The 113,372-nt window shown below is 38.0% G+C and overlaps 5 protein-coding genes and 1 pseudogene across 8 annotated transcripts; 2 read left to right on the top strand and 4 right to left on the bottom strand.

Moving 5' to 3' along the window:
• Positions 1-1,869: 1,869 nt before the first annotated feature.
• Positions 1,870-9,583, bottom strand: tm6sf2a (transmembrane 6 superfamily member 2a). The gene is made up of 10 exons (XM_060869440.1): positions 9,336-9,583; positions 8,202-8,305; positions 7,504-7,601; positions 7,308-7,411; positions 7,080-7,162; positions 6,774-6,898; positions 5,504-5,605; positions 5,130-5,222; positions 4,819-4,938; positions 1,870-4,339 (listed from the first exon to the last, which is right to left on the bottom strand). The coding sequence occupies exons 1-10, from the start codon at positions 9,425-9,427 to the stop codon at positions 4,130-4,132; spliced, it is 1,131 nt and encodes a 376-aa protein (XP_060725423.1). The 5' UTR covers positions 9,428-9,583; the 3' UTR covers positions 1,870-4,129.
• Positions 9,584-12,372: 2,789 nt separating this feature from the next.
• Positions 12,373-39,300, top strand: sbno2a (strawberry notch homolog 2a). Of its 3 annotated transcripts, none has more exons than XM_060869459.1 (32): positions 12,373-12,532; positions 13,365-13,565; positions 15,552-15,637; positions 16,353-16,452; positions 20,023-20,199; positions 20,725-20,790; positions 20,982-21,090; positions 21,391-21,551; positions 22,198-22,331; positions 22,618-22,708; positions 22,869-23,012; positions 23,316-23,433; positions 24,088-24,193; positions 24,366-24,519; positions 24,928-25,104; positions 25,372-25,469; positions 28,641-28,723; positions 28,849-29,031; positions 29,410-29,531; positions 29,610-29,741; positions 29,860-29,995; positions 30,138-30,250; positions 30,376-30,447; positions 30,856-30,960; positions 31,121-31,196; positions 31,722-31,865; positions 32,196-32,290; positions 33,346-33,438; positions 33,547-33,678; positions 33,964-34,040; positions 34,962-35,152; positions 35,339-39,300. In XM_060869459.1, exons 2-32 carry the CDS (start codon positions 13,446-13,448, stop codon positions 36,619-36,621), a joined length of 4,878 nt encoding a protein of 1,625 aa, XP_060725442.1. In that variant the 5' UTR covers positions 12,373-12,532; positions 13,365-13,445; the 3' UTR covers positions 36,622-39,300. The 3 variants fall into 3 exon arrangements, with proteins under 3 accessions (XP_060725442.1, XP_060725435.1, XP_060725451.1); XM_060869452.1 differs by having other exon boundaries at positions 30,856-30,964; positions 31,125-31,196; XM_060869468.1 differs by lacking the exon at positions 20,725-20,790 and having other exon boundaries at positions 30,856-30,964; positions 31,125-31,196.
• Positions 39,301-40,847: 1,547 nt separating this feature from the next.
• On the top strand, positions 40,848-67,070 carry arhgap45a (Rho GTPase activating protein 45a). Of its 2 annotated transcripts, none has more exons than XM_060869488.1 (23): positions 40,848-41,089; positions 42,691-43,033; positions 48,512-48,652; positions 51,328-51,412; positions 52,039-52,111; positions 53,447-53,525; positions 53,667-53,801; positions 53,955-54,016; positions 54,139-54,249; positions 54,422-54,502; positions 54,721-54,900; positions 55,856-55,993; positions 57,230-57,420; positions 57,885-58,000; positions 58,177-58,275; positions 58,386-58,484; positions 58,720-58,883; positions 59,020-59,208; positions 59,393-59,530; positions 60,209-60,447; positions 60,544-60,781; positions 66,328-66,394; positions 66,502-67,070. In XM_060869488.1, exons 1-23 carry the CDS (start codon positions 41,003-41,005, stop codon positions 66,750-66,752), a joined length of 3,306 nt encoding a protein of 1,101 aa, XP_060725471.1. In that variant the 5' UTR covers positions 40,848-41,002; the 3' UTR covers positions 66,753-67,070. The 2 variants fall into 2 exon arrangements, with proteins under 2 accessions (XP_060725471.1, XP_060725463.1); XM_060869480.1 differs by having other exon boundaries at positions 42,676-43,033.
• A 2,317-nt stretch (positions 67,071-69,387) lies between these two features.
• On the bottom strand, positions 69,388-76,966 carry polr2ea (RNA polymerase II, I and III subunit E, a). Its single transcript, XM_060869503.1, has 8 exons — positions 76,780-76,966; positions 73,534-73,708; positions 73,059-73,174; positions 71,118-71,198; positions 70,980-71,038; positions 70,308-70,386; positions 69,785-69,860; positions 69,388-69,632 (listed from the first exon to the last, which is right to left on the bottom strand). The coding sequence occupies exons 1-7, from the start codon at positions 76,834-76,836 to the stop codon at positions 69,795-69,797; spliced, it is 633 nt and encodes a 210-aa protein (XP_060725486.1). The 5' UTR covers positions 76,837-76,966; the 3' UTR covers positions 69,388-69,632; positions 69,785-69,794.
• Positions 76,967-87,533: 10,567 nt separating this feature from the next.
• LOC132843113 (myocilin-like) lies at positions 87,534-89,753 on the bottom strand (annotated as a pseudogene).
• Positions 89,754-97,181: 7,428 nt separating this feature from the next.
• LOC132843105 (titin-like) lies at positions 97,182-104,942 on the bottom strand. Its single transcript, XM_060866208.1, has 7 exons — positions 104,930-104,942; positions 103,756-104,091; positions 102,697-102,984; positions 102,302-102,409; positions 102,138-102,205; positions 101,955-102,042; positions 97,182-98,489 (listed from the first exon to the last, which is right to left on the bottom strand). Exons 1-7 carry the CDS (start codon positions 104,940-104,942, stop codon positions 98,485-98,487), a joined length of 906 nt encoding a protein of 301 aa, XP_060722191.1. The 3' UTR covers positions 97,182-98,484.
• Positions 104,943-113,372: the final 8,430 nt, after the last annotated feature.

Raw genomic sequence — 113,372 nt, 5'->3', positions numbered from 1 at the left:
TAATAAATATTTAAAAGTGTTTTTTGACTGCTACAGTATGTGGATTGCCCACATCATGTGTGTGATTCGTTTTTACTGACATGCAAGTCTTATGGACTAACCCCTTTTAGTGCATTAGTCATTTCTGGAAATTACTTAGACTTAAAAAATAAAAAATGCATAAACCCATTTTATTCATCAGTTTCTCATTAATAGGCCATTTAAGAGCTAGAATTTCTCATTAAAAGGCCAACTTTTTAATAGTAGTGGCCTGACTGGTACAGAATGTTCTGAGGCTTAATTCTTTGCCTGAAGTCTGGATTTGAATCATTTCATGACATGTCACTTCTTTTCATCACATGGTTGTACGTTAAAAGGAAAGGCATTTGATTTTCTCAGCAGGAGGTCAGACTATTATCTTTAAATATAGCCACTTTCAGAGACGGTCACACAAAAGTAGTGACAACGTGAATGTGGAAAAAATAGCAGGATTAATGAAATGACCCAAGATGTTATTATTCTCAGCTACAGAATGATCTGGAATAGCTCTAGCATATAGGCAGACAGAGCTTATACAGCTTTATCCTAAACTAATGAAGCAATATATCAAAGAAATAATTTTTTGGCTATGATGTGATTACAGATTCTATATTTTAGTCTTTGTGTTTGTAGGACCTCATCTAAAAATGCTCATTTCAAAGCATTTCTTATTATCATCTGAGAAAGAAGCCAAAATAAGAAATATGCTAACCTGCATGATGCTGAGAAAGTAGTACAGTCTTTCATAAAGTCCTGATTGGAATAATGTAATGTGTTGCTGGCTGGCCGCCCTGTTGCCTTTTTAATGAATTCTCAGCTTGTTCACAAAGCAGCAGTCTGCATCCTTACCAAGAAATGAGCACTTGATCCCAGTCTTATACAGGCTACATTAGCTGCCTAAGTCCTGCTTATGATGCTTAAAACTCTGAATGGTTTTCTGATCTCCTGAAGCAGTGGAACCCATCGCCAGAATTTCTCTGAATGGAGGCTAAATACTGTTTGACTTAACACAGAAGTGACAGGTCTGAACATGGAACTGCATCAATTCTATGAGCCAAAATTTGGGAAGAAAAACCCATGAAAGCAGGTGAGTTTGTGATGTATTTACTTTTTCATAACAGTGTAAAGTATAGCTGAGTTACGGAGACCATCCAGACTTTCAGAGTAGGAATTCCCAGTAAAAGCTTAAAGGCATACTTTAGTTTTCTGCAGTTTTTCCTATTCAGTGGTCAGAAATGTCCAAGATCTATTTGAACATTTCTGAAAGTCATGAGCTCATTGCTCATTGCAGCTCAGCTTGAAGATTTTTTTTTTTATTACATAAAGACATAAAAAAAAATGTAATTTTTTTATGAATAAATAAATAAATAAATAAATAAATATTGTTTGTATAGAAAACAATGTTTATCATCTCTAATAATAAAACTAATTTTAAATAAAATTATACAATCTCCCTGCAAGTGTTTTTATATATATTGTTTAATTAAATATATTATTTGATTACATAATAATTTAATATATTTTTGATTTTACGTATTAGAAAAAAATATATACATGAACAAAACGATGATTATTATTATAATTATGATTATTATGATGATTGATTATTATTATTATGAATATGATTATTAAAATGATGATAAAAATATAATTATTATTATTATTATTATTATTATTATTATTATTATTATTATTATTATTATTATGTTGGAGTTTAGTCATATAAAGGAACACCCTAGTCTGAATAACTACATTTTAAACACAATTATGTCAGAAACTAGACAGAATTTTAATCTGCGGTACCTCTTGCTAAAGTGTCGTGTTTTCTGAATAATTAGCATGCTTTTGATGATCCAGTCATCCTTGGCCGATTACATCTCAGCCCTGCGCTGCCACAGTAACCTCCCACACCACAGGGTGCCACTTTGCTAATACTATAGGGGGGAGCTTTTCCTTTCTTATGCTGTAATTCAGCAAATGTGTGGGTTTTGATATTGTAATGAGGCAATCTGAAAGACATCTTGTTTCTGAATGACTGGGAATGACCTGAATTACTTCAAGAAAATCTGATTCATGATGTGTCTGTAATATAGAGATGTGTGTAAATATCTTTGGGGTTAGCAAGCGTTTAATTCGGAATCAACACTTGTTTATTTATGACCAAACTTTTAATGCATAATCTCTTTGTGCGTATTGTTGTAATGAACATTGTTGTGTTGTGGTTGTGTTTTGCTGCTTAATAAACCTGAAATTAAATGATTGTAAAGGTCTTTATTTATAACAAGATCTTTTACAGCGGTGGCATGTGATTATTTTTTTTTTGTTAGGACAGGATAAGATTAATAAAGAAATAAACTAGAACAAAATGAAGTGGAGAAGATATCACAGCTTACGATCTATAACTATAGCGTACTAGCTAGTGAATATTTAGAGTAACGCTGTAACACGCAGCATCGTCCAAGATACAGTCTGGCAGCTTGTTTTGTGCAGGTTTAGACATATAATTGTGGAGAAGTGTTCAGTACAGCAGCCATGTTCAAGAGGTTATATGATTTCGTGTTGCAGGGATTCAGCAAAATTTCTAGCTGACAAAACCATACAAAGGACTTGAACCTAGCTCAGAAAATCCTGCTGCTCGAAAATAGCACTTTTTTCACATTGGAAACAAAGACACGCATTTCAGATGCAGATATATATATTAGTCAACCTTTCCCTATTCCAATTTTTGATCATATGCTATAACAGACCTGTGTTTAGTACACCACAGACGCAACATAAAACAAGATACTGGCAGCTGAGGAGTATTTTTAAACTAGGCCAGTTTAATGAAAAATCTGTGAGCCTGGTAACCCTGTCATTATCTGTCTATTAAAAGGACAATGACATTATTATCTTATACACAGTATTCTATATAACATGGTTTTAATTTAGACTGATTACTAATAATGCATAATTATTACTCATCTTTACATAAATGACGTCTAGCTATGTAGTAAACATTTTACATGGGTGCAATTTAGAGCTTTATTAAACAAAAAACATGACCTTTGTTAACAAGTTATATGTGTTCCTTTAAATAAAGTGTTACTAACATCTTTATTAGTCACTATGACTGCCAAAGTTCACAAACAAAGCTCTGTAGTGGTTTCTGATTAACAGCGACGTTGCAAAACCCGTTGCAGTCATTCGTTAGTAATCTCTGTAAAACTGTGGGGTCAGAGTTCACTAGGCCATGTGTAGGATCATTGAAATTCTATGACCTGGATGATGTCATTGATAATGCACAGAGACAAGAGTCAGGGGTTTGGCAGGAAGAGCAGAACGAGTTTGCAAACATGGAAAGGAAATCTAACTGATAAAACCTCACGCACATTACAGTGTCCTTACAAGTTGCACCTCCCTCCCTGAGTATAATAAACAGTGCATTTCACAAGACTATAGATTCATATCAGGGAATGTGCACCAAATATGAGCTGCTGGTGTGCATCTTTTAAAAAAGTTCTGATTTGTTTCTTCTTCTTTTTTTTATTACTATTATTATTACTGCAAAAGATCAGTTTCAACCTCATCACAATCCGTTTGATATAAATCCTCCGAAACCAAAAAAACAACAACAGATAAACAACAGATTAAAAAAAAAAATCCTGAGAAAGATAATTAGAAAGAAAACTGTCTACGATAAACCACTTTGAGAGACAATCACATTTCTTGTACATCACAATGGCTCATTAGGAAGAGAGGATTTAACTGTCAGATCTTCGCAAGATACCTTTGCAGATAAAAATGCAGCTTTGAAATCAAACCTCAAAGACTCACAGTATGAAGTAATTCTGCCGTCTGTGTTGTGTTGGCAGAAAAGTGTGTACCAGAGTCCAGAGTTACTGTCTGGATTGCATCAAATGACTCATTCATCTAGCAGAGATAAGCTCTTGAACAGCAGAGCTGATTCTATTCCACACAGCAGAGACAAGGGTCATTCAGGAGAGGAGATGAGGTGAAGTCCACCACTGGGAGCTTCAGATTCCAGACACAATCAGGAGACTCACTGTCTCACTTACGTGGTTAAGTTTGTAGGTTCGTAAGAACTTTGCTTTGCTTGGGTTTTATGCATCTACTTGCGTTTTTTGTCGTTGTCTGCTTGTCCTGGAGGCACCGGCTTCATGAAAAAGGCTGGGTCTATGTAGCAGCGTGCAGCTAGCAGGACAGGGACAGCTAAATACACAAGGTTAAGGGTCATGACTAGCCTCCACTCCTCTTTAGGGATGCGATAGGTGAAGGGCGTCCGAGAGTGCACGGACGCACCGATGTACGTCCACTGCATCTGCAGGTGCACACCAAAATATCACACATTTAAACACTGTATTCTCTGCCTATATACAGACTATTAAACAATCTTAGCTTAAATATTTTAGTTAGCATTTAGCATGTGTTGTATCACGTTTGGAAATACTACAGAAATCTGCTCTGGCTTTACTCTGCCTTTATCGCCAACATGTATAGGTGTAAAACTAGTTTTCACCAAACTTCTAACCCTATTACATAACAGCCACCAGTGTGTGATGTCAGACATTACATCTAACCAGACTTGCTGCTCAAGTAATATCATTGTTCAGCTGGAGAGTGACAACATCCCTATTTTGCATCTATAAGCTAACAGATGATCTTATAGACAGCAGTTAACTCCACTGATAGAGCAAGGGTGTCAAATCGGCAAACATACAGCTAATGCTTCACCCAATATTATTACATTAATATAATGCTTAGCATGGCTGATTATCAGAACACATGGCACTTATTTACCTGAGCCATAGCGCCTGTGAGCAACAAAGTCCAATCCAACATCCAAGTGCATCCCGGAACAGTCAGCCCGTAAACTAACATGGTTAGCAGGGGCATAGCGTAGAAGAGGAACACCAACATCTACAATGAGACCAAATATTAACATTCATCTAAAACAGTTTCTGTAAAATTGCTGAAACACAACACTTCAGCCACAGTTGTGTTCTGAAATGATGCTCTCAGTGCTTGGAAGCTTCAGTGATGGAACTGTAAATAGGCTCATTAGTAAATATGCTGTGATAAATATTAGGATTAGGATGACCAGCACATACCATGACCTTAGGGAAGGAAACACTGTCCTTCATGTAGGGCTCGTACTGGTAAATGTAGGTGAAACACATGTCCAGCGTGCACTCAAGGACAACCTGTAAGATGGTCCAAGACATGGGATTAGATACAGCTTCATGTAAATATGGAATTAAAGGAATTCTAAAAACAAAAAAAAAATCAAATATCAGCTTCAATAATGAGAGTCAGACTGAAATAGAGATTGGAGGTAGAAAGAAATAAAGAAAGAAAGAAAGTCTGGTGAATCTAATGTTATTTCAGGATAAAATAAAACTTCGAGAGTGAAAAGAAGAAGAAAACAGCGTTGGAGAAGGAAAAAAAACAAGTGAAATGAAAAGGAGAGGAGAAAAAGACTTACAAATCCTCTGAACACAGTGAAGGCCATGGCTCCGAGCAAAGTAAGTGTGAGCAGGAGGTCTTTGGGGCGATACAGAAGCCTTTTCTTCTGATCTGCTGCAACCTACAGAAACATCCAAACACATTCAAAACACATGATCCTTATATACTATACACTATACACTACACAGTAAATATTATAAATTGTATAGCATACACTATTCACTATATACTATACACTACACAGTAAATATTATAAATTGTATAGCATACACTATTCACTATATACTATACACTACACAGTAAATATTATATATTATACAGCATACACTATTCACTATATACTATACACTACACAGTAAATATTATATATTATACAGCTGTCACTATTCACTATATACTATACACTATACAGTAAATATTATATATTATACAGCATACACTATTCACTATATACTATACACTATACAGTAAATATTATATATTATACAGCATACACTATTCACTATATACTATACACTACACAGTAAATATTATATATTATACAGCATACACTATTCACTATATACTATACACTACACAGTAAATATTATAAATTGTATAGCATACACTATTCACTATATACTATACACTATACAGTAAATATTATATATTATACAGCATACACTATTCACTATATACTATACACTACACAGTAAATATTATATATTATACAGCATACACTATTCACTATATACTATACACTATACAGTAAATATTATATATTATACAGCATACACTATTCACTATATACTATACACTACACAGTAAATATTATATATTATACAGCTGTCACTATTCACTATATACTATACACTACACAGTAAATATTATATATTATACAGCTGTCACTATTCACTATATACTATACACTATACAGTAAATATTATATATTATACAGCATACACTATTCACTATATACTATACACTACACAGTAAATATTATATATTATACAGCATACACTATTCACTATACAGTAAATATTATAAATTGTATAGCATACACTATACACTATACACTATACACTACACAGTAAATATTATATATTATACAGCATACACTATTCACTATATACACTATATGAAATACACTATACAGTAAATAATATATATTGTACAGCATACACTATACACTGTATACACTATATACTATACACTACACAGTAAATATTATATATATATATATATATATATATATATATATATATATATATATCTTGTTTTGTTTTGTTTTGTTTTGTCAGGAACATCACCTTGTCTGCTGGAATGATTGGCAGCTCTCTGGGCCTTTTGAAAAGCTTTACTGCTGTCCATATAGACAGAATCAGGAAAAAGAGGCTGAGCCCAAATGCTGGATAGATGTTCTTAGCATGTTTACCTGCAGAAAAATAATTTAAGCAATTGCAGCTAAATTTTATTAAAATATTCTAGATCCTATAATGGCATTATAAGACAATGTGGAGGGAAATTAATTATTTTATTATTTTGCTTTGTTCTGTGGATTAATTAAAATCAAAAAGCAATGCCACTATAGAACAGAAACATCTCAGATATATTACCTATAACAATGCTTGGAATAAAGACGATCTGAGTGGCTACCATGGAACCCACCCAAAGAAGCGCCAAATTCCGATATGGCATCCTATAGAGAAAGTGGGAGAAATATTAATAGCATATTGCTGCCATAGAGAGTCTAAACTTTTAATGAAAACACAGTATGCTGAAAATAACAAAAGCATTCTTGACATCTTGTAATGAAATATTTTTAATAAAGGTTCAGTATTCACCCTTTCCGCATGCGGTAGATGATGGCAAGGAGCAAAACAAAGTGCACCCCTCCATTCCAGTAGTTCTTCATGATGCAATGTGCTGTGTTCAAATACGGTTCTCCCTGTACCAGAAAAATATTGTTTGAATTGTGTTTTGTTTAAAATTATTAAGTGTGTGTGTGTGTGTGTTTTTTTTTTTTTTTTTTACATTAACCTTGTTAATATAGAAATCCACAAAGCCTTTGATATATCCATCCAGCTCAAGAGCACACACAAGGTCAACGATGGACGTGAAAGAAAACACAACGAATACTGAAACAAAGACAAAACAGAGCAGGAAAAATGATCACAGTTAGCCCCCCAGCTCTGTGTTTCTTTCTCTTACTCCCTCTCCATCAGCCCATGTTCCCCTTTACAGTCTTCTCTCCATCACTCTTTCACTTTCCTTTCCGCTCCAGCTATTGATTTCTCCCCGACTGTGAGTTTATGATGGCCTGTGGCTATGTAGGTGAAGCTGGATCTCTATCACTGACAAACAGACCTGTCTTTCCTTTAGCGCTCTACCACAGTGCTGAAAAGGGCATCTCCTGATGTTTAAGAATAGCCACATCAGACCTAGCAGCAGGGTGAGGGTGGAGGCACAGGGGTGAAAATTAGGAGTGACAGGAAAACAGAGCGAGGGAGGAGAAAACCCGAGGGAGCTGTGAGGCCCAACTGCTGATTGATTGCTGTGTTGTTTCAGAGGAGAGTTTTCTCCATTGTAGCTTGCTCAAGGATTAAGGACAGGCTTAAACTTCTTTCACTGGCTTTAAACAAGCTCTACCACCACACATACGAAAACTATGTGGTATTACATAAACAGAAATTCAATATAAACTGGTTACCTAACAGTTCTGCATACACCAGTCTTACCATAAAACAGGAAGTCCACTGATTTTTCTTTTCGAACACACAGATATGCCATAAAGAGTACTGCAGCAAGAACAGCTACTTCTACACCCAGGATAACCAGTGGCCTAAAGGAAAATGAAGAGTGCAGGTAAAGTCAAAGAACTCAAGACCAGAAATCTTCAAATACGCATCTATTTTAAGCTGTAAAACAGGGTTCCAGAGAGCCTTTTAAGTGTAAAAAATTTTTTGAAATTACACAGACCACTTTATGATTGCAGCACCGATTCCTTAATCAAGCAAATTTCATCATACATATTTATTGCATCCAGTTGAATTATTAACCATCTTTTCAAATCAAACCACATAAATCACAAACTAGTTACATTTGTACATTCTAAACTTTTCTCAGCAGTATTAATATTACAGTTATATTTCGAATTGACATATTTTTTGTGTATGCTTTTTATACTGTCAAGCTTTAGACTGGGAAATGAGTACCTGCCTAAGAGAAAGCCACTGGTGTGATTGGCACTAATTTGAACCCCGTCAATCCATGTGACAGTTAATAACAACTTTCAGAACAATTCTAACACTATAATTATATAATTATAATTATAACTACTATATATATATATATATATATATATATATATATATATATATATATATATATATATATATATATATATATATATATATATATATATACATACACACAAATAAATAAATAAACAATGATCTTTGACATAGGTTCTTAGCGGTCAAATCTGGCACTTGCTTTTACTGAAGTTCTGTAAGATGTAGACAGAATTAACCCAGTGTTTTATTTCTCTTATACCACAACAATTTGCCAACAACCAACACCACAACTTATGTACACAGCCTTGTATTTCCCTGAAGATTTTTCCTGAGCTGAAAAAAAAAAAATGTTAAAAAGCACTGACTTCTTCCCTAAGTATTAAAAAATCTTCTCCTCACCATATATAATGTGTTTGTTACTATGGCAACAAACATATTAAAACAAGTTTATTAAAATAAACCATGCAGTCTATTATCAGAGCTGCTGCTACAGAAAATGAATCAACAACTTCTGATCAATCACATTTACTTTTACAACTCATTGCAGTCAAAATAAATGTGAAGATAATAACTTACTTTTGCAGCGCAGGAATGTTGTTTGATGCAAAAAGTACAAGAGGTGCCATCAGAGATAAAATAAAAGTAAGGATCTCCTTTGGAAAAGCCATCCTCTCGCTAACAGAAGAATAAAAACTTTAAAAGATTAAGCAAAAGCGTGATTGAGAGATAAAGGGAAATACTTTTTTTTTTTTTTTAAAGAAATTCATGCAAATTGTTCCTAAAGGAGGAGGTGAAATGCAGCTGTGTCACACTGCCAGCTCACTGATTTCATAGAGGCTGGAGTTTAGGGTAATATAGTGCTCTGTGTCAAAGTCCATGAACTGAGGAAGATAAAGTCAATAGAGAGGCATTGATAATAAAGTGGTGTATTTACCTCTCATTTCCATAGGGGGGCGGTAGAAAGCCTCGGAACGACAAGCCTTTAGGACGTGAGTGGTTTCCCCCATGGGCCATGGGCCAAGGCTGCTGGTGCTGCACACTGATACAGAAGCTTATAATTTTAACTTCTAAATAAAAAATGTAAACATTTAATCCTATCCACTGAAAGCATGCTGACAATAGCATTCTGCTGGGACAACCGATTGCACAACGTTTGCATACCCCATTTCAAAATGAATTAATTGATATATTTATTTGTTCATTTCATTATTTATTTCTATAATAAGTCATTCATTTGTTCATGCAGTCACAGTCACTGCTTTACACACTTTGGATATGCATATGCATGGGAGGTAGAAAGATACCGTGAGAACCCAGAGGAACCCCAAACACACACAGGGAGAAATCCACACAGACAATAACAGGACATCAGTGATGGTAAAAACAAAAAAAAAATATTCCTTAATGCCTTGATAACTGCCATCAGTCTCTCCAGTATCATCTGAACAGCATTTGTCTGTTTCATTTTGATGCATTCATTCATTCCTTCAACCAGTAACTGTTTTATGCAGGTCAGGTTCAGGATGGATCTGGATCCTATACCATAAGCTCAGATCTAGAATACAATATTGAATAGTGTTTTGTTGTTTCAGTTTTCAGAGATATATACATATAAACTGTTAGAAAAGCATATGCTTAGGTTTAGATTGGGTTCATTGGAAATATAATATTGTGATAGTGTTATACAAAGAAAGTTAAATAAACAGCTTTACCACTGAAGGACTCCTATAGCACCTACTATATAACTTATTTGTCTGCTTGCTTGCTTGACTAGGACAGACATACAGAACTTATTTTTTGTATTTTTTTTTAATTTTGTCTATTACAGATTTTTTTATTTTATTGTTTTCTCAATAACAAATGATAACAGATAACAAAATACAATGTCGTATTATTCAAATCTTACAATAGTAACATAACATAAAGTGGAGAAAGAAAAAAAAATACAAATAAAAATATACAAATAATGATACAAATATCATGCAATAGAATTAATTTAGAAAAGAGGAATTAACAGTCTTGTAAAAGTCTGTAGTTTTGACAGCTTTTCGGCTCGTGAGTCCTTTTAAAGTTTCAAGATAAGTTTTTATTTCCAGCTTAAAATGTTTGTTAGACCACTTTTCATTTATGGATATGAAACTTTCCCACTAAAATAAGCAGATTTAAAATAATAAATATGACATTTCACCATTTTACTTTCCTCATAAAAAAAAAAAAAAGATCTTTTTTCTGTATATTAATTTTTGTCCCACATAATGATTCAAACAAATGTTTTGGACATCAATCCAAAACAAATATAATGTATATACGATCACAAAAAAGGTGCATAGCAGATTCTGGGTTTATATTACAGAATGCACAAGAATCTGAAACATCATTTTGAAATGTTTGTAGAAATTGGTTTGTTGGATGAATTAGGTGTATAATTTTATTGGATTTTTTTTTTTTTTTTTTTTTTTTTATTAATGCCATAAACCAACAATACAATGAGATATATTCTTTAAAGTACAAATACACAGCAACTAAAATAAAAGAAATAACAACAATGCCAGAGGACAAGAACAAAATTATAACAAACAAAAGGAAAAGGGTGCTACCCTATACATCATATCTGCTTACAATATTATAAGCTCAAATTGCTTTTTTGCTTCTACAATGACACAAAGCAGAACATTAAAGATATACAGAACTTATTTTTTGTATTTTTTTATTTTGGCTATTACAAATCTTTATTTTTTAATTATTTTTTCTTTTGTTATTTTCTCAATAACAAACGATAACAGATAACAAAATACAAAGTCGTATTATTCAAATAGTAACATAACATAAAGGAGAGAAAGAAAAAAATACAATTAAAAAAATACAAATAAGGGGTATCGTGCAATAGAATCGATTTGTATTTAGTAATCAATTGTATGAAATATGCCTTCTCTTTTTCAATCCCATGATCATTAAAGTGTATCATTATATCGAGTCCTTAATTAAATTCTTCACCTCAATCCAAAATATTTTTGTATGTATGCAATGGAAAAACAAATGAAAAATAGTTTCCTTTTCACCTTTACAGAAATTACAGGAGTAAACGATATCTAATTGAAAAAGTTCCAGCACGTTTTACTGGGTATATTCTATGCATTTTTTAAAAAGAGACTTCTTTTACTTTATTATTAACATAGCCTTTATCCACTGCCAAGCTTTATGCCATTTCACATCCCCAAACACAGAAGACCAGAAAAAATGAGCTTAGGGATAAACAATACTATTAAGTATATTTCTAATATAGTTTTTTGAGACTCTATTTTGAAAAATATTTGTATTACCAATAAATATTTAACCCTTGATATCTGTAAAATTTAGATCTTCCTCCTGTAATGCATTCCTCAGAAGGATCAATACTTTTTGGGGAATTGCATCCATTACAACAGCAAATTCTTTAGGTCTAACTGGTATTTTATATTTATTCAAAAATTCCCTATATGTCAATAAATTTCCATCATTATTTAAAAGCTGACTAGATATATACAAAGCTGAGAGATGGAGCTGGCTAACGCGTGACGTCACCAGTGGAGCGGAAGATTTCCCCCCCCACCCCCCACTCCCCACCCCTCCTCCTAAAATTAAAATGGCGACGCTGACCAGGAAGTGAGATAAACAACCGTGCCGAAAGAAATATGGATTAATTTCGGAATTTCATACGGTCTAAAACAGATTCTAGGGACTGTCGGTCGCCGAGGTGAGGAAAATCGCGAGGAAATGAGTATTCACTGTATCCGGTAAGTGTGCTTTTACGTCTGCGAGAGGAAAAAAAAATTGACGCTCGCGCATATCGTTAGCTTAGTTAGCAAGCAGGCTAACGAATTTGCTAGTGGCAGCCAGCTAGCTGGTCAAACAATAGGGGTTTGGCCTTGTTAATAAATTCGGAATCAAACAGGATAATTGGCATAAGGAATCAAACAAAGCTGGTTGTACGCTATCGTTTTTGAATAAAATAAAAACAAACATTCGTGCTAAACCGGTATTTTATATAGCTAGTGAAGTTAACTGTGGTAACATTTCGTTAAGGATTGGACAAGGTAAGTTAGCCTGTTGTCGCTGACTAGCACTAGTGAGCGAAAAGGCAAATTAATTGTGAATTTGGCCAAATATGTTCCACGGATAAAGTCATCGGTGTTTAGTTTGACATGCCTTAAGTTTGCTGTGAAGCTAAACACACTTGTAGGTCTGGACGTCGAATATATTATTTCTGTTAAATGTTTAACCTTTTTCTCCTCCATACTCTTAGCCATTTAAACCCTGCCAGCTAATAGTTCTAAACTGCTGGTATAAGGTTGGGGGTTTCTGGGTTAACATCTAACTCTTAGCACGTTTGTCAAGGCTTATGAAACCTACAAGTCCAAAACAAATTTACAAACGAAATCACAGATAATGTCAGATTAAAAAAAAATAAATAAATAAAAAAAATCCATATTTTTTAATGTATTTAATTTTAATCTATCATGCTGATTGCTATTTGTTTTCACATCGGTGTGAACAATTTTATAACCTAACATTGGCTTGTTGAACTATTTCCACTTGTGACCTGTTTCTCTTTCTGTCTCTCCTTAGACATGGCTGGAATATGATGAAATGCATCTCTCCATTGGGCACGCTGGCCAGCTTAGTCCCTGTGGTGCTGCATAGAGCCTGATGCCCATTCTCGCAACATCTGTCGTCATGGACACGGAGGACTTCCTGCACCCAGAGGGCCCTCAGCTGGAGAGCCCCGAATACATTGCACCCAGTCCTCCACTCCCCAGTGCCGGCGAGGTACCAGTAAACCATTTTCCCTGTTTATATCTTCACATGATCTTGTTTCACTGTAGGTGGGGTTGGGGGGGTGGGTAGGTAGGTATCAAAAGCTATTCAGGGCAAAATCCTCATTATATGAACTAAAGTTCTTTATTTCTCCAACTCTGAGCTAAACTTTACTTAACTTTTTTGTTAAATAGCAGCCTGGTTTGTTATTTCCGATTAGCCTTCTGCGGTTCCTACACTTTGAGTAAGTTTTGGTTGTTGGGGTTTCTGGTCTTTTATCACACAAGGCCAACATGTCAAAGTTCAAATGCTGGAATATTTTATTAAATAAATGTGAAGATTGAGTTATATCAGCATTAGTAGCATGCTAAGAGGAGAATGCTATTCAAAGATTATTTTCTTTCATTTAAAGAGATTTAGGTGAGTTCTGTATTTATTTTTATGTTGTAGTTGCAATTTTTGTTGTTGGTCCTTAGTTATACCACAGAGCATTGTTGATTCTGATTGGTTAGAAAGCACGGAGTATTTATTTCTCACAGTAGGTCTTAACTGCAAAGTTTAGATTAATGCATGACATCTGAAATGTTACAGTTTCTGTAATAACAGCATGTACAAGTTCTCGTATGCTGGACGCTCCGCATAGGCAGATTTAAAAATGTTTAATAGTTGATATAAAGAAGTTTTTTTTTGTTTGTTTAATATTTTCTGGAGGGGGCACGGTGGCTTAGTGGTTAGCACGTTTGCCTCACACCTCCAGGTTCGGGGTTCGATTCCCGCCTCCACCTTGTGTGTGTGGAGTTTGCATGTTCTCCCCGTGCCTCGGGGGTTTCCTCCGGGTACTCCGGTTTCCTCCCCCGGTCCAAAGACATGCATGGTAGGTTGATTGGCATCTCTAGAAAATTGTCCGGAGTGTGTGAGTGAATGAGAGTGTGTGTGTGTGCCCTGCGAAGGGTTGGCACTCCGTCCAGGGTGTATCCTGCCTTGATGCCCAATGACGCCTGAGATAGGCACAGGCTCCCCGTGACCCGAGGTAGTTCGGATAAGCGGTAGAAGCGTCTTCAGTGTCCGGTAAAACTGTAACTCAACAATAGTTTGTAACAAGCGAAAAATGAGAGATTTTGGACATAACCCATAAAAAGAATGAACTTTGCAGACATTCCATAACATAACTACAAATGTTTAAAAGTGTGATGTATTATTTTTTTCCCCTAATAAATCCTATTGTAACTGTTGGCAGATTTAATGAGGAATGGTGCCATGCTGAATCAAGCCACCTTGTTGATGATCTAGAACAGAATGTCACAGAATGATTTTATTCCTTACTTTGTGTGCAGTATCAGGAATATGAAGGAGAATCAGGGACAACAGTTTGGTTCCTGCTCTGGCTGTTAGTTTTGTTGTGCTCATAAACAAGGCTGAATTTGCTCATGAGGATGCAGTATGAAATCCCATCATTCCTGCAATATTACAAGCTTCATAACAGTGTTTGTCATTGTTTGCAGAAGACTTAGTTTTGGACTTGTTACAAAAGAAATGTGACTAATGAGTGTGTTATGACTATCTTCCTTTTCTCTTTCCCTAACTATTTCTCGGTTCCTCTGTCTTTTCTTTGTTAAACTTTTCAACGCCATTCAGCTTGAACCACTACAGACACCACTGCAGTTTTTGTAAACAATGCTGCACTAATAAAAACACTTACTGCAATACAGTGACCATTGTCATTGTAACTTTAAAAGACTTTACTGTTTGGTGCAGTGTTTGTGTGGTTATTTAGTACACCAAGTGCCTATCTCACACATTTAAAGTGTAAATGTGCCTCTTTTTGGGATTCAGTAGGTGAATTTAACACCTTGTTTAGTCAGAGGTAAGTTTGTAGTTTTGTGAAATGGTGCAGCTTTCCAACTTTTGTATTACACAAGGTGTTATCATTGTTGTTTTTCTCTGTTCCCTTACTGTGTCCTGTGAAAAATGTGATGTTTGTTTCCTTTTCTCCTTCAGACTCAGCTGTTTTCCTCTAACTCGTGGCCATTTCCCCAGCAGCCTCAGTACAACCAGTACAGCTATCCTATGCAACAATCTGGGAGGTAATTGACAAACACTTTTTTCTAACTGTCTCTCACTCTCAGAGCAAGAAACATTATGTAAGATGATAAATTAATTCCAGGAAGTTCAGAGACAGCAAATATAGATGGCAGAAGATAAAAGAATTAAAGTTTGACGATTAAGATTCTATAAACACACGTTTAGTTGCTTGAGGAATTCATATATTACTTAGAGTTGAAGTTCCAGCTATGTAATACTTAATGAGTTCTGGTGCTTTAACAATGCAGTTCAAGGAGTTCAGCTTTGGCTACCGAGCATGCTCAGACATGCATATAATTGCATGCACCTCTGTCTGATAGAGATCTTTTGTTCAGTGCAGTAGATAGCTGTTCTCTTTCTTTTGAGATATTTCAGGGACTCATCTCCTTTTTCTATAGGCTTATAAAAATGAAATGCTTCATTGTTTACTAAGCAACACAGTTTCTTGTAGAGTTAACAGGCATATCTCTGTAAAACTGTTGCCACTGCAGCAAAGCAATTGTCTGACTTTCTTTGATGACATGTTCATCTCATTTGTGAGGCCCATTACATTTAAGCCAGCCCTGACCTGTTCTGTTTGGCTTGTCCTGACAGGTGATTAAATCTCGTCTTTATAATAACATTTGGAGACAGTAATTACTTTAAGTTAATTAACAGGACACAAAGTAACAAAGTGGATAAGTTTCTTGGTTTTGATTTAATGTTCTGGTCTTTCAGGCAGTTCCAGGTCAACCCCCCATCTGTGGACGAGTTCATCTCATTCGCTGAAGTGGATTTCCCTGACCTCACATCAGGCAGAAATGGAGACTTCCAACCAGTAAGTTCCAGTCTGATCTCAGTCCCTCATTGGCTTTTGTTTGATATGCTAAGAGCGTTCTTCTAGTGTCCTTTAGATGGCTGCGTTTACATAGACCATTTAAAAGTAGATATTTTCATTTTGATCGCATAAGTGTGGCTGTCTCCAGCCTAATCAGTCTGAAACTTGAGTGCACCTGCTTTTACTTTGCTTTATAAAAGTGGACCCTTTTAGCTTGAAAGTGGTTTAGTTCAAATGTGGTTTAGTTCATTTAGTCCAATCGCACAAGCTACCATCTTAAGCACAAAGGCTGCTTTAGAATCACTGTTTTACTCAGACTACTTTATTTTATTTTTTTTTACTTTTTACTACCAACTCCTATGCAGTTGCTTGAGGGTAGTAACTGCAATTGGTGTGGCTTCCACTTTTATTTTCATTTTGAGCTGGTATGTTCTCTTTCTGAGTAATATGCATATGCTTTCTACACCTTGGGTTTACCATGCAGTACTTTACTGCTCTTGAAAAATATTCAGAAGAGGAAAATTAGTGGGCAAAGTTTTCCACATATCAATTTCACATATTAACGTATAAAAAAGAAGACTTTTAATATACTATAAACAACATACTATATTTTAAAGGTGCGTCTCGGTCAGCTCGGTGAGTCAGTATATTGTGCATTTGAGCGTGATATTTGTTTCCTGTATTGGTCATTATTTCAGAACATCACAGAGGATAATGATGATTAAAGTATATAAATGTATTGTGAGAGTTAATAAAGCATGTCAGCAGACTAAATCAGCTCTGAGTCATCAAATAAGAGCTGCCATGTTGGTGTCCCAGTGTCCTGAAGAGCACACAAGCAGGAGCTAAGATTCGGCACTGGTACTGGTAACTGCTTGGATTATTTTTAAAACAAATCCTAAACTAGTCTCACCATGGAAACTGCTTTTTTAAGCTTCTTTTGTAGGAGCTACCAGTTCATAATATGTTCTTACAGTACCATTTAAAGCTATGGTGACCTCCTAGTAAAAAGTAGAGTATGAATTCCAGTAATCTGGAAACTCCAACAAGGGCATCATTTCCTGAAATTAGACCACCCCTCCCTTTTTTCTATCGCTCACATACAAATACAGCCACACAGATATTTATCTGTGCCCTGTGGTGTAATTGTGAAACTCTTACCTGTACTACTGGTTCTAGGACAGGGATCAGTAAGATTGTTTGTGAGTATAGATATGTGAAAAATCATCCTGCATGTCCAAGGCCATGGTGGTTAGTGGAAGTTACCGGATTTCTTGATTTATTTCATGGGTTTTGTTTTTTTGTTTGTCTTATTTCTGCTTTTGAGTTAATTTCCCGTTTGAGCTGTGTGTAATGTCATGCCTGTACTTTTGGAATAGACACTTTGCTGAGGTTGGAAATCTACTATGAATGGTGCTACTTGTTGAGGTGTATGGCTAACTGAAATGGTTTTTGTTTTTTGGTTATTTTTATTTCATTTTTAATTAAACTTACGTTTTAATTCTCACTTGTCAAGTGCTTCATGTAGTTAGGTTAGTGGTTAGAACTAGTCAACATGGCATTTCTGGCTAAATGGAAACTAAACAAATATGTTTTTCGCAGTACTTCACTAAGATTTTCTGTTTGGCACAAAAGGTGTCCCATCTTTCCTTGCAGCTTGGCTTGGTTTCAGTTTATATCAACAAAACTCTGGTGGTGTAAGAAATTTGATAACCAAAACCGTCTGAGGGGGAAAAAAACAATGAGGGCAGGCAAGTGTTTTGTTTTTCCTTTAGTTTTTTGTTGTAAATATATATATGTATAAAAAATATTTTCTTTGTATAGATTTTATAAACAAATGAGTTTTTGTGTTCAGGTTTTACCCTGCCTTATTTATTTGCATTCTTGATGATAAATGCATTAATAAAGCTATATCAGGACTTTCTTTTCTTAGGTCATCAGTTAAAAACGCTGGTTTGTTTGTACAGATGGCTGTCTTGTTTAAGCAAAAGGGATTTTTTTTAAAATTCTGTTCCCTTCTGTTTGTGTAGTGCTTTTTAACTATGGGCATTGTCACAAAACCCTTTTACAGAAATCTAGTTGTAGATTTAGGTCACTAATGAGCAAACCGGAAGTGAGAGTGGTGAGGAAAATCTCCCTGTGACACTATGAGGGAGGAAACCTTGACAGATTCAAAAGAGAATGAATCCCTTTTCTGGGCCACCCCTTGATTGTAAAGCATACAGGGAAAGAAGAGAAAAGTTCAAGTGCATTTACAGGATGTTCAGTATGAGTAGATTGTGAATAAGTCTTCTGACTTGATCACAGGAGTGTCTTGATCGCAGCATTGGTTCTTGTGTATAAATCGTCGGTATGCAGGTGAGATTATCCACTGAGGCCAGGGTGACACTTGTCTTCATTATCTGTATTATGTTGTGTGAAAGCTCTAGATAGCCTGTACGAAATTCTTTTATACGTTTGTGTAGTGCTGCAGATTAGAATTCTTTTTCGTATGAATCATCTCCAAACCCAACCCTTCTTTTGTTTGAATATTTTTCTAGACTTTCGTTTTGTCGTTCTGTTTGGATGCTTAATTGTGGACCTCTGTGTGCAATCAGCACTTCCCTGGCATCCTGAAATGCCTATTATGTTGCTGTCAGTCAGCCTTCTTTCATCTCTGCCAAACTGTCCATCATTCTTTTGCAGCTGAGCAGGGTGCGTAACTGGAAGTTTGGCTTTTTGTATTGCAGTACAGTAACATCATCATTTTTATGAATGTAGCAAATGTTTTTTCCTTTGCACTAGAATATAAGTATTCATGAGTCAGTAAAACCTTAAACTCTAGTGATTAGGGCTTTACATTTACTGGGGAGCTGCAGGAGTGTAAGACGGTCTATGGAGAAAAGAGAGCTAGCATCAAACCCAGAGAATTCCTTATCTTCTCCTTACAGACGCATCTCCAGTTCAGTTTAGTCTCGGATTTCCCCCCACCCCACACACAAACACACAAATACACACACACATACAGGGCTGGGTTCTGTATGTTTTCCCACCTTCATCTTGCCGATTTTACAGCAGAAATTATCATTTCATTTTTGTTTGCATTTGTGTGGATCACTAGGAAAAGGCCATTTTTTGACACAGGCTTTTCTTCTTCTTCTTCTTCTTCTTATAACTAAATCATGTCAGTTTGTTCATCTGTATCATATTAAACACACATTTGTTTGAATGTATTTCTAAACAGTGTGGTTTTGGGAAGATTGTGAGTTACAAAATTCATAATAAATAGGTCCAGTTCCAGCTAATGCAGCTCCCTTGAGCTTAATGGAGTGATATGGAATGTGAAAGGGTTTGCTAGATTCCCAGAAGGAGAAATATCCAGTGGTGGGTTTACAGTAAATGTTTTGAATTGTATCCAAGTCATCTGTTTGTTCTTTTGAATGAACCAGTGAGTTTCTAAGAAGAATACACGATCTTCTCGTTTCGTTCAGTCCAGCTTTTCTCTTCTGTCTGTATTTTGTGTCTCAATTTGTTAGCTACATGTTTATCTTCATTGCATTAGACTCAACCTTGTCTTCTGTTTTCTTACAGGACCTGTCGTGTATGGATGACCTGTCCAACACGTCCCTGTTCTCTTCTACCCCTGAGTCTCTTACTGAATATACTGACCCTCCTGGCATTAGCATTGATTGCCTGTCCCACACAACCAGCGAGGGCTTTGCCTCAACACAAGCATTCTGGGACACACCTGGACATAGCCAGAGACAGGTGAGTGTTCACATACACCTGCTATGTTCTCTACATTCTCTGCTCTTACACACACACACACACACACACAAGCAAGCATTATTCATCATCCAGCTTCATTTGACATGAAATGTCAGATGGCGTTATGAAGATTGGTGACAGATTTTGTAAATAGAACTTAATTGCAAGCACAAACATGTGGTTATAGTCAGTAGCAGTACTGCTGTGACATACTGGTGTGGCGTTTATAAGCAAGAAGATTCAGATTCATGCATTCTCTGCCTTTCTCTGAAATGTTTTAATTCTCAAACGTATTAATTAATTAATTACAATCTTCAACAAAAATCTGTTCATTTGTGAATTTGAAGTCCTTTTCCATTACACCTATTACATTTCATTAACGCTATTAATTCAATAGAGTACAAAAGTTTGGAAATAATTAAAAATCCATACTCCCAACTCAAGTGGCAATTCATCATGTTTTGTCTTTGTCATCATTAAGTTTGTGTGTCCTTGTGTTTTCCATGTTATCCATTTCTCCATCAGTCACCCAGGTTTCCAGGTTTACATATCAATCCCATCTTGAACAACCAACAATTTACAGGATTTAAGGTAGCTTAGAGATTGTCATTTCATTTAAGTTTGTCTTTGATTAGCAGGGAATTTAATGTCAGGTTACAAGTGATCAATATCTATCTTTTCTCACTGTGATGTTGCTCATTATCTCTCTCTCTCTCTCTCTCTCTCTCTCTCTCTATCACACGCTCTCTCTCTCATGCTCTCTCTCTGCCCACTTGCTCTAGCTCACTGAAATCAGTCAGACTCCGCCAGAGGAGGAAGAGGAGGCAGATGAGGAAGAGACAGAAGAACTTGGCCACGTAGACACTTATGCTGAATACAAGCCGTCCAAATGTACGAATACTCTTTATTCTTGTAAAGCTTTATTCTTGTATGCTCAAACTCATTGTTGTCCTCAATGTTAAGCTGCTGTTGTTACTGTAGCATATTTTAATTATGTAAAAAGCTTTGTCATAGCTAATATGACTAATAGCAAAACAAACCTGAATAGGCTGCACATATTATATGATTATTCTATTAATTTTTGACGTAAAATAAACATGTTCTGTTCCGGTTCTGTTCTCAAACCGGTTCTGTTCCTGCACAGTAATTTATGTTAATCATCATATTCTGATTGTCTTCTGGTATCTGCAGCTACTATAGGAATTTCTCATCCAGACTTTGTGGTAGAGACCAGCACTCTCTCCAGTGTCCCTCCCCCAGACATCAGCTACACACTCTCCATCCCAGAAAACACTATCCGGACTGGCCAGCTTTCTGCCCTGCAGCTCGAAGCGATCATTTATGCCTGCCAGGTACACTGATCAGCCACATACAGATTAGTTTGCAACAAGAACTACCTTAGTTTAGTTTAATGCAGATGATTTAGTCTCTCAAATTTTCTTGTGATGTGATTAACCAATATAATTGTAAAGGGCAAGCATGTTCTAACAAGCAGTGCAAGTAGTTCGTTTAAAAAAAACTGCAAATTAACTAACTTATTTTTGCAAAAGCAAAACTCGTATTTACACTGTACAAAATCCCGTGTCTGTGTGAGTGTCTAGCACATTGTTTTATTCATTTTTTTTTTTTTTTTTTTACCTGCCCAGATGTTTTAGCATATTTAAAATTTAATGTACCAGTTGTATTGCTGCTTGCTCACTACATTCTTCATCAGTCCCCTAAAGGGATTTGCTTTTACTGTTAAACATAGCTTGTAGACAGCTAAACGCTGTTTGTTTGCCAAAAAGCATCCAAAAATAAATTCACATAATGACTTGCTTTGTAAATGTGTTGCCCTGTTATTTTTAGTTATTCTTTGGATGGGCTTCTGCCGTTTTGTACTTACACGCAATTTTTAGTTCATCGGATGAATATTCCTATTTTTAATCAGCTTGTGTTCCAGAAAATATTGGGACTTTCCTGTATATTAATTACGGTTTTGTTTTTTTCACCCTTCAGCAACATGAGGTTATCCTGAAGAATGACCAGAGGGCAGGTTTTCTGATTGGGGATGGAGCGGGTGTGGGAAAGGGTCGCACTATAGCTGGCATCATACTGGAGAACTACTTAAAAGGAAGGAAGCGAGCCCTGTGGTAAGGCAGTCATTTCAGTGATCTAAGATCTTATTCTGAAGAGAATAATTTATTCCCCTGGCCGTTTTTCATTAGAAAGCCTTTATATTTTAATTCTCTACATGTTGGAAAAGTTATTGGAGGGGAAAATTGTCTGTAGCGCTCAGTGCTATTAAATTTAAAATCATCTCTGTTCCTAAATTTATCACAGTGGCATTATAATGCAAGCACGTCATGTTTGATGAAATGTTTCTAAATAATTCTCAAAATGTTTGATTTTGTTCTTGTTAAATTGTTTTTCTTTCAGGTTCAGTGTGTCTAATGATCTGAAGTATGATGCAGAAAGAGACCTCAAGGACATAGATGCCCCAAATATTCCTGTGTTTGCTTTAAACAAGGTACAGCGTCGTTCTTATTAGATTATTGCCTAATCTAATTCTCTTTTCCTGTTCTGAACAAGTGCTATAGTGTATTGTGTACTTATTTTCATAACTAAACAATTGTATTAGGGATGCCAAAGTGCCTTGTGAATGTAATATGATGTAACTTTCTTGTCAGATTAAGTATGGAGACACAGCTACCTCAGAGGGTGTCCTGTTTGCCACATACTCAGCGCTGATCGGGGAGAGTCAGGCAGGGGGACAGCACCGCACTCGACTCAAACAGATATTGGATTGGTGTAAACCTGGCTTTGACGGAGTCGTATCCTTTCCAGTAGTGCTTTACACTAGTAATTCTAGGATGATAGTGTTAGGATAATAGGTCTTGGCAAAAGAGCAGTGTCAAATATTTTGGTTTTAATTTACTATTACAACAAAGCAAATAAAGGGAAAATGAACCAGTCTAGAAAAAAGAAGTTGCTATTGGTAACAACAAATGAAACACTCCTAGTGATTGATAAGGAATGGGATGTTAGTACTGGATTAGTACAGGAAAGTAATGCAGAGTTTAGTGTTTAATCAAAATTGGGACATGTATTTTTCCTTGACATTTAAACCCTCTCAGATTGTGTTTGATGAATGCCATAAAGCCAAAAATGCGACATCTACGAAGATGGGCAAAGCTGTCCTGGATCTGCAGAATAAGCTGCCCCGCGCCAGGGTGGTGTATGCTAGTGCCACAGGTCTGAGGACCAATTCTTAAATGTTTATACACCTAACATGGTTATGCATGATAACTTATAGTGCTAGTCATTGCACCTCCCTAATAAACATTCATTTCCGAGTTTTTCCCAATTTTCCCTTCACTGAAAATTTTACATTTCTAATCTCCCACTGATGGGACAAATGCTGTTCTTTTGCAGCCCTTTGGAGCCAATTTAGAATTGTAATTCTTATTTCAAAGCAGATTATTAATCAATTTGGATTTTTGAAAAATTTTAGATTGTTTGTTGATTGAATGTTTTCTATTCCTCCTGAAACCACAAATAAAACGAACAGTTGGGTTTCAAAATGACATTAGACATTAACCAGAGGTAATCTCTTAGTAGAAAGTCCCTTGAGTTTATTTATGTGCCAGATATAAATCTAGCATTATTTGCTTTTTGTCTGGTTGATACGACAACGTCTAGATTCAGAACAAAACATTGTGTCCTGCCTCCTCTTGCCTCTGTTACAGGAAGTTCTTACTCTATGGTATCACCCGTAAAAGCACCCTTCAAATTTTAATACTGCCATTTTTTTAATGATCATTTTTGCTCAAGCAGAGAATTTAAACTTCAGTCCTACATGGCCATTTCTTGATCTCACTATTGCCTTTGCTCTCTCTTGTTCTCTAGGTGCCTCTGAGCCAAAGAACATGATCTATATGAGCCGGTTGGGGATTTGGGGAGAGGGAACACCTTTCAAAACATTTGAGGACTTCCTACATGCCATTGAGAAGAGGTAAGTCCCACTTAGCTTACAAAAGAGCTGTTTGAAAATCAAGCTACCTGAATCATATGAAGATATTTAGTAAGTAGTTACAGGGTGGAGCTCCTCTCTAAAGATAAAATTGCATTTGCATGTCATGACAAATGAGAATCCACCAATTTTAATGCGTGCTTGCTGTTCACAGGGGTGTTGGCGCCATGGAGATAGTTGCCATGGATATGAAAGTCAGTGGCATGTACATAGCCCGGCAGCTCAGCTTTTCTGACGTGAGGTTTCGGATCGAGGAAATCACACTGGATAAAGAGTTCAAGGTGGTCTACAACAAGGCGGCACGTCTGGTGAGAGGCTGAGTAAAAATGACTGTGCTGCAGACAGAACAGTCTTGCACACTGTGACTAGTTTATTTTGTTCACCTCGCACTACCACTCCTAAAGTGCTAAAGGGCCTGTTTCAGACACACCTAACATATAGGTGCACTTTGTAGATATTCAATTACAGACTGTAGGCCATTTGCTGTAATGCATGATTTGATGTTTTATGATATTTTTCTCCACTAAATTGCTAAAGCTGTATGTAATCTATAAAGTAGCTAAGGATGTATAATTTAATTTTTGGTTATTTTTACTTCATTTTGTCTGTTTGATTATCTCCTGCTTATGAGTGCAAAGTTTACACTTACTTTAAAAAGATGTCTTGACCATGAGATGACTGTTCTGCCTTTATGTTTAATCCCTGCTTTTCACTAGTGGGCTGAAGCTCTGGAAGTGTTCACCAGGGCTGCAGATATGCTGGGACTTGTCTCCCGTAAGTCCCTCTGGGGTCAGTTTTGGTCCTCTCACCAGCGCTTCTTTAAATACCTCTGTATTGCCGCCAAAGTGCGCCGCCTCGTGGAGCTCGCAAAGGCTGAGATAAATCGTGGCAAGGTGAGACACATTTAACATTGTATGACGATCCTGAATGTTTTTTTATTATTATTATTATTTTATTTATTTATTTATTTTGAAATATCAGGCAGCTACATTGTGTAGGTAAAGTGCATGTTTACTCTAGGTGTGGATAAATTGAGTTTGTTGACGTACAGTGCAGGGATGATGCACTGATTGAATTTGTTAATTCTTGTCAACTGAGAGTTTAGTTTAGATTTCACTTGGTTTTATTTGATAGCTTTGTGTGTGTGTGTGTGTGTGTAGTGCATTGTGATTGGACTACAGTCTACTGGTGAGGCCCGCACTCGTGAGGTTCTGGATGAGAATGATGGACATCTAGACCGATTCGTCTCTGCAGCTGAGTGAGTGTCTGGGGAACTCAGTCTGTAACTTAATCAAAGCTGCTTGTTCTTTCCTCCTGACCCTGACTCTGTCCTTGACTCTATACTCACTTTTGATTGAGGGATTTGATAACTTTTATATATTACTCATGATCCAGGATCTTGACTTCAAGAACAAGAGGTTTATATCGCATATCTGACAGGAACTGGGAGCAGTTAAAACGGTTTATTTTTACAGTTATTGTTCTGAGGGTTGAAATGATTCATTCTGGAAACCATTATTTTGTGAATTCTTTCACATGTATAAAGATTAAAGAATCTTTCAAATGATAAATCTAAACACAGACCCAAATACGTTACCACACCAATAAAGAAACAAGCCATTTAACAAGCCTCCACAGTGCTGGAGGTTTTCTTCAAGAAAACATTTAACATGTTTAGAAGGACTCTCCAGGGCCAGCACTTTGGCTGTCAGAGATAGTTTCAGATACATGAAAGTGTTCAGGGTGGAGAGCTTGTGGATGAAAAGCTGCATTTTTCCATCTTATTAACTTTGATGGCTATAATCAGACGTTCCAACACCAGCCTCTCTCTTTCTCCGCTATTAACTGTAGTGGTAGTTTGTGAATGTTCTACAGAACTAAGAATATCTATTCTATTAACATATAAAAAGTGTCAAAATGTGCCATTGGTGTAATGCCAGAGGAATTAAACACTATAGGAACAACTATAGAAATTCATCTTTCTCATGCGTTGTTCACACTGTTGTGTTTTAAATACTGATTATGATTAGAAAATTCTTCATCTTGCTGTTGAGTTCTTGTAGAAATACTCTGCGATCTGCTTTAGTCATTTTAAAGGGCTATATTAATGCCATAGTCAATATAAAATTTAACTGGTGCATAAATCAGAGGTTATTTTAAGAATTACCGTGAAGTCTTCTTGGTTTCACTTTTCATCATGTACACATCATGAGCAGCTGAACTGGTCATTACTTTTTGATTAGCATGATGCACTCCACATATTCAAAATGAGTGCGTGGCGCGCTGCTATTTCACGACTATGTTCTGTCACGTGATCTATAGCAGGACCAAATGGAGAGGCCGTTGTCTCTGCTGTTACGAGAAAGATGGATCTCACTGTAGAACGTCTAACGTTGGGTTGCATAAATGCCACAAGCCACAATTTTATGCTTGTAAACTATTTTGTTTATGCAGACAAGTGAACACAAAGAATGAGGAGAGAGCTGAGAGGGAGGCAGAATTATGAGATATGACATTTCATTTTCTATAAAACCTTATTTATGGTCTTTATTGCCCCATTATTATGAACATAAATTTACCATGGAAAAGAATCCTCTGTTAAAATGTTTAAATATACTGTATTATGGGTGTAATATAATGGTTAGATGTCTTGTTTTTTTTTTTTACCTTTATTTTGGGGCATTGAAATTACATTCTAAGTCCCTGTACCAAAAAATAACCGTTACAGTGATGCCTCGAGATACGAGTGCTCTGGCATACGAATTTTTTGAGATACGAGCTGTGATTCGACCGAGCCGCCGCCGCAAAAAAGATCCCCAACAACCACGTGTGCTGTTTCCCTGCCTCAGCTTCCCGCATCTCACTCGGTTAAAGCCGCCTTTCCACTGCACACGACAAACGACGGTCGATAAAACGGAACTCATTCTTTTCCTATGGAGAGTCGCAAAGGCGCTGCGTGAGGTGCAGACCATCTGCGGATCCGTAATTTTCGGATCCGTTTTGAGTGTTGGATCCGTAAAAAAATTTTTTACTTGTGCGACTGCACCTCATCTGATATGCCGACCGGACAGGTTTTTATTAAAATGACCAGCAGATGTTAGTGAGGAAAGAGTGACAAAAAAGCCAAAAACAAGTGAAGAGAAAAGCGATGAAGAAAATTTAAGCAAAATTAATGTAAAGAAAACAGAAATTGTAGCAATTAAGTTCAGTTAAGAGAATTTCAGTTCTGTCAGGACCACTTTGTCAAAAGAGAATTTATTAGATGATATGCATGCAGTTAGTGTTGGAGGTATGGTTCTGTTCTGGACAAAAATCCACGCGCCTGTCCGCATGCATGGACAGAGCTGGGAGAGCAGCGAAAATAGAATAGACCCCCATATAACAGAACCACTAATCATGCATAGTATTAGATATGCTCGCTTACACGTTTTTGGAAAGTAATAAATTGATAAATAAATAATTAAATAAATAGAGATTTATGACGTAAACTGGTACAACGAACACAGGTTCCGGCATGGTGGAGTCGGGGTTGGAGGAGGGAGTTTAGATCGCAGCAGCAGCGAAGCGCTAGAGCTGCTCTATGAATGGGAATTTAAATGGTCGGGTAATATGGATGTCGTAACCGGATTGGTGCGCGTCGTGGACAGCTGGTTAACAGCTGATGCACGCTCTGACGCCTGCCAGAACTGACGCGATGCTTGATTTAAGTTCGTTAATTTTAGTGAAGTTTAGTCAAGTTCCATTTAAGTGTAAAGTAGCATTAAGAGTGTACATTAGCGAGTAAGTGAACGAAAGTGTACGTACGAGACAAAATTCCTCCTGTTTACTCCTCCCTCAACCTCTGTGCGCATCTTCTGTAAAGTAAAACCAGTTTATTTTTTTAACATTCTCTTTTATTCCTGTATGTTTTTATACAATATTTGTCATTTATATATACAGGTACTGTACATTTTTCATATTCAAAACACATAAAACAACTGGAGTGGAATTTTGCGAGCTGGAACGGATTAATGGGATTTCCGTTCATTTAAATGGGGAAAATTGTTTTGAGATACGAGCAAAGTCACAGAACGAATTAAACTCGTATCTCGAGGCATCACTGTAATCCCATTAATATCACGCAATGGTCCATTGGCTATATTACAGTATAGTTTCAATATTGTGCAGACATTACAGAGCTGTTGCTAATGTTGACTTCTGTATAGTTTTCTTTTCTTACAGTCTAATTTTAAACCTTAATCTAATTATTGTAATATTATCTTTTTGCCTCATCACCCAATATAACGGGAAAATCCTACACGTTTTTTTCAACAGAGACTTAAATGATGATACTTTACCACAGCCGAAATATATATATATAATAATATTCAGGTATTACAGTATGGAAGCTTATTGTAAATGATTAATGCTGAAATCGTTGTGTCTCCAGGGGTGTGTTTCAGTCTCTGGTTCAGAAGCACTTTCCATTAGAGAAACCGAAGAGAGAAAAGACGGCTGGAAATAAAAGAAAGCGTGAGTAACTCCTATGTCTCCTATGTCTAGTATTAAAGCCTTACATTATTGAGTGTTCAACATCAGTCTGTGTACTGTACCTAGACATGTATGAAAAGGTTATGCATTTGTCTGGGATCCCGTAGGAAAACCGAGAGGTCGTCCACCCAAATTTCCAAAGCACTGTGTAGAGGTGGGTGGAGTTATTAAGATCAGCGATGGTTCAGATTCAGACTCCGAGGACATGGATAGTGACTCAAACTCGTCCCCTGATTCACTGCAAGACAATGATGACGTCATCTTTGTTAACCACATCAATGGACCTACTGGTAGGTTAAAGGACCGTAGTTATTGTGAACTGGTATATAGTCTTCTGTAGGATGTAAAGATGTGGTCTAACACTTGTATCAAAGTTTTTCAACGTTTCAAAAACAATTAGCTAGGAGGGTTTGAAGTATGCAGTGTGTAAATGACATTTATAGGCATGTAAATCCGACTGGTGTTAGAATGTATGCAATAAAGCACCGTGTGTTTGAGTGTCTACATTACAGCTTTGGTGTAATTATTAAATTTGAGGTTAAATTTAAGTCTAGACTGCTAAATCACATAGGAGAGATTCAGCTCTTCCTGTTTCTCCTAGCTGAAACTGTAATGAGAGAGAGAGCGAGAGCGTGTGTGGGGTAATCATTTTTTTTTTCTGCCCTCAGCAAAACTGGAGGAGTTGAAACATGGCCTGCTGGCTAAGATAGCAGAGCTGGGAAAGGAGCTTCCTCTTAACACATTGGATGAGCTTATTGATCAATTTGGAGGGCCAGAGAAAGTGTCTGAAGTGAGCACCTGACTGCAAAACAGACACGTTTTCTGAAGTCTGTGAGAATGCCTACTTACATTGTGGTTGTGTGTGTAGATGACTGGTCGCAAGGGTCGAGTGGTGCGGAGGCTGGATGGGAGGGTGCAGTATGAATCACGTGCTGAACAAGGATTCACCATCGACCACGTGAACATCAAAGAGAAGGAACGCTTTATGGCTGGTGAAAAGGTAAATCCTTTTAGTGACTCGCAGCCACTTCCTGGAGGTTAACGTATAAAATAAGTGCTGGCGGTTTAAAAATAAATGTGAAAACTGCTTTATTCTTTCTCTTTGCTCCCTCACAAAGTTGGTGGCGATCATCTCAGAGGCTGCAAGTTCAGGGATTTCTCTACAGGCAGATAAACGTGTGAAGAATAAAAAGAGAAGGGTGCACATGACACTAGAGCTGCCATGGAGTGCTGACCGCGCCATCCAGCAATTCGGTGTGTGTGTGTGGTGAAAGTACTATAATCAGAAAAGACTCCCATGGTGTTTGTTGGACATCATGGCACAAGTTTGCTCTCATCAAGGTTGAATAAAAATGGGGTATGTTGTTCAGTAAAGTGTGAGTGTGTGCTCCAACAGGTCGGACTCATCGCTCTAACCAGGAAACGGCTCCAGAGTACATCTTTTTGATCTCAGAGTTAGCAGGAGAGAGACGCTTCGCTTCCATTGTGGCCAAGCGCCTGGAGAGTTTGGTAATTAGACACCACAGTCTTACTTTTCCCTGTTATATATTTATAAGCATACACATGCAGTGTATCATGCATATCTTTGAGACTAGCTCATGGGTCTCTCTCTCTCTCTCTCTCATTCATATCAGGGGGCACTGACACATGGTGATAGACGAGCCACTGAGTCCAGAGATCTGAGCAAATACAACTTTGAAAACAAAGTAGGAGCATGGAGACACACACACACACACCAAAATACATCTGAAATGTTTAATAAACATTTATTAAGGATGATAAGTTTAAAAAGATGTAACATTATCTGTTTTACATTTAAACTCTGTCTAATATGCTATACACATAACATTTATACTGAAGCGTATATAAAAATCCATCTTCTCGTGCTCATCTAGATGCATTTTAGTTATGAATTTAATATAGTTGACATAGAGTATTTGCAGTCCATTAAATGAGTTAATTTATGCCTTTGTTCTCCAAATGCTGTAATTGTAAATGTAATTTATAGCTGTCGATTTGTGTAAGTAAAAACAGAACGGCTTGGCCTTTAAGATTGTTAAACGTTTCCTGAATGTGCATTAATATTTAGTTTGTCTGTCGACTTCTCTATATAGTATGGCACAAAAGCTTTGGATAAAATCACTAAAGCCATCCTGAGATGCATTGAAAACAAAGTTCCTCCACCAAAAGGCTATCCAGGGGGTGAAGCAAGATTCTTTCAAGGTTGTAATTTACCCTTTATAGTCTACAGTGTTTCTCATTCTATTCTATTCTTGTTTTCTCTAAATATTAGGCAGATTTTAGTGTAAGATCTGCATATTTTTAATTAATTATTCGGACTAATTAACTAATTATTCTGTGTGTGTGTGTGTGCACGAGACAGAAATGAAGAAAGGGATGATTGACGTGGGTATTTTCTGTAAGGAGCCACGCTTTGGCCTCAACACAGAGAAAGGTAAATATTTACACCCCCGTATGAACGTTTCTGATGTTTGAGAGGTGTTTTTTTTTTTTTTTGAGATAATCTCAGTCAAAATGTTTGGTATTGTGCAGGTTCACACTGGAAATTCGAAAGTTTCTTTTTTCTTCTATGTTGTCTTTCCATCCACATTTTTAAACCCACCCTCTAAAGTGGGTAAATCTGAAACTTGTATGATCTACTGAAGCTGGTGAAATTGATCACGATGCTGCACGATATCTCTCAGTGCATTTTAATGAGAGTCCTTCATTGCTTCCTCATTTAGAATGTAAAATGCTCTCTGGAAGGAAGCTCTGTGGACGACGGCATTAAACATTAAAGATGCCGGTGTCTGGGATTAAAGCTTAATGAAGGTCCACATTGGAGTTTAGTTTGTCTTCACTGCCTTTGTATTTGCCCAGGATGATGCTGTCAGACTTTATTGGAAAGGCTTGTCAGTCCAGCATAATCATGAAAATGTTTTTTTTTTTCTTTTTTCTCCCCCTCTCTCCCATATCCTAGACTGCACCATCACTAAATTCTTGAATCGGATTCTGGGCCTGGAGGTGCACCAGCAGAACTTTCTCTTCCAGTACTTTATTGACAACTTTGAATACCTGATTGACAAGGACAAAAAGGAAGGCAAATATGACATGGGAATACTTGGTAAGCAGTTAATCCTACACACAGTGGCTTGGTCTAGATGCTCACTAGAATACATTCATTTTTATTACAGATTCCAAGCAGCTTGTTTTGTCACACTCAATTTATGCTTCATGTCGTCTAAATCAAATGTTTGTGTGTGAGGAGTTGAATTACTTGCACCTTTTAATGTTTTGCTAGTTGATCACAGGGTTGAATCACAGGGATTAATCTGGCAAAACCGTTGAACTGTGTGATACAGAGAGAGCAAATGTTACTGGTGTTGGGTAACAGTGATATAGAGCTGAAAATTATAGTCTGTGTGTGTGTTTCTTGATCTGTGCGTGTTATTAGATCTGGCGCCAGGTAATGATGAGATTCATGAAGAGAAACAGGAAGTGTTCCTGACTCCTGGGAACCCCCAAGAAGGCCAGGTCATCCTCTATAAGGTACTCATAAACCATGTGATTTTGATTTATTTTCTTTTTTTCCCTACCCAGGTGGAGCACTTGGGAATTTCTGTACTTAAAATGTCAATGATGTCATTTCAAATGTCGACACAATACAATATATAGTGCTAAATATATGTATACAAAACTACACAACAGAAAATAAGTTGCTGAATATAATTCTATTTAGTTTTCCATGCAGCATGTAAATTGTGTTTGAATTCAATGTGGACCGTTTGAGCTGCCAGGATATGCACGAGTGCACATTTACGCAACGGTTTCCGATTGGGAAGCCTGGATTCACTCGTTTTAATTAAAGATCATGCACAAAAAACCAGCTCAGCATTCTAAACAAATATATCTGTAATACTACCAGAAATTTGAAACCACACTTGTAGCTAAAATTAATCCACCGTGTCCATGTTTAGACCCATTGGCTCCTAGAAGGATCTTTATAATGTGATACTGTATTGTTATTATTAATAGATATATATTAATATTATATTATTAATAGTAAATCATGTTAACATTGAAATAACACACATGGTGTTATGCAGTGACCAATAAAAGTGTTAAACAAATGGTTAGCCTAAGTGAAAATTCCAATGGGGAACCCATTTTAATTTAAATAATAAACAATCCAGTTAAAATATTATTAAGAAATAAGTGTACATTTTGCTGTTTATATTTCAACCATACACTTTCAGCAAAGTTTTTAAGGCAGTGAAAATTCTGCATTGAATTGCAAATGCAGGGGGAGGTCGTGGCCTAATGGTTAGAGAGTCTGACTCCTAACCCTAAGGTTGTGGGTTCGAGTCTCGGGCCGGCCACAACTGAGGTGCCCTTGAGCAATGCACCGAACCCCCCCAACTGCTCCCCGGGCGCTGCGGCATAAATTGCTGCCCACTGCTCCGGGTGTGTGTTCACGGTGTGTGTGTGTGTGTGTGCACTTTGGATGGGTTAAACGCAGAGAACAAATTCTGAGTATGAGTCACCGTACTTGGCTGTATGTCACGACACTTTCAAATGGCATGCTTTTGTCTCGTTGTGTTTAGATCAGCGTGGATCGGGGGATGCCGTGGGCCGATGCCGTGCGCAAATCAGAGACATTAACTGGGGAATACGAGGGGTTCTATCTTTCTCACAAGGTATTTTGAATTATTACAATAATCATTTATATTTTATACACATTATTCTGTCTTTACATTATTGGTGGCTTGTTCCGTTTTTATGGTGGTCATTTTGTCCGTCTCCAGCTACGAGGGAGCCAGCCGTGTGTGTTGCTTGCTGAGCAAGGCAGGGGTCGTAATCTTGTTGTCTATAAGCCTAACATCGGTAGGCAGGCCCATCCTGAGAATCTGGAGAATCTGCTGCAGCGATACAGAAAGGTCAGGAATGAACAAGCAGGACACAATTATTCACATATCTTCTGCCAAGGGCACCATCATTTTAAATACTTAAAGTAACAGTTGGAAGGACACTTAAAATTGATTTCATTGATTTCCCTGTCAATGTAGTATATTCTTCTTGTCATGATCTCCTGTTAATCTAAGTCTGAAATACTGTGTGTGTGCTTCTAAAATCTACACCTTCTATGCGCTGCAGTTTTACAGTGCACAGTGACACCATGTGGATGTCAGGAGGTATGTGATCATCTTTGTTTTTTACTACAGGTGACACCAGAAGAGGCCAAAGACTGCTGGGAGAATCAGTTTGTCTTCTCGTTTCAGAAGTGTAGCCACGCCAACTGGTGAGTAACAGAAGGTTTTAAGGTTGTTTTAGCGGATAAACATCTCAGAAAGAAGGATAATGACAGACACATTGTTGTATATCGTCGCTGTCGGGCGGAAACTTCGTATGTCCAAATTTTGTCAATTTCATATTTTTTCACATATCGATGCTACTGGACAGTCCCCACGTCGGTCTGTTATTTTTACAAGTTATTAACCAATCTAAAGTCTTGAAAATAGCTTGAGCGCAAATCTCATAACTCCATTGGACACTTCAACTGTCCACCTCTTCCTCACTCCGTGGGAGAGCTTCACGGCATATTTCTCCTCAAGAAGAGTCGCAACGAATCAACACGTCTTCTGAGGTAAATGTCTTCAAAACACTGGGCTCAAAGAAAAAAAAATCTTGACCCCCGCTAGTTCTGGTGCTCGTCTGAAGACAGGAATTTAGCGCAAGACAATCCACTGCAACGCGGACTAAACCCTGTGTACTGCAGATAAGGTACGGCGTTTTTTTAATTTCCTGAAAAATAACGGTTTTGGAGATACGAGGATTCCGCCTGACAGCGACGATATACTGTATCTATAGTCAACTGTAAGCAGGTGACCAGTTTAGAGGTGGTTGTTGGTGTTTGTGTGTCTTGAGGGGATATTTTATGGCTGCACATACTTGCGTTAGAATATTATTGATGGTTAGGAAAATCTCCTGGGTTGGTGGAAAAATACAAGAAAGGTTGTTCCTTCATATGAGAACTTTCAGGATAGTGTGTGTGTTTAGCTCAGGGGTTAATATTCTTTGTGGTTTCAAACCTAAAACTCTAGTTTTTGAAGTCAGACAGTGTTGACTTTTTTTTTTTTAACTAATTAAATTTTTTTTTAAATTGCCATCATAGTTTGACTTGACTCGTATATGTATATGTTGTGTGTGTTTGGGTTTATAGGAAAGGTAAATGTAAGCAGGTGGAGCAGGGTCAGGAGTGTTGGCTGGGCATGCGTCTGCGACAGTATCACATGCTGTGTGGGGCTTTGCTAAGAGTGTGGAAGCGAGTCGCAGATGTCGTCTCTGACATCACCAACTCTAGCATCCTGCAGATTGTGCGCCTCAAAACTAAACAGAACAGCAAGCAAGTTGGTAAGTAATATAAATTGTGAGAAAACACACACACACACACACACGACCTACACTGCACAAACAATACATACAGCCACATTAGACGTGATCGTATAAAATGGTTCCAGATTTTGTGTCGGTCGGTTTTTACATCATGATTGTTGTACTGTGCTTAAATTCTACAATATTATGTTCATTCTTTTTCAGGTATAAAGATACCAGAGAACTGTGTGGAGCGTGTGCGCAGCGAGCTCTCTCAGATGGATGCCGAGGTGAAGCGAGCTCGCCAGCAGAAGGAGCTGAAAGCGCAGGAGCGTGCAAAGGAACAGAGCATCCGCCAGGAGCTTCTCAGGTTTGAGCAGCAGAAACTCCTCTACAGACACAAGAACTTGAGTCACACTGCTATGCATCTAGCAAACCCTCCACCATACCCAGGCTCACATCCTATCCAGGCTGCCCTGCCCAAAAGCCATGCTGTGGATGAAGTGCTGGACCTCACTCTCAGCCCCTGCCCCTCCCCTGAGCCAAAACCGACTCATGCAAACGGAACACTGAGCCTGAACGGAGTAGCAGGATTGAACGGCATCTTTGGCATGCGGAGAGGAACCGGGGAAGGAGGGCTGAAGTTCCCCGAGACGTTTCACCTGGAAGAGCTGATCTCACAGGAGCAGCAGAGGGAGAGACGACCGACCTTACAGCACAACATGGCCCATAACAGCATAGAAACCCTGCAAACCATCCACACACTGAAGCAGCACACAGCTTTGAGCGTGCTGCAGCAAAACAGGGCAAACCCGGGACACTTGCTCACTCCCCAGCAGAACTCTAGTCAGTTCAACACACAGCTTCTGAGACACAATGGGAGCAAACCAGACATTAACCCACTAGCCAACCACGGCATTCGTGTGCAGCAGTTTCCACAGCGTGTGAACTCCATGTCACGACCACCTCACTTGCTTCAGCCATCTCAGCATCTACAGCAGGATGGTCATCAACACTCACTGATGCACACACACGCACGCAGTTTGCATACACATGTGCGGGAAAACAAAATGCCAGTCAACGAACCTGCTCCTCTTTCTTTAAAACTGGGTCCGCAGTCTCAGCAGGGGTCACTTAGCAGCCAGTCTGTAACCGAGAATTCTGTAACTCCACAGAACAACTTCGGTTTTAACCTTGACCTCCTCAGTCATCCTTCATACTCGGTAACCCCTCAAGCCCCTCCCTCACCGTCATTTTCTTGTTCCACGCCCGGGACTTCGTCAATCTTCTCATCAGACCCCCAGCCGCCTTCACTCTCTGACTCCATCTCCCCTTCTTCTCTGTTTGCGCCTTTGTCCGAGCGACTGCCTCTTTCATTATCCAACGGCCACTGCAGCATGGACGCCCAGGATTCCCACAAGGGCCTCGATCGAATGGCTCGTGGAGGTTCAGCGGACCGCCGCCACTCAGTCATTCAGTATAATTCTCCAGACTGGGACACCACCTAGTGGCCACTAATGCCTGCAAATTTATATCACCACTGTACATGCACATGGCAGTACTGTTGCTTTTCTTTACTGTGATCTCAGCATGTCTGGCTGAGGTATTTTGCAGTAGGTGTTTTTATTCCTTCAATTTGTCCCCGTCCCCCACCTCAGATCATTCATCCACTGGCTATAGTGTAGTTCTTTACACCATCAACAACATTACTTCTGTCACTGAAATTAAGGTCCATTAATTAGCTTGGCATTGGTAGTTTTATGGCTCGTGGGTTAGGTGAGGTTGTCAAGCGTGGTGATGATATCAGAGTGGTTTTATTCGACATGGCCCACATGGTCTTTGTCCTACATCAACAATTAAAACATTTTTAGACCACTACACTAGTTCAGATTTCTAGGAAATTTATGACTGAATATGGTTTAATCATCTCAACTCTGTTGCAAAGCATTACCTTACTTAACACATCTGCTGTTGCTTCTTCTGATTGATGCACATTTCATCCTTTTTCCATTTATTATTTTTTTTTTTTTGTTACCGACCAAATGCGTGTCATCACAAATGCTGATCAGTTTGGATTATCAGAACAACTGTAGACATCCTGGAAAGCCCTCATCAGTGCACCTTTAATACTATAGAAATGTCAAATACGTGATGTATATTTATTTATAAGGTCCTCTGGGCTTTTGTCACACCTACTCCTGCTTCCTGTTGAAAATTGAACCAGACCTGGAAGAAAATGCCTTTAGCTCAGTCAGTGCCTTTGTATCATTAAGATGCAGTCAACAATATTGTGTGTGCGTGCGTGTGTCCGCGTGCATGTGTGTATGTTCTATAAAAGCAGATTAAATGCATATTATTTATTATTGCGATCATCATCTTTCTCCCTCTACGAGGATGTCTGCTCTATTTCACCAGAGGGGCTCAATGACTTAGAAATTTATAATTCTGCTGTTTTACATATTGACCCATGAATTTTTTCCCCCCCATAATTCCATGGGCCTGAGCCTGAGTAGAGGGATGAATGGCTGGAAATATCTAGGGTATGAAAATAAAGCTAACAAACTTCATCCCTAGATTCATGAAGTACTCTATTTGCTTTATTGCTCGTTTTGTACTTTCTCAGGTATAGCGTATACTTATTACTGTCCAGACCAATTATTATTTAACTAAAATATAAAAACTAAAGGACCTTTTTTAAACTTTAGGGGTTGGACACCAAATTATTTATTAGGCAACTCCGTCATCTTAAGAGCTTTTTATTTTTATTTTATTTTATTTTTTTCTTCTTCCCTAAACCAATTACAACAGTTAATATACTGGACCTCATGCAAACCTCAGTCTCCTTCCTGAGGGAGCAAAACATTTAGCAATAAAGATAAATTCACCCCTTGAATTTCTTTTTTTTTTTTTTTTTTTTTTTTTTTTTTTAAATAAGAGCTTGATGCTTGATTAAGATTCTTGTTAGGCTCTCATTTTCTTTTAATATTTTTCATATGTATCAGAAGAATATTATATTTAAAAAAAAAAAAGGAAAAAAAATATTACTAAGGATACGTTTCTTATGAGGTCAAGATATTCTTGTAAAGGTGGAATGGAAGCAATTTATTGTCTTTGGTGTCGTCGTTCTTGATGTTTGTATTCTTGTTCTAATGACTATAATTATTGTTATTTATATTCATGGGACATTTTAGTGGTGAATAGTCCTGGTTATAATCTTGTAGTTTAACACTTTTAAACGTCTTGTTCGGGTCTTCTCTTCCTTTCTTCATGTATTCTCTATTTGCGAACAGAAAAAAGTCAAAGCTTCGTTTAACTCTCCACCAAACATTACTGCACTGCCTTGCACCATGTCCAGCATCGCTGTGTCATTTCTTTCACACTAAGTGATTCAAATGTGCAGACTCTCTTTATTGGGCTTTAGCCATTGATCCCAGTCACACCAAAGTCTCCTGCTTGGTCTTGTGTAATCTCAGGAAAAGTTAGGGAATCTTTTTAAGCAATGCACAGCAGTGAAACACTGTGCTGCATTTCTGACTACTGTATTTCTTAGACTTGAGTTTTTCAATATTTCAAAAAAAAGAAAAAAAAAAAAAGACAAAACTATCAGACTATGAAATGGCTTTCCGATATCCCGCATATTGATTAGTAAAACCTGCCCAAACAAAAAAAAAAATCTCCACTGATTGGACAGTCAGTTTCTTGTTCTTTTTGGTCATCACTGTCCTGTTTACTGTATGTTATTGTAAATGGTTCCTTTTCAATGTGTCTCTAATCTGAGATATTCGCCCACTGTGTAAGAGATGAGATTTGCTCTGTTGTTACTCAGAAACTCGTCCAATTTCTATCCTCTTTCTCTACCCAATCTTTTATATCCTGTCTAAGGCCTAAAAGAAATCATGAAACAAACACTTTCATAACAAAATACAAAACATTTATTAAAAGTGCTACTGATTGTATGTATTATTATTGTTATTTCCAGTTAAAATTTATTTTAAGCACTTTTTCCTTGGGCTTCTGTATTTTACCTGAATATTTATGTTATTTTAGTTGTGAAATGTACATATTGTAAACAACTGTGCCTTTTGATTCATTCTGAAAGTTTTCTACAACATAACAGAAGGAATATATTGTATCGCAATATTAATTTTGTTAACAAACAAAATAAAAGTTTAAAGAGTTTGTTGAAACCATGCCTCAACTACTGTGTCTGTGTTTTTTTTGTGTTAATGTGTCTGGGTTACAACATTAAAGGCAACAGATGGGGAAAAAAAAGTGTCATTCCTGGATAAATAGAAATGTTTGTTTTATTTCTTTTTCTTGTCAGGTACTACATGCTGCTTGGGCTCCATCGCTCTGGTGTGTTTGAACCTTTTAATAGTAAAAAAAAAAAAAGTGTTTAAGGATACAGATTTAATCCTTTATACGAGATGAGATCTGAGAATATTAACTAAAGCAACACGTTCTTATTTGCGTTTACATTTACAGCATTTGGCATGTACAAAAGTGCTTAAGACCCTATCATTGGATACATTAACTCTGGTTCACTAGGCTACAGACTCAAGATACCATGAGTCTAAATCACTGTTAAAAGTATTTATTTATTTTTTAAATACACACAAGTGCTAGTTGGAGTGTTTCATGAATAAGCCATCGTTCCAGCCGTCAACCATCGTTTGAAAATAATTTGCACCATATTGGGCACATCTGTGTTGATGTATTATAATCTTAATGCTTTTTCACTATTTTTTGTATTGTTAAGTTGATGTCTAAACAATAATAATGACAATAAGATAAATGCCATCCAAGGCAGTCAGATTACTATCAAACACAGCTGACTTACAGTTAAGTGCAGAACTTAAAATAAAAGGAAGTTCCTTGATCAATTTAAGTAAATTTTATTAGTTAGTACCAATTGTTTTGCTTTAACACAAACCTGACAAAACCACAGTGCTGTGCTATACATAAATGACATTTACACTTCTTCATTAACATTTAACTACATAGATCATTTGTCAGTCTTAACCCCAAATCCCTCTCCTGTGTAAACTTTTTCAATGACTTCAGAGAGAGAGAGAGAGAGAGATAGAGAAGGAGAGTGAGAGACACACAGTGAGAGAAAGAGAGAGAGAGTGAGAGAGAGAAGGAGAGAGAGAGAGAGAGAGAGAGAGAGAGAGAAGGAGAGTGAGAGACACACAGTGAGAGAGAGAGAGAGAGAGAGAGAGAGAGAGAGAGAGAGAGAGAGAGAGAAGGAGAGTGAGAGACACACAGTGAGAGAAAGAGAGTGAGAGAGAGAAGGAGAGAGAGAGAGAGAGAAAGAGTGAGGGAGAAAGAGAGTGAGAGAGAGAGAGAGAGAGAGAGAGAGAGAGATAGAGAAGGAGAGTGAGAGACACACAGTGAGAGAGAGAGAGAGAGAGAGAGAGAGAAAGAGTGAGGGAGAAAGAGAGTCAGAGGGAGAGAGATAGAGAAGGAGAGTGAGAGACACACAGTGAGAGAAAGAGAGAGAGAGTGAGAGAGAGAGAGAGAGAGAGAGAGAGAGAGAGAGAGAGAGAGAGAGAGAGAGAGAAAGAGTGAGGGAGAAAGAGAGTCAGAGAGAGAGAGAGAGAGAGAGAGAGACACACACACACCGAGAGAGATAGAGAGAGAGAGAGAGAGAGAGAGAGAGAGAGAGAAATTTGCATGAAGGAAGCGGTAGATGACGGTGGACTTACAGCTCACATGCGCACACACAGTTAAACGCGACACGCGCAACATGCACGCGCAACTGTCAACGGCGCGCGACTGACATACCAGAGAAACCCCGTTATTTTTCTTTTGGATATGTGTGTATAGTCAGACATATTACACACTGATTGTTTCATTAGCACAGTAAAACCTTTTTTTTTTTCGGAAATGTTTCGGAAGAGAAAGGAGCTTTCTAAAACGCCTTCAGTTTCAAAGAAGACTCAGTCAGGAAATCCTGGCACTCAGTGCAGCTCGGTGAGTTTACCTTAGCAGCTTCCTCTCCTTCTGACTCTCTTTTACTAACTAAACCTGCTTATAGTCCTGTGTTTCATATACACGGATAATACAAAACAACAACAACCCTGAATCGTGTACGTTTTACACTCTTATTACTAACATCACATATGTTCGAAAAACGACACAAACACCGACAGAACTGACGTAACTCACCTAACTGTCATTAGCTTGAGTTGCTAAATTAGTTAGCTTAACTGTCATTAGCTTGAGTTGCTAAATTAGTTAGCTTGAGTTGCTAAATTAGTTAGCTTAATTGTCATTAGCTTGAGTTGCTAAATTAATTAGCTTAATTGTCATTAGCTGGAGTTGCTAAATTAGTTAGCTTAACTGTCATTAGCTTGAGTTGCTAAATTAGTTAGCTTCAGACATGAACGTACGTGTGCGTGTTTAAGTCTAAGCATGAGCTCTTAACCAATCAGAATCAAGCCTTTCTGAAACGCTGGGTTCTAATTTGTCCTTGTTCTTATTGAGTTTCAATAGTCGAATTTTTAAATGTGTTAGTTGTAGGAAAAAGTTGATGCATCTTGACTTAAAAAAAAAAAAAAAACTACAAGTGTATTAGGAGTTGAGTTACATATACTGTTTGTATTTGTAAAGCTGACTTCCGGTCTGGATCATCTGTCTGTCATTTTATAAACACTCTGGATCCTGAGTTGGCTCAAGTAGTAAATAAATAAATAAATAAATAATCAAAATAAAATACTAATACTAATTCTAATTTGAATAATTAAAAGGTCGAACCTATCTGCTTAACTGTTTAATCCTGCAAAATCCTGCTTAAAAAGTTATACAGATGTGGCCTGAAATGAAGTTGCTGTCACCCTGGAGTTGATTTTTATTTATTTATTTATTTATTTATTTATTTATTTATCATTTTTAAATGCACATTAATTTATTCATCAGCTTTACACATGATAATTGTGATAACGTCTCAGAACAAGTGCGTTAATATTCACCTGTGATTTAAATTCTAGCTGGTACTACAATAAAGTGTCTCTGTCACTTATTCCTTCTTTTTTTCCTTAGAGAATGCAGAGAGTCTTTTATTTGTAGTCTTTTGTGGTTGAAACTTCAGCTGAAGTTCATGTTCTTGAAGCATACAAACACACTCCTGTATTGATTTACTTTAGTACTTTAGATGAAACCTTTAGTACTCGTGGATAAATAGCTAGGTGGAGCCGACAACTGCAGATATGACGCTAGTGTATGTGACACTTCTTTAGTGAATTAGTGGAAAGTTTTTGGATGCTGTGGTAACAGCAGAGTAAATGTGTTCTAGGTGTACAGTAAAAGTGAAAAACATTTCAGCCTGGAAGTGTATGGAAGTATGTTTTGAGTTGTTTTTAGACTTTTTTGGCATATTAGGCGTTTGCTTCATTTCAGCCCATCTATGCATTTCCATTATTACCTGATCACCACTGACTCAATATTCATTCCATATCCATTATTTCATCTCATCACATTTATTCTCTCTCTCTCTCTCTCTCTCTCTCTCTCTCTCTCTCTCTCTCTCAATTTTCTTTCTCCTCAATGTATAAATCAAGCTCTCGGTTCTTCAGGAGCAACCTCGCAGAGACCCTGATGATGGTACATCAATGCTTGCAGTGCCAGATCTTGCACTTCTGTCTTCATGCCCTGGCACTCCCTCCACCATCCACGGTAAGCTCGTGGCATCATCCACTGCCAACCTGAAGCGCTCCACAGGACTCAGTCGCCATGCCAGCGCTGCGGGGTTTCCTTTTCATACTGCTGGAACCTGGGGCTACAGCAGGACCCAAACGAAGTGCTCTGAGAGCACCGAGGGAACTGTCATAGACGTGGAGGACATCCCACCTTTACTGAGGGATGTGGCACGCTTTGCAGAGGCTGTGGAGAAGCTCAAGGATGTGGTGCTGTGTGAAGGTGGGGCTCTAGGGCTTAAAATTAATTTATGTATTTTTTATATTAATTTGTTTCTAAAGTTTAAATTGAAATCAAGGTTAAATGGATGACGAATCTCAGTTCGTCTTAGCAGTGACCTTTATGGAGTCAGGGATAAAATCTTCCAATGTAGCTGGATTACTGTGTCCACACACAGAGACTATAAAAGAAAAGCATTGATTCAGCCTACACTGTTCAATGTTGTCTCGGTTAAAAACTAATTCAGTTTTGGGACGCTTTTAACTTCTCGTTGCTGCAAAAGTTATTAACCCTTCCACTTAATTTTGTGAAAGAATCACCATATAATCTTTCAGATGTATCTTTTTTCCCTCTGCTTCTATGGTTATAAAGAGGAAGGAAAGGAATGGTGCGTCAAATGTTTTTGTTGCAACTTGCAGCTCAAGATTACACACGTCTACTGCCCGCCCTCTGAAGCTCAGGAGTCTCTTTAGAGTAACAAAACAAGCAAAAAATTCAGTAGTTTGGTCTGTGTGTTGAGAGCCACGCAGCACTCACTCATAATGCTGTCAGGTCTGACGCACTTCCTTTAAGCACTGCTATTTTCATCAACACTGCTTCCTGTTTACATTCTCCTGCCTGGGCTGACCGTAAAGTCAGAGACTGAGGCAAGACTAGTCAAATCCCCCATGTAGGTCCCCTGCTAAGCCATCAAAAATTGACTGAAGCCTATAGACACGTAGTGACTGTAAAAATGAATGAAAACCCACAGTGAATCAGAGTAAACGTCAGTGAACATTGTTTGCCTAGGAATGTATCATGATGTTTAATTTCACAGTTTCACTATTGCACAGTGTTGTGCGTTTGTAATGAGGTTTCTGAGGCAACTACATTATAGTCACCTACACAAACACTTGGGATTTGTTGTTGCACTAAACATGTGCTTCTTGGAAAAAACTCATTACAATCAGAATCGTGTGGTCAGAGTGTGTCTTATTGTGTGAAAAAAAAGGAGTGCAGCATATTATGACCTTAAACCTGGTTAAGACTTGACTGTAGATAAATCTTAAAAAGAAAGAAAGAAAATAGTCAATTACTATGAAAGAATATTAATGATAGTCAGTTGCCAATCAATCAGTCAATTTGGCTGTTTTGCAGAATTTTCACTGCTTAAGATTGACTGCTAGATTTTCAAATCAACAATGATGTATTCAATCAAAACATTCATGATTCGAGTTGGAAATACTACGTATTGCATATGTTTTTAATACATTAAAACAAGTGAAAAGAACAGTGTTTTGTGTGTGTTAAGTGCACCTGGGGGTTGAGAGTAGACTTTAGCACTGAAGTGTTCATTAATACTCAGCCAGCATTGCCGTGGGAGGTTCTTCCAGAGGTCTGCAGAGATAAGCTGTAATCTCTCTGACGGTTGCAAGAGGAAATTCAGTGCACTTCTGTAACTCACTCTGGATATCAACTTCTGCTAAATGCTGCAAATGGAAATTTCCCTTAACTTTATAACAGTAGACTTGCGTATCTCCAAATCATGAAAAAAAAATCACATCCCACAGATTAGCTTTGTGCCTACAAGTGTGTGTGTGTGTGTGTGTGTGTGTGTGTGTGTGTGTGTGTGTGTGAGAGAGAAACGGTCATTAATCTGAAGACGTACCAAAAAGAGCATTCATTTAGTGACTGTGTTACGTGTGCGTGTGCGTACGTGCGTGCGTGCGTGTGTGTGCGTGCATGTGTGCATGTATCACAGGTGGTAAAGAAAGAGAAAGTCACTGATAAAGAAAAAAGATGCAGGTTAATACAAGAGGCAGATTAATATTGAAGACACTTAAATTAATGAGAGGCAGTTTAATATCGGTGCAGATGTAGATTACTGTCAGAAGTGGATTAATATCATAGCCAGATTAATGTTGAATCCCAATGTAGATTAATATCAGTAACAGGCTATTATCAAAGGCAGAATAAGATTAATAAAAAAGCAAATGTATATTAATATCAGAGGCAGGTGTAGAGTAAAATCAAAGGAAGATGTACATTAATACCAGACGCAGATTAAAGTCAGAGGCAAATGTGGATTTAGAGGCACAGACAAAAATATAGCAGACAAATTTATATTAATATTAGAGGCAGATGCAGATTAATATTAAAGGCAGATTTATAGGAGAGGCAGATGTGGATTAACATTAAAGGCAGATTAATATCAGAGGCAGATGCATATTAATATTAATGACAAATTTATAGGAGAGGCAGATGTGGATTAACATTAAAGGCAGATTAATATCAGAGGCAGATGCATATTAATATTAATGACAGATTTATATTAGAGGCAGATTAATTTCGGTTGAAGGTGTGGATTAATATCAGAGCTAGATTAAAATCAGAGGCAAACATGGATTAATACTAGCGGTGGATTAATATCAGAGGCAGATTTTAGAAACAGTAATTTTGTGTATCATATGTCACTGTGTGAAAATGTCTGTTTTATAGTAATACGTTTTTTTTGGGGTTTTTTTGGATGTTTGTTTCTTCATAACCACACCATTAGTGATGATTGTAGTATGATCTTGTGGTCAGAGATGTTCACATCTTCTCTATCTGTGCTTTAACTGCCTAATTGTGTAGTGCTTTAAGAGGTTATTTGGGGCAAAACCGAGTGACTCAGAGACTCCTGAGCTTCTACAATGACGTGTGTGTTGTGTGAGAGCTCAGCAGATTGTTGAGGACATTCCCCTATAACACAGACCAGCATCAGTGTAGAAGAGATGAGGTGTTTGAGCAGATACTGTGGCCTTTGGAGTTGAAAGAAGTGGGATGTTACAGGCAAGAAGCAGAGCATCTGTCTGTGTAACAGTTCACGATTCACTCATCAGTCAGTCAGATCATAGTTAAAGAAGAAAGCACGAGCATGGTGCATTTGCTGTCTGAAGTCCCATTCTTCAGTTCGGTGCTCAAAGACTAAGAAAAAGAAGCTTGTTTGATGTGAATCAGATGCACAATTGTTTAAAAATGTAGCACTTTTTCCCCTTTATTGAATTTTTCCAGATCCCCCCACACAAAAGATGAATTTCTGTGATTAAAGAGAACAGCACAAAGAGCATGCTGTGAAACAGAACTTCCTTTGTTTTCCTGGAGACGATGAGATTTCAGTCGCCCGAGCTGAACTTGCCACTTCCATAATACAGCTTTATTTGTGTGAAGTAACATCAGATTTTAGTGTTTTTTTTTTTGTTCTTGTTTACTGACTACAAATGTTGTGTGTACCATTTTCATGAACTCAGAGTTACTTACTTACTAACTAAACTTACATTATTTAATCATTGTAATTATTTTCTGCCAAAAGGCCAAATCTTGTTCTTGGATGTGTGTGTAGAAGGCCATGGGTGTGCTTTAGGTTAAATATAGTTGTGTGCAGAAGATATATATGTGAAAAGGCAGAAACAGAGGAAGAGAGGCCAGTTTTTATACTGCTTTCTAGAGATGCTCCGATCAGCATTTTTGGGGCCGATTAACGATCACCAAGATCATGATCTGCCGATTGCCGATCACTGCCGATCACAGAATGGCAGGGGAATGGGAATCTTATATCTATAATCTAGCAGAGTTTGCACCATTTTTAAAAATTAACTCTAAATTAACTGTATTGAGAAAAAAAAAACTGTAGAAATAGGCTACAGTCAAGATCTTGAAGAACCACCAAGTGTTTATTTTAGAAAATGAGAACTTAAGGCTACTGTAGGCCATCTTTCCCAAATAAGGCAGAGTAACTTAAAATTATTCCAAACAAAGAGGGGTCAGGCAGACCAACACACATCAGATCAGCTTAATGGGATGTAGCCTCTTAATACACTGATTACATTTTATAATTGGCAGCAAAATGTAAAACTTGTTACACCAAAACTGGCTACTGCCACAAAGGACAAAACTATGGCAAGTGTGTTTTTTTTCTATTATTATTATGAACGTCTGATGTAGTTGAGGAACCAACTACATCAGATCCAAAAAATAAAATAATGAAAGCTACTGTAAGCCAATGCCATCCATTCCAAATACAAGGCAGAGAAACAAGGAGGCCAAGAAGATAGTTACCAACCAGATGAACTTGGGATGGTATGAGGTTACACAGGCCCAGGCTACTTGTAAAATGTAAATAAAATGTAAATAATTTGTAATATATTAAAATTAAACAATTGGCCACAAAATGTTTCAAACCAAAACATGCTGGGCCTCGGCCTACTAACACAGAGTACAAAATCTCAATCATAAAAGACATCACTCACACTCACATCACTACTAGTTTAAATACATCACTCACAGTCGGCTGGTTGAGGGATGGGGATGTTGTTGGCTTCGACTGGTTTAGTTTCTCATACTCGGCATATTCAGTTGTGTGGCGTGTTCTAAGATCCCTAATCATGTTAGTGGTATTAAAATGCCGTTGCTTGCTTCCACCTCGAGGGATTTCATCACGACATACATTGCAAACGGCTAACTGTACGTCTTTATCGGACACTTTGGAAAAACATCCAGACGGGAGAACTCATGTTGCCACTGGTAAGCTCCGGTCTGCTGTTGTTTACCTGTGCGCCATGCATGCACATGTGGAAAAGTCGCGCGAGTAATTTACGTCACGTGATCGGCTTTTTTGATCGGCGCTTTTGGGGTTCGCGATCAAGCTATTTTTAGCCAATATCGGCCGATCATGATCGGTGGACGATCAATCGGAGCATCACTACTGCGTTCTCATGCACTTAGCTCAAGAACTATGTGCTTACTGGACACTTTATATATGGTGTTTTTCCTGAGTAGAGTCATTAGATGTTTGGACAGTGTGCTAGAAAGAAATGTATGAAAAGTATCAGTGCTCTAAGGTACTTGTGTGGATATATGTCTATATAAATTATTGACATTTACTTTTTTACTATGCCACAACTATCTGTGCCTGGGAGGCAAGGGAACAAAATGGGCAGACTTTCTGTCCCCTTGTCAATCACAATGACACTAGCCAATCACAGGCCTCAAGCATGTGATGGGGGGGCGATTGAACACAAAAAAGGTAGCTACAACTTTATTTAGCTACAATGTAAGCTCAATACAATGCAGCTAAAATGTAAAGTAAAGAACAAAACTATTAGCAAAATACAGCGCTGGAGTTGACCGTACATGCAGACAGTAAGTTTGAATTGAAGTACAAAAATGTTGACCAAAGCAACAATTTATTTCTAATTATTCCTTAAAAAGGTCTTTAGTGAGATTATCCTCAATTACCTAATAGTATTATTAGCATCGCAGTGCAAAACCAAAGATCATTAGACTTCTCTGTCTTGTGTGTGGATGATTGTGTAATCTGTTTACTGTAATAAGTAAACACATGCATTTGTGTTTGTATCTCTCTCTCTCTCTCTCTCTCTCTCTCTCTCTCTCTCTCTCTCATTCACTCACTCTCTCTCTCTCATTCACTCACTCTCTCTCTCTCTCTTTCTCTCTGTGTAGATAAGGAGTCTCGGAGGGCCGTAGCACATGAGTATTTAGGGGAAGTGTTGCGCATCCTGCGGCAGGTGATCAGCACCTATCCTTTACTTAACACAGTGGAAACACTCACCGCCGCTGGCCGACTCATCTCACAGGTCAAAGGTCAGTACTGCTTGTATTTCACAAAGCCTAAAATCATTTACATTACATGTACTGTACGCTACACTTTCTTTTTCTTTCTTACTATTAAAACTTGTTCGCATACGTGCATTTCACTCCAACTGATCACGAAACATCTTCTGATCAGACATTATCCAAATCTGAACCTACAGCCTTTTTTAGGTAACTGAACTCAACACGTGTTACCACAGTGGTGTGATCAAGTGATGACAGCAAACAAGTGCATAGAGATGAGGGGGTAAAACGTTCACGCCTTTGTCATCTCTCTCTCATAAGACACTGGCGTTGCCACATCCCACACCATGGCAACAGCTATCACTTGATCTGCCAGCTTTTTTTTTTTATTTTTTTTTTTATAAAGATTACAGACCATAGCTACCACACTCTGTTTCCTAAACAAGGTGGAAATCAGTTACCACTTATGACACGCTCATAAAACACACTCAGAAGTTTTTGGAGGGACTCGTGACCTCAAAACTATTTTTATTCGACAGAAGTAGTGAGCTGCTGTGAAGACACCATAACGTACCATGCCTAAGAAATGTGACTCATAGACTGGCATGTAATGTATATTAAGAAAAAAACCCAACAACTTTATTCTAAATTCTTAAGAAGTTCAGCTCTAACAGTAGTGCCAGAGGGACTTATGCCCTGGAGACATTTATTTAACCTTTACAGAAGAAGTCTCTTCAGTGGTAATACTGTGTAATAGTCAGTAAGGTTTTCACTACTGAAAAGTCTTTTTTGTCTCATTAAATTTTAACTAATATCGATATTTTTTGTGGATGTTACACAATGTTAAAAAATTTAGCTATAACCAGATACATATTAGGATGGTGTATTTTAATGAATAAAAATAGCACCACTTGATCAATTATTGTCCTATATTAGCATGCCCTGTTGTGTAATATTTCACATGCACAGGGGAAGTTGTGGCCTAATAGTTAGAGAGTTTTAATACTAACCCTAAGGTTGTGGGTGCGAGTCTCGGGCCGGCAATACGACGACTGAGGTGCCCTTGAGCAAGTGTGCTGTGTGTGTGCACCTTGGATCGGTTAAATGCAGAGAACGAATTCTGAGTATGGGTCACCGTACTTACCTGTACGTCACATCACTTTCACACCACAGCCCATGTTTTTATTATGATTTCGGTGATGTCATACAAAGCATAAAGACTTCATTCAAAACTAATCTAACACAACTAACTTAATATGTTGCTGAATATCTGCCTTATAACCTACGTTTTCTTCAACATGTCTCTCTCGTATACTGATACTAAACATTTACATTCATATTTACATTTCTGGCATTTAGCAGACACCCTTATCCAGAGTGATCTTACATTTTTGAAACATCTGTCTTGATAAATACAACAACAACAAAAAAATGCAGTTTCGATCATACTGAAAGTCGGCGTCATCGTTCTCCACCCACTGATTTTGTAAATTTGGTTTTGTGGCTGTAAGTAGAGAAAAATGCATCAAGGTTCATTTCCATGCGTGAGTAGGTTTTTAGTTTTCTAATTTTCTCCACAAATTTCCACTTGCTGTAGTGCTCCACCTTTTAATAAAAGTAACATGAGGACCAACAGATAGCATTACTGAGTTTATTAGCTCAAGCTACTTTATAGCTACACTCGCAATCCTTTTGATAACCTGAAGACTTTCCACCATATTTTGCAGTCTGCCTGTGGGGATTCAGAATTCAGATCATTAAAATGACCACTAGTGAAATCAGACATTGATGACAGATGAGGAAGTCTGGGGTGAAGTTTGTGTTTCAGTTCATTTCAAAAGTGTTCAGTGGGGTTGAGGTCAAAACTCCACTCCAACTTTGGCGACTCCATTCTTCATGGAGCTTCATTGCTTTGTACACAGGGACATTGTCATGGGAGCAGGTTTAAGCATCTTAGTTAAAGTGAAGGGAAACTCTGTACAATTGTGCGCTTCCATTTTTGGGGAAGAACAAGAAGTGTGTGAAATTGTCTCATGTCCACATGCCTTTGCCCATATAATGTAAACTGGTGTTATTGGCATGGATGATTCCAAGCATGATAAGCTGTAGCACATTGTGTTTGTGACCTTGCATAAAGGTCAGGAAGTCATTAGCTAACGTTTCAGCTATGAGCTGCATCCAATGTTAAAGATACTATTCAAATCTGCCTAGCTTGTGTATTTTGTTAGTATGTTTTTGGATTCCTTGATGCAAAGTCTGTTTGTTCCTGGTGCCTGGAATACTGAATTGTCTACCACTGTAACTGATCAGCTGGTTGTTCCTCTTTTTAAACCGTACGTACCAGCAGGTTGCTACAGTTGGTGTTTATAGGGCAACAAATGGTAGTAACAACAATAAACTGGTTACAATATGTGGTTTTAAAATTTACATCATTGTGTGTAAAATCTTTGGAGTTAGCGCATGTGTGTATAAATCTTGATTCCTCGAAGGACCTTTTCACTTTATTAGCAGTTCTGAAGTGTCAGTACAGCACTTTTTTTAAAAACTGAAATGTTACTGTTGGGTAGCTCTCTAAAGCTGTTGTTTGAGTTATTGTCAAACAGCAAGCAGAAGTAGGTTTGAGGTGGTTGACAAGCTTCACAGCATTGTTTTATGTACTGTTCACACACCACACAGCATTGTTTCACGTGTCCTGTGTGCAGGCTTCTGTTACGAAGGCACCAATGAGACACAGAAGAAGGACTTTGAAAAGGCCATCGAGACCATCGCAGTCGCCTTCAGCAGCAAGTGAGTGCAGTAGTGTGTGAGCTACATCATGTGCTTATTTATTCCATGTAGAAGCTTCCCTTTTTCAGATTGCGTGTACATCACAATGCTGGGTGTGACAAGAGCAGCTTCATCAGATGTAAACCTTGGGCTTCCAAAAGTAGACATTAATAATGAAATGGTTTCACCCAAATCTGTCGAGGTATCTGTGTGTGTGGGGTTGATTTAGTGTGACAAATCTTTTTAGAACACAGTGCTGCTTGACTCTGTTTCATTTTCTGTAAAATCAGCTGTGATTCATATCACAGGTTTATATTAAGCCACATGTTTTAATACATCATTCTTAATATTTTCTTTACATAATATATAATTTTTATTATATTAACGTTATTTATCAAAGAAGGGGGAATGCTGTCATAGGAAAATATTTCAGGGTGGTCAGATTCACACCTCTTTATGTCTTATAACAGTACAAACCTGATGTTTAGTCCATCAGACATCAGTCCACAAAGTCACACACAGGCATCAAACTAGATAAATACAGGATCTGGTGTCAAATTCGATCTTCCTTAATACATGATGTACATGAAGTGATTATGATTCAAAGCATATTTTCTCTCCATCTATCTCTCTATCTCTCTGTGTAGTGTATCTGAGCTGCTGATGGGTGAAGTGGACAGCAGTACCCTCCTGTCTCTGCCTCCCACTGAGAAGAGCAGGGTAAGAGTGTGTACATGTGTGTTAGTGTGTATGCGTGTTTGGTGATGTCTGTCTGTCTGCTTCTCTCTCTCTCTCTCTTGCGTGCACTCTCTCTCTCTCTCTCAACCACAAAGGTGCAGCAAACCTATGAGCTCCCACAAGAACTAATCAACTATCCAGTCATTTGCTTACTGTCTGTGCACAAAAGGAAAGAGAGAGCAGGGCGGATGTATGTATGTGTTTGTGTGTGTGTGTGTGTGTTTCTGTCTGTTTGTTGCTTCCTGTTCTAGGTTTTTGTCATAGCTTCCTCTTCTAACCATCTTGAGCAGACAGTCTCTAATCGATTTTTACACCACCTCTTACTGCTTCATTCTGCATTCTGCTTCAGAATAAAAGCTTTCTGTCAGTGACTTCTGTTGAGTGTTAAAATTTGGCTCAGATTCACTATAGTTGCTGTACTGAAATAGAAATGGAAGAAAACGAAAGGCCACCGAGGTCAAACGAGCCACACAGTAAACCTGAGGTACATTCTAATGTTCCCCACAAGACACGCTCACATGACTGCAGATAACGGCTCATTTAGCCAGAGAAGTGTCAGCTTCCTCTTTCCTCATAGTTCTGGCAAGCACTTGAGCTATACTTAGTATGTGTTTTCATCAATTCCCTATTATTGCTGTATGTGTAGATTTCTGTAATAAGATAATGATGAAGGCTATTCAAAGGAAATCAGCTGCAAAAAATCTACTCCACTGGATTTACTTCAGTCAGTAAATCAGGGTCTGCTTTTATATGCTTTTTTATATTTATTTATACGGTGTATATATAGAAGCAAAAATGATTGCTATATAATATGGACTATTATTATAAAAAATTATATAAATCAATTGTGTGTATGCTTATGCGATCTCTGAAATTTTGAAGGCTTTCAAAAACCCAGTAGAATGATTTAGAGTATTTGCTTTCTATAATGGCCATTTTTTTATCCATCGCATAATCAAGAGGACTTTTATTTATTTGTTTATTTATTTTTTATTATTATTTTGTCACTTGGTATTTTTCCCATTCTTCATCTGTCCAGTTTAACTGAGTCTGTAGCCTCTATGTCAGTAGCCTCAGGTTCCTTTTCTTAAGTAACAGGAGTGAAACCCGACTTGATCTTTTGCTGTTGTACCCAATCAAACCTTAACCTACCATTACTGTGCATCCATGGATGCTTTTCTGCTTAACACGGTTGTCAAGAGTGGTTCTTTAAGTCTTCCTGCTGTTATCCTCTGATCTCTCATCAACAAGGAGTTTAAACCCATAGACCTTCTGCTCACTGTGTGTGTGTATGTGTGTGTATGTGTATGGGAACAGTCTATGGAGAACCTGAACACCTGCGGTCTGCTGATGGGACAGGGTATGGAGGGAGGGAACCGATGTGACCATGACTGTAGTGAGTATCAGATTGACACATTTCTCTCTCTCTCTCTCTCTCTCTCTCTCTCTCTTCTCTCTGCAACCTGGCTGTGTTCCTCAAGAATACCAACATTTCTTCGTCTGCGTGTGTCTGTGTGTGTGTGCATGTGTGCCTCAGGGATGAGCCCCGAACAGGTGGATATTCTCCTGCAGCACAGTGAAGGAGGAGTGGACTCAGCTCTGAGCTACGCAAAGGCCATCGCCAAATACATGAAAGACATCATCAGCTACGTGGACAAGCGCATTGCCCTGGGTAACTGAACACACAGACACTTTAACACTTTTTGTATTCTTTCACTCTACTCACACTTTTATCTTTCTGTCCTGTCCTGAAGCATGCTGACATGAATATAAATAAACTTGTAACACAGATTTGTAACATGTTTTGAATTTTGTTTGACATTAGAGATGGAGTTTGCCAAAGGTATACAGAGGCTGTATCACTCAAGCAAGCAGAGCTTCACACAGGTAAATTGTGTGTGTGTGTGTGTGTGTGTGTGTGTCTTTTAATATATAAAATTAAGTCATGTTATAGTACTATATATTTACTTGTCTTTCTCTTGCTCTCTCTCTCTCTAACGCTCTCTCAGACACCTATGCCTTTGCTGTCAATCTATTCTCTGGCTCTGGAGCAGGACTTGGAGCAAAGTACAGGTGTACAGCAGTCCATAAACTCTGTGCTCACACACTCCTTTCTACAGGTAACATACCCTCCTAGTAATCACACACAAGCACATCCCTGATATTACTCACGTCCATTCAACACGTGTCTATAAGTAGAACAAAAAAATAACATGGCTATATACGACATATAAGTAATGCTGAAATTTGTCACATGATTCTAATTTCTTCTCGGCCTCTAAACTACTACAGCCTCTGATGCAGCGTAAACAGGAACACGAGAAGAAGCGTCGAGATATTAAAGAGCAGTGGCAGAGGGCCAAGAGGAAACTGGTATGCAGCCTCAATCGCATATATTTTCTGCCTCTTGGAATAATAAACTTCAGTACAGTTTATTCAGACACAAATACATTAATAATACATGTGTATGGATAACATGTTCCAGTACAGTGAAGATAGCTCTGCGTCTACCTGAAAAGATTGTGTAAAAAGTTATGTGGTGTGTTAACAAGAATGTGTGGCATTGCGTGTGCTTGTCTGTACTCGTACAGGCAGATGCCGAGAACAACCTGCGAAAGGCACGCCAGTGGTACCTGACCCGCTGCGAGGAATACGAAAAGGCGAGGCTGGTGGCCAATAAGGTGGAGGAAGAACACAGCGGAGCAGGAAGTGGCTCCACCCACAAGACTCTGGACAGGAAGAGACGACATGAGGAGGAAGCTCGCAACAAGGTCAGTTCCTGTTCCAGACAGGAAATGACTCAACACCACAAATGTGCAACTCAAGGAACAAACTGTGACTTGTCTACACCTCACCTAGTCTGAGCTGGTGGTGAACGATGCAAAAGTGTTGCAACGTTAGATCATGATTTTAGGTCTTCACATGCAGTGAGAACTTCCACCCAGATGTGCACAAATTCTGACTGTTTTCTAAACAGGCAGACTGTACAGAGTCGTGTGTGCGGCGTGAGGCTGGTAGGAATGATAACATTGACCCTGCAAAGATAATATAAGATAATAATATAAGTTCTGCTCCTGTTCAAATGTTGTGGACCTTAAATGTAGTGTTGTGTGTAAAGCCAGACAGCAGAGCATTCAACAGCACACCTTTAACACAGATGCTTATTTCAATCATATTACTTAGTAACTACTATTATAGATTACTCAGTAAATACAGTAAGAATGTTAGGAATCATATGTAGCTACAAGATTGAGGATTGTTAACGTAGATATATCAAGGGGTGGAGGGATTTTAAGTGGTTACGCAAGGGTTACATAACACAAATATTTATAACCACAAGTTTCCACCAAGATTCAGTCCAGTAGCATTAAGTCAGAGTATATAAAATGATGTAGTTTTTACCAACCTCTATTTTTCTTTCTCTTGTAAATAAAAAAAAAAGACATAGATTGTTACTTTACTGAGAAACAAGAAACTCCTCTGTCCAAAGCACTGACACATTGTCACACTGGACTCCATCCATAAATGTTAAATAAACATCTCCTTACAGAAATCTTCACAACATTAATATTTTTTTATATGGGCCATCTTCCATACAGTGAATGAGCTGTTTGTGTAGAAATGATGATGTTACAGAAAATGAATCCGACCTTCTGACCACTCGGTATCAGTGCTGCTGTATAAAATTGTATAACATATTTCTCCTTTTTTATGTGTGCTTCCCAGGCAGAGGAGGCTGAGGCCACGTACCGCACTTGCATTGCTGATGCCACCACTCAGCAGCAGGAGCTGGAGGACGTGAAGGTGAACGTGCTGAAACAGATCCAGGACGTCATCAGACAGAGTGACCAGATACTGCGTGCTGTGAGTCTTCGCCCTGCACACTCATTCTTCCTTTGAGGCTTCCCTAGACAAAATGACCCACTCTACACTTAGCAAAAGCGTGTTATTAAGTAGTTGAGTAGTTCTTCTTAAGTATTTCTTCACAGATACATAACCATCAGTTTCTTTCAGGAGATCTTTGAGCGACGATTTTGCAGCATTTGCATATCACTTGAATTTTATAAGATTTTTCATGCATTTTGTTTCATAACAAACAGAAGCAATATCATATTCTGGTATATACCATGGCAAGGGAGAAAGTCTTGTATGGGAAACCATCACATAATAAATGATGTCATTGCTGTATGAAACAGCTGGAACAGGAATTGTGTATGGTGTGGTTAGATACGGAAGGACACAAGCAAGAGTGGTATTCATTAAGGTCAATCCAAGTGTCACCGTCAGACTCCTATGTGGGGGAAAGATGGCAACAGACTGGAGTGATTCATAAATGTCAGACAGGAAAAACTGGCAAGGAGAGAAAACCAGGAACATTTTAACTATGAAAACTAAATATGAAAACATGCTTTATGAGGTTTTCAGACATTCTAAGAGTAGATGCCAACTCCATGTGGTCTTTGAGGACAACAAACCTCCTGCATGTTTATAATCACACCCTCCAGAGTGAATCACACCTTCCCTTTTGAGTCTGGTTCCTCTCAAGATTTCTTCCTTTTCCAAGGGAGTTTTTACAAACCCATAAATATAAAGCCTAAAATTAATCTTGAGTTTTTGTATTAATGGTAATCGATTTGAATTGATGAAACAAGTCACAAGAAATGAGCAGGCTAATGAAGGTGAGACACAGCCTAGGTAAAAACAATCAGGTAACACAACACAAGGTCAGAGACCAGACAAGAACAGAAAGAAAATAACATCACGAAGCAGCTCTGGTCATGCTGAGAGACAGTTCCTAACAAGGTTATAATCAAATAATTAAATAAATATGTCTCTAGAGTAAGGTGTATTGATAATGAATGTTACGTTTCATATGTGAAGGAATATGTGAGTTTCCCCACACATTAATCTCAAGACAGCCTAAAACTGACTATGAATGCTGAATCACCACTGACACTGTGATTTAGTACAAGACTAATCTTGAACAGTGTCTGATAAACTGGCCCTCTATTAATTAGATAAATCACCTGAAGTCTGATTGAGATCAAGACACTCTAATTGTGAGCCTCTGGCCGTCTCTCTCTTATTTTCCACCATCAGTGCACCATATCGTACTACCAGATCCTGCACATGCAGACAGCGGCGCTTCCTGTGCACTACCAGACGCTGTGTGAGAGCTGTAATCTGTACGATCCAGGACAACAGTATGCTGCACATATCAAAAACCTGCAGCTCAGCACCGAGCGCGTCACCGTGTTCCAGTTTGAGCCGTACTCCGCCTCAGGCACACAGTGAGTTACTCCGTGTTTTAAGAGTCCCTTATTACAGGGTGCTTCCCTGCTTCTTGTGCAAGGTGTGGCCGGCTGCGATGATGTTCACCACTGTCATTTTGCAGCGTAATGTCCACATTGTTCCGTGGAGGAGAATGAAAGGTTTTAAAAACTAAGAACCAACAAAACTCAATGTATTGTAAAGCAGATCATTTGTTATCTGTTTAAACAAAAGTGATTTAAAGAAAAAAAAAAAAACAGGAAAGATTCCATTGAGGGTGGATAGAGTGTCAATATTAAAACACAACACAGTATACTGTTATTGGAAATAATCAACAAGGGGTGGTGTAATGTGTCTCGACATGAATCAGAGTCACTGTAGCTTAATTAGATTCCTAGAACAGCAAGTCACAACAATGAAAAATTTCATAAGAGTCAACATGCCTGTAATACTGTGTTAATATTTATTTTTTTTATCTGTTTAGTCATCCTGTTCGCACACATTCTGAAAACATCCCAGACTACCAACAGCAAAGCAGCATGGAGACTCCAAACACCAACCTGGTGTCCGCAGAAGGGGGCGTGGTCAAGACCAGAAGAGGTCATTCATTCATTCGTCCTTTATTTTCTTTGTTTTTTATTGTTGTTTTTTTGTTTTTTGAGAAAAAAATAAAAAATTAGTGAAAAACAATGCATGTCTTATTAATTGCAGTATGTCACAGAATTCACCTTGGTGCCCTTCTCAGTTTCTTATGGTGTTCTGGCTGTATTTTGCAGATCGAGCTCAGCAGGCCCATAAGTCCTGGCCCTCCACTCTGAGTGACACAGAAAGTGTTGGAGGAGGAAGTGGACTGGGGTCTCCTACCACCAGCTCAGGTGCAAGCTGCAAAACTACCCACACACCCAGAATCAGGCACCATTCACACCAGAGACAGTCTAAATAGATACAAGAGAAATGACATGCTTAAGAGTGTACGCTTTTACAGGAGACGTCTCAAAGGTTTCAAGACCCGTGTCAGCTGGAACCTTGTCTTCTATCGAGGACTTAGATGACCAAGATGGCAATGTGACCTCTTTTGAACAAAGTGAGCACCAATCACTCTCTCTAAATATTGTTTAATTAAATTAGTGGGTATCTGTTTATAATGTACACTGTTTACAAGTAGAGAGTTTTGTGTACTCCTTTTTGAAGGATGCATTCCTAAAAATGTAAATAATTAGACTTATTAAATAAAGGAATACTCTGGCTTCTTTGACATCACAAATAATTAAACACATTATAAGGACATATGAATACCATGAGTCCGGTTTGTGTCAAAGGTATGAATGGGATTGAACCAGAGATGACCGTGTCCACTGGGCCATTTCGCAACATGGGTCTGTCCAAAGCTGCCAAGACACATCGGCTACGGAAACTCCGTACGCCATCCAAGTGCCGCGAGTGTGACAGTTACGTGTACTTTCAGGGAGCAGAGTGTGAGGAGGTGAGCTAAGATTAAGCCCAAGAACTCTACTCAATGTATGACATGTGACCATTAAATTAAATAGAGTATTATTTACACTTTGGCTTTGTTGTTTAAATTAGATTTGTATGCTTATATATTTAACGGCGTGTCGTAGTGTTTTCTGGCTTGCCATAAGAAGTGTCTGGAGTCCCTGGCTATCCAGTGCGGCCACAAAAAGCTGCAGGGCCGATTACAGCTGTTCGGCCGAGATTTCTCCCAGGTGCTGCAGGGCGACTCTGAGGGAGTACCCTTCATCATCAAGAAGTGCATCCAGGAGATTGAGAAGAGAGCACTCAGGATGAAGGTAAGAGAAGAATTAGGTCTTTGTTGTGGGTTGTTGCTCTAAACCCTGAGTGTTGAGTTGTATACGATCAATATTTCATTAAGCAATTATAAAGGACGATATTGTACCGCTCTCATCTGTTCTTTCTACTCGTAACAACACAGAGATGATATGTGTGTGTGTGTGTCTGTGTGCGCTCCTTTAGGGGATATACCGTGTGAACGGTGTGAAGACACGCGTGGAGAAGCTGTGTCAGGCGTTTGAGAATGGCAAAGAGCTGGTGGAACTTTCTCAAGCATCTCCACACGATATCAGCAACGTACTCAAGCTCTACCTTCGACAGGTGTTTTATCTTCTCTGGTTCTGTAGACAGTTCTGTCACACGCATCAATGCAGTGCAGTTACAGGGTTTATTGACTTATCACTCTTTAGAAATCTAAGCTGAAACATTTCACTATCCCAAGAATCATTGAGGAACTATTGAGGATTTTTAATTTTTTTGTTAAATTGCAGAGCAGTAAGCTAAGTATTAAGATGATTACAAGAGTTCTGGTTTAAGTCCCCTGTGCACCATCACATCCTTTTTATTTTTTTGCTTTTTACACCGAGGTTTAGTCAAGGTTTGACAACGGAAATCGTGAAAATGGGCAGGGCTCGAGTTGATAAAACTTGTGTCAACATGTGTCCAGAGAATGTGTTTGCTTACCAGTTAACAGCGAAATCTGAAAGCTTTATACATGATGATCTGTTGTGGTACATTTTGCCAGTCGTGTAAGAGTAGATGTCATCCGATCAGGAAGACTTTATATTCAATCACGATCATCATACAGAGGAATATCTTTTCTTAAATTTGTGCCACATGAAACAATAGCTGAGTAACTTGCTAATGAAATGGGGTTATAAGAGATGTTTAACAGATTATTTGTGTCCATAGTTTATTTCATTATAAGATTAGACATTAAATAAAAATACAAAAGACAATGCAGTCTATGACTTAACATCACCTTTATTTGCTCTCCAGCTGCCTGAGCCCATCATGCCCTTCCGCATGTATAACAAGTTAATGGGGCTGGCGAAGGAGAGTCTGTACTCTGACGGCCCAGACAGAGGAGAGGGCGCAAAGGGCCCTGAGATTCTGGATCAGGGAGAGCAGACCGACCCTATGGTGCTCAATCTGGTAGAGAAACTTCGAGAGCTGCTTAAAGATCTCCAAGCAGGCAATATTGCCACGCTGAAATACATAGTACGACATCTGCACAGGTGAATGGAACAAACTAGCAAACTATTTTTTGGGGTAAATCTAATTTTTATTATTTCAGTTATGACAACTAATCCCTCTTTTTCTTTCTTTCTCAGAGTGGCTGAGTTGGAGGACGATAACAAGATGAGCTTCAGTAATCTAGGTATTGTGTTTGGCCCGACCCTGATGAGACCCAAACCCACAGGCGCCACTGTTTCCCTCTCCTCCTTGGTGGACTACCCTCACCAGGCCCGCATCGTGGAGGCCCTCATTGTCTTCCAGGATCATATCTTCAGCCCTTCAGCCTTCTGGCTCACATCCTCCTCCTCGTCAAGCTTCACCAACCAGGGCCAGGTAAGAGCAGAACACTAGAGTCATACAGGTGAAAAGCACACAGGACTGAGTGTGTTGAACAATTTCAGGTGGAGAGCATCCTCCTATAGTGTTGTTGTGAATAGTGTTGATATGAGTATAGTGTTGTTGTGAATAGTGTTGATATGAGTATAGTGTTGTTGTGAATAGTGTTTATATGAGTATAGTGTTGTTGTGAATAGTGTTGATATGAGTATAGTGTTGTTGTGAATAGTGTTGATATGAGTATAGTGTTGTTGTGAATAGTGTTGATATGAGTATAGTGTTGTTGTGAATAGTGTTGATATGAGTATAGTGTTGTTGTGAATAGTGTTGATATGAGTATAGTGTTGTGAATAGTGTTGATATGAGTATAGTGTTGTGAATAGTGTTGATATGAGTAGTGTTGTGAAGTGTTGATATGAGTATAGTCTTGATATGAGTATAGTGTTGTGAATAGTGTTGATATGAGTATAGTGTTGTTGTGAATAGTGTTGATATGAGTATAGTGTTGATATGAGTATAGTGTTGATATGAGTATAGTGTTGATATGAGTATAGTGTTGATATGAGTATAGTGTTGTTGTGAATAGTGTTGATATGAGTATAGTGTTGATATGAGTATAGTGTTGATATGAGTATAGTGTTGTTGTGAATAGTGTTGTTGTGAATAGTGTTGATATGAGTATAGTGTTGTTGTGAATAGTGTTTATATGAGTATAGTGTTGTTGTGAATAGTGTTGATATGAGTATAGTGTTGTTGTGAATAGTGTTGATATGAGTATAGTGTTGTTGTGAATAGTGTTGATATGAGTATAGTGTTGTTGTGAATAGTGTTGATATGAGTATAGTGTTGTTGTGAATAGTGTTGATATGAGTATAGTGTTGTTGTGAATAGTGTTGATATGAGTATAGTGTTGTGAATAGTGTTGATATGAGTATAGTGTTGTGAATAGTGTTGATATGAGTAGTGTTGTGAAGTGTTGATATGAGTATAGTCTTGATATGAGTATAGTGTTGTGAATAGTGTTGATATGAGTATAGTGTTGTTGTGAATAGTGTTGATATGAGTATAGTGTTGTTGTGAATAGTGTTGATATGAGTATAGTGTTGATATGAGTATAGTGTTGATATGAGTATAGTGTTGATATGAGTATAGTGTTGATATGAGTATAGTGTTGATATGAGTATAGTGTTGTTGTGAATAGTGTTGATATGAGTATAGTGTTGATATGAGTATAGTGTTGTTGTGAATAGTGTTGTTGTGAATAGTGTTGATATGAGTATAGTGTTGTTGTGAATAGTGTTGATATGAGTAGTGTTGTTGTGAATAGTGTTGATATGAGTATAGTGTTGTTGTGAATAATGTTTATATGAGTATAGTGTTGTTGTGAATAGTGTTGATATGAGTATAGTGTTGATATGAGTATAGTGTTGATATGAGTATAGTGTTGTTGTGAATAGTGTATATGAGTATAGTGTTGTTGTGAATAGTGTTGATATGAGTATAGTGTTGTTGTGAATAGTGTTGATATGAGTATAGTGTTGTTGTGAATAGTGTTGATATGAGTAGTGTTGTTGTGAATAGTGTTGATATGAGTATAGTGTTGTTGTGAATAATGTTTATATGAGTATAGTGTTGTTGTGAATAGTGTTGATATGAGTATAGTGTTGATATGAGTATAGTGTTGTTGTGAATAGTGTATATGAGTATAGTGTTGTTGTGAATAGTGTTGATATGAGTATAGTGTTGTTGTGAATAGTGTTGATATGAGTATAGTGTTGTTGTGAATAGTGTTGATATGAGTATAGTGTTGTTGTGAATAGTGTTGATATGAGTATAGTGTTGATATGAGTATAGTGTTGATATGAGTATAGTGTTGTTGTGAATAGTGTTGATATGAGTATAGTGTTGTTGTGAATAGTGTTGATATGAGTATAGTGTTGTTGTGAATAGTGTTGATATGAATATAGTGTTGTTGTGAATAGTGTTGATATGAGTATAGTGTTGTTGTGAATAGTGTTTATATGAGTATAGTGTTGTTGTGAATAGTGTTGATATGAGTATAGTGTTGTTGTGAATAGTGTTGATATGAGTATAGTGTTGTTGTGAATAGTGTTGATATGAGTATAGTGTTGTTGTGAATAGTGTTGATATGAGTATAGTGTTGTTGTGAATAGTGTTGATATGAGTATAGTGTTGTTGTGAATAGTGTTGATATGAGTATAGTGTTGTTGTGAATAGTGTTGATATGAGTATAGTGTTGTTGTGAATAGTGTTGATATGAGTATAGTGTTGTGAATAGTGTTGATATGAGTATAGTGTTGTGAATAGTGTTGATATGAGTAGTGTTGTGAAGTGTTGATATGAGTATAGTCTTGATATGAGTATAGTGTTGTGAATAGTGTTGATATGAGTATAGTGTTGTTGTGAATAGTGTTGATATGAGTATAGTGTTGATATGAGTATAGTGTTGATATGAGTATAGTGTTGATATGAGTATAGTGTTGATATGAGTATAGTGTTGATATGAGTATAGTGTTGTTGTGAATAGTGTTGATATGAGTATAGTGTTGATATGAGTATAGTGTTGATATGAGTATAGTGTTGTTGTGAATAGTGTTGTTGTGAATAGTGTTGATATGAGTATAGTGTTGTTGTGAATAGTGTTGATATGAGTAGTGTTGTTGTGAATAGTGTTGATATGAGTATAGTGTTGTTGTGAATAATGTTTATATGAGTATAGTGTTGTTGTGAATAGTGTTGATATGAGTATAGTGTTGATATGAGTATAGTGTTGATATGAGTATAGTGTTGTTGTGAATAGTGTATATGAGTATAGTGTTGTTGTGAATAGTGTTGATATGAGTATAGTGTTGTTGTGAATAGTGTTGATATGAGTATAGTGTTGTTGTGAATAGTGTTGATATGAGTATAGTGTTGTTGTGAATAGTGTTGATATGAGTATAGTGTTGATATGAGTATAGTGTTGATATGAGTATAGTGTTGATATGAGTATAGTGTTGTTGTGAATAGTGTTGATATGAGTATAGTGTTGTTGTGAATAGTGTTGATATGAGTATAGTGTTGTTGTGAATAGTGTTGATATGAGTATAGTGTTGTTGTGAATAGTGTTGATATGAGTATAGTGTTGTTGTGAATAGTGTTGATATGAGTATAGTGTTGTTGTGAATAGTGTTGATATGAGTATAGTGTTGATATGAGTATAGTGTTGATATGAGTATAGTGTTGTTGTGAATAGTGTTGATATGAGTATAGTGTTGTTGTGAATAGTGTTGATATGAGTATAGTGTTGATATGAGTATAGTGTTGATATGAGTATAGTGTTGTTGTGAATAGTGTTGATATGAGTATAGTGTTGATATGAGTATAGTGTTGATATGAGTATAGTGTTGTTGTGAATAGTGTTGATATGAGTATAGTGTTGTTGTGAATAGTGTTGATATGAGTATAGTGTTGTTGTGAATAGTGTTGATATGAGTATAGTGTTGTTGTGAATAGTGTTGATATGAGTAGTGTTGTTGTGAATAGTGTTGATATGAGTATAGTGTTGTTGTGAATAGTGTTGATATGAGTAGTGTTGTTGTGAATAGTGTTTATATGAGTATAGTGTTGTTGTGAATAGTGTTTATATGAGTATAGTGTTGTTGTGAATAGTGTTGATATGAGTATAGTGTTGATATGAGTATAGTGTTGATATGAGTATAGTGTTGATATGAGTATAGTGTTGTTGTGAATAGTGTTTATATGAGTATAGTGTTGTTGTGAATAGTGTTGATATGAGTATAGTGTTGTTGTGAATAGTGTTGATATGAGTATAGTGTTGTTGTGAATAGTGTTGATATGAGTATAGTGTTGATATGAGTATAGTGTTTATGAGTATAGTGTTGTTGTGAATAGTGTTGATATGAGTATAGTGTTGTTGTGAATAGTGTTGATATGAGTATAGTGTTGTTGTGAATAGTGTTGATATGAGTATAGTGTTGTTGTGAATAGTGTTGATATGAGTATAGTGTTGTTGTGAATAGTGTTGATATGAGTATAGTGTTGTTGTGAATAGTGTTGATATGAGTATAGTGTTGTTGTGAATAGTGTTGATATGAGTATAGTGTTGTGAATAGTGTTTATATGAGTATAGTGTTGTTGTGAATAGTGTTTATATGAGTATAGTGTTGTTGTGAATAGTGTTGATATGAGTATAGTGTTGATATGAGTATAGTGTTGTTGTGAATAGTGTTTATATGAGTATAGTGTTGTTGTGAATAGTGTTGATATGAGTATAGTGTTGTTGTGAATAGTGTTGATATGAGTATAGTGTTGTTGTGAATAGTGTTGATATGAGTATAGTGTTGTTGTGAATAGTGTTGATATGAGTATAGTGTTGTTGTGAATAGTGTTTATATGAGTATAGTGTTGTTGTGAATAGTGTTTATATGAGTATAGTGTTGTTGTGAATAGTGTTTATATGAGTATAGTGTTGTTGTGAATAGTGTTGATATGAGTATAGTGTTGTTGTGAATAGTGTTTATATGAGTATAGTGTTGTTGTGAATAGTGTTTATATGAGTATAGTGTTGTTGTGAATAGTGTTGATATGAGTATAGTGTTGTTGTGAATAGTGTTGATATGAGTATAGTGTTGATATGAGTATATTGTTGTTATGAATAGTGTTGATATGAGTATAGTGTTGTTATGAATAGTGTTGATATGAGTATAGTGTTGTTGTGAATAGTGTTGATATGAGTATAGTGTTGTTATGAATAGTGTTGATATGAGTATAGTGTTGTGAATAGTGTTGATATGAGTATAGTGTTGATATGAGTATATTGTTGTTATGAATAGTGTTGATATGAGTATAGTGTTGTTATGAATAGTGTTGATATGAGTATAGTGTTGTTGTGAATAGTGTTGATATGAGTATAGTGTTGTTATGAATAGTGTTGATATGAGTATAGTGTTGTGAATAGTGTTGATATGAGTATAGTGTTGATATGAGTATATTGTTGTTATGAATAGTGTTGATATGAGTATAGTGTTGTTGTGAATAGTGTTGATATGAGTATAGTGTTGTTGTGAATAGTGTTGATATGAGTATAGTGTTGTTGTGAATAGTGTTGATATGAGTATAGTGTTGTTGTGAATAGTGTTGATATGAGTCTGAGGTTGTGGATCATGATATTTCAGCAGGCAGCCGGAGAACAAAATCAGAAAAAAATAACAGATTGTTATGAAAGTTAACAGCGTACAGTATCTAACATAAAATGGAATAAAAGTCAAACAGGGATTCTGGCATATCTCAGTCAGGCTGGGTCTTGGCATAAATAATCCTCAGCTGCAATTTTATAGTTTTACAAAAACACGTTGTCTAATTTGACATGGCAACAAAAAAAAAGTAGAAAACTAATATAGGTATAGTTTTTTTTATCCCATCTTAAACATCACAAATGACTATAACTCTGTAAATATCTTGCATTCAGAATAAATGTTGCTTTATTATTTAAGTAGAGCTGATTGGGTGTTTCTTTATAGGAGGGTACTGATGAAGCTCAGGAGGTGGAGGAGGAGCAGGACAGGCTGATCTCAGAGCAGGACTGTGGTGAGTTACTAACACAACTTGCTGTATATGATACCTGTGCGCTTCCAATTCCAATTAGAATCTATTTCTATTCGTTTGGCCTTATTACGTTTTCTGTTTTCTTCCAGGTAACTCTCTGGGTTCATCTGGTTCCCGTGAGCGCTCTCTGGACACGGACTCCGATGGGGAGGACATGGGGAAGATAAATAAACGATGCCTTCTGGTGAGCCAGGTGAGTGAGACAAGCACTGAGGATGACCAGATAAGCCCCAGAGTGAGTCTGGACCTGAGCACGGCCGTCCCAGACACTGTCCCTGAGCAGCCCAGTAACACAGAGGACTTCAGTGGAGCAGATGCAGAAGAGCTGGTTGACCAGTAGAGATCAGGGACACCACTTTAATCAATCCATTTCAGTCTGTAATAGTACTACTTTAACTTTGTTTTTTTTTCCTGAATATTAAGCGAGAAGTGTCAAAAGTGAAGAGTCGAGTTACTCTCACGTTAATCAGCACACTCAGAAAAGTCGTATGCACTGAAACATTATTTTAATCTTTTTAACAGTTCTGTTTGTGTGAGTAGAAAGTATGGTTGTGTAAATAATGGTGTTTTATACTCATCCTTTTTATACGAATGTTTTAGGCACATTTCTGTTTATATATGGAGTGAATGTAATGTAACCAACATGAGTTGATAAAAATGCAAGTGATTTAAAAATATTAGTGATAAACAGTCAGTGCACTTACAGTACCTCATGAAATAGTCACAGACTTTTGTAAAGACCTATTTTATGTGTTTAGTTTTCAGAGGAAAAAATGTAATGATCAGGGAGGCTGCATTAGTCCATACAGCTACTGAATTTCCACACCAAATCCCATACTTTCACACAACTGATGAGTACAATCATTTTTAATCTTTATAAAGCCTTCAGGGGGTCACGGTGGCTTAGTGGTTAGCACGTTCGCCTCACACCTCCAGGGTCGGGGTTCGATTCCCGCCTCCACCTTGTGTGTGTGGAGTTTGCATGTTCTCCCCATGCCTCGGGGGTTTCCTCCGGGTACTCCGGTTTCCTCCCCTGGTCCAAAGACATGCATGGTAGGTTGATTGGCATCTCTGGAAAATTGTCCCTAGTGTGTGATTGCGTGAGTGAATGAGAGAGTGTGTGTGTGTGTGCCCTGCGATGGGTTGGCACTCCGTCCAGGGTGTATCCTGCCTTGATGCCCGATGACGCCTGAGATAGGCACAGGCTCCCCGTGACCCGAGGTAGTTCGGATAAGCGGTAGAAGATGAATGAATGAATAAAGCCTTCATTATTTACTAGGAGTTCCCCAAAACTGCAGTTAACCAGCAGGAAGGTGATCAAAAATCCTGTAAACTAAACCGTTTTAAATGTAAACGAAGCCATTAAGACATGAGATTATCCTTAGTTTACATTTATTATTGTATTGAGTCATGTTTCTACATCGGCCACTAGGTGGCGCTATTGTATCTTTGGGTTGTCTATGACGACGCATTGTTTTGAAAACATCAGATTTTTGAATAACAAATTGTTCCTATAGATCATGTGAAGTGTCTGCAGGATAAGCGCCTCTATAGTGTTACTATAGAAACGATAATCAGCAGCTTCTGACCCAGATCTCACCTTTCTAATTAGTAGATTATTTTTAACTAACTTTATATTTCACCATATTTCTATCCAACAATATGTCTTTACACACTTATGGAGGTATAAATGAAAAATTGTAAATGTGACTCATGTTTTATCAATTCAATCTTTTGTTTATCGTTTGCATTTTGATCCACTTTCCCTTTAGCGCATTTCTACCAAAACAATTTGTGTGGGTTCGACAATTTTAATTGTCTTCTGCTCTCAAACGTCATCTTGAGGTTAAAGGTCTCCTTGGCTGAAGAACAGTGTTCTGGCGCTCTGCATGCACTAGTAAATATTAACTAGCAGATTGCAGGACCTCTTTGATGGCCGTAGTGACACGTGTATATATTACCAAAGGAAGTGTGAAGTTAAAGCACAGTTAAAAGGTTTAATTACAACAATATTTCACATCTTTACTACTGAAACCAAATCTACAGTGCTGTATAGAGTGAAATTATTCTACATCATTATATAGATCTATGTACTAAGTGATATCGTCTGATGTTCTCTTACCTTAGTTGTTACGTTGATTACATTTTCTTTACATTTCTTTAACATATCATTCATCTCATTGACTTGAATATGGAAAGAGCTTGGGATGATGATGATAATAATAATAATAATAATAATAATGTTTTTACTACAAAAGAGGAGGAAATGTTTTTGTGGGCTGTGGTTTGAACGGGAGAATGAATTTGATAAACACACTGTACATACATTTACAAGAGCTTACTGCTGGTCAGTATGTCAATGCTAATGTTAATGCCTATATTGACTTGAGTTTATAGGAAGACGTGGCCATGTTATCATTTTTATTTTCAAATATTAGCCTCAGACCCATTACTTTCTTTATTACATATATAGGTTTTCATGTACTAGCCACAGTAGAGGATCTGAGGGCACTGAGTATTATTAATTTTACTATCAACTACTGAGTATTTATACAGGAAATGTCAGGTTTTTCTACTTGAGAGTTAATGATATCTGCTGAGATCTAAATAAATGTGTATATTTCTGCTTAAGGCTACAGTTAGTATTGATTCTAAAAAAAAATTACTTTTCTGATTGTGTTTGTATCGAGGGTTATGTGTTTTTTTTTATTTCTTTATATATATTTTAATGTTTGTTACTTTTGTCTTTGTACAGTATAAAATATATATAGATTATAGCTTTGTAAAACCCAGGACTCAACAAACAGAATTAACAAAAACCACGAAAATCATCTGTATTTTGAATGAAAATATGTAAATGCCTTACTTTGGATCTTTTAAACATTGTCATTTTCCAGGAATGAATCTGAACTTTTGGTACTATTGTAAAAAAAAAAAAAATTGATAAATAAACAAACAAAAAAAAAAAGTCAAGAGAAAGTTCAAGACATTTTATTACAAAAACACGTTTCATTCCGCAATCGAGTAATGAAATGAAACCAATATACAACTGTCCAAAATCTTCCTTTGTGTAATAACTACAATTATGTAGTTCAAACTGTTACTGAGATTAAAGTTACTGAGTTAAACACACTGTAACTCAGATAAAAAAAATAAAAAAATCATCACAGACGCGTCTCATCATCTCCAGCTGGAAGAAGAGCAGATCCTAATGAATAACCTAAAAAGAAAAAACATCCTGACCTTTAATAAATGAAACAAAATCATGTCACGTCCAACAGGACAGCAGCTGTGTACATCACAAAGTCTCAGTAACGTTAATAAATGTTGTGTATTTATGTGTTGTGTATTGACTAGAGATTAAAGTCTCACCAGTGCAGCATCACTGTACAAGTCTGTAGGTTATATAACGACCTGCGGTCTCACTCGGCCGGATGATCTTCACCACCTGGTTCGATCCAAATGATCATCACATTCAATTTTATTATTAATAATTATAATGTTAACAACAATCATAATCATGGAATAAAAATTATCCTGTTATTTTTGCTAGTAGTAGCAGTTTTACTCAGAAGTATTACAAGTATATTCCAAGTATTACAAGAAGTATTAATTGTTTTATTTGAAATGTTAGTGTATTTTATATTATTCTTAATTTTTGTCAGTTTTTTACAATACATAGAATTATGAAGATTATTATGTTTTAATTATCACCATCATTTGTAGTAGTATTGGTATTAATAGTAATTATAAAAGAATATATTCATTATTATACATTATTTCTAAATATTTCAAAATGACAATATTAATAATAATAAAATGAAAGATTAATAAAAAAAATTATAAAAATAAAAATAAAAAAATGAAGCAAGAAATATTAATAACAAAGCTTCACCTGGCCTCTTTTCAGCCCGAAATATCGTGCCACTGGGTCTCCAGCCTGAATCCTGGGTAACTGGCTCTCCTTCAGCTTACTGACAACTGTGAAGGAAAATCCACTCGACTGGGAGAAGCTGCAGCAGTCTTTGTGATGTGTGTATTTGTGCGTGTGTAACATTATAGATTTAATTCACTGATCATAATTAATACTATATTTAATTCTTTGTGTATATATTAGATTGCTTAAATATCCACCCCCTCCATTTGAAAGTGAATTCCCTCCACTTAGAATTTTAGGGATTGAAAGTGCAAAATATTTTTATTGAGACAGGTTAAGGATAAACTAAAAAAAAAAAAAAACATTTTGCACCTATTTCTTTTTGAAATCTTTAAATAATCGGAACAATGCGATTTTTATTGTAGATTCATTACATAAAAATCACAGTAGGCTGGGAGGGGGTAAATACTTATGGAAAGCACAATGCTCCTGTCACTTGCTAGTATGACTGCAGTGTAATACTTTGGCCTAATAGTTTTATAGACCATGCAGCTGCTCACAGGAGCAGTAGGTGGAGGAGCTGACCTGCTGAACTCTAACTATCCTTTTACTGAAAACATTTAGATACGAATCATCTGCACATGGAGTAAACATTCCTGATTAGAACCGTGTGAGTGTTAGTAAGGATACTATCTCGCTAACAGCTCTGTCACTTCTTCCTTCGTCATGACGATGTGCTCAGGGACCAGCTGCAGACAATCAGACAATAATCAGTGATGATTTTATTAAATCGAAACTGAAGATCCTCTATATGCCCACATTACTCACCTCGTGTTCTGTGATGTTGATGAGCAGCTCTTGTTGCAGGAACTGCTCCAGGATGTACTTTGGTGCCATGTCTACCAGCGACTGCAAACACATTCAACAGGTCCATACAAAATGTCACCTGCTAGATTGCTGCTAGGGTTCATTCTACAGTTGTGTTCAAAATGATTCAACCCCCACTGAAATTGATTGTTTTGGTCGGTTTGACATTGATTATGATCATTCAGTCATCCTGCTTACAATTAAATCAAAGAGGCACATGTAGGTCAGACAAATATAAGATAACATTTATAATGAAATAACCACAAATGTCTTTTCTGAGCTCACATCATTATCAGTTTTATTCAACCCCCAAGTGACATTCAATCTTAGTACTTAGTACAACATCCTTTTACAGTTTTAACAGCTTTTAAACGTGAAGCATAGCTTGACACAAGTGTCTTGCAGCGATCTACGGGTATTTTCGCCCATTCATCATGGGCAAAAGCCTCCAGTTCAGTCACATTCTTAGGCTTGCGCACTGCAACTGCTTTCTTTAAGTCCCACCAGAGGTTCTCAATCGGATTTAAGTCTGGTGACTGCGATGGCCACTTCAAAATGTTCCAGCCTTTAATCTGCAACCATGCTCTAGTGGACTTGGAGGTATGCTTGGGATCATTGTCCTGTTGAAAGGTCCAACGTCTTCCAAGCCTCAGGTTTGTGACGGACTGCATCACATTGTCATCCAATATCTTCTGGTACTGAAGAGAATTCATGGTACCTTGCACACGCTGAAGCTTCCCAGTACCTGCAGAAGCAAAACAGCCCCAAAGCATGATTGACCCCCCGCCATGCTTCACAGTAGGCAAGGTGTTCTTTTCTTCATAGGCCTTGTTCTTCCTCCTCCAAACATAGCGTTGATCCATGGGCCCAAACAGTTCTAATTTTGTTTCATCAGTCCACAGAACACTATCCCAAAACTTCTGTGGTTTGTCCACATGACTTTTGGCATACTGCAGTCGACTCTTCTTATTCTTTGGGGACAGCAAGGGGGTGCGCCTGGGAGTTCTGGCATGGAGGCCTTCATTACGCAGGGTGCGCCGTATTGTCTGAGCAGAAACTTCAGTACCCACATCTGACACATCTTTTCTCAGTTCCTCAGCAGTCACACGGGGACTTTTCTCCACTCTACGCTTCAGGTAGCGCACAGCAGTCGAAGTCAGCATCTTCTTTCTGCCACGACCAGGTAGCGTTTCAACAGTGCCCTTTGCCTTGAATTTGCGAATGATGCTTCCTATGGTGTCTCTTGGTATGTTTAACATCTTTGCAATCTTCTTATAGCCATTGCCCTTCCTGTGAAGAGTAATCACCTGTTCTCTTGTCTTCCTGGACCATTCTCTTGACCTCACCATGTTTGTAACCACACCAGTAAATGTCTAGAAGGAGCTGAGTATCACAGTCATTTTAAAGCTGCCTAATTGGTGCTTATTAGGCTTTATTGCTGCTCCCTGATATCCACAGGTGTTTTCAATACCTGATTGAAAACACTTCATTGAACCTCTGTTCTTCAGAGTGGTAGTCTTTAAGGGGTTGAATAATTATGTCAATGAAGAATTCACAAAAGAAACATTTACTACTGTATTACAAAACTAATTGATGTCATTTTAGTTGCATATGGTTCTTTAAGAAGTCCTTGTAGGATTTCATTCTGAATACAATTACAAATGTACACTAAATTCCCTAAAACCATTTACAGCATTGGGGGTTGAATAATTTTGAACACAACTGTACATGTGTGTACGTGTGTGTGTGTGAGTGAGAGAGAGAGAATGTGTTTGTGAGAGACTGACATGCATGAAAGCAAGTGTGAGTGAGAGAGAGAGAGAGAGAGACACTGCATGAGAGAGAAAGAGAATGTGTGTGCGTATGTGAGAAAGAGAAACAGAGTGTGTATGTGTGTGAGACCTGTTTAGCAGAAGGTGTCATGCCCATCTGCACTACAATGATGGCACGGGTGATGTTCTCCTCCTGCATGCGCTGGCAGTACATTTTGATTGTTTTAATTCCCACCTTGGGCTCCTCTGCAGAACAGACAACACAGGATCAAGCACAAACGTCTAGAAATCAGCCACAATATTCACTTTCAGTTTCCATTCCTCATTCATCTCAAATCTTAAGAGACAAACTCTGGGCATGAATTACATCTCAGCTGACTGACTACAAGATGCCTGCAAGATCTGTGCAAAAAACAGGTTGAACATTTTCACGCCTTCAGGTAGACCCTCAGACTCTAACCCTGCAATTTCTCAGTGTGAAAATTATATCAAGAGTGAATTTTAAATCAGAGAAAACAAACTTGTATATTCGTGTGTAAGAAAAATAACCACTGAAGTACGGATGCTGCCGTATGTAAGTTTGTAAAGCCTCACTGTACACACACCTGGGAAGAAGACAAACATCTGGTCAGTGGGATCATCGTTGTGTGCGACGAGCACTGTGAGATCTGTCCTCCGAGGACGGCCCTCGCTCGGCTTGTCCCCGAACTGACTTTTAAACTCGTCCAACGTCTGATCCAGCTCATCCTGCGTCACCAAGTATCCCCGATCATGACAAAGCTGCAGGAATTAAAGGGAAACAATGCACTTGCCTATTAATCTTTATAATGAACATGTGATCTTCAATGGCATCCAAGATTTATTCATTCAAATTCTGGTCTATTTTCACTTTGGTTTACAGATTCCTACAGAATTCCAGAGTGCTGTTCGACTACCTTCTGACCGATAGTGGTGAAGTAGATTGTTTCAACTTTACTTAAAGGAAAAAAATGCAGCAGCACTTTAATCTTTTAGTATATGTTCATCTCCTAACCCTAAATGTACACACTGCACAGCTTCCAAAGCTTAACCTTTCAGTGACGGTGAAACCTGTCAATTTAAATATTCCCCTTTTGAAATACCAACATAAACCTCTACTTTCGGCTTTTCCCGTTAGCGAATCATCAGTTTCCACTTAAGTCTATCCTCATCATCCTCTACTCTCGCACCAGTTACCTTCATTAACACATCCATACATCTCCTCTTTGACCTTCCTCTTGACCTCTTACCTCACAGCTCCATCTCCAACATCCTTCTACCAATATAACCATCTCCCTCCTCTGTACATGTCCAAACCATCTCAATCTAGCTTCTCTGTCCTTGTCCCCAAAACAGCCAACCTGAGCTGTCCTTCTGATGTCCTCTTTATTAATCCTGTCCATCCTCGTCACTCCTAAAGAGAACCTCAACATCCTCATCAAACACCAATATAAACTGCACACGCAATATACAACAACCAGGAAGAAGGAAATGAAAGCACCAAACAACAAAATCACTAAACACAACACAACTCCCCTGGCGTTATTAGTCGAGCCTGACACTTATCAGCCAATAAAAAAAAGGCTACACAATAGCCAATCAGATAATAGCACCACTGTATCTGGGTAAGATTTAACGCAACAACCAATGAAAAAAAGCAGATCCTGGAATTGTTCAGCATCATCCTCGTTCACCCACAGAGAAAACCACTGGAGCTGCGAGCATCACTTTGAGCACAGAGTAAGTCATGATCTCCTGTTTTAATGTTACAACAAATTCACAACTTGTTTGACACAAACAATGACATTTTGACTACTTAGAGAATATTTCCCAGATAATCAGCATCAGTTTTTCATGAGTGTCTGTAACTTAGCCAACAGTTTTACAGCCTGTTCACTGACAACACCTGCTCAGAACAAGTAGTCTATGCCAGTGGTTCTCAAATGGGGGGTCCTGAGATGGTGCCAGGGGGCCCCGGTTCACTGACAACACCTGCTCAGAACAAGTAGTCTATGCCAGTGGTTCTCATACTGGGGGCCCTGAGATGGTGCCAGGGGGCCCCGGTTCACTGACAACACCTGCTCAGAACAAGTAGTCTATGCCAGTGGTTCTCAAATGGGGGGTCCTGAGATGGTGCCAGGGGGCCCCGGTTCACTGACAACACCTGCTCAGAATAAGTAGTCTAGGCCAGTGGTTCTCATACTGGGGGCCCTGAGATGGTGCCAGGGGGCCCCGGTCCACTGACAACACCTGCTAAGAACAAGTAGTCTAGGCCAGTGGTTCTCATACTGGGGGCCCTGAGATGGTGCCGGGGGCCCCGGTCCACTGACAACACCTGCTAAGAACAAGTAGTCTATGCCAGTGGTTCTCATACTGGGGGCCCTGAGATGGTGCCGGGGGCCCCGGTCCACTGACAACACCTGCTAAGAACAAGTAGTCTATGCCAGTGGTTCTCATACTGGGGGCCCTGAGATGGTGCCGGGGGCCCCGGTTCACTGACAACACCTGCTCAGAACAAGTAGTCTAGGCCAGTGGTTCTCATACTGGGGGCCCTGAGATGGTGCCGGGGGGCCCCGGTCCACTGACAACACCTGCTAAGAACAAGTAGTCTAGGCCAGTGGTTCTCATACTGGGGGCCCTGAGATGGTGCCAGGGGGCCCCGGTTCACTGACAACACCTGCTCAGAACAAGTAGTCTATGCCAGTGGTTCTCATACTGGGGGCCCTGAGATGGTGCCAGGGGGCCCCGGTTCACTGACAACACCTGCTCAGAACAAGTAGTCTAGGCCAGTGGTTCTCATACTGGGGGCCCTGAGATGGTGCCGGGGGGCCCCGGTCCACTGACAACACCTGCTCAGAACAAGTAGTCTATGCCAGTGGTTCTCATACTGGGGGCCCTGAGATGGTGCCAGGGGGCCCCGGTTCACTGACAACACCTGCTCAGAATAAGTAGTCTAGGCCAGTGGTTCTCATACTGGGGGCCCTGAGATGGTGCCAGGGGGCCCCGGTTCACTGACAACACCTGCTCAGAATAAGTAGTCTAGGCCAGTGGTTCTCATACTGGGGGCCCTGAGATGGTGCCGGGGGCCCTGGTTCACTGACAACACCTGCTCAGAACAAGTAGTCTATGCCAGTGGTTCTCATACTGGGGGCCCTGAGATGGTGCCAGGGGGCCCCGGTTCACTGACAACACCTGCTCAGAATAAGTAGTCTAGGCCAGTGGTTCTCATACTGGGGGCCATGAGATGGTGCCAGGGGGCCCCGGTTCACTGACAACACCTGCTCAGAATAAGTAGTCTAGGCCAGTGGTTCTCATACTGGGGGCCCTGAGATGGTGCCAGGGGGCCCCGGTCCACTGACAACACCTGCTCAGAACAAGTAGTCTAGGCCAGTGGTTCTCATACTGGGGGCCCTGAGATGGTGCCGGGGGGCCCGGTTCACTGACAACACCTGCTCAGAACAAGTAGTCTAGGCCAGTGGTTCTCATACTGGGGGCCCTGAGATGGTGCCAGGGGGCCCCGGTTCACTGACAACACCTGCTCAGAACAATAACAACCTGCCCTAGTCACTCTTGCCTGTCTTCAAAACCTGAGAGCCCTGGTGATGGTTTCCCTTTAACAGAGTTACAGTATATTAACTCACACTACAGTATAAAGACTTAATCCTAAAGCACCAACTGCTTTAGTTTAATATGTTTAATCAGATTCCCCTCAGACTTAAACCCAGTTTTTACTTCTGTTGCCCTGAATGAGCTTCGTGTCTCTGTGTAGAAAAGCTGGCTACCATGTGGCGGTGTGTAAACATCCCTACAATGCTAACAATAAACACTCCAACCTGCATTATCGTCTTCCGGATTTTCCAGAGTCGGTAAGTCTCCTCTTCATCATCCATGCTGCTTTATATAACTAACTGTTGTCACACACGTCCTTTAAAGCCTTAATATGCGTGGGTTTTACAGTGGTAGAGAACAAACTACCCCTTCCGAAGATACACACTACCGAAAAAGACTTACGGTAAGTGACGTCACGACACGAAGACCCAAAATGTTGCCTAACGAAATGCCTGCATTTTTACGGAAGTATTTACGAAGCGTATTACTTTCACTTGAGTAAAAAAAATCTGTTTTTCTGAATTAACGACTTAATTATCTCAGAATTATGAGAGAATTTTTCAGGAAAAACATTTTTTTTGCTCTGTTTTTCTGAATTAACGACTTAATTATCTCAAAATTATGAGATAATTTTTCCATGAATAAAAAGTTTTTTGCTCTGTTTTTCTGAATTAACGACTTAATTATCTCAAAATTATGAGATAATTTTTCATGAATAAAAAGTTTTTTGCTCTGTTTTTCTGAATTAACGACTTAATTATCTCAAAATTATGAGATAATTTTTCATGAATAAAAAGTTTTTTGCTCTGTTTTTCTGAATTAACGACTTAATGTGGATTGCATGGAAGTAAACATGTCCCGCCTTTCCAGTTTAATCCGGTTTTATTTTACTTTGGGTTTGAGACATTGGGAGATTCTGCTGTCTTTAAGTAATATAAATGGTGTTGTTATTAGTGCGTCAACTTTGCGCAGACACCTGAAGACTTTGCGCCTGTTCAGACGAAAAGAACATTCTGATCTGCTTGACGTTGCTGTGTTTCTCCAGGATCAGTTGAACCGATATGGTCTGCTTCACGGTAGCCGTATCACCATTCGTGAAAACCCGTCGATTGCACCATTGATGCAGATCCCATATGGTTTGAGTTTATCATATGAATCAACATGCCATAAAAAGTTCGGGCCTGGATTATGATACAAACGTCGCCGAAGACGATTCCGGCGCCTCAGTTGCCCTCCATGGAGATCCAGTATTTTCAACAATTGCCTGATTGTCTCTTGTGTCACCACATAGGCAGCCTGAATGCATCTTATATCCGTGAAGCATACAGTACCATATATTAAACTTGAAAGGCGGGACATGTTTACTTCCATGCAATCCACATTAAGTCGTTAATTCAGAAAAACAGAGCAAAAATTTTTTTTCCTGAAAAATTATCTCATAATTTTGAGATAATTAAGTCGTTAATTCAGAAAAACAGAGTAGATTTTTTTTTACTCAAGTGAATGCAATACGCTTCCGTAATTAACAGATCCATAACTTAGTAATTATAACTTGCAAACTTGCAAAAGATCTTCCATGAACATCATGAACATAATAACATCAGTGGATGTATATCAGTGTATCAGTGAATATCAGCAGACCAGAAGTAGTAGTGTGCAGTATTGGAGCATGTCAGGCCTACTTTCTTTTATAAGTGTACTTCTTGTCACTCCGTTTCATATGGATTTTCTGTCACTCTGACTCTGTCAAAAGAACCGTCTCCACACAATGCGGGTGGGGTGATTTGCATGAGATGCTGTATAATGTGGACTTATGTAAAATACGGGACAAATCGCGTCCCGTATTGATTTGATACGGGACGCGTCATTTTGCCTGTAAATACGGGACGATTCCGTATTTCACGGGACGGGTGGCAACCCTAATCACAACATTGCAATACAGTCAAATTTACCAAGCATTTTCTTTTATAAGGTTTGTGTGAAACGAATAGAATTTTGATATTAAACTTTATTATACTATAAAATTTTTATATTTATTATTGCAACATACTTTCTTCAACAAACTGCAGTTCTCTTCTTCAACAGCTCCTTTCTGACAAGGGGTCTAGTGTTAAGAGAAATGGTGTAACCTCTAGCTATAAGGGCACTGTTTGGGTTGGTACAAGCAAGTAGTTGTAATGGTATAAATAATTAATTTCAGTAGTGATAGAAGTAAAAAAATAAAAGTAATAATATTAATTAGAATCAGAATAAGAATCAGGTTTATGGTCCAAGTGTGTTGACACACACAAGGAATTTGGTTCCAGCTGTTTGTGACTCTCAAAAGTACAGACATAAATAACACTGTACTATACAAGACAAGATAATACAGACATAAATAACACTGTACTATACGAGACAAGATAATACAGACATAAATAACACTGTACTATACAAGACAAGATAATACAGACATAAATAACACTGTACTATACAAGACAAGATAATACAGACATAAATAACACTGTACTATACAAGACAAGATAATACAGACATAAATAACACTGTACTATACAAGACAATACAGACATAAATAACACTGTACTATACAAGACAAGACAATACAGACATAAATAACACTGTACTATACAAGACAAGATAATACAGACATAAATAACACTGTACTATACAAGACAAGACAATACAGACATAAATAATACTGTACTATACAAGACAAGACAATACAGACATAAATAACACTGTACTATACAAGACAATACAGACATAAATAACACTGTGCTATACGAGACAAGATAATACAGACATAAATAACACTGTACTATACAAGACAAGATAATACAGACATAAATAACACTGTACTATACAAGACAAGACAATACAGACATAAATAACACTGTACTATACAAGACAATACAGACATAAATAACACTGTACTATACAAGACAATACAGACATAAATAACACTGTACTATACAAGACAAGATAATACAGACATAAATAACACTGTACTATACAAGACAAGATAATACAGACATAAATAACACTGTACTATACAAGACAATACAGACATAAATAACACTGTACTATACAAGACAATACAGACATAAATAACACTGTACTATACAAGACAAGACAATACAGACATAAATAACACTGTACTATACAAGACAAGATAATACAGACATAAATAACACTGTACTGTACAAGACAAGACAATACAGACATAAATAACACTGTACTATACAAGACAAGACAATACAGACATAAATAACACTGTACTATACAAGACAATACAGACATAAATAACACTGTGCTATACGAGACAAGATAATACAGACATAAATAACACTGTACTATACAAGACAAGACAATACAGACATAAATAACACTGTACTATACAAGACAAGACAATACAGACATAAATAACACTGTACTATACAAGACAAGATAATACAGACATAAATAACACTGTACTATACAAGACAAGATAATACAGACATAAATAACACTGTACTATACAAGACAAGATAATACAGACATAAATAACACTGTACTATACAAGACAAGATAATACAGACATAAATAACACTGTACTATACAAGACAAGATAATACAGACATAAATAACACTGTACTATACAAGACAAGACAATACAGACATAAATAACACTGTACTATACAAGACAATACAGACATAAATAACACTGTACTATACAAGACAAGACAATACAGACATAAATAACACTGTACTATACAAGACAAGATAATACAGACATAAATAACACTGTACTATACAAGACAAGACAATACAGACATAAATAACACTGTACTATACAAGACAAGACAATACAGACATAAATAACACTGTACTATACAAGACAATACAGACATAAATAACACTGTGCTATACGAGACAAGATAATACAGACATAAATAACACTGTACTATACAAGACAAGATAATACAGACATAAATAACACTGTACTATACAAGACAAGACAATACAGACATAAATAACACTGTACTATACAAGACAATACAGACATAAATAACACTGTACTATACAAGACAATACAGACATAAATAACACTGTACTATACAAGACAAGATAATACAGACATAAATAACACTGTACTATACAAGACAAGATAATACAGACATAAATAACACTGTACTATACAAGACAATACAGACATAAATAACACTGTACTATACAAGACAATACAGACATAAATAACACTGTACTATACAAGACAAGACAATACAGACATAAATAACACTGTACTATACAAGACAAGATAATACAGACATAAATAACACTGTACTATACAAGACAATACAGACATAAATAACACTGTACTATACAAGACAATACAGACATAAATAACACTGTACTATACAAGACAAGACAATACAGACATAAATAACACTGTACTATACAAGACAAGATAATACAGACATAAATAACACTGTACTATACAAGACAAGACAATACAGACATAAATAACACTGTACTATACAAGACAAGACAATACAGACATAAATAACACTGTACTATACAAGACAATACAGACATAAATAACACTGTGCTATACGAGACAAGATAATACAGACATAAATAACACTGTACTATACAAGACAAGACAATACAGACATAAATAACACTGTACTATACAAGACAAGATAATACAGACATAAATAACACTGTACTATACAAGACAAGATAATACAGACATAAATAACACTGTACTATACAAGACAAGATAATACAGACATAAATAACACTGTACTATACAAGACAAGATAATACAGACATAAATAACACTGTACTATACAAGACAAGACAATACAGACATAAATAACACTGTACTATACAAGACAATACAGACATAAATAACACTGTACTATACAAGACAAGACAATACAGACATAAATAACACTGTACTATACAAGACAAGATAATACAGACATAAATAACACTGTACTATACAAGACAAGACAATACAGACATAAATAACACTGTACTATACAAGACAAGACAATACAGACATAAATAACACTGTACTATACAAGACAATACAGACATAAATAACACTGTGCTATACGAGACAAGATAATACAGACATAAATAACACTGTACTATACAAGACAAGACAATACAGACATAAATAACACTGTACTATACAAGACAATACAGACATAAATAACACTGTACTATACAAGACAATACAGACATAAATAACACTGTACTATACAAGACAAGATAATACAGACATAAATAACACTGTACTATACAAGACAATACAGACATAAATAACACTGTACTATACAAGACAATACAGACATAAATAACACTGTACTATACAAGACAAGATAATACAGACATAAATAACACTGTACTATACAAGACAAGATAATACAGACATAAATAACACTGTACTATACAAGACAATACAGACATAAATAACACTGTACTATACAAGACAATACAGACATAAATAACACTGTACTATACAAGACAAGACAATACAGACATAAATAACACTGTACTATACAAGACAAGATAATACAGACATAAATAACACTGTACTATACAAGACAAGACAATACAGACATAAATAACACTGTACTATACAAGACAAGACAATACAGACATAAATAACACTGTACTATACAAGACAATACAGACATAAATAACACTGTGCTATACGAGACAAGATAATACAGACATAAATAACACTGTACTATACAAGACAAGACAATACAGACATAAATAACACTGTACTATACAAGACAAGACAATACAGACATAAATAACACTGTACTATACAAGACAAGATAATACAGACATAAATAACACTGTACTATACAAGACAAGATAATACAGACATAAATAACACTGTACTATACAAGACAAGATAATACAGACATAAATAACACTGTACTATACAAGACAAGATAATACAGACATAAATAACACTGTACTATACAAGACAAGATAATACAGACATAAATAACACTGTACTATACAAGACAAGACAATACAGACATAAATAACACTGTACTATACAAGACAATACAGACATAAATAACACTGTACTATACAAGACAAGACAATACAGACATAAATAACACTGTACTATACAAGACAAGATAATACAGACATAAATAACACTGTACTATACAAGACAAGACAATACAGACATAAATAACACTGTACTATACAAGACAAGACAATACAGACATAAATAACACTGTACTATACAAGACAATACAGACATAAATAACACTGTGCTATACGAGACAAGATAATACAGACATAAATAACACTGTACTATACAAGACAAGATAATACAGACATAAATAACACTGTACTATACAAGACAAGACAATACAGACATAAATAACACTGTACTATACAAGACAATACAGACATAAATAACACTGTACTATACAAGACAATACAGACATAAATAACACTGTACTATACAAGACAAGATAATACAGACATAAATAACACTGTACTATACAAGACAAGATAATACAGACATAAATAACACTGTACTATACAAGACAATACAGACATAAATAACACTGTACTATACAAGACAATACAGACATAAATAACACTGTACTATACAAGACAATACAGACATAAATAACACTGTACTATACAAGACAATACAGACATAAATAACACTGTACTATACAAGACAAGACAATACAGACATAAATAACACTGTACTATACAAGACAAGATAATACAGACATAAATAACACTGTACTATACAAGACAAGACAATACAGACATAAATAACACTGTACTATACAAGACAAGACAATACAGACATAAATAACACTGTACTATACAAGACAATACAGACATAAATAACACTGTGCTATACGAGACAAGATAATACAGACATAAATAACACTGTACTATACAAGACAAGACAATACAGACATAAATAACACTGTACTATACAAGACAAGATAATACAGACATAAATAACACTGTACTATACAAGACAAGATAATACAGACATAAATAACACTGTACTATACAAGACAAGATAATACAGACATAAATAACACTGTACTATACAAGACAAGATAATACAGACATAAATAACACTGTACTATACAAGACAAGATAATACAGACATAAATAACACTGTACTATACAAGACAAGACAATACAGACATAAATAACACTGTACTATACAAGACAATACAGACATAAATAACACTGTACTATACAAGACAAGACAATACAGACATAAATAACACTGTACTATACAAGACAAGATAATACAGACATAAATAACACTGTACTATACAAGACAAGACAATACAGACATAAATAACACTGTACTATACAAGACAAGACAATACAGACATAAATAACACTGTACTATACAAGACAATACAGACATAAATAACACTGTGCTATACGAGACAAGATAATACAGACATAAATAACACTGTACTATACAAGACAAGATAATACAGACATAAATAACACTGTACTATACAAGACAAGACAATACAGACATAAATAACACTGTACTATACAAGACAATACAGACATAAATAACACTGTACTATACAAGACAATACAGACATAAATAACACTGTACTATACAAGACAAGATAATACAGACATAAATAACACTGTACTATACAAGACAAGATAATACAGACATAAATAACACTGTACTATACAAGACAATACAGACATAAATAACACTGTACTATACAAGACAATACAGACATAAATAACACTGTACTATACAAGACAATACAGACATAAATAACACTGTGCTATACGAGACAAGATAATACAGACATAAATAACACTGTACTATACAAGACAAGACAATACAGACATAAATAACACTGTACTATACAAGACAAGATAATACAGACATAAATAACACTGTACTATACAAGACAAGATAATACAGACATAAATAACACTGTACTATACAAGACAAGATAATACAGACATAAATAACACTGTACTATACAAGACAAGATAATACAGACATAAATAACACTGTACTATACAAGACAAGATAATACAGACATAAATAACACTGTACTATACAAGACAAGACAATACAGACATAAATAACACTGTACTATACAAGACAATACAGACATAAATAACACTGTACTATACAAGACAAGACAATACAGACATAAATAACACTGTACTATACAAGACAAGATAATACAGACATAAATAACACTGTACTATACAAGACAAGACAATACAGACATAAATAACACTGTACTATACAAGACAAGACAATACAGACATAAATAACACTGTACTATACAAGACAATACAGACATAAATAACACTGTGCTATACGAGACAAGATAATACAGACATAAATAACACTGTACTATACAAGACAAGATAATACAGACATAAATAACACTGTACTATACAAGACAAGACAATACAGACATAAATAACACTGTACTATACAAGACAATACAGACATAAATAACACTGTACTATACAAGACAATACAGACATAAATAACACTGTACTATACAAGACAAGATAATACAGACATAAATAACACTGTACTATACAAGACAAGATAATACAGACATAAATAACACTGTACTATACAAGACAAGATAATACAGACATAAATAACACTGTACTATACAAGACAATACAGACATAAATAACACTGTACTATACAAGACAAGACAATACAGACATAAATAACACTGTACTATACAAGACAAGATAATACAGACATAAATAACACTGTACTATACAAGACAATACAGACATAAATAACACTGTACTATACAAGACAATACAGACATAAATAACACTGTACTATACAAGACAAGACAATACAGACATAAATAACACTGTACTATACAAGACAAGATAATACAGACATAAATAACACTGTACTATACAAGACAAGACAATACAGACATAAATAACACTGTACTATACAAGACAAGACAATACAGACATAAATAACACTGTACTATACAAGACAATACAGACATAAATAACACTGTGCTATACGAGACAAGATAATACAGACATAAATAACACTGTACTATACAAGACAAGACAATACAGACATAAATAACACTGTACTATACAAGACAAGACAATACAGACATAAATAACACTGTACTATACAAGACAAGATAATACAGACATAAATAACACTGTACTATACAAGACAAGATAATACAGACATAAATAACACTGTACTATACAAGACAAGATAATACAGACATAAATAACACTGTACTATACAAGACAAGACAATACAGACATAAATAACACTGTACTATACAAGACAATACAGACATAAATAACACTACTATACGAGACAAGATAATACAGACATAAATAACACTGTACTATACAAGACAAGATAATACAGACATAAATAACACTGTACTATACAAGACAAGATAATACAGACATAAATAACACTGTACTATACAAGACAATACAGACATAAATAACACTGTACTATACAAGACAATACAGACATAAATAACACTGTACTATACAAGACAAGATAATACAGACATAAATAACACTGTACTATACAAGACAAGATAATACAGACATAAATAACACTGTACTATACAAGACAAGATAATACAGACATAAATAACACTGTACTATACGAGACAAGATAATACAGACATAACAAATATAGCTGCAAGCAGCGATACCGGGGTCAAGCCGATCAGATGCGCTCAGAACATGTCGCTGATGAACCATACCAAGTTTCGTAGCGATATGGCATTGCATTGGTAAAATACTGAACTTAATGTGAAAATTCAAAATGTGTGTGTGTGTAAGTGTGTGGAGGTGTGAGTGTGTGTGTAAGTGTGTGTAGGTGTGAATGTGTGTGTAAGTGTGTGTGTAAGTGTGAGTGTGTGTGAGTGAGTGAGTGTGTGTGTGTAAGTGTGTGTGAGTGTGTGTAAGTGTAAGTGTTTGTGTAAGTGTGTGTGTGTGTAAGTGTGTGTGAGTGAGTGTGTATGAGTGAGTGTGTAACTGTGAGTGTGTGTATGTGAGTGTGAGTGTGTGTGTGAGTATGTGAGTGTGCGAGTGAGTATGTGAGTGTGCGAGTGTGAGTAAGTGTGCGAGTGTGAGTGTGTGTGTGTTCCTCGTATGTGAAATACTGAACTTAACGTGAAAATTCAAAATGTGTGTGTAAGTGTGTGTAGGTGTGTGTGTGTGAGTGTGAGTGTGTGTGTGAGTGTGAGTGTGTGTGTAAGTGTGAGTGTGTGTGTAAGTGTGAGTGTGTATGTAAGTGTTTGTGTAAGTGTGTGTGTGTGTGTAAGTGTGTGTGAGTGTGTATGAGTGAGTGTGTAACTGTGAGTGTGTGTATGTGAGTGTGAGTGTGTATGTGAGTATGTGAGTGTGCGAGTGAGTATGTGAGTGTGCGAGTGAGAGTAAGTGTGAGTGTGTGTGTGTGAGTGTCTGTGTGTGTCTGTGTGTGTGTCTGTGTGTGTGTGTGTGTGAGAGTGTCTGTGTGTGTCTGTGTGTGTGTCTGTGTGTGTGTGTGAGAGTGTGTGTGTGTGTGTGTTAGGTGTGAGTGTGTATGTACGTGTGTGTAAGTGTGAGTGTGTGTATAAGTGTGAGTGTGTGTGTAAGTGAGTGTGTGTGGAAGTGAGTGTGTCGTAGACACCTATTGTTATCGTTAGTTTTCTTCTTATTATTATTCTTCCTCTTCCGCCATTGAGGTCAATGGCAGCCCATAGAACTGTACGTAGGAAAGTTATACACACACACAGACACACACAGACACACAGACATGCACACACACACACACTCACACACACACACACACACACACACACACACACACACACACACAGACGCACAGAGACACTCACACACACTCACACTCACACACACACACACACACACTCACACTCACACACACACACACACACACACAGGATCAAGGATACTGGCCATGGAATCCTGGGTGTGGCAGCTCTCTCCGGGCCACAATGTTCTCAGCAGCAAGGTCATAACGCAGCAGCGTGGGGCTCTGTTTGCGTTGGTAGTACAGCGTTCCATGGTACACTCCATCGACTCCGGTAAAAGCAGGACCTTCGTGGGGTAGCCACGGGCAAGCTGCTCCAGGTTTTCATAGGCGTACAGTTCTCGTACTTCACTGCCCACAGTGTCGATGCGCCACACCGTGTCTGGCCCATATGGAGCTCCTGGAGACTCTGGGTCCTGGAACCACATCCCGTATTTTCCTGTGATGCTGTTGGCCTTTTGATGGGTCTCAGGCTCACCGACAGAAACAAGTTCCCCACAGCCTTTTATACATAGAATAAACAAAACAGATTATTATCATAAAAATCAAGTTGTTTGTAGGCACATTTCAAATTTCATGTCTATTCATGTTGTTTTTTTATAGGCTGGTTGCTAATGTATAGATTTAAAGCCATTTTTTATTGAACAATCTTAAAAAATGAAGCTGTCAGACCTGCATGGTCCTTAAGGTTCTCCTGGACTTTAGGAGGAACTGAAACTTCAGACGGGGGCACGATGGCTTAGTGGTTAGCACGTTTGCCTCACACCTCCAGGGTCGGGGTTCGATTCCCGCCTCCACCTTGTGTGTGTGGAGTTTGCATGTTCTCCCCATGCCTCGGGGGTTTCCTCCGGGTACTCCGGTTTCCTCCCCCAGTCCAAAGACATGCATGGTAGGTTGATTGGCATCTCTGGAAAAATTGTCCGTAGTGTGTGATTGCGTGAGTGAATGAGAGTGTGTGTGTGCCCTGCGATGGGTTGGCACTCCGTCCATGGTGTATCCTGCCTTGATGCACGATGACGCCAGAGATAGGCACAGGCTCCCCGTGACCCGAGGTGGTTCGGATAAGCGGTAGAAAGATGAATGAATGAATGAATGAATGAAACTTCGGACACCTCAGCCTTCATCTCTTGGAATTCTCCAGACACAGCAGGACCTACGGGAGAAAAGGTTATTAAAGCAGATCTAATATATGACAGAAAATAAATATCAAACATATTTAATTCCAATTTTTTTACTCCTTACAATTTCACTTAGACTTTAAAGACATGTTAATGGAAGGAGTCTCCAGTGTCAGTGCATTGGAATGGTCAGAGTGAAGTGTTGTGTGTTTTTTGAGTGTGTGTGAGAGAGTGAGAGAGAGAGAGAGAGAGAGAGAGAGAGAAAGAGAGAGAGAAACAAAAACTACAACAGGAGCTAACTTGTTTCATGGATGTTCAACAACATAAATGAAAGTGTGAAGATAAGAATTCAAAGTATTTTTTTTTCACTCCATATTGTGAGGTTTAAAATTTATTTTTTAGGTTCAAACTTTGTATGGATACCAATGAATCATCTCTGCACAGTAAGTATTTTTGCCTATTCAATCTGACTTACTGCCTTCACACTCATCTCCAGCTTCTCTCATAAGAGCAGATCCTCTCCACTGCCTCTGTTAGTGCTCAAGTTGTCCTCCGTGTCAGGAGGCAGTGAACAGGGTTTCTCTCTGAGCTTCTCCGTCTCTATCGTGAGCTCCTCTACTTGTCTCTGGAGCTCCTTCACCTGCCCATCCAGCTGATCTTTGTCCCGAAGAAGCTGTCTGATCTCCTCCATCTCAGCCGGTGTCCTTGCCGTCTCTGGTGCTGCCTCGGCCCCTAGCACACGGCTCACCACTGCCTCCAGCAGCATGACACGAGCGCTCAGGTTTTCTGCCTCCATGGTACTGGGACAGCTGGACTCCACTGGGCTGTCCACGGTGAAGGTGTACTGGCAACGGCCGTAGCGGTCATCTGTCCTGCAAAACGAGGCTCTCTCTTGACCCTGGACATTTACAAGTAAGCAGAAGGTGAACAGCATGAACCTCGTCCAAATGATTATGATCAAAAGAGCCAAAGACTCTGTATTTAAATAAACAAAAAATCTGTGAATTAAATTCTGTTTAACTGTTTGTTTTTCTATATAAGTAAGTGTTTCTTCTTTTAAAGTCTCTTCACTTGGGTGGATGCTGACTAAGCTTTGAAATGGTGGAAGGTGGTAATTTATAAGAGCAACTCCTACTGAAATGTGGGAGGAGAAAGAATGCATGAGAGAGAGAGAGCGAGAGAGAGAGAGATTTGAAAATCTTTACACCACAGCTTTGCTCTGGATCAGATCCATCCCAAATTTATATTCATACACTTTTATGTTTACAATATATTTCTGTTACTATGGAAACCGCTCCACATAAAAGGATGTAAACAAGTGCAATTGTCAAATAATTTTGTAAGGACACCTTTATTTAACATTAATGAAACAGGGGGGCTTAGTGGTTAGCACGTTCGCCTCACACCTCCAGGGTCGGGGTTCGATTCCCGCCTCCACCTTGTGTGTGTGGAGTTTGCATGTTCTCCCCGTGCCTCGGGGGTTTCCTCCGGTTACTCCGGTTTCCTCCCCCGGTCCAAAGACATGCATGGTAGGTTGATTGGCATCTCTGGAAAATTGTCCGTAGTGTGTGATTGCGTGAGTGAATGAGAGTGTGTGTGTGTGTGTGCCCTGCGATGGGTTGGTACTCCGTCCAGGGTGTATCCTGCCTTGATGCCCGATGACACAGGCTCCCTGTGACCCGAGGTAGATAAGCGGTAGAAAATGAATGAATGAATGAATGAATGAATGAATGAATGAATGAATAATTTAAGACTCAATTTCCCTTGGTATCTTTTTAATTTGAATCACTTTGTTCTGCTGAAACATTAATGTAGCCCAGCTAGGGTTATATTAAGTATCATTTATTTTATTTTCATGTAATGGGGCATTTATGATTGTTTGTGGTTCATATAATATCATAACTGTGTCTGTGTATACTGATAAAATAATTGTGCACTTCCCCTTTAAGAGTTACTGCATGTATAAGGTTTGTTAGTAATACACTGTCTAAAAACGTGGCTTTACCTAGCAGTTTGTTCATTTTATTTGTGCTTGGCCGTTTTCCCACTTATTCCCACCTCTGCAGCTTATACTGAGAATTATGATTGGATAAAGGGGTGGAGTTTAGAACTGCAGTTCGGTGTGAGAGTTTTTTTTGTCTCCTGCAGGTTTTAAGGCTAATATAGAGTAAATAACCACTGACAAAGGTTAGCACGTTCGCCTCACACCTCCAGGGTTGGGGGTTCGATTCCCACCTCCACCTTGTGTGTGTGGAGTTTGCATGTTCTCCCCGTGCCTCGGGGGTTTCCTCCGGGTACTCCGGTTTCCTCCCCCGGTCCAAAGACATGCATGGTAGGTTGATTGGCATCTCTGGAAAATTGTCCGTAGTGTGTGATTGTGTGAGTGAATGAGAGTGTGTGTGTGTGCCCTGCGATGTGTTGGCACTCCATCCAGGGTGTATCCTGCCTTGATGCCCAATGACACCTGAGATAGGCACAGGCTCCCCGTGACCCGAGGTAGTTCGGATAAGTGGTAGAAGATGAATGAATGAATGAATGAACCACTGACAAAGTGTGTTAAAGTGTCTGTATTTGGCTGACCGAGTGTTATCACTACTTTTATTTATTTATTTGTGTATATAATCTGTACAAGAGTAAAGTTTACGAGTTGTTTCTTCTGAGTGCTGCACAGAGCAGCCGAAGCTACGCTAATTCTCGTGACTATCTGACTGCTTTCCTACAGTCCAACATTGCGTTTAGTTTAGTTAATGATGTGACTGGGAGGAATTCATGGACCAGTTGGGACTTACCTCGGTCGTGCTTTGGAGTATCGTTGCTATGGGGATAAAAGATATTGCGCTGCTGTTCGGTAGAGGAGGGACTACAGAAAGATGTACAGCTTCAGAGGAAGGAATTTCGTGTTCCAGCCGCCTGGGAATCCGTTCAGGGGATCTGTTTATTGTTTTATTTCAGCTCGTAAGGGTGAAGAGGCCATTTGCTGTTTTAAAGGCCACCACGATATAAACCCTATATCGAGTCATTTTGTGCTGTTATACACATACAAAATGAAATATATTATATTTAAGTCACCTTAAAGCCTATATTCAGTATAACACATAGAAAACACATTCAGTAAAAAAGGAAAATCTCTTTCTGGATATTTCGGTAGCTCTTAAAAGAGCTGTTGTGTTTATTTTGTTTAGTGTTTAACGTTTATCCGACAAATACGTATAGAGCGCTATGGCCAGTGTTATGGCCAGTTTTGTGGTCGGGGTCAAAGGTCCTAAGGCGTTGCACAATACACTTTTATCACTTCAGAATCTGCTGCTTTATTAATTCACATGGCAGAAGATTTTATTTATTTTAGTAACAGGTAACAGGAATTCCATGCTTTACTAAGAACTCTTACATATTTTAATTACAGATTGAACCATTTTGATTGAAAAGCTGAGATACAAAAATAATTCCATTTTTCAGAATCAGAATCAGAAAGAGCTTTATTGCCAGGCATGTTTCGCACGCGAGGAATTTGTTTTAGTGACAGAAGCTCCACAGTGTAACAGAATGGCATATACTATATAGGCAAAATTGTACACATGTACAGGTTGAAATGTGCAATTGAAATATACATATACAAATATAGGCAATTTGTATGTACAAATGTGTTGATCAGATGGATAGCCTGAGGGAAGAAACTGTTCCTATGTCTGGTCATTCTGGTGCTCGGGGCTCTGTAGCGTCGACCAGATGGCAACAGTTCAAAGAGGGAGTGTGCTGGATGTGAGGAGTCCAGAGTGATTGACTTTGCCCTTTTGCTCACTCTGGAGAAGTACAGATCTTGGAGGATGGGGAATGTTGTACCAATGGTTTGCTCAGCAGTCCGGACTACCCTCTGTAGTCTCCTGAGGTCAGATTTGGTAGCTGAGCTGAACCAAACAGTAATTGAGGTGCACAGAATGGATTGAATGATGGCAGTGTAGAACTGTTTCAGCAGATTCTGTGCCAGGTTTAACTTCCTCAGCTGGCGAAGGAAGTACAACCTCTGATGGGCCTTTTTCACAATGGAGTCTATGTGAATGTCCCACTTCAGGTCCTGGGAGATTGTGGTTCCCAGGAATCTGAATGACTCCACTGTTGTGACAATGCTGTCCATGATGGTGAGTGGGGGGAGAGCAGGGTGGTTTCTCCTGAAGTCCACTATCATCTCCACTGTCTTGAGCGTGTTCAGCTCCAGGTTGTTAAGGCTGCACCAGACAGCCAGCCGTTCAACCTCCAGTCTGTAAGCAGACTCGTCACCGTCCTGGATGAGGCCGATCAGTGTGGTGTTGTCTGCAAACTTCAGGAGCTTGACAGAGGGGTCATTTGAGGTGCAGTCATTCGTGTACAGGGAGAAGAGCAGTGGGGAGAGGACACAGCCCTGGATTTGAGTTTTCCCAGTCGCACTAGCTGCTGCCTGTCTGTCAGAAAGCTGGTGATCCACTGACAGACAGACGAGGGCACAGAGAGCTGGGTTAATTTGGGCTGAAGGAGTGATGGGATGATGGTGTCTTTTCAACTCCTTGAATTCGGTGCAAAGTTTCTTCGTGCATAGCCTCCATTCTCTGCATGAATCTCATTAGTATCACTTACTGCTGGACTATCAGAACTCGGTTTGGGTTTTTTGGCAGGATTCGGTTCAGGTGTATCATGTAAAGGCACGAGTCCACTGGAGTGTCCAGCAACAGCATCCATATCACAGCTCAGTGTTCTCCTTGCATAGCTGTGCATAGCAAGGTGTGTTTCTTCTTTTTTATCCATATTCTCAAGTCAGCACAGCAGTTTGTGGCAAAAGCACGTTTTTTTTTACGTGACAAGTGCGTCTGCAAAACTTAACAAAAATGTGCAAAGAAAAAAATATATATTTGCAGTTAACTTACTGTATAAAGCAAACAGTACCTTTGAATTAGATCTGAACATGAACAGATTAGAAATTAAACAAGGATTTGAGCAAAGTTTTTAAGAGCCACAGCAAAACCGTCCTCTCTCGACGCCATCTTGGCCTCGCCCCCATGGCAGAAGAACATGCCTGGACTTAAACCACGTAACGACGTGATGACATAGCAGCATGATGTCATCACGCATAACCGTAATTCAATGATAAGAATGCAATTACTTTAACACCCCCACTCGCTCTTAGCTCATTGTGTTATCAGAAAAACAATACTCAAAACAAAAACAAGTCTTCACTTTAACATAAATAAACATACACTTTTCACATTTTTAAGTGCCAAACATATCTCAAACAAATCTCTTTAGTTTTTGCTTTGTCATAATGTCAGCAACCATTTTCTCTGTGGGATAATACTCCAAAATTACCTTACCATCATTTACAGTTTCCCTTATAAAATGGTATTTGATGTCAATGTGTTTGCACCTCTGCCTACAGATTGGGTTTCTGGCTAGTGCTATGGTAGCCTACCTTGGTTGTCCTCATATACTGTACTTTTGTTTGTGTATATTGGTAAGTGTTCATACACTTAAGTAGCTGTTTCAACTAGATACATTCCTGCATGGCTGACCCTAAGGACATGTACTCTGCTTCACAAGTAGATAATGACACTGTAGATTGTTTTCTGGTTTTCCAGGAAATCAAAGAACTTCCTTTACTTAGATTGACACAATATCCTGAGTCTTTCTTTTGTATCTGATGCCCAGTCAGCATCACTATATACTCTTAGATCTAGTTTCTCTGTGTCGTTATAGTTCCTGTTTTGTTGTACCTTTAAGGTATCTGAACACATGTTTTACTGTGTTCCAGTGTTGTTCTGTTGGTTCAGCAAAATGTTGAGATAGTCTACTGACAACAAAACTTAAATCTGGTCATGTGCAAGTGGACAAATAGATTAAACTTCCCACTGCCTCCCTTAACTTCTTTGGCTCTTTCATTTTTTTCTGCATCATCTGAATCATCAATTGAATCACTTTGTGCTGTTATTACACTATATTGAATCACTTTGTGCTGTTATAACCCTATATTGTATCACTTTGTTGTTATAACGCTATATGGAATCACTTTGTGCTGTTATAACGTAGAGAAACGTGTGTTGAGACTACATCTGTATGACCCGCACTCACTCATGAGCCTAGACCTGTAGTGTTCCCAAGCCCCGGTGAGGTGGGACGAGTGTGAAAGGGCGATGTCTGCACTCTGAGCACCAATATACGTCAAGAAGGGTGAAGGTTCACTTAAAGTTTAGTGCTGTCCACATGAATCACCCGACACACATCCTAAATATCCTGTCACCCAACATAAGTAGACATTACAGGATTCAGTTGTTGAAATAAAATAAAGTAAAAATCTTTTTAATATTTCACTATTGTATTTTTTATTTTAAAACAAGTGAACAAATAGAACAAATAAATAAGAAAAAAAAAAGCAGGACATGTCCTTATTGTCCACTCCTGAGGCGGAGCACCAGAATAATGATGGACCCCTCCTGGAGCAGCCACTGGTGGTGTGGGGGTATCCCTTTTAGGTTAAAGATCATTCTTGATCATTTAGAGCCATTGTGTTCAGGGCGTACACCACATCAATGTTGATGTCACAGGTCCTGAGGCGGAGCACCACCCTATATTGAATCATTTTGTGCTGCAGTAACATTCATTTTAAAGTAAATAGATCACCAGCATCACTTTAGTGCATTATTAACCCTCACAGTGTGTTGATAGAATTTTTAAGAGTGGAGTAACTGCCATACCACAAATATCCGGTTATCATTATGTGACAATCTCATCCAATACAATAAAGAAACAAAGTGAAATTAATGCAGCAAAAAGAGAAAAACGTAACAAAAGACAACAAAGACAGAAAGCAAGGAAGAAGGAAGCTATGGAAAATAAAAAAAGGAAATGGGGAAACTGTTGAATGAAATAAAGAAATTGAATGTATCTGATTAAAACTGTAAAGAAGAGATCCAGAAGGAAGCTGATTCAACAACAGGAGGAACAGACACTTTACCTACAGTAGACAGTTGGATAAAGAACCATCTTGCTGAAAGAAGATTATTGAATTGTTATAAGTTTTCTTTTTCATTTTATAGAACGATAAGTTTTCTTTACCTTTTAACAAGGTAAGATGTCAGTCTTATTTTCAGACCTTATGTTAAATAGCTTTTGCATTGTCGAATTTATGATATGTCATGGACTACAGTCCAACTTCATATGTTGTGCCGACGGTGTGCTTGTTAGACACTGTTCGGAAAAGCAGTCCGACTGAATAGCTAATAGTCCAAAGTAAACACGATAAGACTTGGATGACTGAGAATCGTCACCGACATAAGACGTCTCGATGTGATAAGCACATTGCATGTCCTATAACGTCGTCACAATAAAAGCACCCCGTTGTTTCGCTAGGGTAATGCTCTTATTGTGAAGCAGCTACAATAAAAGATTTGTAAGGCCTTAAAGTAAAGTTGGCCGCATATTCACAGATTTGAATTTCCCGAGTCAATAACTCCTGAGCTAAATGCTGTTATTACACAAATAACACCTCTTTTCTATTGTAGTACTGTAGAGAGGCAGCTACAACCCAATTTTCCTCAAAATCAGCTTTCCTCCGTGGTGGACAAAATACACAAATCTCTATGGGCAGAAGACTGAGAGACAGATTCCAAGGGACCAAACTGTTGGACCAAACAAAGGGCCACTCCTAATGTTCCTGCTATATCTCTGATGGATTTGTTTTGTTTATGAAGTCTAATGATGGCCTGTTTGACTTGCATGGAGAGCTTCTTTGAACACATGATGTAGGTTGACAGAAACAGATTCCAAGTGCAAATATCACACTTAGAATCAACTCCAGACCTTTTACCTGCTTAATTGATGAAGAAATAATGAAGGAATAACCTACACCTGTCCATGAAACAGCTTTTGATTTTTGACTTTTGTCCAATTACTTTTGGTCCCTTGAAAAAGGGGGCTGGTTACTCTCAAGAGCTGTAATTCCTAAATCCTTCCTCCAATTTGGATTTAAATACCCTCAAATTAAAGCTGAGAGACTTTCAGCACACTATACTGTACCTATACAACTATAGCTTGAATATGTTTTGGTAAATACCTGAAAAACTAAACAAAAATTGTGCCTCTTTTCAAATGTATATGTACCTAACTGTATATGAAATTTGTAATCTAGTTTGAAAGATTATCAGTCAAAAACTAAATGTATTATTGCAATTTTGAAATTTGGCCAACAACTTATAAGATCAAATAGTATTCATAACAGTAAGTTTTAATTATGTCATTTATTGCTTTTATATTAGTTTTCTTGTTGGCAGTAGGAGTAGTAGTAGAAAAAATACTACTAATAATAATAATAGTAACCTGCAACTATTTGTAACCATTGTGAGTTTTTTTTTTTATCACAATTTACTACTACTGCTAATAATAATAATGATAATAATAATAATAATAATAATAATAATAATAATAATAATAATAATTAAAGCTGCAAGCAGCATTTCCCGGGTTCAAGCGTTTAAGGCCTTTAGGGAGTTTAAGGCCTTAAAGGATTTTCACATACACAAAGTGACCCGCAAGTTACAGAGGGTGGCACCCGCTCCTAACGGGTCCTAGTGTCTCTAATACAGAAAAGCTTACTAACGTTGCACAATATATGTCATGTGAAGTACTCACCTGTCCAGTTTTCCCTAAAATAAACAAAGTCATATTGGTGAGTCTACAATCCTCGTGCGAAGCAAAACGTCTCTGTTTTGTCTTTTATTCAGTTATCACGTTCACTGAGTGTGCGAGTGTGAGTAAGTGTGCGAGTGTGAGTGAGTGTGTGTGTAAATGTGTGTGTGTGTGTGTGTGTGTTCCTCGTATGTGAAAACATACTTAGCAATAAAGACCTTTCTGATTATGATTCTGATGTTGCAAAAATTTTGCCTCTAGGCCTTACGAGTCAGCACAAAATTGGGTTTTTGGACTGTTGGTGGCGCTAGAGGGTTTGAGCTAGACACACCAAAGTTGCTATAATACCTTCTAAGACTGGCCTCTACATGTGTGCCAAATTTCATAACTTTCCTACGTATGGTTCTATGGGCTGCCATTGAACGCAATCCGTCCTCTGCAAATGATCCAAAATGCAGCTGCATGGCTTGTTTTCAACCTGCCAAAGTTCTCACATACCACCCAGCTGCTACAATCCCTCCACTGGATTCCGGTAGCTGCACACACCAGATTCAAAACACTGATGCTGGCCTACAAAGCCAAAAACGGACCAGCTCCCTCTTACCTCAAAGCCCTCATCACTCCTCACACTGCACCCCACACCCTCCGATCTACCAGCACTGCTCGACTGGTTCCACCATCGCTCAGGGTAAGAGGCAAGTATACTACAAGACTCTTCTCTGTACTGGCACCAAGGTGGTGGAATGAATTTCCCCTAGAGGTCCGGACAGCTGAGTCACTGGCTATTTTTAAGCGGTGGTTGAAGACCTACTTATTCAGGAAACACTTCAACTAGCACTTCTTTCCTTATCTTTTGCATTTAAAAAAAAACAAACAAAAAAAACTTCACACTTTTTCGTTGTAACTTTGAACAAAATTTAAAACTCATGGTATCTTAAGTATGTAACTTAGTGAGCCAGCATTAATGTATTCAATGTTAGAGATTTAAGCACTTACAGTATGTATGTTGCTCTGGATAATGGTGTCTGCTAAATGCTGTAAATGCAAATGTAAATAATGCGCTCCACGCTCCTCTTCTTTCCTCTAGATGTTGGAGCTTGACTGTGGGTCAATTGTGTTAATTCATTCAACTACTAGAACCTTCGTGAGATCAGACTCTGATGTTGAGATGTTGTGGAGACTCCGGTTCCAGTTCATCTCAAAGGTGTTCAGTGGTGTTGAGTCAGTGCTCTGTCAAGGACACTCGAGTTCTTCACTCCAACCTTCACCTCCACACCATGTCTTCATGGAGCTCAGGGACTTTGTGCACAGGGACATTGTCATGCTGGAACAGAGTATAGAAAATTGAATTAACACCTTCTGACATACAGAACCTAGTATTAGAAAGCATTGTGGTATGAAATGTAAAAACAGAGTGAAATGAAGTGAAACTGATAATGTGACAGGATTAAACGTCATCACTGAGTTCATCACCGAGCGCTAAAAACAGGACCATCAAGTCAATTCAATTCAAATTTATTTCTATAGCGCGTTTAATAATGGACATCGTCTCAAAGCAGCTTTACAGAATATAAGAAACGTAATACAAGAAGTTTAATATTATACAAAGATTAATATATAAAAAAGATCAAGATTAATATCAGACTTATATTTATCTCAGTGAGTTACTGACCGACTGACCTTCAGTCTTCCAACCAGGATCAATTGTTTACCCCATAGTCAAGGCTTAAGTGCAGGGGAGATCATGCTTTTTGTATTGCTGCCCCCAGGCTTTGGAACGCCTTGCCACTATCCATTAGACAAGCCTCTTCTCTTAATATTTTTAAGTCCAGGCTAAAGACATTTTTATTTTCAAAAGCATATGGCTGATGGGATATTTGTACGATTTTATAATTTTTTTGTTTGTTTGTTTGTTGTGTTTTTCTGTATTTAATGACCTAATGGAAAGCACATTGTTCGACGGAAGTTGTAATTAATTGTGCTGTATAAATAAATTGTCATCATTATTGACATTGTCATATTTAAATGTGTGTGTGTGAGTGAGTGTGTGTGGGTGAGAGTGTGTGTGTGAGTGTGAGTGTGTGTGTGTGTGTGTGTGTGTCATGGTAAACATTTGAACACACAGCGCCTGAGCTGTCACTTTATTTTCTCCTTGTGGTGAGCGCTCTTCAGTGTGTCCTCTACTCTCATCAGTCTTCCTGTAAACCCACAACTTGTGAGGCTTGGTGCAAATGACCAGCACCACAGTGACACACACACACACACACACACACACACACACACACACTCACACACACAGACGCATACAGACACACACAGACACACACAGGCACACACACACACACACACACACACTCACACACACACAGACACACACACTCACACACACGCACACACACACACGCACACACACACACACACACACACACAGACACATACAGACACACACAGACACACACACAGACACACACACACACACACACACACACAGACACACACACACGCACACACACACGCACACACACACACACACACACACACACACACACACACAGACGCATACAGACACACACAGGCACACACACACACACACAAACACACACACAGACACACACATACACAGACACACACACAGACACACACACAGACACACACAGACACACACACTCACACACTCACAGACACACACACAGATACACACACACACACACACTCACACACACACACACACACACACAGACACACACACACACACACACACACACACACACACACACACACAGACGCATACAGACACACACAGGCACACACACACACAAACACACACACATACACACACACACACATACACAGACACACACACAGACACACACACAGACACACACAGACACACACACTCACACACACACACTCACAGACACACACACAGATACACACACACACACTCACACACACACACTCACAGACACACACACACACAGACACACAGACTTCTTCGAACTGGCTTGATTTTTTGTACGCATCATCTAGAGACACTCCAGACAAAAAGTTATCAAAAGTTTATTGATAGACCTATCTGTTGTTGGTGTGTAACACATCAAAGAATATGATGGCGAGCACGCTGAAATGTATTTGAGCCCTGATTCTGATTCTGATTCTGGTCATGTAGAGGCCAGTCTTAGAAGTTACTATAGCAACTTTGGTGTGTCTAGCTCAAACCCTCTAATGCCACCAACAGTCCAAAAATCTAATTATGTTCATGTTTATAACTGCTGACCCGTAAAATTCTTGCATATTGTGGATCCTTTGCTCATGCCGATTCGATTGCACCATATGACGTCATTTCTGTCATGAATATCTTCTCAAACTTTTTGTGCACAGGGTAATTTCCAAAAATGCCTTTAAATTATAACAGTTACGAAACGGTATGGTTCATCACGACATGTTCTGAGCGCATCTGATCGGCTTGACCCCGGTATCGCCGCTTGCAGCTATATTTTTTAATATTTGTTTGTGTCAGTAATGAAACCTAGTTGTTTTTCTTTTCTCACAACTTAATTCAAAACACCTCAAATACTGAAAACACCTCTACAAGGGTGTGTAGACTTTTGCACAGTACTGAATATGAACACCAGGGAACAGATCTGTGTGAGCTAAAATGAACAAACTAAAGTAATGATGAACTGAAATAAGCCAGAATTAATTTGTCATTTAATCAGAAGAAGGTTACAGTCTGATAGGTTTCAAGTATAAATTTCTCACTCACACACACACACACACACACACACACACACACACACACACGCACACACACACATCTCTCACACATTTTCTATGCTTCTTCTTTCTTACTCTACATTTTCTGTCCTTTACTATTATGAAGCTGTTTGAGCTCCACACACGAGAACAAGTCGTGATCCAGGAAGAAGATCAGACAGTACAGTGTATTACAGTGAAGTTATTGACTGTTTTTTATTATTCGCTTTTCGGGTTTTGCACTTTGCAGACGGTCCCTTGGAATGTGTCTCTTAGTCGTCTGCACATAGAGACTTGTGTATTTTGTCCACCGCTGATTTTGAGGAAAATTGGGTTGTAGCTGCCTCTCTACATTACTACGATAGAAAAGAGGTGTTATTTGTGTAGTAACAGCGTTTAGCTCAGGAGTTATTGACTCGGGAAAATCGAATCTGTGAATATACGGCCAACATTACTCAAGTTCAGACTATCAGGTTTTTCAGGAACTACAGAACACGTGTTAATGTGATGAGCAAATAAACGACAACACTAACACCTCTTCTCTATCTAACTCTATCTTCTAGATAGACATGGATCTGATCTGAACAATACGGCTGTAACATGAGAAGCGTAAACACTGAAGCTGGAAAACTGAAGCTGCTGATTAGCTTTAAGATTAACATTCGGTTCTTTGTTCACTTTAATGCCGCTAGTCAGAGCATGTAAATGTGAAGCTATTATACTCTGATCCCTGAAGACACATCCTAACTGCTACAGGATTTCTCAGCTCAATTCAAAGGGATTAATGAGTTTGTAAATAGAGTGAGACGAGACAAACAGAAATACTCGTTCAGACACGACTCAGTTAACGACTCTGAAATCACATCAAGCTCTCGACTCAAATACTCACTAAAAGATGGAAAACACAACGGAGTTCACGCTTTAACGGTATCGTACAGAATCTACACACTGAATATGTGGAACATGAAACACAAACTGTGGAGATTTGTGAACAGAAGTATGTAAAAGAAATGATATAATAAGAAGGACATACAGTAGTCATGTGTTGAATTATTTGAATCTCCTCGCGTCTGCACAGTGTCTCTCTCTACTTCAACATCCGTTACTGTGGAGTTTTCTTCCTGTAACACAGCAGTATATTTCACTGAATCTGAATCAGGAGGAGACTTTATCACGCCTGTGATTTTATACCAAATTATTTTCCCCACAACTTTACCTGTTCATTGCTCTCTGCACTGTGAGCTTTATTAGTCACATCAGAGGAAGTCAGTTCCTCAGAAATTTCTGAAAATAAAGAAAAAATAATCAGATTAAATGTTACTGAACTGAACAAATATAAAAACTGAACTAAACACATGAACAGAAAGATTCATTACTTGCCTTGTGGTTTTTTCTTTTTCAGCAAAATACACAAAGTTATTATTATAATTAATAACACAATACTTCCAAGAGATATCAGAGCAGGACGCAGTGAAGAGGGAGGATCATCTGTACAGAGTAAGATATAATCATAAATGTAGATAAATAATAATTAATGACAGAAATATTATATGATCATATCAGCAGATCTACATCAGACACAAAGTTCATGTTATTTAGATTTTCCCTTAAATCCATGAGAAACCTGTAACATGACGCTACACTGGATTAATATTCCATTAATATTCCATTAATATTCCAGTGCAGTTAGTGAAACGTGAATCCTCTATGTATTTTAAATGACTTTTTATTAACCAGACAGATGATCAGTAATGAGTTTAGACCCATTGACGTACCTGAGACGTCACAGAGCTCTGTGATGATGAGAGAAGTTGTTTTATTGCTCACAAGGTTTGCAGAAACACAGCTGTAAGTGTTAGTGTCATTGTATTGTATTTGAAGTGAGAGATTGAGGGGAACACTGAGATCTGTGTTATTGGTGATGGAGATTCTCTCATTCTCTCTGTACCAGGATAACTTCACATATTCTCCATTCTCCACAGAACACAGGAGGAAACACGACTCTGTGTTATTCACACTTCGCTTTCCTCTTTCATTTATTATTACTGGAGTTGATACCGGAGCTAAAACAAACACATTATAGGAGAATGGATTAGAAACACAACTCTGTGTGTGTGTGTGTGTGTGTGTGTGTGTGTGTGTGTGTGTTTTGGTTTGAGATCTGACTCCGCCCCTGACACATCATTGGTTAATTCCTCTAATGTCTTCACCTCTTCTGTGTTTTTATTTCATTAATAATAAGTCATATATATTCCTCGCTTTTTCCTTTTGAGCTTTTGTTCATTGTCCTTAATGTGATTCTGAGCCTTGTTTTATTTCAGTTTCCCAATTTACAGTCTCACTTATTCCTTGTGATTATAATTATTTAGTAATATTGATTTCCCTGTGATTCTTTTCCCTGTATGTTTATCCTCTGTACAAGTCCCAGTGAATGACCTGTTATGATAGAAACATTAATGTATTAAAGTTTTACTGAAATGTTACAGCTGAAGCCTCCAGAGATCTTCAGTGACAGACACCAGAAGCTGGTTAGGTATCAAATAACTCATGTTAATGTGGGTAGAATCTCAGTGGCTGATAGTTTCAGGATATTTCAGGCTTGTTCTCATGTCCAGGATTTTTTTTTTGATTGGATTAAATATATAATGACTTGTTTCTTCATGGTGAATATTTATTCTGATAATCAGGAAAATAAAAGTCTAATTATTTCTGAGCAGATTTATTTTAAATGATTTAATGATGCAGTTTGACCTGACTGAGCTCTGATTGGACGTTTTATATTGAAGTTTAGAATAAACACAGATATGAAGGAGAAATGAAACACTTTTACTCACCATAAACACTGACATTGAAAGTCCTAAATGAGACCGGTCCATTGTGGGTATGGAATACATAAACTCCAGAATCATTTCTGCTGATGTTCCTGATAGTTAAAGCTCCACTGATTCTGTCCAGCTGCAGTCGCTCTTTAAATCTCTCACTGATTTTTGTAACAATTTTTCCATCATCCACCTGACTAATCAATATCCGTTTATCTCCTTTCTCAGGTCCATAAAACCACAGAATCAGAGCATCAGGCTGAATCCCAGTTATCTTAGGACGAAGAGTTATATTGGTTCCTTCCAGTTCCTGCAGTTTGACCGTCTCGTCTCCAGCTTCACACAGTAAACCTGCATCACAGCTTCAGCTTCATCATTTCACTCACAAACATCATCCTATCCTCATCACATGAAGTCCATTAAAACTACACTGTGATACAGATCTGTCAGTGAAGATGATGCTGCATTTAGACCTGAAAATGCCGAAACTTTACATTTCATAGAATCAGATTTGTTCTGAAGAAAATATATTATTATTTACTACAGTAGTGCAGCTAAGACCAGATCTGGTATATTATGATATACGTTGCCTTGCAAAAGTATTCACTCCATTAAACCTCATGAGATTTTAATGATAAAGTACATTTTAATTTTTAAAAAATCATTTATTGTTTTGGGCACGGTGGCTTAGTGGTTAGCACGTTCGCCTCACACCTCCAGGGTTGGGGTTCGATTCCCGCCTCCACCTTGTGTGTGTGGAGTTTGCATGTTCTCCCCATGCCTCGGGGGTTTCCTCCGGGTACTCCGGTTTCCTCCCCCGGTCCAAAGACATGCATGGAAGGTTGATTGGCATCTCTGGAAAATTGTCCCTAGTGTGTGATTGTGTGAGTGAATGAGAGTGTGTGTGTGTGCCCTGCAATGGGTTGGCACTCCGTCCAGGGTGTATCCTGCCTTGATGCCCGATGACGCCTGAGATAGGCACAGGCTCCCCGTGACCCGAGGTAGTTTGGATAAGCGGTAGAAGATGAATGAATGAATGAATTTATTGTTTTGGGATATTTGTTCTGCTGAAAGGAGAAATGTCCAAATATCTGGGTTTTTCTTAGCAGACTGAAGGATTTTATACTAAAAATTCATTCTTTCTTCAGTTTTGACATCCTAACTCCTTCAGGGTGACTGTTGGCCTCACTGTTGGCCTCCATCACAGTCCTTGTCTAGATAATGTTTGTGTATGTGGTGTGGATGTAGCTTCCACTTCCTCACTACTGACCTCAGTGGGATGTCCAACCATTTGGATATAATTTTACACCCTGTTCCATCCTATTAACTGATCTTTTGTTCTTTCTTAGAAAGCTCCTTCATTTTCACTTCTTTCACTAGACTGACTGTGTCTTCAATGGAAACTCAATAAAAGTGGTTTTTATTCAGAAAATTAGAGCTGTTTTAATATTTCAGATGTGAAATACAAATTTAAGCAAAATGTTTTCTGGTTAAAACAATATCTTTCAGCTGAGCTTTGAGACATTTTGACATCAATAATTAATTGTGACTGAAAATAAACTGTAAGAGAACATGAGTGCAATGAAAATACTGAGAGGAAAAATAGATTCATTTATTATGTAATTCTCACAAACCTGACCAATTCCATGGGGGTAAATACTTTTGCAAGACTGTCTATTTTACGGTGGCCGGGAAGTGCAAAACAAATTAACAAAACCCAAACCAAATTAACAAAACCCAAACCAAATTAACAAAACCCAAACCAAATTAACAAAACCGAAAACACATTAACAAAACCCAAACCAAATTAACAAAACCCAAACCAAATTAACAAAACCCAAAACACATTAACAAAACCCAAAACACATTAACAAGTCAGACAACCCGGAAGCGGTTGGTATAATTTGTTAATGGAAACTTACCATCATCGGACGAGACACCTTTCATTCACCTGTATATCTTTAATGACAGTCGTCTTGTCCAATGATCGGTAAGTTTCCATTCACAAACTATACCTACCGCTTCCGGGTTGTCTGAATCGGTGCATGAAACACATTAACAAATCAGAAAACAAATGAACAAATCAGAAAACACAACGACATTTCAGACAACCCGGAAGCGGTTGGTATAGTTTGTGATTGGACAAGACACCTGTCACTCAAAGTATACATGAAGTTCAACAGTCTGCCACAGGGAAAAGTTGGAATGGATGGATGGAATGGATTACTGTGGATTAATTCTGTTATTTTCTTGAACGGAGAACTTTATTTAAACGGAGAACTTTACACATTACACATAAGATTCCATACCTGTATATCTTGAGTGACAGGTGTCTTGTCCAATGATCGGTAAGTTTCCATTCAAAAACGATACACTACCATTTCTGGGTTGTCTGACTTGTCGTTGTGTTTTCGAATTTGTTAATGTGTTTTCTGATTTGTTAATTTGGTTTGGGTTTTGTTAATTTGGTTTGGGTTTTGTTAATGTGTTTTGGGTTTTGTTAATGTGTTTTCGGTTTTGTTAATTTGGTTTGGGTTTTGTTAATTTGGTTTGGGTTTTGTTAATGTGTTTTCGGTTTTGTTAATTTGGTTTGGGTTTTGTTAATTTGTTTTGCACTTCCCGGCCACCGTACTATTTAAAGATATTTTTATTTAAAAATGAAAAGAGGATTTATCATCATCATCATCATCATCATCATCATCACAGATCAGCACAATAATTACACCATGGATTTATAGTCTTAACAATATGAAATCAATAACCACATTAAGTCTTTATTAAACAGCCAAAACACTTAAACTGTAAACATTATTTCATCTGCTAAAGATATTAAACTGGACTGAAATCATCCAGAAAACTCCTTCAGTACACTAATGTGTGCTTTTAAAACTCACTCTAGACTCTGATTAAAGTACAGCTGTGTTTCTTAATTCATTCATTTATTCATTCATTTTCTACCGCTTATCCGAACTACCTCGGGTCACAGGGAGCCTGTGACTATCTCAGGCGTCATTGGGCAACAAGGCAGGATACACCCTGGATGGAGTGCCAACCCATCGCAGGGCACACACACACTCTCATTCACTCACGCAATCACACACTAGGGACAATTTTCCAGAGATGCCAATCAACCTACCATGCATGTCTTTGGACCAGGGGAGGAAACCGGAGTACCCGGAGGAAACCCCCGAGGCACGGGGAGAACATGCAAACTCCACACACACAAGGTGGAGGTGGGAATCGAACCCCGACCCTGGAGGTGTGAGGCGAACGTGCTAACCACTAAGCCACCGTGCCCCCCTGTTTCTTAATTATGGTGCTTAAATAAATTAAAAGTAAACACACCATTTACTATGAGAAAAGTTCTAACAGTGTTGTAGAGTCTCCAGATCAGTGAGAATAAATATGAAGGTTTAGTATTTAGTTTAGAGTCTGTAACACAAACCAAATAAAAGTTCCTGTGTTTGTGTCTTTGTGTGAAAAGTTAACGTGGTGTGAAACTGATCTAACACACAACTGCTGTATCAGTGTTCAGCTCAACACTGAGGAAAATTCATTACACCCCAACACACTAACTATTAAAAATGACTTTCACAATCATCCTTCTGGTAGAGAACAGCTGAAGGGGATTTGATTAAATATCCACTGAGCTCTTTCTTCCTGAATTATCTTTCTATATATTTACAGCTCCAGAGTGTTGTGTTTGTAGTAAAGGAGTAAACTTACAGCACAATAGGAGAACAGACCGGAGAATCCACTTTCCTGCTAAAATGGTCACCATTTTTTTAGTCCATAGTAAGCGTTTCTCAGACAATACATTTTCCCGTCGTCCTGCACATCAGAGTCAGAGAAGAAGTTAATGAACATTTTCAGATAAGAGCCATGATGAAGTGTTTTCTGACACTTTTAGTTTAGCGTCTTTATGCACATCCATTAAAGCGCAGAAGCTCCTCCTGTCTAAACATGTTCACTACAGTTTCCCCTCGGAGTTAAACACCATTTTAACTATTTTCACATGGATTTAATGCTGATTCTGATGTGTTATAATACAAAAGGACAAAACAATTATTAATTATATACATATATAAAATTATTCTAAAATAAATAAATGAATTACATTAATTTATAAGTCTTTAATATTTTTTCAGTGTTAAATGTATAAATAAGTGTTTTGTAGTGAAAAGATAAGTGTTTTTCCCTCTAACTGGTCAACAATAACAGGTGACATAAATCGAGTGGACACATGCAGTGTGAACTCTACAGTATAAACAGCTTGTGTTATGTAGGAGAAGGTAAATGTTCAGAGCTTTCAGTGTCTCACATTTAGTCATCAGTCTGCATCATAAACTCCAGTTTACATCAATCATTTTTAAACTCTTGTGATTGGAAGTCATTTGCGTTTAAAATGAACTGGTTCTGTTTTTTTCCCAAATTTAAATCAGCTGTGAGAAATGATCCACATCAAAGATGTGATCTAAAGACTAACGATGAGATCAGTTCTGACTGGGATTATTACAGGACTTATGTGTGTTTATATGTGTGTGTGTTTGTTTCATAATTGTACTATAAATCTCCTAGTTACAAATTCACCAAAGGTTATACAGTTAGAACAATTGTACATAATCAAACTTTTACTGCTGTACACTACACTTATTATTATAATTGTTTCTAACAAAATAAAGCCTTTTTAAAAGACGATTGTACCTGAGACATTTCGCTGGATCACAAATATTTTCCATCCAAAGTACGGCGCCTAAGAAAATAATACAGAGTCTGAGTACAAATGCGCAGCATGAAATAACACAAGAAACAAACAAACAAACCAAATGATCCATAAATTTAGAATGTGGACATTATCATTGCAGACATTTCATAATTACACTGAACAAATGTTACCCTTTCACAATGATGGATTGTAGAAGAAACACTACTACTTATTGGTGTTATGTTTTAATCAGAATCAGAATCAGAATCAGGTTTATTGGCCAGTGTGTTGACACACACAAGGGTTGACACACACAAGGCACAATTTGGTTCCAGCAGTTTGTGACTCTCAAAAGTACAGACATAATTAACACTAAACTATATAAGACAATACAGACATATATAACACTATACTATACAATACAGACATAAATAACACTATACTATACTATACAGACATAAATAAGTTGTTCTCTCACAGAACAACCTCCAAGACCCCAACCAGTCTGGCTTTAAAACTACAGAGAAACTACATGCTGCTAGATCAGCCAAACTGTCATCCGTCCTTATCCTCCTTGACCTTTCAGCAGCGTTTGATACGGTCAACCACAAGATTCTCTTGTCCACCCTCAGGAGTCTTGGGATTTGCAGATCAGCTTGGGAATGGTTTGCTTCCTACCTGGAAGGACGCTCATATCAGGTAACATGGAGGGGAGTGATATCTGCTCCATGCAGACTCTCCACTGGCGTCCCACAGGACTCAGTACTTGGTCCTCTTCTTTTCTCCCAGTATACTCACTCTCTTGGGGAAGTTATTTCCTCACATGGGTTCTCTTACCACTGCTATGCTGATGATACACAACTTATCTTCTCTTTCCCACCCTCAGATAACACAGCTTCTGACCAGATCTCTGCATGTCTGGCAGAAATATCATCATGGATGACTGCTCATCAGTTAAAGCTCAATCCTAGCAAAACTGAACTGCTGTTCATCCCAGGTGATTCATACCCAGGTCATGATCTTGCTATATCCTTGCAAAACGATCTGATCTCCCCTTCAGCCACAGCTCGCAACCTTAGGGTAACCATGGACAATCAACTGTCTTTTTCCTCTCATGTTACTAATGTGACTCGCTCATGTCAGTTTCTGACATTAGAAGGATTCGGCCATTTCTGTCCACACAGGCTGCTCAGGTACTTGTTCAGTCTCTTGTCATTTCTAGACTGGATTACTGCAACGCACTGCTGGCAGGTCTACCTATGAACGCAATCCGTCCTCTGCAATTGATCCAAAATGCAGCTGCACGGCTTGTTTTCAACCTGCCAAAGTTCTCGCATACCACCCCGCTGCTGCGATCCCTCCACTGGCTTCTGGTAGCTGCACGCATCAGATTCAAAACACTGATGCTGGCCTACAAAGCCAAAAATGGACCAGCTCCCTCTTACCTCAAAGCCCTCATCACTCCTCACACTGCACCCCACACCCTCCGATCTACCAGCACTGCTCGACTGGTTCCACCATCTCTCAGGGTAAGAGGCAAGTATACTACAAGACTCTTCTCTGTACTGGCACCAAGGTGGTGGAACGAACTTCCCCTAGAGGTCTGGACAGCTGAGTCACTGGCTATTTTCAAGCGGCGGTTGAAGACCTACTTATTCAGGAAACACTTCAACTAGCACTTCTTTCCTTATCTTTTGCATTTTTAAAAAAAAAAAAAAAAACACCTTTGACACTTTTTCATTGTAACTGAACAAATGTTTTAAACTCATGGTATCTTAAGTATGTAACTTAGTGATCCAGCATTAATGTATTCAATGTTAGAGATTTAAGCACTTATGTACGTCGCTCTGGATAAGGGCGTCTGCCAAATGCTGTAAATGTAAATGTAAATGTAAACACTATACAATACAGACATAAATAACACTATACTATACAATACACACATAAATAACACTACACTATACAATACACACATAAATAACACTATACTATACAAGATAATACAGACATAACACTATACTATACAATACACACATAAATAACACTACACTATACAATACAGACATAAATAACACTATACTATACAATACACACATAAATAACACTATACTATACAATACACACATAAAGAACACTATACTATACAATACAGACATAAATAACACTATACTATCAGTTCCAGCCTCAAAGATACTCCAATCAGTGCAGTCAAAACAGTCTTTTAGTTTCTGATTTGCCTCACTGGTCCATCTCTTCACTGCTTTTACTACAGGCTTAGTAGTACATGTTTCTACGTTAGGAGCTTGCACTACTGTCTCTGTCGTTTGGGGATGGGGAAATCTGCAGTGCGGTTGGGGGGAGGGTGGGAATGGGGTCTCAATGGGGCAGCCCTGTCTAGTGCCACGTGACAAAGTAAAATAATCGGAAGAAATCTCATTTGTGTGGACGCTAGCCTGAGAGGAATTGTACAACAATCGAATCCATGAAATAAATCGGTCCCCGAAGCCAATCTTATATAGGACGGCAAAAAGATAGACCCACTCCACCCGATCGAAAGCTTTCTCGGCATCAAGCGAAATGACTACTTCTGGACTAGTTAAAGAGTGATTATACAGAATAACATTCAAACGTGTGTGAACGTTAAAAAATAACTGCCGTCCTTTAATGAAGCCATTCTGTTCCTCTGAAATAATAGAAGGAAGGATTTTTTTCAAGGCGTCTCGCTAATACCTTGGCCAAGATTTTTACATCCATGTTGAGAAGGGATATAGGTCTATATGAGGCACAAGATGTAGGATCTTTATCCTTCTTTAAGAGAAGCATGATGACTGCCTGAGAAAAAGTGGGAGGCAAAGAGCCACGTTCTAAAGATTCATTGTATACTAAAAGGAGAAGTGGAGCTAAACGGTCTATAAATTTGGAACCGGTCTGGGCCTGGTGCCTTACCATTATTCATAGCTTTAATAGCATGCATAACCTCTTCTAATTTTAGGGGCGCATCTAATTGTTCAGCCATGGTGGGGTCAACAGTAGGCACTGCCAAATCTTTGAGAAAAGAAGCCAAATCAGATGTATCAGCCACAGATTCAGACTTATACAGAGATGAATAATGAGGTTTTAAATACATTGTTTATTTCCTTAGGCTCAGAAACCATTTTGCCAGCCTTTCCTTTAATTTGAGGTATCAAACGGGAAGCAGCCTGGCGCTTTAACTGGTGGGCCAAGAGCCTACTAGATTTATCACCATGCTCATAATAAATTGCGCAGGAACGCAACAGGAGACGGTCAGCTTCAGTTGTTGAAAGCAAGTCAAATTCAGTCTGTAGCTCAAGCAATTTCTTTTGAATGCTGGGGGTTGGACTGGCAGCCATTTTCTTGTCTAAATTATAAATGTTTGTAGTCAGATCCTGAAGCTTAGCTTTGCGGTCTTTATTGGAATGGACAGAATACGAAATAATTTGCCCGTGCATATACGCTTTAAGAGATTCCCACAACAATGAAGATGAGACAACATCACTCCTATTAAAGACTATATATTCATCTATTGCAGACAAGGTAAAAACATTAAATGCCTCGTCTGATAACAACAAAGAATTGAACCTCCAGGGTGCGGAAAAACGCGGCTGGCCCCCAAATTTGATATTAACACTAAGTGGTGCATGGTCAGAAATAACACTCACTGACTCACTCACTCATTTTCTACCGCTTATCTTGGGTCACGGGGAGCCTGTGCCTATCTCAGGTGTCATCGGGCATCAAGGCAGGATACACCCTGGACGGAGTGCCAACCCATCGCAGGGCACACACACACACGCTCATTCACTCACACACTACGGACAATTTTCCAGAGATGCCAATCAACCTACCATGCATGTCTTTGGACCGGGTGAAGAAACCGGAGTACCCGGAGGAAACCCCCGAGGCACGGGGAGAACATGCAAACTCCACACACACAAGGCAGAGGCGGGAATCGAACCCCCAACCCTGGAGGTGTGAGGCAAACGTGCTAACCACTAAGCCACAGTGCCCCGTCAGAAATAACAATTGCGTGTTAATCAGACGCTGTGACTTTAGGGATTAGGGAATTGTCAATAAAAAAATAATACGTGAAAAAGACTGGTGCACCTGAGAGTAAAAGGAATACGTCCTGGCACTAGGATTATAAAATCTCCAAGGGTCTACGAACCCAATTTTGCTCATAAAATCCTAAATGGATTTGGACATAGAAGACTGGGTCAGGGTTCGAGGGTTTGAATGATCTAAGGCAGGGTCAATAACACAATTCAGATCACCAGCCAGTATTAAAAGATGGGTGTCAAGGAAAGGGAGGATACTCCACAACTTGTCTGTAAAACCCGGATTATCAAAATTCGGTGCATATACATTGACCTACAATACAGGGTTATTACAAAGAGTGCCAACAACTATTAGGTATCTCCCATTCTTATTAGCCACTATCCTTGAAGGGGTAAACTGAACACTCCTATTGATCAGAATAGCTACCCCTCTGGCTCTAGAATTAAATGTCGAGTGAAACATGTTCCCCACCCACGGACATCTGAGTCTAACATGGTCCCTGTCCCGCAAATGGGTCTCTTGCAGAAATATTACATCACTGTTCAGGTGCTTTAAATGTGAAAATATTTTGGACCGCTTAGTGGGGCTATTCCTGTGTCTGGCAGTTTTAGTAAGCAAAGTACTGTAGCACCTGAGAGAAGGGAGGAGCTGAAAGAGGGTCTGTCCAGGGTGTGAAGGGTCAGTGGTGATTTTTACGGCCCGGTTTCTGGTTCTTGTATGGTACAAGTCCTGAGGGGTGGGCAGGGTATATTTCAAAGGCAGGAGATTGTTTTGAAACCATTTTGACCAATTTTAATGTCAGCAAATAATAAAACCTGTTTTTTTCCAGGCCAAATTAACTTGAATGCTT

This window comes from Tachysurus vachellii, chromosome 1 (genome assembly GCF_030014155.1).
Source record: "Tachysurus vachellii isolate PV-2020 chromosome 1, HZAU_Pvac_v1, whole genome shotgun sequence".
NCBI classification, from domain to species: Eukaryota; Metazoa; Chordata; class Actinopteri; order Siluriformes; family Bagridae; genus Tachysurus; species Tachysurus vachellii.
Note: the sequence above shows the minus strand (reverse complement) of the source record. Positions and strands in the feature narration are given on the sequence as shown.

Bases quoted from the DNA above. Each gene is read 5' to 3' on its own strand.
- polr2ea (XM_060869503.1), bottom strand. From the start codon at position 76,836: ATGGATGATGAAGAGGAGACTTACCGACTCTGGAAAATCCGGAAGACG. The intron at 73,709-76,779 runs GTTGGAGTGTTT...TAATTCCTGCAG, and splicing joins TCCGGAAGACGATAATGCAG to CTTTGTCATGATCGGGGATA. The intron at 69,861-70,307 runs GTGAAGCTTTGT...GGATCGAACCAG, and splicing joins TCGGGCTGAAAAGAGGCCAG to GTGGTGAAGATCATCCGGCC.
- tm6sf2a (XM_060869440.1), bottom strand. From the start codon at position 9,427: ATGGCTTTTCCAAAGGAGATCCTTACTTTTATTTTATCTCTGATGGCA. The intron at 7,163-7,307 runs GTGAATACTGAA...CTTTCTCTATAG, and splicing joins ATCTACCGCATGCGGAAAGG to GATGCCATATCGGAATTTGG. The intron at 6,899-7,079 runs GTAATATATCTG...ATTTTTCTGCAG, and splicing joins TATTCCAAGCATTGTTATAG to GTAAACATGCTAAGAACATC.
- arhgap45a (XM_060869480.1), top strand. From the start codon at position 41,003: ATGTTTCGGAAGAGAAAGGAGCTTTCTAAAACGCCTTCAGTTTCAAAG. The intron at 58,276-58,385 runs GTGCAAGCTGCA...ACGCTTTTACAG, and splicing joins GTCTCCTACCACCAGCTCAG to GAGACGTCTCAAAGGTTTCA. The intron at 66,395-66,501 runs GTGAGTTACTAA...GTTTTCTTCCAG, and splicing joins GATCTCAGAGCAGGACTGTG to GTAACTCTCTGGGTTCATCT.
- LOC132843105 (XM_060866208.1), bottom strand. The intron at 102,410-102,696 runs GTACGTCAATGG...TACTCTGTACAG, and splicing joins AGAGCTCTGTGACGTCTCAG to ATGATCCTCCCTCTTCACTG. The intron at 102,206-102,301 runs GCAAGTAATGAA...CTTTATTTTCAG, and splicing joins GAAAAAGAAAAAACCACAAG to AAATTTCTGAGGAACTGACT.
- sbno2a (XM_060869459.1), top strand. From the start codon at position 13,446: ATGCCCATTCTCGCAACATCTGTCGTCATGGACACGGAGGACTTCCTG. The intron at 13,566-15,551 runs GTACCAGTAAAC...TTTCTCCTTCAG, and splicing joins CACTCCCCAGTGCCGGCGAG to ACTCAGCTGTTTTCCTCTAA. The intron at 31,866-32,195 runs GTAAGCAGTTAA...GCGTGTTATTAG, and splicing joins ATATGACATGGGAATACTTG to ATCTGGCGCCAGGTAATGAT.